This window comes from Xenopus laevis, chromosome 4L (genome assembly GCF_017654675.1).
Source record: "Xenopus laevis strain J_2021 chromosome 4L, Xenopus_laevis_v10.1, whole genome shotgun sequence".
Lineage (NCBI taxonomy): Eukaryota > Metazoa > Chordata > Amphibia > Anura > Pipidae > Xenopus > Xenopus laevis.
Genome location: NC_054377.1, coordinates 119,760,073 through 119,880,318, shown reverse-complemented (window position 1 = coordinate 119,880,318; position 120,246 = coordinate 119,760,073). Strand labels below are relative to the sequence as shown.

At 41.5% G+C, this 120,246-nt stretch overlaps 4 protein-coding genes across 7 annotated transcripts; 1 reads left to right on the top strand and 3 right to left on the bottom strand.

Moving 5' to 3' along the window:
* Positions 1–4,582: 4,582 nt before the first annotated feature.
* On the top strand, positions 4,583–36,636 carry rangap1.L (Ran GTPase activating protein 1 L homeolog). Its single transcript, NM_001086761.1, is given in 16 exon segments — positions 4,583–4,670; positions 8,821–8,949; positions 9,154–9,281; positions 10,414–10,473; positions 10,558–10,737; positions 19,737–19,871; positions 19,968–20,126; positions 20,593–20,706; positions 22,509–22,608; positions 24,515–24,599; positions 24,930–25,107; positions 31,965–32,084; positions 33,247–33,349; positions 33,448–33,536; positions 33,700–33,821; positions 36,083–36,636. Coding segments are annotated over 15 exon segments (1,755 nt in total). The 5' UTR covers positions 4,583–4,670; positions 8,821–8,837; the 3' UTR covers positions 36,153–36,636.
* Positions 36,637–45,558: 8,922 nt separating this feature from the next.
* Positions 45,559–52,920, bottom strand: XB5838993.L (provisional ortholog of chondroadherin L homeolog). The gene is made up of 5 exons (XM_018258857.2): positions 52,651–52,920; positions 52,388–52,490; positions 50,861–51,300; positions 48,508–49,112; positions 45,559–46,772 (listed from the first exon to the last, which is right to left on the bottom strand). The coding sequence occupies exons 1-5, from the start codon at positions 52,733–52,735 to the stop codon at positions 45,924–45,926; spliced, it is 2,082 nt and encodes a 693-aa protein (XP_018114346.1). The 5' UTR covers positions 52,736–52,920; the 3' UTR covers positions 45,559–45,923.
* A 3,777-nt stretch (positions 52,921–56,697) lies between these two features.
* On the bottom strand, positions 56,698–91,363 carry sgsm3.L (small G protein signaling modulator 3 L homeolog). 3 transcript variants are annotated; one of them, XM_018258855.2, is made up of 23 exons: positions 91,016–91,363; positions 77,991–78,074; positions 77,378–77,527; positions 77,097–77,182; positions 76,808–76,874; positions 76,468–76,676; positions 75,762–75,869; positions 74,967–75,110; positions 74,684–74,879; positions 74,385–74,530; positions 72,092–72,319; positions 71,778–71,832; positions 71,534–71,661; positions 69,900–70,055; positions 69,740–69,794; positions 64,911–64,960; positions 64,552–64,704; positions 63,993–64,063; positions 63,343–63,391; positions 62,399–62,484; positions 59,861–59,983; positions 57,492–57,552; positions 56,698–57,148 (listed from the first exon to the last, which is right to left on the bottom strand). In XM_018258855.2, exons 3-23 carry the CDS (start codon positions 77,382–77,384, stop codon positions 57,065–57,067), a joined length of 2,262 nt encoding a protein of 753 aa, XP_018114344.1. In that variant the 5' UTR covers positions 77,385–77,527; positions 77,991–78,074; positions 91,016–91,363; the 3' UTR covers positions 56,698–57,064. The 3 variants fall into 3 exon arrangements, with proteins under 3 accessions (XP_018114344.1, XP_041446660.1, XP_018114345.1); XM_041590726.1 differs by lacking the exon at positions 91,016–91,363 and adding an exon at positions 86,180–86,202; XM_018258856.2 differs by lacking the exon at positions 91,016–91,363 and adding an exon at positions 83,865–84,049.
* Positions 91,364–93,180: 1,817 nt separating this feature from the next.
* On the bottom strand, positions 93,181–119,168 carry adsl.L (adenylosuccinate lyase L homeolog). Of its 2 annotated transcripts, none has more exons than XM_018256494.2 (14): positions 118,934–119,168; positions 118,350–118,572; positions 113,923–114,126; positions 113,592–113,636; positions 113,434–113,513; positions 110,541–110,712; positions 108,448–108,494; positions 100,754–100,844; positions 99,738–99,807; positions 99,099–99,246; positions 98,460–98,550; positions 97,491–97,580; positions 95,366–95,542; positions 93,181–93,327 (listed from the first exon to the last, which is right to left on the bottom strand). In XM_018256494.2, exons 2-14 carry the CDS (start codon positions 118,557–118,559, stop codon positions 93,241–93,243), a joined length of 1,512 nt encoding a protein of 503 aa, XP_018111983.1. In that variant the 5' UTR covers positions 118,560–118,572; positions 118,934–119,168; the 3' UTR covers positions 93,181–93,240.
* Between the last annotated feature and the right edge of the window lie 1,078 nt (positions 119,169–120,246).

The window sequence follows — 120,246 nt, the reverse complement described above, 5'->3', positions numbered from 1 at the left end:
TTAGCATTGCTGTATTTCAGTGCTTTCTGGATAACTGATTTCCGTATAAAAGATCTCATACATGTAATTAAAGGATTGGACTTAATCATCAAGCAGAATATAGCTAGAGATAGGGGTGCAACCTGTATTTTGAACTGGGCATCAACACTTTAAAACATTGCGAAAACTGAATAGAAATCCAGCCAGTTGCATCTAAGTGATGTAATAACCTTGCCCTGGTGTCATAACTCCACCAACTCCATCATTGTGCCCACCTCTGATGTCATCATGCTTGTTCCTACATCACTGCCAACCCCCAATGTTATCTGCCGCGCCCTGTGTTCTGGTTTAGCCATCAGCAAAGGTGGCAACCCTAATTCATAGCTGTTGTAAACTCATTTAAAAATCTCAGCTGTCAATCAAATATTATCTGCCCCCCTTTTATGCCTTAGGCATAGAGGCGGGGCAAGCAATTACTTTCACTTTCCATTCAGCACTTTCTAGATGTCACTGCACTCCCCTCATTCTCCCAGTTCTCGTTTTTAATTGTGTAGCCAGGGCATGGGAATGGACATCAGGTCCCCCATTCTGGTGCACAAACAAGATTCTGAGATGATACAAGGCTTGCCTTAATAACAGTGATCACAAAATGGCTCCTGCCTGCTTGCTATAATTATGAGGTCCCAGGCTGAAGGAAACAAGATTCAAATAATTTATATAGTGTAATTAAAGTTCATTTTGCTTGACTAACATGATAAAATAGGATTTGGAATACATTTTTTTTGGATGACGGGTTAGTTCATTTCCAGCATCATTTGCTGAATCTAAGACAAAGTCAACTTGCTGTACTACTTACTCCTCAAAAAACAAGTGTAAAGCAGTTCCGCAAGTGATGTGCGTCAGCATAAAAATCTACCAGAAATGGTTGCACCCCTTTATTTATTTGATATAATTTATGTTTGGGGGAAAACAGGCTTAGGGTTAATATGATATCACCCTTTTATTAGGCTTAGCAGTGGTATAGTAAGGGGTTATTAAAGTCTAGTTGTATTTTACCTGAAAAATTCAAGTTTTCAAGGGTATTTTTCAGTCAAAAAATTCAAGATTTTCATTTTTTTTTAACAAAAACCTCAAATTTTTCTGCATTTATTATACCCCGAAGCTGATAGAAATAGAAAAATCCTTCATACTTACCGTGATTTTCTTTTTCTGGCCATCCCTTTGGCGGCATAAAACAAATGGGTCAGTGGGGGATTAACCCATTCATTTTATGCTGCCTAAGGATGGCCAGGAAATATTAATAAGTGACATCATTCTCTTGCACACTACTGTTCGGTAGGAGAAAAATGATTATGACAACACCAACTTATAATGCATAGTAAGATGTTTTGCAAGTAAGTAAGACATTATTTTAAAGGGCAGCTGTCATCTGAAATTGTTTCCCCAACCAGGGGGGGGGGGGGTAATAAGGAGAAGATCACTAGAAGAGTGTAACATCAGTGTAGGCATCAGTTTGAATTTAATCATAAAAAGAAGTATAAGCCAGTGAAGATACTGGGAGAGGAGAAAAGGATGCTAAGGAGTCTGAGCCTGGCAGCAGAATTTATTATGATTAAATAAATAGACTTACATCCTGTGCACTTATAAAGATCGGATGTGCAACACAAAATAGGGTTCCAACCCTAAGAATCAATAATGCTGTAAGAAAATCTGTGCTCTTCCTACAATAAAATTCCACCAAAAAGATTTTGAGGCTCTCTCACTTCCACCGAAATATATGTCTCTTACTTATTACAGAATCCAAATGTCTCCTATGCTCTTAATGTTTTCTCAGGCAGTAGCATAACTAGAGTGCGCCAGGCCCTCCAGCAAAACGATCTTCAGAGGGGCCCACCGCACATTGATCCCCATTCTCCTGCCCACATCCTGCCCTGCCCCAACTCTGCCCACTCCCCACACCAACCCTGGCTCCGCCCACTTCGCTCTGTGCCGACTTGTGCTCTGATACCCCGCCACAGATAAGAGAGCAGCTGGGGAAGGGGGTTCTTGTTAACTATAGAGGAAGCAGACCCCACAGTCCTGGCCCTCCCCCCTGTTCCCCGGACAGGCCTGGATTTGTGGAAAGGCCACTTAGGCCCGGGCCTAGGGCGGCAGGATTTTAGGGGGGCTGCATGCTGCCCAACCACACCCACATTGGTTCATAAACACTGGGGATACAATCATTTTTTAAATTTCCTGCTAATCCCCATTGCTTCGGTCCAGATGATGAAAATTTGCACGAATAAAGAGGGGACATGGACGACGAACGGCAGTGGGCCTAGGGGCACCAACTATGTAAATCCGGCCCTGTTCCCGGAGCCCCTTGCAACTGCGGCTTCTGCTTCCTCTATAGTTACAAAACTGCATAGGGATGCCACTGACCAGCCAAGGCTGGGGCAATTGTTACAAAATCACCGGCAATATACATGGGGGTAAATTTGTAACACCTTTTCTTTTCTCCCATGACCCAGCCCAATTCCTGTTGACATATACTTTTTATGGCCCTTGCGAGTGCACAATGCTGCCTCTGCAAGTCAATGTTCCCCCACCCCGCCTCCTTGATGCAATTAGGCGCCAACCATGCCCATATGATAATTGAATTTCTTTTTTCTGCAGTCTTCTAATTTAAAAACCAGGTGCTTTTCTAGGGAGACAAACTTCCATGTTTATTTTTCATTCGGGTGGTCACCTTTTCAGGTAAAAAAAACCAAAACAAAACATTTTTTCTAGATGTTAGAAATCTTCCCATGGCACGGCCATCATAGTTTCATAGTTTTTTAATCATTTGTCGTCTTCTAACCCTTTTCAGTTTTCAAATGGAGATCACTGACCCCATCTAAATACAAATGCTCTGTAAGCAATTTCAGCAATCTGGTTGCTAGGGTCCAAATTATGCTAGCAACCATGCATTGATTTGAATAATAGACTGGAATATGAATAGGAGAGGACGTAAATAGAAAGATGAGTAATAAAAAGTAGTAATAACTATAAATTTGAAGCATTACAAAGAATTTGACAAATTTAGTGACCCCCATTTGAAAGTTGGAAAGAGAAGAGGAAGGCAAATAATTTAATTCATATAGCGCTGATAAGATGTACAGCACCTTACAATGAACAAGAGTACACACATAGATAGAAGGCATGTAGTATATATTAATTAGGGATGCACCGAATCCAGGATTTAGTTCGGGATTCTAACTTTTTCAGCAGGATTTGGATTCACCGAATCTTTCTGCCTGGCGGAACCGAATCCTAATTTGCATATGCAAATTAGGGACAGGGAGGGAAATCGCGTAACTTTTTGTCACAAAACAAGGAAGTAAAAAATGTTTTCCCCTTCCCACCGCTAATTTTTTGGCCGAATTTTTCGTGAAGGATTCGCCCGATTCCAAAATAGTCGATTCGGTGCATACCTAATAATATACAGCAAGTACGTGACGTGGTAAGACACAGTTTTGAGGAGGTTTCTGTCCATGGATCTTATATTTTTAATGTATAACGGCACCCTGCATTTAAACACATACCTCCCAACTAGTGATGTGCGGGTCCGGGTTTTCTAACCCGCACCCGACCATAACCTGTCCTGCTCCGGCCCGCGCTTCCGGGGTCCTTATATAGACCCGCGCCAACCCGCCCATGATGTCACAATGACATCACAAAAGGGGCGGGCGAGCAGACGCGAGACTATAAAACCAGATCCCGGAATTTGAAGGTGGGGAGAACAGGAGAAGAGCTCAACCCTCACCTGCTAGGAGCAGTGCGAGGTCGACCCGAACGCGCCTGACCCGCAGGTCCCGGGTCGACCCGCACATCACTACTCCCAACTGTCCCATTTTTAGAGGGACAGTCCCTCTTTTGACAGCTAAACCTGCAGTCCCTCGTTTGTACTGGAAAGTCCAGTTTTTCTCTGCACTGAACAGCCAGAAAAAGAAACAAAATTTCTAACTTAATTGGCTTGTGGCAGAGAGCCCAGAACAGCCACAACAGAAGATTAGATACATTTATAACAATTCAAATGTATCTAGATAAGCAAATAAGTAATTGTAACAATAAAACATAACGGGACCCTTGGGAAATGTTACACTCGCAGCTTAAAGGGCAATTCACCTTTATTAGCAAAAACTGTTATAACTGAAAAAACACCAAAGAAATATGTTCAAACTTTTATAACCTGCAAAATTTTGTAAAATGAACATGGTAATTAGAGGGCGTGGCCATAAAAATGGGCGTGGCGAAAGCGGCAACTTTTAATTTCCAAAATGTTGGGAGGTATGTTTGCGCAAACCACAAAGAAACAGGTAGAGAGCAGCTTGTCGCTATCCTCTGTCACAGTCTCCCACGTTTTCTCCACACTCGCGCCCAGCCGCTAAAATGGCTGACTAGTATTTAAATATAAAGTACGCAATGGGCATTGGCGTGCGAGCGAAAGTGCGCAATGCACCGTGGGGGCTGTAGTCCATCGCCGGACCTACGAATGTGTTTCCGGCAATTTAGCAGAGATGGAGACTACAAGTTCCAAGAGCCCATTCAGGGGTGCGGCTGAAATGAAGAAATCTGCCGGTTACAAGGCAAAAAAAGAAAAAAAAAAACTCTCTCGCTTTAAGCCGCGTGCAGGGTGACGATTCCAAGCCGGGCAGCTTCTGGAAATCAAGGTAACCAGTATATAGATGTTATAGGCCACAACGGGGAGACTTTGTAGGCGATATTACATTAAGTTCTGGTCTCCAGAGCCCGCGTGGTTTTGGCGGGATGTGACCAGTGTCCTGTCATTGCTGTCCCTGCTAGTACGGCCTGGTTATATACAGGATGGCTCCATCCACGGGATGGGGGGGGCACAAATACTTTTAAGTGTCCATGTGAAATGTGTTGTGTGACAGATACTACTGGGCACTTTCAATGTGTTCCTCAGGGGAGAACCTGAACCTGAGAGGAGCTGAAGTGTAGGCTTAGCTAGAGGGGTATCGAAACTCCTCAATTATGTTCCCCTCACACTTCCTGCTTTGCCAGTGGCTTCCCCTATCTTTTAACTGAAGAGTTCCTTCATGGTTTACAACACTGTCGTATGAAAAGATGTTGCCCAAGAACATAATCAGATTTAATGGTGTAGTCCCTCCAAATATTTTTGCTATTGTCTAGTAGTTATCTGATTTTTTTTTTTTTTTTTGTGCTTTGCCTGTCCACTCTAGTTAAAGGGGAAGTGCTCCTTTAAAGGGATACTGTCATGTTTTTTTACAAAACGCATCAGTTAATAGTGCTGTTCCAGCAGAATTCTGCACTGAAATCCAATCAAAGAGCAAACAGATTATTTTATATTCAATTTTGAAATCTGACATGGGGCTAGACATATTGTCCGTTTCCCAGCTGCCCAGTCATGTGACTTGTGCCTGCACATTAGGATGGAATTACCTTCTGGCAGACTGTTATTTCTCCTACTCAATGTAACTGAATGTGTCTCAGTGGGACTTTTTTTTACTATTGAGTGTTGTTCTTAGATCTACCAGGCAGCTGTTATCTTGTGTTAGGGAGCTGTTATCTGGTTACCTTACCATTGTTCTGTTGTTAGGCTGCTGGGGGGGGGGTGATATCACTCCAACTTACAGTAAAGAGTGACTGAAGTTTATCAGAGCACAAGTCACATGACTGGGGGCAGCTGGGAAATTGACTATGTCTAGCCCCATGTCAGATTTCAGAATTGAATATAACAAAATCTGTTTGCTCTTTTGAGAAATGGATTGCAGTGCAGAATTCTGCTGGAGCAGCACTATTAACTGATGCGTTACATGTGTTCCCATGACGGTATCCCTTTAAATTCCTTTTTAGTATGAGCTGATGTTCAGAGACAATTTGCAAGAGGTCTTTTAAATTAAAGCACATTTATTTTCCATTTTGCTCAGTAGCTCTGCAGTTTGGAACTTCAGCTGCAATCTCATTCAAACCACTGCCGAGTTGCTAGGGTAATTTGGACCTTAGCAACCCAGCAGTGGTTTGAATGAAAGACTAAAACATGAATAAGTTAAGCATTACGGTTACTTTTTATCACTGACCCCCCTTTGTAAGTGCAAGGTGACAGAAGAAGGCAACAAAAAAAAATAATTATAAATTGAAGACTAATTGAAAGGTTGAAGCAAAAAAAAAAAAAGGGGGGGGGGCTACCTTTAAAGCCACCTTCTGCTTTTGAGGCAGGGATCCTTAAAGCAAGAAACTCTTTTCATGTTGTGGTTTCATTTGTTGTTTATTGCATATTCTGTTGAGGTCCTCTCCCCTTGCAGTATTCAGATTAAAGTGCCTGGTTAAATAGATCCGTGTTCCTAGAAACCAGTGGAGGGATTTGGGTCTGTTTTTTAGCAGCTCGAGGATCGTTCCAAAAGTAAGAATCCAAAAGTAAACAATTGAGGTGACCCTTTTCTGGATGCCAATAATAGCCAGTGCTCTATGGTGTAACCAATAACACTGGAGCTGAAAAGGCATAAATGGGGTATTGCCCTTTATGGCTATGATTAACTTAAATATACTCACGTTTAACCTATACAAATAAAAGCCATCATACAGCAATCACTTTGCTGGGCCTTTAACAGGACACTGTCCCAATTCCTTACTGGCAATTGAGATGTGGTGGCGCTTGGACAAGCAGCTTTGAATGTCTCCACATAATATCCACTACCTTTACATTCACTTACAGTTATCTGCTGGGGTTCTCCTTGCTGTATGCATTTTACATAAACATTTTCACCTTTGTCAAGTGCTGGGTTTATAAAATAGCTTGGTGATCATAGACGCAAAGATCCTATCGTACGAATCGAGAATTCGTACAATTTTCGGACCGTGTGTGGAGAGTCCCGCCGTATTTCGTCCGGCGGAGATCGGTCGTTTGGTTGATCGGATAGGTTTGATTTTGTCCCAACCGTCCCGCCGGAGCCCATTGCGCTCTCATCGTAATCCGATCGTAATTACCCCGATATAGGCATGCCCGTTAGTGGCATATTGGGGAAAGATAGGCTCGTTTGTCGCCAAACGAGCGGATCTTTGCATCTGTGGCCACCTTTATAGTGACGCTAGAAACAATTCATGGTGACATTAGGAACAATTGATATAGGGAATAATGCATCCCCGGTTGTTACATTATAGGGTTATTAGAAGTCACCTTGGAGTTCCATGCCCATATAAAAGCACAAAACCAAAGGTGGTGCGTTATATCTTATAATACAAGCGTTTTGGTGGTTCAGCAGCACAAATATATTCTAACTGTTGACATCGCTAATCACCAACTAGAAGGATAGATTTTTCAAGATATCCACGGATGATACTGCCGTAGTTCGTGATGAATTCTTAAAGGAGAAGGAAAGCTACTGAAGCAGTTCATGTCAATAGATTAGCCACAATAGTGCAAGCTATAACACTATATTTATTCTGCAGAATGCTTTACCATACCTGAGAAAAAAGCTCTAGAAGTGTTCTCTGTTTGTTTAGGATAGCGGCTGCCATATTGGCTTTGTGTGACATCACTTCCTGCCTGAGTCTCTCCCTGTTCGCTCATAGCTCTGGGCTCAGATTACAGCAGGGAGGGGAGGAGGGAGGGAGGGGGAGAGGAGCAAACTGAGCATGCTCAAGGCCGTGCCCTGGAGGTTTAAGCTGAAACCAGGAAGTCTGATACAGAAGCCCATGTGTACACAATAGAAGGAAAGAAATGCTGTGTTACTTTTGACAGAGTACTCAAAGCAGCATTACCTTGAGGGTTTACTGGTGTATTTATATAGACCTTTCCAATAAAGCTTACTTAATTTTAGCCTTTCCTTCTCCTTTAACTTTAACCCTAAAGCTAGCTGGACCCATTATGCCTTTAGCATTCATTGTAAGGGCCAGGATGTTCTTGAAGGGGAACTATTGCGAAAATGAAATATAAGCTTCATCATACTGAAAAAATAAACTTTGCAAATACAATCAATTGCGTAGTTTCTGAAATAATCAAGTTTATCTTCACTATTCCTCTCTCGGCATCTGTTTCTCTACATTCTGTCTTCTTGCAGCAGTTGGGTGTCCGATATTCAATGACAGATTCAATATATCTTATAGGGGGGGCTTCCTTTCAAGCAGATGTACAGAGGAATACTAAAGATAAATTTGATCATTTCAGAATTTTTAATTGATTATATTTAGAAAACGTCTTATTTCATTGTGCTGAAGCTTATATTAAATTTTCATTTTCGCAATGGTTCCCCTTTAAAGGATTATAAAAAAATAACCATTTTCGCTATAGGGGCTTGTTTTAAATAGCATCACTTCCCTGGTGCCAGGGCCCCCTGTATACTAATCAAGGTGGTTTCTCATACTGCTTTGTGAAATATTAGCAATTATTATTCTATAATTTATTAATTATTCTAACCGCTGCCTTTAATGAAACCCAGGGATTCTGCTCATTAGGCCCAAAGATAACAAATCTATCCACTAAATGTATCAATTTAGTACAGTTTAAAATGGAAAAAGTCTTTCTGGTGAACTGTCTGAAACCAACTGAACTGGAAAAAAGTGGTGAACAACCCCGTTACACTTTGACAAAGAATTGCTATACTTTTTATGCACCCATGCAAGGAACATACAGTAGCTGAAGAAACTTCATGGAGCAGTTCTATTACGGCTAAGATTACAGTTGCAAGAGAGAGGAGTAGCTGGACCACATTCGTAACGCTGCCTATTCTCCACCCCAATTTATTTTCAGGCCATGGCATTGTTAAAATAATTTTCAAGGATGTATTACCTGTTAAACCGGTTCTCAGTTGTACTTCTTTTTTCTCTGGTTTATTAAAGTGAGAAAAAGCATAAAGATGGCTGCTGAAGATATCGCACAGTTGGCAGATTGCTTGGCAAAGGCAAAGGTTGGAGAAGGAGAGCTGAGCTTTAAAGGGAAAACACTAAAACTAAACACTGCCCAAGATGGTAAGACTATATGTTGGATACAATTATTTACCTTTAAAACATTATTCTATGTCTAAGTAACAATGGAACAGGTTAGATACATCCACCCTAAGTTTTGTTTTCCAAATATGCTTATACAGTAGTAAGGTAATGATGTTACTGAATAATCTGCCTTCTAATGGCACTTTTGATTTTTTTTTTTTTTTTAAACAAATTGATATTTAGCTGAAGAAGTAATTCGGGAAATTGAAGAATTTGAAGGGCTGCAGGCTCTGCGTCTGGAAGGAAATACTGTGGGAGTGGAGGCAGCTAAAGTAATAGCCAAAGCTCTGGAAAAGAAATCTGATCTAAAGGTATATAAAACCCCTTATTTGTTTACAAAGGATGCATTTAGATTTTCGCAGTGAGGAAATTTACAGGATTTCAAATTGGCTTTTTTTCCGGAATTGCAGGAAGAATATGCCAGAAATGGATAGGGAAATCTAATGATAGCACCAATCTTTAACATTGCTACTGAAAAGCATCCATCTCAGTTTTTAAAGGGGAAGGAAACCTAGTTGGCGCAAAAACCCTCCCCTCCTCCCCCCTGGCCTACCCGTCCCGCTGGGCAAATGCCCCTAACTTGTTACTTACCCTTCTGCGCAGATCCAGTCCAGGGAGTTCACAGACGACATCTTCTTCCTGCTTTGAACGGCGTTTTGGCGCATGCGCAGTAGGAGCATTTCGCCGGTACGGATCTACTGCGCATGCGCCAAAAGTCACTATGTACTCTTGGCGCATGCTCAGTAGATCGTACCGGAGAAATGCTCCTACTGCGCATGTGCCGGTCAAAGCAGGAAGAAGATCGCGTGGAAGAAGATTTCGTCTGTGAACTCCCTGGACTGAACCTGCGCAGAAGGGTAAGTACAAGTCAGGGGCATTCGCCCAGCGGGACGGGTAGGCCAGGGGGGAGGAGGGAGGGTGGGCAACACACGGGAGGGGGGAGGGTTTTTGCACCAACTAGGTTTCCTTCCCTTTAACTCCTATAAATATCTTCTCTCAGGAATTGAAAATCCTATTTTCAAAAAAGACAGAAAAAATGTGGTTTCTTAGTCAGGCACCCCCACCCAACCCCCCCAGGCTGGTGCTCCTTTCAGGAATGAACGCACCTCCCCTGGTTTAAAATAAAGAATAAAATACTCGCCCACCATTTAACTAGCCTTTCCCAGATGTGTCTAGCAAAGGTTTAGATTTGGGTCTAAAGTCCAAGTCTGGGAAGCGGCAAATTGGAAAGGTAAGAAACGTAGCCCACGGAGCATACACTTATTTTATTTTTTACAGGGGTATCTTTTAATATTGGTATACCCAGTAAATAACCCTTTCCTTAATCCTTTAATCACTGCTACAGGGACAGTACCGTTTAAGTGAACTATCTGAAAGCCATACGTCCAATAATGTATTTGTTTATATGTGAGCTAACTGCTCTGGGTCTGATGTTCTTTCTAGCGCTGCCACTGGAGTGATATGTTCACAGGGAGGTTGAGGTCCGAAATTCCACCAGCTTTGGTATGTATACTGATATGTATGTTGGAACCATTTGGTTGCTACATTTTAGAAGTTGTGCAATATTAATCAAACCTTTCCTTCTAGATATCTCTTGGGGATGCTTTGATTACAGCTGGAGCTCAACTGACAGAGCTGGACTTAAGTGACAATGCATTTGGTCCTGATGGAGTGCGTGGTTTTGAAGCTCTGCTCAAAAGTCCAACTTGTTTTACTCTACAGGAGCTTAAACTAAACAACTGTGGAATGGGAATTGGTGGAGGCAAGGTAACTAAATATCTAGGCTTTTTTATTTCTAAGCCACTGTATTTTCAGTGGTCCGTTGCCTCATATTTCTTCCCACCCCTTATTTCTCTCATTCCTTTTTATTTTCTCTTACTTCTCCATGACCATACAAGAGCAGGTACTTGGAAGTCACACTTGGAATCATCACCTCATTAGCTGTGGCTATGAAACTGCAATGTGAAATAGCAAGAATAGAAAGTCCTGTTGTCAGTACCATTTGCCAGAAATATACATTTCAGCAAGAACTTCCATAAAGTCAAGAAAATGATTGGCAAATTGCTTTGCATTTTGGTTTGGGGAGAAAGTAGTTCTTCTTTTTTTTTTTTTTTTTTTTTATATAAATGGCTTAAAGGGCACCTATCACAGCCAAAATCAAACACATATTAACAATCTGACCAGTACAAGCTAAACACGTTTAATCAAACTACATATATAGTTTTTTGAAAAAACTGCAGGTTTTTAAAAAAATCACTTACTTTTTCAAATGGGTTCTTTCACTGAGGGAGGCCATACTGTGACCATAACAGAGACTCTAATATGCAAATTTCAGGAGCATGCTCAGATTGCAACACTGCTTTGAGTATTCTACCCAGAATGCCTTGTTTAAGTAAACTCCTCCACTAGAAGTATCAGGAGATTTCCCTATCTTGTCCCCTGCTGGTGATGTTATTATGCAAATGAAGGGCACACAGTAACTTCCAGCAGGTGGCAGCACTACTGAACAGCAGCTAACACACAGGTTTGGCTGATTTGAAAATAGCTTAGAAGGGTTGATAGCAAACAAGGAATTTCAACTGAGCATGTGCGAGATTTCAGAGCTACAGTTGGCTGGGAAGATATAGGTAGGAGGAGCCAGTGAAATCCAAGATGGCTTCCTCAGCTAGAACTGCAGGGGAGATAGGGGAGATCTTGCAGAAGGAATAGTGAGCTGATCATTTACATTATACAAACAATTCTAACTGTTTTAAAAATCGGATTTCTTGAACTTTCACATAGTGTATTTACTTAGTAAATGATTTTGGTCATGATTGGTGCCCTTTAATGCATTTTTTTAACTCCCATGAACTCAAATTCGTCCTATCGGAATTTATTTGAAAAATCAAATTTTCTAAACTCTGGTGAATAGGATCGACTTGAAAACTCGGATCAAGTTCACCAAAAAAACTTGATGTCAGGAAGGCTGCAAACAACTCCAAATTGATCCCCAGGACTTCTCCCATTGACTAAAACAGCAATCTGGCGGGTTTTAGGTGGTGAATAGTCAAATTTGAGTTCTTAAAGGGCCAGAGTATGATAAATCTCGAAAATCAAATTTGAATTTTTAAAAAAAACTCAAATCTAATTTTTACAATTCTCTAGTCAAATTTGACAGTTTTGGTCATAAAAAAACCCTCAAATTTGAATTTTCAATTAGACCCTTGATAAATATGCCCCTTTACGACCAAAATAGTCTTGATACCCCTCCTAATACAACATACCCTTACATGCAATGGAACACTCACTGTCCAGTTTCACTGTGTGTAGAATCAAGGTTAGCAAAGTGACTTATTATTAATTAGGTGCATGGGTTTTTTGTTTTTAAATTGTGTGGCAATGTCCAGTGTCTGCTAGAGTGGAGTAAAAGGTGGCTGGCATTTGGATTTTCAGCAGTTGATACCTGAGACTACATTATGAGATACCATATTGTAGTGTGACTGATGACTATAAACTTTAAAGCTCGCTGCGTATCCAAATCTTTAAGACTTAAATGTTTATTGGGGGGCGTGGCCTGCGCGTGCATGTAGCTACACGCGTCTTTGTGGAGCTCCGTGTCCGGTGTCACATTAAGAGCAGCAATACGCAGATCCAGGGCGGAATTCAACCGCAAACTTACCGTCGGCCATTGCTGCGATGTCCAGGAGGAGAACTAAGCAGCAGCCGCTGCAGCTCACGGACTTCTACGGGTCCCAGCCGAAGGCCTCTCAGAAACGCAGCAGCCAAGATGGCGCCCGCTCCTCTTCCAGCGCATCATCACCTGCACACGCGGGAGCTGAAACGGAACAACACCCAGATAAGTACGGTGATTCTGGTCAAAGCATAACACAGGCAGACTTAAAAGCTATGCTTACACAGCTCAGGGAAGATATATGCGCAGACACTAAGCGCACAGTGCAGGACCTGAGAAGGGATTTGCAAGAACTGGGCGAACGCACTGATCGCCTAGAAAATAAAATGGCAGACCTTGTGGAAGTGCACAATACTATGGCGGATGCAGTTAATTTACATGACGCAGAGCTGGAAAAAATTCAGAACAAGATAGCTGATATGGAGGACCGCTCAAGGCGGAATAATGTGAGGCTAAGGGGTATACCTGAGGAAACCCTTCCACCTCAGCTACGCCAATATGCTTTAGACCTCATTAAAGCGGCATTACCGGACACTCCAGCGGATCAGCTAATAATAGACAGGATTCACAGGATCCCTAAGGCAAAAAATGCTCCTAGCAGTGCTCCTCGGGACACTATCCTGAGAATTCATTTTTTCCACGTCAAAGAAGCCTTGATGCACTACGCTAGGCAGCACAAGACACTCCTAGCTCCATATGACAACATCCAAATATATGCTGACCTGTCGACAGCTACCATGGCCAAAAGGCGTGAACTGGCAGCAATTACGCAAATCTTACGCCAACATGAGATACAATACAAATGGGGCTACCCAACTAAGCTAATAGTCCACTGGCAAAATACTACAAAAATCATTGCTACAGTGGCAGAGGGCACAGCAGCTCTCAGACAATGGAAGATCTACACGGATACACAGCAAGCACCACCACCCTCAAAAGCTTCTATGCAAATTGAACAGGAATGGCACAAAGTCCAACCTTAAGCAAGGGAAGCTTACCCTGGTCGTTTATCTAACACACATCTCCTGACACCGGAAAGGAGACACATGGATCTATTTCCATCGGATCCAAACACCCCCCTTCTACAATCTCTAACTGCTGAACTTTCGGCCTAGCCAGGGCATGCATGCAGGTAGAGAACAGCCAATATATTTGGCTAAACTGTATATATGTTTTGTTAGATATGTTTATGCTACTTTTCTTCCTTTCCACTTTCTCTATCCTTCTTTGGAGACTGGTACACTGTATACGATTGTATATGTATTGCTAACTGTGGAGTCAGCCGGGTATGGCCCACTTAGCAGCTTATTACACCACAATGGTTCTTAAATGTATGAGTATCAATGCTAGGGGCCTCAATACCCCTCGCAAACGATTGTTAATGCTAGCGGAATGCAAACGGCAACAAGCGGACCTAATTTGGGTCCAAGAAACCCACTTTAGGACCAAAGATCGAAACAAACTAGAAAATAAACACTATAAGATGCTGGCTGCGGCGACCTCAACTTCTAAAAAGAGAGGTGTAGCCATAGTGGTAAAAAAGTCACTAAACATAACAAGTGTGCGGCACTTGGCTGACTCCAGTGGCAGATGTCTTATTGTTATTTGTAACGTTAATCAACAGCTATACACCTTGGTCAACCTGTACGCCCCAAATGCAGAACAAACTGTATTTCTAATGCAAGCTTTAGAACAAGTTCATAATTTTAAGCAAGGGACAGTCATAATTGGAGGCGACTTCAATAACATACCCGACCCACAGATGGATCGAACTCCTCAGGTAGAGTCCCTACCCAAAAGTTATGGTAGGGTAGTTCTCAAAAAGTCCCAAAAATTTTCTAGGCTCTTAGAGCAGTATAATCTGTATGACATATGGCGAGTACAGCACCCCACGCAAAAAGATTTTACTTTTTACTCGGCTAACCACAATTCGTACACTAGGATAGACTTATTCCTAACCCACGCATCAACATTACATATGATATCAAAATGCAATATCAAAACCACTACTTGGACAGACCACTCTCTAGTGGAGTTTTCGCTCCAAGAACAGCACCAATTCACCACTAAGCCCCCTTGGAGACTTAATAATGACTTGCTCACAGACAATACTACCCACAAACAGATAGAGGTGAGCTTAACTGACTTTTTCTTATTAAATGACGACTCGAACATAGCAGACCTCACTTTGTGGTGTGCCCATAAGGCAGCTATTAGAGGACAACTGATCAGCATAGCGTCATACAAGACTAAACAGGCGAGGAAAAAACAGGAACAGCTCTTGTTGAAAATTAACGCCCTTGAACAAACAAAACGTATAGCCCCATCAAAAGCTATACTAGCGGAGTTGAGCAAACTTAAAGAGGAGGTAAACCTCCTTATTCTGGGTAGATGTCAAGCGCAGCTTACGAAACTTAAGAGCGCGACCTATATTATGGGGAATAGAGCCTCGGCTATCTTGAAAAAACAACTTGTTCAACAAACCTTACAGCATAGAATTGGGAAAATACAAGATGCCTCCCAAAAAACTAGAATTAATCCTAAGGATATAGCCGACACGTTCGCTAAATTTTACAGCAACTTGTATAATCTTAAGGACGAACCTTTCATAAAATTGCCCGTAGAGGAAGATATAAACAAATTCCTAAACAAGCTACATTTGCCAATAGTCCCTGTTGAAGCTCTGCCACCCCTAACCAAACCAATTACGACTGTGGAAGTCTTGGACGCGATTAGGAACATGCCAAAAAACAAAGCCCCGGGCCCTGACGGGTATACAAACGTGTATTATAAAAAATTTAGTAATGTTATAGCTCCCTATCTTACTAGAGCTTTAAACGCGGCAGCCACGCAAGGGTTTTTTCCCCAAGAAATGCTTAAAGCTTATATTTCAACAATCCCCAAACCGGGAAAAGACGAAACGCAGTGCTCTAATTATAGGCCTATATCACTATTAAATGGTGACATAAAAATTTATGCAGCGATTCTAGCGAAAAGACTCCAACCGATATTAGCAAGAATTATCAATAATGACCAAACGGGTTTCATACAAGGTCGTCATATTCATGATAACACTAGAAGGCTCATTACCTTACTACATCAAATGCATAATAGAAGATTACCGTCACTGGTGTTGGCGTTAGACGCGGAAAAAGAGTTTGACAGAGTGAACTGGCTATACCTCAGGAAAGTCCTAGAAAAGTTTGACCTCCCCACCACATTAATCACTGCAATTATGGCCTTATATTCTGCCCCGACAGCTCAGGTCACCGTAAATGGCTTTCTGTCAGACCCCTTCTCTCTGTCAAACGGGACCAGACAGGGGTGCCCGCTTTCGCCTATTATTTATGTGTTAAGTATCGAACCGCTAGCCCAAGCGATCAGACAATTACAAGATATTAGAGGTATTACAATTGGCCCCCAAGAACATAAAATATTATTGTTTGCTGACGATATCGCATTAACTGTGGCTAACCCAAGTATTGCTTTGCAGGAATTATTTGATTTGACCGAACATTTTGGCTCTTTATCCTATTACAAGCTCAACACCACAAAAACGCAGGCTTTACCAATTTTCATGCCAAAATCGGAGGTTGAGTTACTCAAAAGGGACTATAAACTTGATTGGCAACTTACGGGAATCAACTATCTAGGCTCAAAGATCACGGCGGATCCTTCTCATTTATTTCAACAGAACTATGCGGAGCTGTTAAGAGACATTCATATGACACTCCAGAGCTGGAAAACTACCTATATATCCTGGCTGGGAAGGATCAACGCAATTAAAATGCTTCTTGTTCCCAAAATCCTATACAAGTTCAGGACATTACCTATCCTGCTATGCAGGTCTTTCTTCCATCAGATTCAAAGAGTACTATTCACATTTATATGGAACCAGAAGAAGCCGAGAATTTCGAAAGCCATTATGTATACTAGCAAAAGGAAAGCTGGGCTAGCGTGCCCTAACCTGTACCAATACTACAAAGCTATAATCCTTGATCAATTGACAGACTGGCATCTACCACCCGGAACCAAACAATGGGTGGACATGGAGAGGTGGATATACCTTTCAAGCATGGGACATAAAGCTACAGACCACGTCTGGTCTATGACCAAGCACCAGAAACCGATTATGAGCTTGCTACCGCACACTATTCAGGCAACGCTACAAACTTGGTACGCAACCAAGTCTAACCGGCTCCTAACTAATCCCCCAACTGCTTTTATGCCAATCCACATACTGGAAGGAGCTATTCCAGACCTGTGCCTAACTCTATGGCGAAGAGCAGGCATCACAAGATTGGGAGACTTATATGACCGGGACGGTCTAGTTACTTTCTCTGTGTTGCAAAACAAATTTAAGATACCGAATACACAATTGTATACGTATATACGACTAAGGCACTATGTTCACACAATCCAATGGCATGGTTTACAACAACCAACCCTCTTTGATATCAAATGCTGGGCACCCAAGGAAAAAAGGAAAGGTGCGCAATCCATATACAGCCTATTCCAATTGGCTGACCAAGACAAATCTTTACCGGCAATGGAGAAATGGCAGGCTGAGCTAGGTATCCCACTTAACACCCAAGTTTGGAGACAATTGTTCCTACAAACCTCGAAATACTCACGAGCACTAAATCACCACGAACTCACTGTCAAAATTATGTACAGATGGTACATGACACCTGACAAAATTTCGAAAGCCTATCGCAATATACCAAACCAATGTTGGAGATGTCACTTAGGAGAAGGATCCTTGTGGCACATATGGTGGACATGCCCAATAGCACAAAAATTCTGGGAGGAAGTAACTTCCATGCTAATAGACATTACGGGTGATAAAAGAAGTCTACACCCAGCATTGGCTCTTTTGGGATACGAGACAGAATCGAGAGACAAAGCTACAAAGTTGAAAATTGTGCGCCTCTTACTAGCTAGCAGATCCCTACTAGCGAGAAATTGGAAGAAGACCAGTTTACCCAACAAACTTCAGATACAGGCTGAAATAGACCGGATGACTTTATATGAGACTACCTTTTCTCAACTTGCTTAAAACTACCTAAGGGCTGATTTACTCACCTGCATTATTGCGAACGAGACCAGTTCTCCAAATCTTCTCCTTCTTCTTCTTTCTTCCTTCCTTTTCCTCTTCTTCAAATTGCTGTAAATTCAAAAACTGTTAATAAAAAAAAAAAAAAAAAAAAAAAAAAAAGACTTAAATGTTTATTCCAAGCAGATTAAAATTAGAAGAGCATCATAAGGCCAGGACATACCACCTGACACATTTCAGGCTATAACGGTCCTTTATCATAGGCTAACTAATGGCCATGACAGATGTGGGCAAAAAGCTACATATCTAAATGAGAAATGTCAGCTGTAAAGTTTGATGTAGGAGGAATATTGGTCTGTAGCTGTTTCTCATGGATTGGCTAAGGGTTATAGTTCCAGTGAAAGCAAACCTCAAACGGTTATTTTTTTTTTTTTAATTAAAATTAGGGATGCACCGAATCCACTATTTTGGATTCGGCCAAACCCCTGAATCCTTCGTGAAAGATTCGGCCGAACACTGATCCGAACCCTAATTTGCATATGCAAATTAGTGGTGGGAAGGGGAAAACATTTTTTTGCTGACAAAGTCACACAATTTCCCTCCCCTAAATAGTTTGACCCTGGTAGCCAAGAATCTGTTGCTGTGTAAGATTATGATGCTATCGTTATCATTACAATTCTTTACTTATATTTTTATTCAGGCCTCTCCTATTCATTACAGGTATCCAGATAAGGGATCCCATCCCTTGTTTTGGATTTTGTTAACAGGAATAAATTAAGAATATTCTACTTCATTACTACAGCTTTGTAGTTATCGGGGACCGGTGTTAGAATGCTTCTATTTTATTTATTAATGAACAATAACTCTGTTCTTTTATAACTACTTTATGCACATTGCAATATTGGGTGTCAAACCATTATAGAGCTGGTAAAAGTGCACATTTTGCAACCAAATTTAAATTAAAGACATTTGTTCAACGCTCCCAGTTTTTATTTCAACCCAATGCACCTGATCCCACAGAGAAATAGGTGTTTGCCCCCTGTAACATCTGATACACCATGCAGATCTGAACATTTGACTCAAATGGCACACTGGGTCCCACCATGTTACTTCAGATACATAGATCGTTATCACACCTTTTCAATGTAATAATTGATTTGACAAGCTCTGTCATGCAATGTCCTAAAATGTTTATGGACATGTGTTTTTGCACAAGGAACTCGTAAGGAGAAGAGGGATGCTTTGGTGAATTACAAACACATGTTGTTAAGTAACCTTTCAGCAATTATACTACAATTGTATTTGGATTTGGTTCATAAAACTACTGGTACGCCGCATACGTATGTACAAGTTGTGCTGGCATTATGTTCTCCTAATCCTGATGCTATTCCTTTCTTAAAGAGATTCTGTCATTATTTTTATGATGTAGTTTTTATTTCCAAATTACACTGTTTAAAATTTCATTCCTCAACCAGCAAGTGTATTTGTTTTTAGTTCTAATATTGGTTTGTAGGCAGCCATCTCAAGTTATTTTGCCTGGTCATGTGCTTTCAGAAAGGGCCAGCACTTTAGGATGGAACTGCTTTCTGGCAGGCTGTTGTTTCTCCTACTCAATGTAACTGAATGTGTCGCAGTGGGACCTGGATTTTACTATTGAGTGTTGTTCTTAGATCTACCAGGCAGCTGTTATCTTGTGTTAGGGAGCTGCTACTTGGTAACCTTCCCATTTTTTTGTTGTTAGGCTACTGGAGGGGGTGATATCACTCCAACTTGCAATACAGCAGTAAAGAGTGACTAAAGTTTATCAGAGCACAAGTCACATGACTGTGGGCAGCTGGGAAATTGACAATATGTCGAGCCCCATGTCAAATTTCAAAATTTTGAGAAACTAATTTCAGTGCAGAATTCTGCTGGAGCAGCACTATTAACTGATGTGTTTTGAGTTTTTTTTTCCCCCATGACAGTATCCCTTTAATCTGAGTCAAGACTAGTAACACAAATAGCGAAATCTGAGCTAACTTGGATGTCTGTTTATTTCAGATCCTGGCTGCAGCCCTAACTGAGTGCTACAAGAAGTCTAGTTCCCATGGTAAGCCTCTGGCACTGAAAGTGTTCATAGCAGGAAGGAACCGCTTGGAAAATGATGGTGCCACCGCACTGTCCGAGGCTTTTCGGGTGAGTGCAAAAAATATATTTAGTACATTTTCCATTTATGACGCAGTAACCATTAATTAAAGATGTTCTCTGTCCGTTTTTTTTATTTTGTTTTAGCTCATCGGCTCCTTGGAGGAGGTACACATGCCCCAGAATGGCATTAACCATGCTGGCATCACTGCTTTGGCAGACTCATTTAAAGCCAACTCTTTGCTGAAAGTGATCAACCTTAATGATAATACATTCACAGAGAAGGGTGGCATCGCTATGGCTGAGGTACTGACTTGAAAGGCAGGGCCAGAGTTACAGAAGAGGCTATAAAAAAAATCTTCTATACTGTATGGAATGCTCTATATATAAAACATAGGGACTGCCTCATTTAAATTTGGCATATTTTATAATAATTGTGAACATCTAATATGTTGGGGGACTTGCACATTGTCTCTGACTGCTCACTGTTTCTTTTTGGTGCAGTCAATGCATGTTAATAAACAAAAGATACACTTCAATTTAAACCCCTTTCCAGTATTTGATATAAAATGTTAATTATATCCTTCTCTTAATGTATTTCTGCTCCTTTGCTCAGTAAAAAAAAAATATATGTATATATTTTCTGCAACTTTTTAGAAATCCTGTATAAACTGGCTGGTGGTTTCTGCCATGCAAGAACATGTTAAATGTTTTGTGCACTTCATACATTTAAACTTTTAAATGAAGGACATTTCTGATTCCTTTTTCAAAGGCGTTAAAGACACTCAGGCAAGTGGAAGTAATCAATTTTGGGGACTGTTTGGTCCGCTCAAAGGGAGCACAGGCTATAGCATCAGCACTAAAAGAAGGGCTTCATAAATTAAAGGTAAGTTCTTTAAACTTTTGCTGGAACACAGCGATGCATAAATACCTGTATAAAGGGGTATCATGGATATCCGTGCAGAATATAGGTGTTATTTGACATTTTTCTTTCATTTCCTTCTCTCTCATAAATCACATTGATGCATTACCACTGTGGTCTTTTAATTTGTGTATTTGCCTCCACAATATCCAGAAATCGCTGGGACTAAATTCATTCTGCAGAAGTCACATTTCAGCAAAGCTGTTGTATAGTTAGGATCCATTGGACCGGCGCTTGTGACTGAACTTCATTTTCTGTTATGTACAGTATCTAGTAGAGTTAACTCAAAGGCAAATGGACTTTGTGTTTTCTTAAAAGCATTTCACCACTCATCCGTGTGGCTTCTTCAGTTCAACAGTTGTGGTGGTGAAATGTTTTCAAGAAAACTCTAAATGTCCACCTTCCTTTGGCTTTAAGTATATCATGACCTGGATAAATGAGAATCCTCACAGTTCATAGAACTGGTGTTATTTGACCTTGGAGCAATTGTTTTGCAGATCTATAACTAAATGAAATTGTGTTAAGACCTCCTGGATATCCTAATTTCCTTGCTATTTAGGTCACATGCTCGTCATAGCATTTAATTACCACCTACTGTTGCTTTAAATAAGTGGTCTCTCAACTAACGATCTGAGCATGTTTTGGTTGTATGCATTTTAATTCAGTAGTTTTCAAATCTTAGCCTCAGTTTTGCTACTGAAGCAAGTTTTTACCCAGGTACTATGGACTCTTGTCATATATAAATGAGTTGTAAAAGTGTTTAGACTAGTACTCAGCAATTTTTTACATTCACTTATTTTTAAGGTTTACTTATCCTTTAATACTGGCAAGAATAAAATCCTGAACTTGGAGTTGGGAATGCAGTATGGTTTTTTTTCTCTCTCTTCTACAAGCCTCCAAAATCAATGAGTCTCTTTAATCAGCTGTCATGTAGTTTAGATGCCTTTCCGTTCAGATTAACGTGGTTGCTGTCTTTTGCACAGATCAGTGTTCCTGATCTGTAGAAGGTACTGTATGTATCAAATGAGCACAAATGAGGAGGTATGTAGATAGAGAGAACTGATCTGAGAATGTGTCCATCTGCATTGCTTGTTCTGACTCCATAAAGCAGAAACAAACCCTTGCTACTAAAATCCCCTACCCTACATAGACCCCCCCCCAGCCTGGGTGGTACCTTTGCTAAATGCCCCTAACTCTTTAGTTACCCCTCGTAGCAGATTGTGTCCAGCGGAGGTCACGGGCGCCATCTTCAGCCGCTTCGGTAATCTTCAGGTCTTTTTCCAGCGCCTCAGCAATTTCCGCAACTTTCGGCACATGTGCAATTGTTGTGAAATAGAAAATTTCTCCAACTGCGCATGCACCGATACAGCACTTACATCCTGAAGATTACCGAAGACACGAAGATGGCTGCCGTGAACTCCGATGTCCTCCATCCGCACTGAGGGGTAAGTAAAGAGTTGGGGGCATTTAGAACCACCTAGGCTGGGTGGAGCAGGTAGGGGGGTCTATGTAGGGTAGGGGATTTTAGTAGCAAGGGTTTACTTCTCCTTTAAATAATGCAGCAGAAGCTAGCTTACTAACAGACTTGTAAAACAAGCATGCAAGCTATCATGAAAATATGAAATCTTGGTCGGAGGAAAGCTCACTTCTGCTACATTGTTTCAAGGACCAAAACCAACAAACAAATCAAGTAAATTCCAAAAGATCATTTGTTTTGGAACCCTTTAGGTATCCTCTATTTACTGTCTTTTTTTCGCAATTTGTAGGAGCTTAACCTTTCCTTTTGTGAAATTAAACGAGATGCAGCTGTGAGCTTAGCAGAATCTGTGGAAGATAAGTCTGACTTAGAGAAATTGGATTTAAATGGTATGTTCTGGAGCCACAGGGCAGTGAAAATAAGAGCTAGAGGTTCTTTTTAACGGATAAGTATGCCTTTTATTTTAATTCCTAAAAAGATTCAAGAGTAATGGCACACAGGGAGATTTGTCGCCCGTAGTTAAATCTGCGCTGCAGTGGTAACAAATCACCCCAGAAAATGCTTACTCGCCAGCAATCATGTAAATCATCGGTGGGAGAACAAATGCGTCGCTTCAGCTTTTTTAAACTCGCCCAAAGCTGCCTTTTTAAGGAAACGAAGCAACATGTTTGTTTCCCACCAATGATCTACATTATTTCTGCTGGGAAAGCATTTTTGGGAGATTGGTGCAGTAGTGCATTTTTACCTTGGGCAACAAATCTCCCCACGTGCCATTGCCTTAAACCACCCCCTGATGTTAATTACTCAGGAATGTGCAGTAGATCACTTATTGACCGGCTTCCAATTCAAACGAGAAGGAAAGTTCAGCAAACTAAAGAAGGTGGGGCTTCATGCTAGATAAGGCAGTGACTAACACTGAACAGCTGAAAACTGCAGCTCCGCTCAAAGGGTTGTTCACCACACCAATACTTTTTTCAGTTCAGTTGGTTTCAGATAGTTCACCCGAAATAAAAAGACTTTTTCTAATTACTTTTTGTACAGTGACTGTTCTGATATTTAAATGTAAATCTAATTTTTCACCTTCCTAGCAGCTCTTTGAGTGGCGGTCGCTGACCCTCCAAAACTGTTCAAAATGTGTACATTTAGTTGATACATTTCTTAGCTTTGTCCCTGCTGAGTAGAATCCCTGAGTTTCATTAAAGAAAGTTCTAATTGATAGAATAGTTGCTAATATTCCACAGGTGCTGTGAAAAATGTATCAACAAAATGTTACAAAATTGTAACCGTTTAGAATAAATACGCAGACTTTTCATGATTTTTAATAGGTTTTCCCTAAGTCTAGCCTCCTGCTGATCTGTCTGACTACTTTGCTGAGCTGGCTGACTACTGTTACTTTGTATCAACAGCCATCTGTCCTCCGACTGCATCCTCCAAACCCCACAATTCCCTGCACACGTGATTTCAATAACATCACAGTGCATTGTGGGTTATGTAGTTCCTGCATGCTGTCTGTAAGCTGTGGAGAAGTTGTTACAATTTGTAACATTAGTGTTTAGTCCCTCATTCCCTGCCAGGATTTCAAATAATGCAGAAAGAGAACTGTTGGATCAGCTGGATTGTAGCATAGTAAATTGAATTTATTTGTACTTTTTGAAGAAACCGGTAACTGTAATGGATATATTAGTGGTTTCTGTGTTATGAGGGCCTCTTTATCAAATTTTGGTTTGGAAGCCAGAGTTCCCCTTTAAACTTTTGACTTAAATTTTGGAAAAACTAAAAAAAAAAAAAATTTAAAAAAAGTCTATTTCTGGAGAACAATCTGAAAACAACTCAACTAAAAAAGTGTTTGGAAGGTAAACACCCCTTTTAAGAAAGACATCTTGCTCCGTGTAGGGAGAGGTATGCTAAGTTCGGGACTGTTTAACCTTTTTAGGGATTTTAAGCAAAAGGTTTACTTTTTCTTTAAAGGGACAGGTGCTGTAAAGTTACATTTGTTCTGCAATTAGAAATCTTATAGAAACATTACTGGGGGAGGTGTAATTTTGTTTTAGGCACAAACTGTGGAAACTGGATTCCCGGTGCCTACTATGCACTGGGGTTTGCCATTCGCTGGGGTGATGTGCAGTATATACCATAGCTGCATCATACATTTGGGTTGGCTGGGTAAAGCAGTTATGAAGTTTTACAGACTTTGTAACAGGAAAAGTGCAATTTTCACAGGGTATACATTCTACCTAAATATGAATGATGTTGCAAGAATTTTATTTACTAATCTACTCTTTACCTTTATTGCAGGAAATTGTCTTGGTGAGGGGGGGTGTGAGCAGGTGCAGGAAATCTTGGATGGCATTAACATGGCTAACATACTAGGTTCTTTAAGGTATATTATTCTACACATTTATTTCATATTGTAATACGGTCATTTTTATGTAGTCGTACTTGGGGTGCCTCTCAATGCTGTAATGGAATGTGATATGGTTAAAGTGAACTTAAGGGGACACGATGCTGCGGGTGGAATCTGCACCTACAGAATAAGCCATTACACCAGTCTATAAATAACCATTTTAAGTAACCGAAAACAAATTTATTGTGCATAAATATTACATGGGACTATTTTTTTAGCAATGGGACGATCTCATCCTTTTCATACTCATGCTGATTTTAAATTTTCGTTAAGCATTTATCTACCATTATGTTTGCTATGCTGCAGTGATGATGAGGGTGATGAAGATGAAGACGAAGTGGATGATGATGACGACGACGATGATGATGAAGATGATGATGACGATGATGATGATGATGAAGAGGAAGTCGAGGAAGAAGAAGAAGAGGTGGAAGGAGGAGATGATGACGATAATGAAGAGAAGTCCAAAAAAATTCTATCACATGTATGTATAAATACCTACAACAAGTTTGCTGGCATGTTGTACATTCATTTCTTTTTTAAATTCCAAGATATTAAAAGATACATGTACTGTTAACATGCATAAATTTTGTTACAGCAGCGCCACTTGCTGGTCATTTTCTGACTAAACACCTAGGGGCACATTTACAAAGCTCGAGTGAAGGATTCGAATTAAAAAAACTTCAAATTTCGAAGTGTTTTTTGGGCTACTTCGACCATCGAATGGGCTACTTCGACCTTCGACTACTACTTCGACTTCGAATCGAACGATTCGATCTAAAAATCGTTCGACTATTCGACCATTCGATAGTCGAAGTACTGTCTCTTTAAGAAAAACTTCGACCCCCTAGTTCGGCAGCTAAAAGCTACCGAAGTCAATGTTAGCCTATGGGGAAGGTCCCCATAGGCTTGCCTGTGATTTTTTGATCGAAGGATATTCCTTCGATCGTTGTATTAAAATCCTTCGAATCGTTCGATTCGAAGGATTTAATCGTTCGATCGAACGAATAATCGTTCGATCGCAGGATTTGCGCTAAATCGTTCGACTTCGATATTCGAAGTTGAACGATTTTAGTTCCTAGTCGAATATCGAGGGTTAATTAACCCTCGATATTCGACCCTTCATACATCTGCCCCCTAGTCTTGGAATCTGCCCATACAAGATTAACCATTATCTATCCCGGCATATGCTTTACAGCTATGGATTTCAATTTGACCTTGTGTTTTCCTGCTCCAACTTTAGCCAGATTTGTTGTACCTTAAAAGCAGGGCTTACTACCCATTAATGTTATACATTCCTTATATGACTTGGCATTGCAAAGTGTTAACCATATTAAATAGTGCTGTTATTATATGTGCCACAAGCATTGGGCTGTTGCTTTGAAAACGGTACAGTGTTTTTTGTAGCAGAAATAATATTTCTCTTGCCTAATTGGGGGACACAGGCACCGTGGGGATGAAGATCCTGCAGCTGGAGATGGACACTAACATGTTAAACTTGACTCCTCCTCCTGCTCTGGGCTTCATCCCCTGCCTCCTCCTACAATCTCCAGTTTCGTTTAGTGTCCTCAGAAGGAGAAGACACAACTTTTAGTGGCTGGAGCATATGATCAGGACTCCAGGTTAAGATCATGCCACACAAAAGGGCCACTGATCCTTTCAAGAGCCCTTCCAGCTGATTCCTACTCTGCCCTATTGCCTTCCCGCTCTACGGAGGTCTGCAGGCTTGCTCCTCTCTCCCTACGCTGTCTTCCCGCTCCCCGGAGGCCTGCAGCAGCGCTATACACCCCACCAGGCGGGTACACTTATACAAATATCTATATATGTGGGGATCTATCTGCACATATAGGGCTATTTGTGTATTTCAGGGAGAAGTTATATATGGAGGGCATAAAGAAGCTGGCACATTGGTGAGTACTACCAACTTTCAAACAACACCCCTCTCTCTCTCTTCCTCTCTTAGGCACCCTTACTGTCCTCTGGCTTTCTGCACTGTCTCTGGCCTGTCGCCGTATTCCGCGCGTTTTTTCTTTCATATGCGCCATTCCTGCGTTCCACGCTGGAACGCACTTCCGCTCCCTACGGCTACCCTTCACTTCCGCTGTACGCGCAGCCCTTCGCGCTCAATCTTGGCGCCAACTCGGGATCCTCCCCTTCCTGCACGGCTATTCTGCGCACCTGACTGTGCGCACAGTACCTCGCGCTCTCTTGGGAACAGCAACCTGGAGCTTAGCGAGTCCACGCCGCATCCTCCCTTAGGCACGCAGCGACTCCTGCGACTACACAGAAAACTACTCTCAGCACACACAGGCAAGTCTCCGCCCTTCCTCTTCTCTGCATTCTGCATGATTTTTTCAGGTTCTTACCCTACACTCTGTACCTCTTCTGTGTCTTACAGAAAACACGGAGCATTTCTCTGCCATCTACCCTGCTCTTAGGCTGGAATCCCCTGCCTCCTTCACAATAAATAAATAAATAAAAATTATATTCTCCCTACCCTTGTACCCTTCCATATACAAGGAGGGAAGCATCATGGCAGACAAATTAGAGGAAGCCAGGACATCCCAGTCCTCCGCTCACTCACGCCCTACTACTCAAATTTCCTTTCTGGCCTGTGCAAATTGTAAAGCCAAATTTCACTCGGCCTCGGCTGATTCCGTGTGTATGGCCTGCAGAACTTCAGATCCCTCGCCAACACCCACGGCTAGCACATCTGAGTCTGAATTGATTAGGGCACTCTCCCTCTCGCTTGCAGGCATCCAAAACCTGGCCCGCATACCCGAGACATTAGACAGGGTACTCGAGCGCTTATCACAACCTGCTAGGCCTGGTGAACTCTCAGTCTCTAAGCGACCAGCACACTCGCCTCCCAGTTCCCCAAGGGAACCGTATCCTCCCTCCGATGAGGAAGGTCAGGTCTCTACAGAGGATGGTTCTGATCAAGAGCACACAGACCCAGACATTGACACACCTAGAACCCAAAAAGAGGTTGAAGGTCTTATTCAAGCAGTGCTTACTACCCTTAACATCGAAGAATCCGTCTCAACTGTTGAACCTGCTAAAAACATATTTAAGAGACAAAAGAAAAGTTCTTGCGTTTTCCCAGCATACGAACAACTCGATGACTTAATCAAAGCCCAATGGAAGCACCCTGATCACAGGGTACAGATTTCCAGGCGCTTCTCTCAAAACTACCCCTTCCCTACTGAGTGCACAGATCTCTGGGCGTCACCCCCAGCGGTTGATCCCCCAGTCTCCAGGCTTTCCAGGAATACCACTATTCCGGTGGCAGACGCAGCAGCATTCAAGGACCCCATTGATAAACGTCTAGAAGGCTTCTGCAAGTCCTCCTTCACAGCGTCCGGTTCTGCTTTTAGACCTATATTCGCAATCGCTTGGGTTGCAAAAGCCATGGAGGTCTGGATCGAACAGGTGGCACAACTGATCGGGTCCGAGGATCCAACTACCGACAATCTTCTGTCACAGATAGCTGATGCTACCAACTATGTGGGGGATGCTGCAATCGATGCAGCAAAAATGGTAGCACGAGCCTCAGCTCAGTCTGTGGCGGCTCGTAGGTTTCTTTGGCTAAAGACTTGGTCAGCTGACATAACATCCAAACGTTCTCTAGTCAGCCTCCCCTTCCAAGGAAAACTCCTCTTCGGTTCCGAGCTTGACAAAATAATCTCGCAAGCAACGGGCGGCAAAAGCACCCTACTCCCTCAAGCCAGAACTAAGAGACTGCCCTTCAAGAGACGACCCTTTTTTCGTCCCTTTCGGCAAGGCCAAGGTTCAAAGACACAGAACGACAAACCCAACACCAACTTCCGCTCACGCTACCAAGCCAAACAGAAGTCTGGTTGGTCGTCCAAACAAGCTCCGCCCAAGCCTTCCCACGACAAGTCCAACTCAGCATGAAGAGGTGCCCACCCCCGAAAGGGTCCCATTAGGAGGCCGCCTTCAATCCTTTCGGGAGGTGTGGGATCAAAGAATCCAGGACCGCTGGGTCCTTCGTGTAGTTTCTCAAGGACTACTAATAGACTTTGTTCAACCTCCACCCCACAGATTTTTCATCTCCAGGCTTCCCAAACATCCTCACAACAGAACATTGTTCCTCAAGGTTATCCAGGACCTAGTCACGGCAGGAACCATTCAACCTGTCCCTCAGCCAGACAGGGGAAGGGGCTATTACTCAAACCTTTTTACGGTCCCCAAAAAGGACGGCTCCCTGAGACCAGTCTTGGACCTGAAAGATCTCAATCCCTTTGTGCAAAAGTGTCACTTCAAAATGGAATCTATCCAATCCGTTTTGGCGTCCATGGAAGACGGGGAGTTTATGACGGTCATAGATATCAAAGATGCCTACCTACACATCCCCATACACCCTGCCCACCACCGGTTCCTCAGATTCTTTGTCAACGGCCACCACTGGCAGTTCGTGGCTCTGCCATTTGGACTTTCCTCTGCCCCCCGCACCTTCACCAAGGTGATGGCGGCGTCACTGGAAGAACTAAGGCTTCAGGGAATCCCTGTCATTCCATATCTGGACGACTTACTCGTGAAGGGGCCGTCCGCAACGACAGCCCTTCACCATACCCTTGTGACCCTGAAAACATTGACAGACCTGGGGTGGATGATCAATTTCAACAAGTCACACCTCATTCCGACTCAGACTATAGAATACTTAGGTCTGATTTTGGACTCCAAGAGAGGGAGAGCATTTCTTCCTCCGGACAAAACCCTTACACTACAGAGCAGGATTCGGAAACTCAAGTGTTCCCACAGGATCTCCCTCAGGATCGCCATGCAAACCCTCGGTACGATGGTGGCGTCTTTTCCAGCAATCCCATATGCTCAATTCCACACCAGACCACTGCAACATGCAATTCTGGCGCACCAACGCAAAGATCGACACGATCTAGACCGCCTGATAAACCTTCCAGCCCAGGTGATACACTCTCTCGACTGGTGGATACAGCCACACCGGACAACAGGGGGGAGACCATTCCCACCCCTCCATTGGACGGTTCTCACGACGGACGCCAGCTTACGAGGATGGGGGGGTGTCTTGGACCAGACCACAGTCCAAGGTCTCTGGGATCAGGAGGAGAGCTCCCTCCCTATCAATCTTCTGGAACTGAGGGCGATCCGCTACTCACTACAAGGCTTAACACATCTACTCCGGGGCCGAGCGATACGGATACAATCCGACAACGTCACCGCGGTGGCTTACATAAATCACCAGGGCGGCACCAGAAGCCCCGCAGCACTGCGGGAAGCAAACGACATCCTTCAGTGGGCAGAGAGCAACGTTCCGGCGCTCTCTGCGGTACACATACCAGGGGTGGACAACTGGATAGCGGACTACCTCAGCAGGGAAACGCTAGACCAGGGAGAGTGGAGTCTGCATCACGAGGTCTTTCAACTGCTGGTGGAAAGATGGGGACTACCAGACATCGATCTGATGGCTTCAAGAAGCAACTGCAAGGTTCCTCGGTTTGTGTCAAGAAGTCTAGACCCGCTAGCACTTGCAGTGGACGCTCTGGTGATCCCTTGGCAGTTCTCTCTAACGTACGTTTTTCCACCTCTGGCACTTCTTCCAAAGGTCGTCAAGAAAATCAAACGGGAAAACACCACGACAATTTTGATAGCTCCGTACTGGCCCCGGAGGTCGTGGTTTGCAGACATAGTGGCGCTAGCAAAGGACGAACCCTTCCACCTGCCACTCAGACAGGACCTTCTTACTCAAGGCCCCGTCGTCCATCCGAATTCTCGTCACTGGGCTTTAACGGCATGGCTCTTGAGGCCCTAGTGCTGAAGAGAGCAGGAGCCCCAGAGGATGCATTACCCACTATGCTTAGGGCACGCAAACCTGTCTCTTCCAAGGCGTATCACAGGGTATGGAAAACTTTCATCTCCTGGTGCGAACGCCGGGACACAGACCCGCAGAGAGCTAAGGAGAAGGATATCCTCTCCTTCCTTCAAGATGGATTGCAGAAAGGGTTGGCACTGAGCTCTCTGAAGGTGCAAGTATCAGCATTATCCATCCTGCTCCAGGAAAGATTGGCACTCAGGAGTAATATCAGAACCTTCCTTCAAGGGGCAACCCGTTTGATACCTCCGTATCACTGCCCAGTACCACCCTGGGACCTTAACCTGGTTCTCTCGGTCCTTCAGGAGGATCCCTACGAGCCACTCGATGTGATTCCTTTGTCTACTCTGACAGAAAAGGTGGTCTTTCTCCTGGCCATCACCTCAGCTCGCAGAGTTTCAGAGCTCGCCGCACTCTCCTGCAAATCACCTTTCACCATCATACACAAGGACAAGGTGGTGCTTCGGCCTACTCCGGACTTTCTACCTAAGGTTGTATCCGAATTCCACCTCAATCAGGATTTAGTTGTCCCTTCGTTATGTCCAGACCCCAAAAATCCTGGTGAGAAGAAACTGCACAACTTGGACGTAGTGCGAGCTATTGAACACTATCTCCACGCTACCAAGGAGGTGCGAAAGTCAGACTCTCTTTTCATCATTCCAGCTGGCCCCAAACGCGGGTCCAAAGCGGCTAAGACTACGATAGCGAAGTGGATTAGAGCTACCATCACTAGAGCATATGCAGTTAGAGGACTACCACCTCCACTTAAAGTGAAAGCTCACTCTACTCGCTCACTTAGCACTTCGGGGGCTGTTCGACACCAGGCATCGGCGGAACAAGTTTGTAGAGCGGCCACCTGGGCGTCCATTCACACCTTCACGCGCTTCTACAGGCTACACACACGGGCCTCGGCCGAAGCCGTTTTTGGGAGGAAGGTGTTACAGGCTGTGATCAGCTGAACACCTTATAGATTGTCAGTGTCCCACCCTCATGGGTTGCTTTGGGACATCCCCACGGTGCCTGTGTCCCCCAATTAGGCAAGAGAAAGAGAGATTTTTGTACTTACCGTTAAATCTTTTTCTCTTGTCCTATATTGGGGGACACAGGCCTTCCCTCCCTGTCTGACACTGATTCTAAATATTAATCTGTTCATTCTCCCCGTTGGGAGTATTTTATTAAAATTCTATTTATTACATTTCTATGTGTTTTGAGAGGGTCGCACCTCTTCCTTCTTATGGGTTTTTTTCTGCTCCTTCTTCGGTCGAAACTGGAGATTGTAGGAGGAGGCAGGGGATGAAGCCCAGAGCAGGAGGAGGAGTCAAGTTTAACATGTTAGTGTCCATCTCCAGCTGCAGGATCTTCATCCCCACGGTGCCTGTGTCCCCCAATATAGGACAAGAGAAAAAGATTTAACGGTAAGTACAAAAATCTCTCTTTTAATATCATTTTCTCAATTTTTTTTCTTAAAGGCATCAACACCCGCTTCTCCACCTAAACTTCCTGTTGATGTATCCACCTTTCTTAGCTTTCCTTCTCCAGATAAACTTGTTCGCATGGGTCCTAAACGTTCTACAATGATCGCACAGCAGGTTGGTGTTTTCAATTTGCACCATGGTTTTATTTTGCAAAATATCCATTCTTGATTTTAAAGAAAGGATCATGGTATGAAAAAATAAAGTATCCGAACATTACTTTTTCCTCCTAATCCACATCATTCCATTTATTTTCCTCTATATTGCCTAGACTGGTATATATGCTTTGTGCTTAATGAGTTAAAGGGTTGGTTCACCTTTAAGTTAACTTATACTATTTTATAGAATGACTAATTCTAAGCAACTTTTCAATTGGTCTTATTTTTTTTCTTTCATAGTTTTTAAATTATTTGCATTCTTCTGACTCTTTCCATCTTTCAAATGGGACCACTGATCCCATCTAAAAACAAATGCTCTGTAAAGCTACAAATGTATTGTTATTGGTATTTTTTATTACTATTCTTTCTATTCAGGCCCTTTCCTATTCATATTCCAGACTCTTATTCAAATCAGTGTAAGGTTGCTTGGGGTTAAGCAACCAAATTGCTGAAATTGCAAACTGGAAAGCTCAAATCTCAAAAACCACAAATATAAATGAAAACCAATTGCAAATGGTCTCAGTATATCACTCTCTACATCATACTAAAAGTTAACTCAAAGTTGAACAACCCCTTAATGCTAAATGTGCATTATCCTTAGAGCATTAGACTGGATGCCTTGGGCATAGAGACTTGACAGTTATTACAAATTACTGTTATGTAAAGTTATTGGTAAATAAACAATGTAGACATGTTTTTGGTTTTTTTTTAATGCTCATTGCACATTTTAAATGGTATGGTCCTCTCAGGCAGAATCGTTGTGGTCAGAACTGCTTCCTATTAAAAATTGAGCTGTTCCTAAGCAAGACAACTAAAGGCACAAGAGATTCATCAGTGTCTGTTGGGGTAGCTCTGCTTATAATGCCTGAGATGTGTTAGTTTGAAACAAATTATTTGATAAATCCAAGGATTCTACCATTCTGCATGGGAATTTTGCCACTGAGTGCCCAGTTTTTTTCATTCTATGCAATATCTGCTCATAATACCAAATGTAAAAATAAAGATTATTGTTTAGATTTCACATCTAGTTGTATATAAACTATAAATGTGCCAAATAAATACATTCTAGGATGCTCCATAACTTCTTTCAAATATAAATGTATTATCACCTCTACTTTCAGGTCAATGTTTCAGATACAGAAAAGGTTGTTCAAGCTTTCATCCAGGTCTCGTCAGTGTACAGGGATGAGGGTGAAATAAAGGCGGCTGTTGAAGAAACTATTGGTGCGTTCTAGTTACTGGGGTTTTTTTTTTTTTTCTCATTCCTTTATACACCAACCTGTGTAAGCATATTCTAATGGTCTCCCTTTGATTACTCCTAGATGGTTTAATGAAGGAGGCTTTTCAAAACACAGGTTTTCAAGCATGTCTATTTATCACTAATCTACTAGTGCATATGGGACTTCTTAAGGTATTGTACAAATATATTTTTGTCTATTATTAGTTGCTGTACCACTCTCCACTTCATATTTAGCTTTCTCTTTTTAGAATACAGGACATGGTCTGTTTGGGGCTGTGTACTTGTACTTTATTATTGATATATACTTTCTACATCCTTTTTTCCTCATGCTCAGAGTGAAGACAAAATTAAAACAATAACGCACTTAAATGGCCCCTTGCTAACTCTGAATCACATGGTACAGCAGAATTACTTCCCCAAGTCTCTTGTTCCTATACTTCTGGCTTTCATCTCAAAGTAAGTAAATACAAAGCTTTATTTGATGTTATTGACATTACGTCAGGCTTCAGTAACCCAGTGGCATGCAGTTCTACATAATGGATTAGAGTATGTTACTAAGACTGAAAGCAATTTGTTACAATCTGGAAGATAAGTCCTTGATCTGCAAAGATACAGGCGGTGTTATGGAGCTCCTTGTCTTTTGTAATTCAGATCAACAATAATATGGGGAATAAATAGGGTGTCACCCCACTTTTATAAAATATTCAGGTTAAAGGGATCCTGTCATCAGGTTTTTTTCAAAACGCATCAGGTAATAGTGCTACTCCAGCAGACTTCTGTACTGAAATCCATTTCTCAAAAGAGCAAACAGATTTTTTTATATTCAATTTTGAAATCTGACATGGGGCTAGACATTTTGTCAATTTCCCAGCTACCCCTGGTCATGTGACTTGTGCCTGCACTTTAGGAGAGAAATTCTTTCTGGCAGGCTGCTGTTTTTCCTTCTCAATGTAACTGAATGTGTCTCAGTGGGACATGGGTTTTTACTATTTATTGTTGTTCTTACATCTACCAGACAGCTGTTATCTTGTGTTAGGGAGCTGCTATCTGGTTACCTTCCCATTGTTCTTTTGTTTGGCTGCTGGGGTGGAAAGGGAAGGAGGTGATATCACTCCAACTTGCAGTACAGCAGTAAAGAGTGATTGAAGTTTATCAGCGCACAAGTCACATGACTTGGGGCAGCTGGGAAATTGACAAAATGTCAAGCCCCATGTCAGATTTCAAAATTGAATATAAAAAATCTGTTTGCTCTTTTGAGAAATGGATTTCAGTGCAGAATTTTGCTGGAGCAGCACTATTAACTGGTTCATTTTGAGAAAAAACATTTTTCCCATGACAGTATCCCTTTAAAGTATTTTATTATCTTGAGCTGATTGATTTTTACCAAAAGAGAATGTAATGGTGCTACAGGAAATCTCTGACCAGTGATCTGTACCTTTTGGCTATCATAGTTCCCGGGACACATTAAATTGCAACCTTTAAATTTAAGGATTTCAGGACATCTATTATGTTTCACCATTCCTTTATATTGAGACATGGGTCACACAGTACAGTTTCCTCATACGTACTATTAAAACCGTTATCCCAACTGGAGCATTATGGGAAACGTAGCTTCCCATACATTGATCCATGGACCTCTCCCATTGACTTATAGAGGAATTTGACAGGTTTTAGGTGGCAAATAGTCAAATTCTTAGAGGCCAGAGTATGATAAATTTTGAAAATCTAATTCGAATTTTTTTTAAAAAAAAAAAAAAAACTCGAATCGAGTTTGGATAATTCAAATTTGACAGCTTTGACCATAAAAAAAAAATCAAAAATTCGAATTTTCAATCCGACCCTTAATAAATCTGCCCCTACATGTTAGTAATTGTTTGGACTCTCTTGTCCAGATGAATGCGCCGTCTGTGAATTCCACCTGTAACTACTGTTTGTAATGTTCATTAGAGTTCAAACAAGCACCGACAGTATGGCTAGCTAAGCATTATGGGAGCTGTAGTTGAGTTTTGAACTCAAGGGTACCCACCCGTTTATCTCTAATATCTGGTTATATTGGTCCTGCTCTGCTTTGTGGGGCATTTTCTTACTCTACACTATTAAAACTTACGCCAAGATAGAGTATTTAACCTTTCATATATCGCTTTCTACTTTCCTGAGCATGGTATGTACATGGCAGGAAAATGTCTATATGCTAGGGATGCACCGAATCCACTATTTTGGATTTGGCCGAACCCCGGAATCCTTTGCGAAAGATTTGGCCAAATACCGAACTGAATATAATCCTAATTTACATATGCAAATTAGGGATGGGATGGGGGAATCATTTTACTTGTTTGATGACAAAGTCACATGATTTCCCTCACTGCCCTAATTTGCATATGCAAATTAGGAATCGGATTCGGTTCTGCCAGGCAGAAGGATTCTGAATCCAAATCCTGCTGAAAAAGGCCGAATCCTGGATTCAGTGCATCCCTAGTGTATGATAATTGACTGTTCCTGACAATAAGGTGCTGTTGATCTGATGGCTTATGATTACAAGCTGCTGATATGCTTCATAAGTGCTGATATTTAGAAAATACATAGACCAGATAGGCTTTACTCTTTTCCCTGAGCCTTTTGCAAAATGCTTCTAACAACTGTAAACTGAATGTGAATTAACAGATATTAATAGTGCAGTCACTTTATGAATAATTTGATCTCTCTCCTTGACATTTCAGGCCCAACCGTGTCCTGGAAAATAACGCCAGTGCCCGACACACGTTGCTGCACAACCTTCATAATCTGTAACCTGTTTTGCTTCAACTGGACTAAACGACCCAGCCCACGAAATGTAAAAGCTCTCCAAAGCCCTGTTATATAAAAGCAAGGATTTATTAGGATTTATTTATTGCTGGTGAATAAGTTCCTTCTAGTCTTACCCATGGGGGCCCCATTCCAGTCTTTTTGTTTACATATGAAAAGAACCGTTCACCTCTCCGTACCTTGAGGACCCCGAGGCCCAGATTTACACTCCAATGGGGAATTTTTATAGGTCCATCGAGCGTTGCCTCATTGAATAATTTTACATCTTTGGACAGTAGTTTCACGGAGTCTCTGTTTGATGCCATGTTATTGGATAATACTTTGTAAATTATTTTAGGGACAGTAAAAGTACTGTACGCTATTTCCTCTTTATCATAAGCGATTGTGTATACACTGTATTCTTTCCTTGAACAAGTGAAGCTATTATGTATATCAGGTGCAGTTGCATATATAGCCCTTGTAGTATCCGCAAAAAAAAAACAAAAAAAAAAACAATCTGCTTCTGTTCCTGCTATATGCCTTGGCCTGTCTGTCTGGAAGAGCTTGTGTTTAAGCTTAAAGGATAAGTAAACCTTAAAAATAAGTGAACATAAATTGATGAGGGGGCTATTCTAAGCCCTTTTTCAAATCTACATTCTTTATTTTTTTTTTTAATTCCAAGATATTAAAGGATACATGTACTTTTAATATAAATGCATTTTGTTACAGCATTGCCACCTGCTGGTCGTTTTCTGACCAAGTAGTTGTCAGGAGAAAAAAAGAGGCTGCTCTGATGTTCTTCTGGTTAGAAAAGATTTGAAAAAGGTTTCTAATTATTTTCCTAAGCAGAAGAACATCAGAGCAGCCTCTTTTTCTCCTGACAACTTCCTTTACTACTTGGTGGTCAGACTGGTCGGAAAATGACCAGCAGGTGGCGCTGTTATAACAATTCATTCATGTTAACAGTACATGTATCCCTTAATATCTTGGAATTAAAAAAAATAAATAATGAATGTACATTGCAAAAGTGCTTAGAATAGCCCCCCTCATCAATGTCACTCATGGATAGTAGTCAAATGGTAACTGGTTACTCTATATTTACATTTGTATACGCTGCAAATCATATTCATGTTTTATTTAACTTGTCGCCGTTTCTTGCATTTTGGAAATGCTTTTGCAGTTATTAGTTGACATAATAGAATTGCATTAGTTAGTTTAATGATGCTTCTTAGTCTGTAATTGTTCTACGGGAAGAATATACTGTGGGCCTTACAGATAAACAAACCTTATGTGCCAGTACCTTGATAGTTTTGTATGTTGGCTGAATCCTCTTTGGTGCCTACTTAATAGACATTTGACTTTGAATTAGTCTTCTAGCTATTGGAGTGGATTTGGGAGCAATTTTGCAAAATGATAAAAACAGAAGATTATGCAGCTTTGATTTCTTTATTAACTAAATAGAAATAGACTGTAAGCCTTTGGGGCATGCAGTATGAAAACCACATCCTGCTGTGCTTCATACTGACGGCAGGCGGCTTGTGCTGGGTTTTGATAATTCAGTAATTAAAGATTTCCTCTCTACACCGAAATTGCAGGCAGAAGTAAAGTGTCCCCAGTGATTAGCTTTGTAAATAATGTTGTTGGAAAGACCCCACCTCTTCAGGGCAATGATTGCTTCACTTCCAGGAGCCATCCAGGTCATTCATGAATATATAGAAGGGCTATTCCAGAATGTTTATTCACTTTTGCTCATATATCATATAATGGCTCTCCTTGAGACTCCATTTTGGCTTGTGTGTATATATATATATATATTTGCTCTCTGTCATCAAACACCTTTGTTTAAGACAAATAAACAAACTGGAAAGCATTGTGCAATGTAGATGTTCTCCATATTGAAGAATAATTATAGTAACTGTTTAAGGGGTGTGAATCATCACATGAACATAATAAACACAGCCATGGTTCAAATGCAATTGTTCTGCTTAGTCTTGCAGGGGCCAAATACTCCTATTTAAATATGTTGGGTATCAGTGGGGTATAACTGAACTTGGAACATTTTTGAGTGGAGGTCTGTTGTCACTCTGCCTCACTGGGCTACTCCTCGATTAACGCTACTCCTCGATTAACGCTACTCCTCGATTAACGCTACTCCTCGATTAACGCTACTCCTCGATTAACGCTACTCCTCGATTAACGCTACTCCTCGATTAACGCTACTCCTCGATTAACTCTACTCCTCGATTAACGCTACTCATTGATTCTATGCCTGTGGTTAAAGGGGTGGTTCAGCTCAAAGCTAACTTTTAGTATGTTATATTATGGCCAATTCTAAGCAACTTTTCAATTGTCCTTCATTATTTCTTTTTTTTATAGTTTTTGAATTATTTGTCTTCTTCCAACTCTTTTCAGCTTTCAATGGGAGTCACTGACCCCATCTAAAAACCAATGCACCATAAGGCTACACATATATTGTTATTGCTACTTTTTATTACTCCTCTTTCTATACAGGCCTCTACTGTTCATAGTCCAGTCTCTTATTCAATTTAAAGTATGATTGCTAGGGTAACTGGGACCCTAGCAATCAGATTGCTGAAATTGCAAACCGCAGAGCTGCTGAATAAAAAGCTAAATAACTCTAAATACAAATAATAAAAAATTAAAACCAATTAAAAATTGTCTCAGGATATCACTCTCTAAATCATACTAAAAGTTAATGTGAAGGTGAACAACCCCTTTAAACCCAGTTTGGTATGGTTCTGCTTGCCGCCTATGGAAATGAAGGGAGAGCTGTAGTTATGCCTGGGGCAAGTGCATTCACAGTGTAGAATGTGTTTACATCTGCTGAACTGCCCATTCTCTCAGCTTCATTAGGTGCAGGGAGTGTCTGGAAACAGCAAAGATGATGAGAGCTCAGTGCTTTTGGGCAGGTACATTTATTCACAACAGGTGAACATCCCATTTAAATTATTTTACACAAGTCATGTATATTTGTATGTGTAGCACAGTTTTAGGGCTCTTAAACATGGGTGTTTTTTTCATAGGCTCCCCTGCATTGCACTTTCTTCCGTCCAGCCACAGGGGAGCGCAGGAGTAGACGCACTCAATTATTGTGAAGGGGGCTGTACTCACACAGACGCATGTATGCACCGAATGCAGGTGAAATGCAACATGCTGCGTCCCACCTGTGTTTGGCGCTTACATGCGTCTGTGTGAGTACAGCCCCCTTCAAAATATTTCAATGCGTCTACTCCTGAACCCCCCCTGTGGCTGGATGGAAGAAAGCGCAAAAAGGGGTTTATATTGCATGGTTTTTTTTCCTGGGTTGAATTAAATGAAATGCACTTTCTCTGTCGTCTCTGGGGGACACGGGGACCTTAGGGGTTAAGCTCCATCCTCCAGGAGGTAGGAGACTTATTAAATTATTTAAGGGGTGAGTCTGGATATCCAGCTTAACCCCACACACTTACTTATTCCAATCAGTTTTTTAAGTGTCCTGCTACCAGGAGGATGGACTTTTCTCTGATAGTCTTTTTGGTCAGAGATATCTACTTAAAGGAAAACTATACCCCCAAAATGAATACTTAAGCAACAGATAGTTTATATCAAATTGAATGACATATTAAAGAATCTTACCAAACTGGAATATATATTTACATAAATATTGCCCTTTTACATCTCTTGCCTTGAACCACCATTTTGAGACTCTATCTGTGCTGCCTCAGAGATCACCTGACCAGAAATACTACAACTCTAACTGTAACAGGAAGAAGTGAGGAAGCAAAAGGCACAACTCTGTCTGTTAATTGGCTCATGTGACCTAACATGTGGTTTGTATGTGTGAACAGTGAATCCTACAATCTCAGGGGGGGGCCCTTATTTTTTTTAAATGGCAATTTTCTATTTATGATTACCCAATGGCACATACTACTAAAAAAGTATATTATTATGATAATGGTTCATTTACATGAAGCAGGGTTTTACACATGAGCTGTTTTACTCAGTATCTTTTAATAGAGACCTACATTGTTTGGGGGGTATAGTTTTCCTTTAAGGAATACAGAGGAAACCCCAGGAGCAGGAGTAACCCTGGCATCCTGGAGGGTTAGCCTCACACGAGGGAATTACACCAGGGGCACCAGAAAAAGGCTGATTGAACCCCTCAGGCGAGCCTGTCTCCATTAGGAACCGTGAGTAGGGAGGATGAACAGAGAGGGCATTCTGACATTGCCCGGCACTAACTGGTAGTATGGGGAGTTCTTCTACCATTCTCCTCCCTTGGCCAGTGGATTCCTGCTACAGGACCCGCAATGGCAATGTTGCGTCCCCCTCATACTATTCTTCCCCTTCCTCACCTGTTGGACAAGAGCAGCAGCAGCTTCCAGGGTCAGCAGCAGTACAACACTGCTTGGCCCGGTGGGAAGCAGACCCGGTGACCAGCGTGACTCCTGCCCTTAGCCAGGGGAGAGAGAGCACCCTGCAGGAGAATCTTTGGCACGGCTGCAGGGAGGAGGGCACAAGTATGGGGCACCATTTTGGTATTGGACACCACTTCAGAATTAGGCGCGCTTACGTAGGCACGAAAATCAGCAGCCAGTACTGTCCATCCCTCACAGCACGGCATTATAAGCTTCTGAAGGCTTGCCAGACACCGCGTAGCACTAATAAAACCTCCAGTTGGAGGGAAAAATCTCAGTACAGCCACACAAGGAGGGCAGCACAGGAGGAGCAGCCTAACTCCACATGGGGGAAATGCCACACAAGAGACCACGGCATCACTTTGGGCTGTGCAACTCTCACAATCCCTAGCTTCCCTGCAGGGACTCCTAGCCATCGCAGATAACCTGGACAGGGTACTATCAAAATTGAGCCTCAAACGCAAAAGAGCAGACAGTCCTAAGATAGTTGCCACCTCACATAACATGTCCGACGCTTCAGCAGAACAGAACTCTTCCCAGTCTGAAGGGGAACTCCCTCCATCTGACGTATCTTCAGAAGATAAAAAAATTCAGGGTGATAATGCACAACATGACATTGATGGCATTATCAAGGGAGTACTTGATATACTTAAAGGGCACCTATCACAGCCAAAATCAAACATATATCAATCTGACCAGTACAAGCTAAACACGTTTAATCAAACTATATAGTTTTTTGAAAAAACTGCAGGTTTTGAAAAAATCCCTTACTTTGTCAAATGGGTTCTTTCACTGAGGGAGGCCATACTGTGACTATAACAGAGACTCTAATATGCAAATTTCAGGAGCATGCTCAGATTTTACTGCTTTGAGTATTCTACCCAGAATGCCTTGTTTAAGTAAACTCCTCCACTAGAAGTATCAGGAGATTTCCCTATCTTGTCCCCTGCTGGTGATGTTATTATGCAAATGAAGGGCACACACTAACTTCCAGCAGGTGGCAGCACTACTGAACAGCAGCTAACACAGAGGTTTGGCTGATTTGAAAATAGCTTAGAAGGGTTGATAAGCAACAAGGAATTTCAACTGAGCATGTGTGAGATTTCAGAGCTGCAGTTGGCTGGGAAGATATAGGTAGGAGGAGCTAGTGAAATCCAAGATGCCTGCCTCTAGCCTCAGCTAGAACTGCAGGGGAGATCTTGCAGAAGGTATAGTGAGCTGATCATTTACATTATACAAACAATTCTAACTGTTTTAAAAATCAGATTTCTTGAACTTTCACATAGTGTATTTACTTAGTCAATGATTTTGGTCATGATTGGTGCCCTTTAATATTGCGCAATCACAGCAGGAGAAGAGTCAGACCACGGGCCTATTCAAACCACAACACAAGTCGACAACTTGCTTTCCGGATCATGACCAACTGTCTAACTTGATACAAGATGAATGAAACTTCCCAGAACGAAAGTTTCAAGCCACTAAGAAATTCTCCAAGTCTTCCCCCTTTTCAAAAGAATTAGTGGAAAAATGGTCCAACCCTCCGGTAGTGGATGCACGATTGTCAAAATCTACCACCTTACCGGTCACTGATGCCGCAGCATTCAAAGACCTGGCCGACAGAGGGATGGAAAGTACCCTAAGAGCAATCTACTTCGATTCAGGGTCAGCGTTGCGACCACTACTGGCTTCTGCGTGGGTATCCAGAGCCATACAAGCCTGGGCAGAGGCCATCCTCAAAGATTTACAAGAGGGGGTGCCTAGATCTGAATTCATAGCATCCACCTTCTCAATTGTGGACGCATCCGCATACCTATCCGATGCCACTCTAGATGCTTCCCAAACCACTGCTAGGACATCAGCACTCTCAATAGCAGCAAGAAGGACTCTGTGGCTTAAAAGTTGGTCAGCAGATCTCAGTTCCAAGAAATCACTCACTTCACTTCCATTTAAAGGACAACGGTTGTTTGGTGAAGAATTGGAAAAGATCATTTCCCAAGCAACAGGTGAAAAGAGTACATTTCTTCTTCAATCACAAAGCAGAGCAACAACAACTACCTCTAGACGAGAGTTTTTTTTCTGGGCCAAAGTGGACGTTTTCCTCGAAGAAGCAATTTGCCACAAAGGTCACACTTTCGCTCCAAGCCAAGTGACAGGGGTCAAGCAACATGGAAGACTAACAAGCCCCACAGTAAGCCGACAAACGATAAGTCAACGACGGCCTGATGGGGCACTCCCTCCAGAATCAAGGAAACAAATAAAAAGTTACTGCGATTCCAGGAGGCATGGATTCATCACTCATCAGATGCCTGGGTCAAAGAGATAGTATAGGAAGGGTATCAAATCAATTTCTTCACTCCCCCTCCCAACAATTTCTTCATGTCCAGAGTCCCCTCCAATGTCATCAAGGCTCAAGCCTTCCTAAATTGCATCACCAGTATGAAGGAGTTGGGAGTAATAGTACCAGTCCCCTCACGAGAGATTCTCTGGGTTCTACTCAAATCTCTTCATAGTACCATAATAGGAAGGAACATTCAGACCCTTTCTGGACCTAAAACTCCTAAACAAATTTGTCCAATCGGTACGATTCAAGATGGAACCCTAAGATCAGTGATCAGGGGAATGGAACAGGGTCAATGGCTGATGTCACTGGACATAAAAGACATATATCTCCATGTCCTGATTTGGCCACCACAAAACTTCAATGCCACGACTGTAGTGTACATAAATCGCCAGGGATGAACACGCAGCAAAGGAAGACAACAACTTGAGACTATCTGCAATCCACATCCCAGGGGTAGACAACACAAAGGCAGACTGCCTCAGTTGAAGCCGATTAGTGGCAGGAGAATGGGAACTGCACCCGGAGGCCTTTGCCGAGCTAGTACATCATTGGGGGCAACCACAAATATATCTTATGGCGTCCAAGACCAATCGAAAAGTACCAAAGTACTTCTCCAGATGTTAGGATCCTGCAGCAGCAGGAACAGACGCAATGACGCAAAAATTGCAATTCAAACTAGCATATGTCTTTCCACATTTCTTCCGATGTTACCTCGGGTACTAAAGAAGATCAGGCAATCGCAGCTCATGATAATCGTGGTGGCACCATACTGGCCTTGGAGGACATGGTTCTCAGACCTACAGGATATGTCGATAGAGCAACCAATACGTCTGACCCCCCCATTTGGCGAAAACAGGGACTAACCCGAAGAGATCATCATTACCATGCTAAAAGCCTGCAAACCATCATCTTCCAGATCATACCCCAGAATATGGCAAGCCTACCACAATTGGTGTGTTGAGGGGGATCTGCCCTTCCTAGAATTCAACATTTCCAAAAATACAACACTTACGACACTTACAACCTCCATTCTGTTCCCCAGTAAAGTTAGTTCTTGAAGCACTACTCGACTCACCATTCGAGCCCATGGGATCCGTTTCAGAGTCACTGCTTACTAGGTGGTATTTTTAATTGCAATCTCCCCCGCGAGAAGAGTGTCTGAGTTGAGCACCTCATTTTCCACAAGGACAAAGCCATTCTAAGAACATTACCATCCTTCCTACCTAAGGTGGTATCTCAGTTCCTCGTCAATCAGGAAATTGTAGTTCCAACCCTATGCCCTGATACTAAGAACGTCGAGGAGCGTCGACTACACAAGTTGGATGTAGTCAGATGACTCTGCTGGTATATAGAAAGATCCAAAAACCTTTCCAACACTCTACATCTCTGCTCCTATTACCATCTGGACCTAAAAAGGGTCAGGCAGCTTCCAAGGCAACCATTGCAAGATGGAAGAGAGAAACACAACTCTGCCTCTGCTGTGCAGATTTGCAGAACGGCTACATGGTCCTCTGTTCATACATTCACGAAATTTTACAACCTTGACATGTACTCCTCAGCAGAAGCGGCGTTTGGCCACAAAGTGCTCCACTCTGTGGTGCCCTCTAATCATTCCCACCCGTTTCTGGGGCTGCTTTGTTAAGTCCTAAGGTCCCTGTGTCCCCCAGAGACGAAAGAGAAAACAAGATTTTTGATACTCACTGTTAAAATCTGTTTTTCTGTAGTCGATAAGGGGACACAGGGCTTCCCGCCCTTCTAAGGAATTGTTGACCATGTTGGTCCAAGTGGGAAGAATTCTTCTGTTTTATTGTTCTGCCATTGGTTATTGAAGTTTTTTTATAGCAGTATCTTTGGTACAAACTGATTGAAATAAGGAAGTGTGTGGGGTTAAGATGGATATCCAGACACCTCCTTCAAATCCTTCATTCATTATCTATTCAACACTTCATTTTATTTCTAGAACCACTGTACAGAGAGTGGATTATTTGCACTGGGAACGTTAATTAGCCACTTTTAAATGGGGTGGCTTTCTGTTTTTAAAGGTATGGTACACCTTTAAGTTAACATTTAGTTTGTTCTAGAATGGCTTATTCTAAGCAACTTTTCTATTGGCCTTCATTATTTATTTGTTATAGGTTTTTACTTTACTTTGCCTTCTTCCGTCACTTTCCAGCTTTCAAATAGGGGGTTACTGACCCCATCTGAAAACAAATGCTCTGTAAGGCTACAAATGTATTGTTATTGCTACTTTTTATTACTTATCTTTCTATTCAGGCCGCTCCTATTCATATTCCAGCCTCTTATTCAGTTAAGTGCATGGTTGCTAGGGTAATTTAGACCCTAACCACTAGATTGCTGAAATTGCAAACTGGAGAGCTGCTGAATAAAAAGCTAAATAACTCAAAAACCTTAAATAATAAAAAATGAAAACCAATTACAAATCGTCTCAGAATATCACTCTCTTCATCATACTAAAAGTAAATTTAACGGTGAACAATCCCTTTAATAACAAGCCCAACACAAGTTTCCTTCCCAAAATTTGTGTTATACAAACAGCAATGTGAATGGACCAGGAGTGATATAATTTGTAAATATAAATACCAAGGGAACAGGGTTTTCTGCTACATTATATATTTATTATATATACCACGGCAAATAGGCTGTTTACTTATTCAAGTCAATGTACTTTACATTTTATATGAGACTTGCAGTGTGAGTGGCCTCTCTGTGCCACATGAATATGGTGAATGGAGTGAGGGTGAACTGTACAGATGGCAGTACCTTTGTTATACTCGTTACAGAAGCAGGAGAATTGTTCAATCATATCTTCTCTACTCCAGTCATAGGACTGATTGGCCGTTATTTGCTTGGTATAAGGCTTGTGACATTAAGCTGCAATAGGGATGGCATACTCATTTACCATTGGTTAGAAGAAGATTCTTTCATTACACCTATTTACTTCTGAACTACATAGTAAAGCTTTTTACCTATTACACAGTTGCCATTCATTCAGTACATTTAAAGAGTTTGATATTTTGGGACAGAAGAAAGTGGGTTTGGTTCAGCCAAACTACAGTCAAGTATCTCGTTATCCATTCCCCATAGACTGGCTGCAGTGACGTACACGTGCCTGTCATCATCAATGTTCTCATATACACCATCCCACTTGTAGGGATCTGTCTCTTGTTTCCGACTGCCCTCGGCCCTGTCTTCATTATAATATCGTTGAAACTGGATTTTGTGGGAGCGCAGAGTATACACAGCAAAGATGGCAGCTGCTACCAGTGCTACCAAACCTACGGACACTCCAATTGTCACTACAGGAGAAGTAGATTTAGGAGGAGAATAGACATGATAGGCTTGCTCAGGAACACCATCTGTTTGACCATCTGCACACTGTCGGGTCTTTGGCAACTGGCATTTAGTGATAATCACATTTTGAGGCACAATGCACACTCTATAGCTGCTTCCAGGGTGTAGATGGTATAGACGAATATTTGTAAGGTCCCCAACAATGTTTAGAGAGGACTTCTCTTGTTCAGTGCTGTAACGGATCTCAAACTGTTTGTAATCCCCATGTACAGACCATGACACATCCAGAGATCCCTGCTCAGCGGGCTTCACCGCAACATTGGAGATGTGCTCGGCAAGGCACGGGTCCTGCACCTCTTCTTCAATCTTATTGTTTCCAGCAGTGGGATGGGGCGTTGGTTTTGGTGAGATCTTGTAGGCAACTGTGGTGGGTTTCATGGTCTTCATTACGGAACGTATGGACGTCTTTGCTAATCCGTTTGGTTCAGATGAAATTGGAGTTGAAGGTGTGACTGGTACGTCTTCCCCCAAAACCGGGCAAGTCAACTTCAAGAGCTAATCAATAAAAAGAGGAAATTATCATTAGAGTGATAATTGTGTTGGGTGTATCTTTTCTAATAGTTCTGCCACAATTAAGCCTTTCCGTCTAAAAGATCTGTATTGGTGCTAACAGTGTGAGGGATAAGCCTCCCGTTCATACTCAAACCGTTGGCAAATGCCAGCATCTCATTCCACCAGCTCTGTCTGGTTCAACTGATTGAATGGGTTGTCAATTTATTTTAGCATTACCCATTCGGACTAGCTACCTTTAAAAGTAATTGCACTATTTCACAAGGGGCTTCATTTTGTGACATGGTGACCCCCAGCATGACTAGATGCCACTGCAGAAGAAATACAGCAAGAGAATGTACAGGGATGCTTCTCTGCCACCATATTTCCAGTTCTCGTCATTCATATACTGGGCCGATTGTAATCTGCTGAAAAGCAATAGTAAAGTGAAATCACTCCCAGTGCCCAGCTTTAGGGACGCTAGTGAGTAGTGATAGCTCCTCAACTATATGAGTAACTCTTTGAGGTGGACTTGATTTCCACTGGTGGTGGTAGACTGGTGAGATCAAATGAATAAATGAGCACAGGCTATGGGGCTGGTTTATCAAAAATCGAGTGTCTTTTCATGATTTGTGAATATACTCGATACTTTAGAACCTCGAATAGTCTGTGTCTATTGAAGAAAAAAATCAGAGAAAAATCGCCAGAAAAAGTCACCACTTGGTGAGGTTCAATAGAAGGCAATGGAAAGGCAATGACTCTTAACACCTTTCTTTATTTTCCCAATTCATTAAATCATTTCAGGTTCATTAAAATGAATGGGACAACGTGACTTCCGCTGGGCCAGGAATATTCTGTCGTGGTGTTTCTTATATAAGCTGGAGACCTGCATCGGGTCGGGCACCCACAAAGTGCTTGGGCTTTAGGGTAAAAAGTTTCTGATTCCCTTACCAGGTGGGCAGTTTGCAGGAAACCTGTCTGGGTAAGTGACTAAAGTGCAGGATTGGTCCCCTCCCACCCTCACCTGGCGATGGGGTTAATTTCCCCCTTTATTCGGGTGATCCAAGCTCTGGAGTGACGTCACTCCTGGTTTCACATGTCCCGAGTCATAAGGTAAGTTAAGACCTATTGCAGGTCAGGTAGCGGATCAATGGGGACAATTTGAGGGTCGCGGGTATTGGTCGAGTTTGGGTTACAGGAGCTGAACCCACATGGGACATTAACATCAGCTAGCATTCAAGGAAAAAAGTTTGGTGAGTTTTGTCATATTTTTTTTTCTCGACCTTGAAAATGAGTAAATAAGCCTCGGGGTCCCCAACCTTTTTTTACCCATGAGCCACATTCAAATGTATAAAGACTTGGGGAGCAACACAAACATGAAAATGGGTGCCAAATAAGGACTGTGATTGACTATTTGGTAGCCTCTATGTGGATTGGCAGCCTACAGGAGGCTTTACTTGGCACTATACTTAGTTTTTATGCAATTAAAACTTGCTTACAAGCCTGGAATTCAAAAATAAGTACCTGGTTTGAGGAAACTGACAGCCACATCCAAGGGGTTGGAGGGCAACATGTTGCTCACGAGCTACTGGTTGGGGATCACTGTATGCAGTGTCACCAAATATTTGTTGCTGCTACTGATTGGAACTGTGAGTAATCTGAATGGATTTATGGGGGGGGTTACAAATACTGATATATGTACAGAGTAGAGTTCATTATAATCAAGCATGCAGCAACTTACACTAATGTTGATAAGACTTTGGCCCTTTAGTGCCTTTGGGGTGTCGCACTGTGCCTGTTGTTCCACGTCCAGGTTTTTGGCCTGCTGCAGCCGTGTGTGGAGTCCAATCAATGAGCAGTCACATCTCCAAGGGTTGCCAGTAAGGTAGATCTTTGTGAAAATTTTAACTTTGGACACAGACAGAGACTGCAGAGAGTTGTTCCTCAAGTCAAGCTCTTTCAGCAGCCGCAGCTTCATGAAGGTCATGCTGGTCAACTTCTCCAGCCCCAAACTGTCCAGATAGAGTTCTGTGATGAACCTCAGGCTTCTGCCAAATGAAGATGAAGAAAGTCTCTTTATACCGTTCCCACTTAGTCGCAGCATCTGCAGGCCACTCTTACGTCGGATTGCCCAGGGAACGCCGGTCAAGTTGTTTCTTTCCAAGTTGAGTTTCCGGAGGTTGGTAACAGCACTAAAGGACTGATTAGATATTCTGGAGATCATATTGAAACCCAAATCCAACCAGCGTAACTGGGTTAAACCATTCAGAGACCCATCAGTGAGCTCCTGCAGCAAGTTGTTGCTAAGATACAGAGCGCTGAGCTTCTTCAGAGGGGCAAATAAACCTAGAAGAAACATAAGCAGTAATAAATCTTAAATGGTGGCAGATCATATATGTAATTCAAGTTTTCCTGTTTTTCTCCATTCATTTGACATTATGGTTCAGACCCGGCCTATTCCTTTATGCAGATAAGCGAGAGGCATCATACAGCTTGCCTTAATCTTGAGAACAGAAGAAGGGACAAGATGACTGATGCGTAGAGGAGAATGGTTAATGAGTCTTCTGTATGAAGTTTCCTTATCACCCCAGTCCAAAAACAAACCAAGGAGCACTGGCACCCAAAGCAAATGTGGCAATCTCGGACTCCTTCCCAAAACTGTTAAACCCTTGGTAGTTTCTGGGGTTTCTCTGTTCTCATAACCTCACATGGGTTGTTCTGTGAACACTTCTCCTCTGTACAAAGATCTGTGACCCCTTTTACATGCACACGGAAACACAATCTGATGGCAGATAGGAACCACCTGGCTCATCTAGACTTCCCATTCTCCTGTTTACTAAAACATAGGTGACTGGGCAGAGATGAAAGGAAAGCGTATTTTATTTTCTACTTGTCCGAATCTCTTTCCATACACAGATGAACATATAGCATTCAATTAGCAGTTAAAGCAGTGATCCCCAACCAGTAGCTCGCGAGCAACATGTTGCTCTCCAACCCCTTGGATGTTGCTCCCAGTGGCCTCAGAAGTGACTGGATGTCTAATAGAACAGAACACAACTTCCTGCTTTTCTGCTCTCTAACTCTGAGTTAGTCAGCGACTTGAAGGGGGACCACATGAGACATAACTGTTCAGTGAGTTTGCAATTGATCCTTAGCATGCAGATCAGATTCAAAGGCAACAGTTATGGCCCATGTGGCACCCCTCAAATAACTGATTGGTTTCTGCCTGGTAACCAATCAGTGGAAACCAATAGAGTTGCAAAGCAAGTAGTTTTCTGGCTATTATGTTAGACATCCAGTCACTCCAGCCTTTATTCATGACATTTTTGCCTAACTAACTATATTAGAATTTTTTTTATTTTGCACAGCCTATCTATTTACCCAGATTTTTATTGTTATACTGAACAAGTCATTTAAAGGGGAAGGAAACCTAGTCGGCGCAAACCCCCCACCCCCCTCCCGTTTGCTGCCCACCCACCCTCCTCCCCCTGGCCTACCCGTCCCGCTGGGCAAATGCCCCTAACTTGTTACTTACCCTTCTGCGCAGGTCCAGTCCAGGGAGTTCACCGACGACATCTTCTTCCACGCGATCTTCTTCCTGCTGTGAACGGCGTTTTGGCGCATGCGCAGTAGGAGCATTTCGCCGGTACTGATCTACTGCGCATGCGCCAAAAGTCACGCACATGCACAGTAGATCGTAACCGGCGAAATGATCCTACTGCGCATGCGCCGTTCACAGCAGGAAGAAGATTTGCGTGGAAGAAGATGTCGTCGGTGAACTCCCTGGACGGGACCTGCACAGAAGGGTAAGTAACAAGTTAGGGGCATTTGCCCAGTGGGACGGATAGGCCAGGGGGGAGGAGGGTGGGGGGTTTGCGCCGACTAGGTTTCCTTCCCCTTTAAAGCCCCTGTTTCCTCCAGTAATAGCTGAGTTTATAAAAAAAGACCCCTCCAACCTTTTACCCAGGACAATTCCACCTAACTTAAAGTTTATCGAAGGATGGCAATAAACCCAATCAAAGCTGCCTCCAGTTTGCAGAGTATAAACTATAGCATAAATAGCCCAGTGTGGTCACACAGACATATTCATATACCTTCACGAATGGAAGTGATCTGGTTGCTCTCCAGGTGCAGGTAAATGAGGCTGCTCAGATTGCTGAATGTGCCTTCCTGGAGGTCCCCCAAACGGTTTCTGTCCAGGTGCAGGTAACTGATACTTTTCACACTTTGGAAAGCGTCCTCATCAATGTTGTTGATTCCACAATTGCTCAGGTAGAGGCCTCTGAGTTCAGGCAAATCCTGGAGGAAATGGTCATGAAGCTCAGAGAAGAAGTTGTTCTGCAGGTGGAGTTCCACTGTATTGTTTGGCACATTAGATGGAACTGACGTGAGGCTGGCATTGCCACAAAGCACATGTTGTTGAAGAGTAAGACATGTGCAGTTTTCCAGGCACTGAGGAATTGCAGGAATTGCAGATACCAATTGAAACGCCAACAGCAAGACCAGTAGATGGAAGCATTTCATTGTCATTGCTCTACAAAAAAAATGAGATAATGTAGCAGATAAGAAGCATGCCAGTCAAGTTACACCCTTTTCTACCCATGAGTCACACTCAGCTGTAAAAAATGGTTGTGAATGGCTATTGGCAGCCTATAGGAGACTCTGTTTGGCAGTGCACCTGGTTTCTATGCAACCAAAACTTGCCTGGAACTGAAAAATAAGCACCTGATTTGAGGCCACTAGACACAACATCCAAGGGGTTGGTGAGCAACATGTTGCTCGTGAGCCACTGGCTGGGGATCCCTTCCATAGATACTTCCAAACTGGTATAACAGTCTTGCTAACAAGATGCCCCCCAAATCAAATTTGGCTTTCTGTACACTCACATCCCCTACACTCCTGGTCAGGCCATGGTTGACCAATGGTGTATTGACTGTGTGGGCCACTAGTAGCAGGTATAACAGATACATGTGATACAGGCAGTGTAAGACACAACAGTGAGTATCAATAACAACACAGTCAGTGCCTGCCACTCTGGAGCACTTCCAGGAGAATCCCTCTACCCTAATACTTTCACTTGGGACCCTGCACTGGTGTACTGGCTCCACCGTAATCCTTTGGCAAGTGCAGGTTGTTTGCTAGCTAGCTCTTGCTCCGAGAGAAACTCACCATGGGGCTTCTAGCATACAATGGCTGAACCTCATTAATGGGGTCCTTACCCCTGATTGTTGCTGAAGCCCACCTGCCCTAGCCATGGATCATGCTCTGGATCATGCATGTATAGTCTGTGTATATCATATGGTACTGCCTATAACATGGGGCTAGAAAAACTTACAAAAGACATGCCATTGGGGGCTGATGATCTCAGACCTGTAGCCTGGTATTTTGTTACATCCAGGGGTAGGTACATATGCAGCATGTATATTATCTGGACCCCTTATATATTTATATATTGTGATCCAATCACCCATAAGAGATTCAACTCCACTCTAATCAACTCAAACATATATTCAGATGCAAATGTTTGCAAACCCACACAGACATTCCTCCATTAATCAGAGTTTCACTTTCATTAGTCTTTTTCATTAGTCTTTTGCCCCCATTTACATAGCAGCCCTCACCTGCACAGGGCAGTTGTAGAATAAACACTCAGTGGAGTTCCTCCGACTACATCTGCAGGGCCCCACAAAGAGCAGAGACTGTGATGACTGCCACTTCTTGCACCTGTAAACACAGCTCTAATAATGACACAGGTTATAGATTAACTGGCAGCCCCCCACTATAATAGATCATTTGGCTGTCTGTAGTAAGTTAAGGTGAAGTTTAAGGAGCACCGGAGTGCACCAAGCCTGGTATAGGGGGAGCATTGCCCATGTGTGCTCACCTGAGTAAGTCCTGGGGGTGCCTGGAATGAAGTGTTGCCCCTGAGGCTCCTGTGATTCTCTGGACACAGGAATGCACAAAGCCATAATGAAAACAGCAGAGGAAGAGAAGGGGAAGGTCCTTTCCTGTCATTGTCCAGAGAACTGGATCAGCCAGAGAAAGGAAGTACATTTTCCTGTCCATTTGCTGACTTTGGCATTTTTTCCTTGTGACTCGGCAAATTTGCTCAGTTTTCTCATTCAGAGATTCTGTTTGTAAATCCAGTGTGAAACCCAGAGAACCAAATTTATTTCACATTTATGTGGTTCCCTATCTACATGGCCAATGCTGAATGTAGGACATTCTTAATGAGCAATTCAGCCCTGGTCTCCAAATCTATGGACAAAGACCTGTGCGTAATGTCAGCATCAGAAATGTGGAGGCTCCAAACAGCTGGTCAGAACCCCCATCCCCCTCACGGTATCCTGACAGCAAATAAGCACTCAAATGTCACCCTAATTGGCCTTCAGGATGGGCCCCTTATAAAGAAGTAATGGGGTAACAGTCGACTTGCTTAAAGTCTAAAATAGAATAATGCTAGAAATTCTGTATTTTGTGTACTAAATATAAACATGAACTTACTGCACCAGATGCCTAATTAAACAAATGATTTAGGCTTTCAAAGTTGGCCACAGGGGGCTGTCATCTTGTAACTTTATTAAAAATCTCTGTAAGACCAAGACTGTGCACATGCTCAGTGTGGTCTGTGCTTCAATTGAGAGGTTAAGCTTAGGGATCGTCATACAAAGCACAAGTCAAATAATATCTGCCATAGAAGCCGATACAGCAAGACTGAATAATAATCAGAATAGGCAGACTGCACTGGATCTGCTGATACAAATCTCTACACAGTCGCTAGCTGCTCTACAGGGAAACAAACAAATCTGTTCGAGGTCAGGGAAGTAAGGTGGGGGGGCCTCCTGACGTTAGGGACCGTCTAAAGTTTCCTATAAGCAGTCAGAGCAAGTAAAATGAAGGGGGAAATTCACTGCATACAGTCAGGTTTATTATAAAAACAGTAGAATTTTTTAATTAAAGAAAGTAAAAACGGGATTTTATTTTTTTGACTTTACATCCCCTTTAAGGTTCAGGAGTATTTAGGGAACCCGACTGCAGCACCCCTGATAAGGCCTGTGTCTTTCTCTAATCTTTGTACACATGAATGTGCCCAGTATTGAGCAAATCTGTAGGGTGCAGATGTGTTCCACGCTTTGAATTCAAGTTGTGTGAAATCTGCAGAGGTAGATTTTAGTAAAGGCTTGATTGGCAAATGCTCCTTGGACCAACACTAATGCATTATTCGGGTTATTAAATATGAAATTGGAGTTATATTTATCCTGACGTGAATTATGGGGGGGGGGCATTATACATGGAAGTGGCCCTGCATTTATCTTGTCATATGCTCTGGGGGTGGGTATTGCACATTAAGTTGCCACTCTCGGTATGTTGCCTCTTCCTAATAGATTGTAAGCTCTGCAGTGTAGAGACCTCATCCCAATTGTGTATTGACACACCTAGCATGTATATTTATTTACTTGCACTGTCTAACCTATAAGAGTTATATTCCTTGTTGTGTTTAGGCCTTGTCAAGCACTGCATACAATAGTGTTACTATAGACAAAGTAAAACCACTGGGCATCTCAGAGGCATCCATGTGTTGGAAATACGAAGAAGGTAAAACCCAGGAATGTGCTGACAGTGGGAGATGTTACAAAGAAGAAACAACAAAGCAACAAAGAAAGGAAGTGCTGAGCCTCACTCGACAATGTTGCCACATACACCACTGAAAGCCCAAGCAATGGAAACACACAACACAATTTCACACCCAGATATGGGCTTTGTTTAGAACTACGAGGATAGAGATGTTCCTCTTGGGTAAGGTCTTTGCTTTTTCCAAACAAATTGCTGAGCACCTGCTCCTTTATCAACCCCTGAAACCTCAAAGCTAATACAGGTATGGGATCCATTATCCAAAAACCCGTTATCCAGAAAGCTCCAAATTACAGCAAAAGGCCATGTCCCATAAACAAATAATTTCCTTTTTCCCTGTAATAACAAACCATACCATGTACTTGATCCAAACTAATATATAATTAATCCTTATTGGAAGCAAAACCAGCTTATTGGGTTTATTTTACATTTACATGATTTTCTAGTAGACTTAAGGTATGAAGATCCAAATTATGGAAATATCCTTTATCTGGAATGCCCCAAGTCCCGAGCATTCTGGATAACAGGCCCCATACCTGTACTCAGGGCCACCATCAGGGGGGCAGAGGGGGTAGAAGTGTACCGGACCCCCCTGATGGTTAGGGGGGCGGTACACCATAGGGGGGCCCGGCTTGCTGAACTTTTCGAAAGAGCCAGGCCCCCCTTGACAGTGCCGAAGCCATGCCACCTCCTTCTGAAGTTCCAAACAGCCAAAATACAGAAGTGCCAAAAAGCCGAAGTCCGGAAGCGGCGAAAAGATCCAAAGTCATGAAAACAGCCTGAAATTGAAGTCCTGAAGCAGTGAAAAGACCTAAAGTCACGATAGGAGGCAAAGTTGAAGTTCAATTCTACTGAACACCAATGTGCCCTGGTCCCCAATAGCTTTTTATAACTTGTATGTAAACTATATTAAGCGCTGATGTCTGTGTGGTCTTTTTATTGTGATGTGGAGTGGGCGGGGCCTGGGGTGGGGCTTAGGGGCCAGGGCCGGGGCCCCTGGAAATTTTGTTGTACGGGCACTGAGCTTCCCATATTGCTCCGCTTGGACCTGATGCACAGAATAGGATTAGAGATACGGACACCAGAAATTTAACCTTTTTTACATCTATCATAATATTGACTTTGCAAGCTTCTAATAATTTTGCCATAAAGTATTTGCACAATGCTTTTACATTACCTGTCTGATGCCCCATGTTCCTGTATGAGGGGGCTGCCATATTTGTGCAGCAGGAGTCCGTTAGCATTAGAAACTTTAACTGACAGGCTGAGATGGGACAGACAGGTTGGCAAAACATTCAGGTTTAGAAACTTCAAGTAACAATTACTTACATAAACAAACCTCTCAGCAAAAATCAACATGACCTATAGGTATCTCTTAATATACTTTCATATTTTAAAAAGAAGTTTTTTAGTGTCAGTATCAATTTAAGGCAAACATAAGACAAAATGTTTCCCTTTCTGATATCACAGCCAGAGAACTGCTAGAAAATACTGAAACAAAATTGCTTTAAAATTAGGACTTTTTTTGAACAAAACAAAAATCATGTGACAGGCCTTTGGTCCTTCTATGCATCAGCCATTGCATTGTGCATTGGTCCAGCCTTAATACATGTTACACTGCTGTTACATAGGGCACATTCTGCACTAACACCCACAGCACTAACACCCATCAGCTGGTGGAGAAGCACGCAATCCGATCTTTGGCTTTAAAAGGAAAACACTGGTCAGCACTGGTGAGAGGTGGGGTTTTGGTACTAAAATGAAAATATTTGGCCCTAAAATGCAAATTTTGAGTGGTTTGGAGATAACAGCGACTTGTTTATTTTGATTCTAGGCAATGACAGGAGGATCTGGACAATTCTCTGCAAGCTGGAACATACCAACAGAGAAAAAAGCCTGGGGTGCTATCAAGTATATGGATTGCTGCATTAATGCCACTAGTTGCTTCCATTGAGTGCAATGGGGGTGCAACTAGAGTAACCTCTGACTGATAATTGGTGTAAAAAAAACAAACAAAAAAACGTTTTTGGCCAACTATTACAACAATTGAGTTTCTAAATGCCATGGCCCATAGACTCGGTGTTTAGCAGCAATCATAAAGATACAGGAACAGCATTTTTGAAAGAAAGAGGCTCAGGACACAACAGGGTCCTCATGTTTTTGCAGCTTCACCCCAGTATTTAGCTGATAATCTGTAGGACTGTCAGACACCCCGTGAGCTACACTACAATTATGGTGTGTGTTATCTGCATGAATGAAATTGTGAGAAGGAGGTTGGAAAGTAAAGTCTACACATCGGTCACAAAATATACACTTGATATGTATTTATATACACACACAGGCATAACATTTCCAGCAGGATAAAGTGATCAGGAGACATCCAGCCATCTTTTCAAGAAATGCCCCAGTCACATGATATGGCTGAAGCGCTGGTTCCTCACACAGACTCAATACTGATTTCTTCCCTGGGCCTTAGTTTAGTCTTCATGTGGTTGTGAGGGAGGGTTCCCCGGGTGCCTTACATTCAGCTTGGAGTTTGTATGAGTGAGAACATGGAGCAAGTTCTTGGCAGTACAGCAGGACTATAAAAGTGCAGTTTGGAGTGAAGTTCTTTAGGCTCCATAGGTCAAATCTGTGTCCTGTGGAGCAAAATGGAGTTCCAGATATTATCCATCAATGTCCCAGCTGAAAAGGTGATGTTTCACCAACATATCCTGTACTCCTTCCTTCAGTGGCTTCTTTTCTTTGTCCTGTAAAAAGTAATGATAAAGTATAAGGGATAAGGGATTTGCTACTGTTCCCAAACCAATATGAGCCTGACTGAATTAACTCAAAATGGGGATTATAGTATAACGGTGCTACAGTGTGGCTGCACAATCATCACTTATTCCATGCAGATGGTGGAGATTGAGCCTTTGTTCATACATTAGCAAGTGACTTAATGGTACGGCCGTTCCAATGAGTTTGTCCTCAGTAACGTAACTATACATCTCCGGGCCCAGGCCATGTAGCCGGCCCTCCACCCCCCTCCTCCAATCGCACCCCCAGTAGTTCCACCACTGCAGCCAATGAGCAAACGGGCTTGAACCTTACCTCTCGTTTCACTGGCAGCTCCCAGTCTGGAGACAAACTGAAGGCAAATTTTGAGAGGACCCTGGAAATCAAAGGGAACGGCAACTTTAATTTTAGGTTCAACTCCTGCACAAATATCTAATACATTCAGCAAGTGTTTGCAGTAAAGATACTCAAAAATCTGAGTTTGATAAAATTATAAAAAATAAGTGCAACAAACCTGAGCAGGTTTGATCGAAGTTTGTAGCATAAAATATTTAGATGAATTCACTTTTATAAATAACCCCCTAAGAGTAAAATTAAAAGCAAATTGTCTGAGCACCTTGAGAATTCACTGAGAATTGCAACTACTTCCATTCAACCAGCTATTGATACATTAGTTTCTCAAACACAATGTCAAAATCCCACTAGGTTTATGATACCCTCTTTTCTTTTACTTTTACAATAAAATAAATCAAAAGTTAGCGTTAGTGTTTGTGTGTATTTCGAGTGTAGCCCCAGAAAATGTTTCTTCTTCCAATGTGGCTCAGGGAAGCCAAAAGGTTGGACACCCCTGGTTTAGAAGGTCGGAGACCCCCCCCCCCTCCCAGATCTGCTTCAGAAAGGTGAAAAAAACTCATAGAAAATAGAAAGTAATTGGAAAAAGTATTTATTTCTGGTGAACTGTCTGAAACCAACTGAACTGAAAAAAAAAAGAGTTGGAAGGTGAACAAACCTGTTAATGCTTTTCTACAGGTCATGGATCTATGGGATAACTTGTAATAGCCTCATATTGCACATCAGTTTAATTGAAATCAAGGAATGCCTTGTCACTAGATTGCAGCCCGCATGTCATGTATGTGCTCAGACACAGAGTGCAGATGCCTACGGGTTATTTGCACAATGCCCCACTACCTACTGAGGTAAAATGAAAATATACCTAGGCACCAATGAAAGCGTACCCCCAAATACCAAATATTGGCAGAATGCTTGTTGCGTTACTGAGCACTAACTGAAAGGGGGAGTCTCTGGTCCCCAACTTAGTATCAAAAGCCATGTCACTGGTTTCAAGATTTTTTAACAGTGGTGCAACTACACAGGCAGCAGTGGGTGTGACTGGACCCTTGTCTGCCCCCCAACAAGGCCTGTCAATCATGGTGTGTGCTACATGGTGGCACCACGGTAAGAGAGTGCATGTGACACAGACTGGGGGCTCTATACGGATCTTTAAAGAGGTACAGTATCAATAAAATGATAATAAGCTCTTCAGCCAAGAGAGAGTTCATTTTAAAGGGGTTGTTCACCTTCTAAACACTTTTTTCACTTCACTGGTTTTCCCGATAGTTCACCAGAACATATGGCCTTTTTTCCCCATTTGCTATTTGTCACCATTTTTCGAATACTGAAGGGTACAAGTTTCATTTTTCACCTTCTGTCTGTTCTGTTCACCAGAAATACAGATTTGTTTCAATTGCTTCGCATGTGTTGGAATCTGGCAGCTCAGTAATTCAGGTGCAGATTCTGAACTGTTACAATTTGCTACATTAGTTGATACATTTCTCAGCAGCATCTCTGGAGTATTAGCAACTATTGTATCAATTCTAACAGCTGCCTGTAATGAAACCCAGAGATTCTGCTCAGCAGAATATAAGAAATGGATCAACTAATGTATCAATTTAGAACAGTTAAGGGTCAGGGCACACGGGCAGATTAGTTGCCCAGCGACAAATCTCTTCTTCAAGGTGACTAATCTCCCCAAACTACATTCCGGCTGGCTAAAATGTAAATCACCGGTGGGATGGAAGATTTGTTTTCCGATGTCGCCCAAAGTTTCCTCGTGAGGCAACTTCGGAAAACAAATCTTTCCGAGTGCCATCCCACCGCCGATTTACATTTTAGCGGCGGGAATGTAGTTTGGGGAGATAAGTCGCTCCAAAGAAGAGGAGATTTGTTGCCGGGAGACTAATCTCCCCGAATCTGCCAGTGTGCCCTGACCCTAAGAGTAAAGGTGGCCATACACGGGCCGATAAAAGCTGCCGACAGACCGTGTCGGCAGCTTATTGGCCCGTGTATGGGGCCCCCAGAAAATCCCGTCGGATCGCGGTCGCATCTATTCGTTGATGCGGTCCCGCGATCCGACCGCCCATTAATGCATCGTTAGGATCCGATCGTTGGGCCCTAGGGCCCACGATCGGATCAGCCCGATATTGCCCACCTCAAGGTGGGCATATCGGAGGGAGATCCGCTCGTTTGGCGACATTGCCAAACGAGCGGATCTCTCAGTGTATGGCCACCTTTAGTGACCTCCCCTCCCAGAGTTGCTTCAGAAGGGCATAAGAAGGTGAAAAATGGAACAGATTTTTTTTCCTAAAAGAAGAACAGATTTGTACTTAAAAAAAACTGGCACTTACCTCAGCTCACACTTAATCTGCACCCACCCAGGACTCCTTAAGAAAGACCATGGCTGGTACCACTTCTCTACGGTTGGCAGGCTGGAACACAACACTTCAAGCCACATGTGCAAAACCTGCTCACTGGGGCAAAGACAGGGAATTCATGAGTACAAGCATCATATACAATTCACAATCGATAATCGGGACAGATATAGATAAACAAAAAGGCTCCAAAATCTGCTCAGTTTGAGACTTTTACTGGCAAGGAATTACTTTTCTACATAAAGATTTACATTATGCTCCACATTAGTAGTTCTTTTTAAGAGTGGGTCTTGCATATAAATGTCTGTATAACTGGAGTTAATATATATACACTTTATAGCCAAAGGTTTTGGATTCCTGCCTATTCAACATTTACAGACCAAGGGGGTTCATTTAAAGGGATTGTTCACCTTTAAATTAACTGTTAGAACTGTTAGTATGATGTAGAGAGTGATATTCTGAGACAATTTGCAATTGGTTTTCATTTTTTTTTTATTTGAGGTTTAGGAGTTATTTAGGTTAAGATTCAGCAACTCTCCAGCTTGCAATTTTAGCAATCTAGTTATTAGGGTCCACATTTCCCTAGCAACCATGCATTTAATTGAATAAAAGACTGGAATATGAATAGGAGAGGCTTGAATAGAAATAGGAGTAGTAAAAAGTAGCAATAACAATACATTTGTAGCCTTACAGAGCATTTGTTTTCAGATGGGGTCAGTGACCCCCATCTGAAAGCTGAAAAGAGAAGTAGAGGGCAAATAATTCAAAAACTCAGGACTGAGGTCAGGACTCTGTACAGGCAAGTGATTCCTCTTCCATCTATGCAAACAGTTTTTTGGACCTTACTTTGTGTATAGGGATATTATTGCTTTGAGACAGGATAGAGCAGTGATCCCCAACCAGTAGCTCGTGAGCAACATGTTGCTCTCCAGCCCCTTGGATGTTGCTCCCAGTGGCCTCAAAGCAGGAGTTTATTTTTGAATACCAGGCTTGGAGGCACTTTTTTGTTGTATAAAAACCAGGTGTACTGCCAAACAGAGTCTCCTGTAGGCTGCCAGTCCAAATAGAGGCTACCAAACGGCCAATCACAGCCCTTATTTGGCACCCCAAGAACATTTTTCATGCTTGTGTTGCTCCCCAACTCATTTTCCTTCTAAATGTTGCTCACGGGTTCAAAAGGTTGGGGATCCCTGGGATAGAGTCTTCCCTAAACTGTTGCCGCAAAGCGGGAAGTCCTGAGATGTCAAGAATATAATTGTATGAGGTATTGGCAGATAGCACAGAAGCGTCCCGCTTAGTTATTTATATTTTTTTTACTTTTCAGGATATTAGCAGTTTTATGCTGCTCATATTATGATTTGTAGCCAGAGAGCCCCCTGCTGTTATGTCTGAACACAAGGTCATCAGCTTAAGTTACTGACGAAGGAGTCGTCTCCTGACATAAGGGCGATAGAACAGAGCAGAGAAGCATCAGCAGGTGTGTCTTGCATCAGTAACTTAAAGGAAAACTATACCCCCCAATGTAGGTCTCTATAAAAAGATATTTCATAAAACAGCTCATGTGTTAAACCCTGCTTCATGTAAATAAACCTTTTTTATAATAAAATACTTTTCTAGTAGTATGTGCCATTGGGTAATCATAAATAGAAAATTGCCATTTTAAAAAATAAGGGCCGCCCCCTGGGATCATACGATTCACTGTGCACACAAAAAAACCCAACAAACCATACTTGTTAGGTCACATGAGCCAATTAACAGACAGAGTTCTGTCTTTTGCTTCCACACTTCTTCCTGTTACAGTTAGAGTTGAAGTATTTCTGGTCAGGTGATCTCTGAGGCAGCACACAGACCATCACGAAATGGTGGCTCAAGGCAAGAGATGTAAAAAAGGGCAATATTTACTTAAATATATATTCCAGCTTGATAAGGTTCTTTAAAATGCCACTTAATATAATATAAACTATCTGTTGCTTAAGTATTCATTTTGGGGGTATAGTTTTCCTTTAAGCTTATGGCTTTCTGTTAAGACAGAAGAATAAGGGCCATCCTTCTACAAATGTAGGATATTACCATGGAAACTAAAAAGGTTTCATGTAAATTCAAAATGTGCAAAATTGCACTTTAAGATGTTTGGGCTGGAATATGTCCCCATTACAATTAATAAAGTTTATGCGTGAGAGCAAGAAAGTGTTGATTTTTAGGAGGGAGTGTGACAGATGGCTATTATATTAATATACATAAAACCTGATGAAATATCAGGGACAGTATGTGTTAATTGCTTTGGGAACAGGTTACAGCGCGTTCCCTCTCTGTCATTTGATCCTAAATAATAGGACTCCTAATTGAATGTTGCAACCTTCTCATAAACCAAGAGCTGGATATTACAGAAGAAACATGCAGCACAGACAGGTGTTCAGCCAGAGACAGATTAAAAAACAAAACAAACCAAATAATGAATGACAAAGAAAACAAAGAACTACACAAAATGCCACACTTCTATGATAAAGGACTTACTTGAGGCCAATGCAAATGAGAGACCGGAGCTTCACATCCATCTGTGCATGGGCTGCATCATGGCTGACATTTACAGACTGCACCCCCTGTATGATTGACAGGCAGAAGTATACGTCATTTACAGGTGCCTCTTGTTAGAACGGCAGCACTAGACAGAACCGGCTAAATGGTCCCAAGAAACAAACAAACTAGGATCTAAACTAAAATCATTAAGATGGCTGAGCTGGGATTTATCTATGGGCAGCTGGATATTGTCCAATCTGTCCATCCACATTCATGGCCTGATAACCATGTTCTGTTCATTTGGCATACAGATCTGAATCTGTAATAAGAAATGCCAAGAACAATTTTTGGTCAGGACAAACCAACTGAAAACTCACCCATCAGTCTACAGAAAATGACACCCACAGTGATGTATATATATTTATAGAATACACAAGAGCCACAAATATTCTGTAAATTATAATCTTATATCACCTTGGTGATGTCATCGGTTATAATCTGTACTTAGTGATGTCATTTCTGTCACATGACTCACTGAAACTTTTGTATTATACCAAATAAAGTACCCCCAGTTGTATGAGGCCTTCGTCCTTGTGATTTTATATGGTCATGGAAATCCTCAGTAACATAATATATACAATAGGGGGTACTTTATTCACTATATTACATTATATTAAACAAATCTATATACAGTCATTCCTTAAGGCTGATTACATGATAGGGCAGGTCTCTGATGAGTGGTTATTTGTAAAAGTAACATCAAGTGCCTTTTCCTTTTTCGACCAACAATAGAATTCTGAAATGCAGCTTTTTTAGCTATTCATATCCCTGGGCTCTTTATAGCTAATGTTCCTTAATTAAAGTGGTTTTGTTTTTAATCCTTTTGAATTAATTTCTCAGGCCATATATGTAGTGCAAATGGAAGAAACGTATTTATATACCCGATAGAGCAGTTCCTCTGGGGTTAACACTTTGCCATCTTCATCCAATCTGTAAGAGAAAAGCAATGTTAAGTACGGTACCAGGAGAGCAAGCAGGTGATGGATACATACAAGACCTGTGATGACATCCCACACGAATGTTTCTCTTACACCTATGTCCAGGCCTGATTCATCTTGGCAACAACTTGGTGCTGGTCCTGGTGCAACAAATGCCTGTGCTTTTTGAATGAATACATTACTGCGGCGTTGCCTGCTGGATTTTTAATCCATGCAAGGTGCATTGAGCAATTTTGTGAATGACCCATTAGGTCTGCTGTTATTTACTTTGTACAATAGCCTAGGGTAAAATAATACTTTGCAAGCTGGCCATGATAAATGCAGCACTAAAATTCCAATAGGTAACAGACCAGAGAGTCTAAAGGCCGCCATACATGGACCAACATCCGGGTTATATGCTGGATCAGCAAATTGGGTTTTACAGCCCACAGCAAACTGGGCTTGCCATAGGTGACCGGCTTTGGTTGGACAGTTTGGATTATTGGACCGTGCTGCCCTAGAATGTGGGAATGTATGGCCACCTGGGGACTGTTTAGTTCAATAATCCTGTGTGGATGGCTTGAACAGACCGTGAAAATTCCCGATTGGTTTACCTGTAGGTCTTACACAGGACTAGACGAGAATAAACTGAGTCAAAGTCTCTCTCTACCTCTCGACTTGCTGCCTGAAAATGGAAAGAAAGAATCTGGTTAAAGAATTTTAAGCAAGCATGTTTCCTTTCATTTTTTTGCTTGGTTTGTGTCCTGCCTCTAGCACTGGCAATACTGCCCTATAAAGCCTGTTATGAGAGCTCAGCCTGCTGAAAGTGACCGTGATCTTCACCCTTTGCTTGTACAGAAAGCAGTGTAAGTTACCCTGCAACTGTCAGTTTGCAAGCAGTTTGTCTGCTTAAACACAAAGGTATCTGCTATGGGTTTGTGGTGTTTTGCAAGGTCAGTTATGCAACTTCAGAAATGGAAGCAAACCATGTGTATGGCAATAGCTTGGGTCATATACCCTGCTGGATCAAATAAAAGATCGGGTGGAGTTGTTTGTGTAAGGAGTTTCCCAGGAGTGTATTTTTTTCAGCCACAGCTAGTGAGTAACTGCTATTTCATAGAATATAGAAGTAAATATAGTGTAAATGCTGCATGCAAAGCTGGATGGATTTACCTCTTCTATAAAGAGCCATGGGTGACACGGACCTCCCAATAAAGACGGCTTTTTCAGTCCATGTTCAAAGATTGATTTGATGCTTGGACAGAGGGTCCCTCGAACCACATCTGTGATGCCTTCCGTCACCGAGTCATCCCCAGCAACTGAATACTGTGTTGTGAAAACAGAACGTTCTGAATGTGAGTAAACTGGTGAAATCAATTCTAACAGTCTAAAAGAGCAGCACTTCTGTGTTTCACCGCTTGGACAGTTATTATTAGAACTTGGAAAACACCAAACCATTAATATACTTGGAAATAGGGTGTCTCAGTCCTGTACTTTAATTTGAAGGATAGGCAACTTAAAAAAAAAATTACCTCTTTGCTCCTCTCATCAAGAATCTCGACAAACTTTGCTGGAAACCAGCCTGCGGGAGAGAAGAGAAAGTGATTACCAGCCAAGACAGGGAGAGAGACTGATAAGACAAGAAAGGTTACGGATGGATCTTATGCCTCTGCTATAATAATAAATAGCCAACCATTTCAGTAAAAGTTTCCATAGTAATGCCTACACCAATCAGATTGCAAGAAAGTCTCTTAAGAATCCAATAAAACAAACATTATTGCCCAGGGAGATTGGATGATAGCATCCCAGTTACATCAGTCTCACTGCACAATAATCATTTTGTGGCAAAAACAAGTAGTCACCACTGGGACTGAAAATGCAATAGGATTGCTATACAAGTATGGGAACGGTTATCCAGAATGATTGGGACCTGGGGTTTTCCAATAAGGGATCTTTCTGTAATTTGGATCTACTATAAAACATTAAATAACCCAAATAGGCTGGGTTTGCTTCCAATAGGGATTAATTATATCTTAGTTTGGATCAAGTACAAGGTACTGTTTTATTATTACATACAAATAAAAAAGGAAATCATTTAAAAAAAAAAAATTAATTATGTAATTAAAATGAATGGGTGACGGCCGGCAATTTGGAGCTTTCTGGTTAACAGGTTTCTGAGTGGCCCTAAGGCAACTATTCTTCATAAATGATGAGATAGCTAATCAGCTGTCAGGAAAGAGAGTGGCCCTGCTCCATCACACAGATTGCCCCACGAGACTGATGAATTAAATCAGCGTAATTTGGTAATGTGTGGATAGCCTAAAAACTCACAACCTGCTTCTTCTGGGCTCATAATTAATCAGCTTGCGTGTGGCCCTGTGGGCTGTCTCGGCCTGACTCTGCCGTAAGTAAACACTTTGTTATGTACCTTATTAGTGATAAGCCCTGTTATGGGCCCTGGGAACCAGCAGCTGTGAATAGTTTGTCAGTGATAAACCTAATCCTCGGCCTTTAGCATTCCCTAATTGTATACCTGTGTTATGTTCATATAGCTGGACACTCTCCAATAATGTTGTTATTTTTTTGTACTGCCATTATGTGCAAATATAATGAAACCCTGATTTTACATTGTTACTTGTGGTCTCACCAAATTAAACTGTAATCCAGTGGGTGCTATCCCCTGGTTTAACAGTGTTTTCCTGGATTTTACATAAAAATATTGTCCTAATGTTCCCCAAAACAGATGTTTGTCCTCTATGAATGTTATTGTTAGAAGAAATAAAGATTTTTACAACTACTAACCAGATGTATATTTTGCCTTGGTTCTGTCTGTAAGTAGTCAAGTTCTATTACAAGTTCTATTCTGCATTACAGCAACGTTTCAGACCATATGGTCTTTTATCAAGCTTGATAAAAGACCATATGGTCTGAAACATTGCTGTAATGCCCTTGGACCAATAAAGGCTGTTTTATTTAAAACTGTGGGTGCTGGACTAATTTCTTTGCCAGTATTGGAGGATGTGCACCCAGCCAAGGAAGTGGAAGTCGTGCCGACTACTATAGTCTGCTACTTCTATCCTTTGAGTACCTGAAGAATAAGCAGCAGATTTATCAAAACAGGAGAAAACTCCACCACTTTCTATTCATTCCTATGAGGTTTTTAGAAGTGCATTTATTAATTCAACATTTGATAAATAGGAATGAATAGAAAGTGGTGGATTTTTCTGTGGTGAGCTCTAATCTCCTGTTTTGATAAATCTGCCTGTTAGTTGTTTTAAAATATTTCCCTGATTTTACATATTTTTTTTCCTGGTCCACTGACAAAAATATAAAAAGGGGGTTCTACCGTATAATATACAAAAAAGGGGGATGTGGGAGCACTCAAAGGCCAAGTTAAAACTTATACTATTAGCCTTTATTTAGCCTATATTCATACTTAAATATATATTAACTTAGCCTTTTGAGTGCTCCCACAACCCCCCTTTTGTATATAGGCTCTCTACCCTATAACAGAAACAGCTAATGCTTTGCAAAACTAATCAATGTCGTGCTGTACATTATACAGGAAGCAGTGAAAATAAATCTCTCTGCAGAGATGGGCAACCTTCACTCCTCCATGTATTGAGGATATGTTTAGGGCTTCCGCTTGCTCATCCCTGCATTGCTGGTGTAAGACTATAGACCAAATCACAACCCTATCAGAGACAACTCATTTGTATTTCCTAGCAGCCAGAAAGGTCACCATTCATCCATTCTGCCAATAGCTAATCATTAGCTGAGAATGTTCTCTGGGGAAAAGACTTGTATTGGAGAGAAAAAGAAATGGTTTGCAACTGTAACTACACACACGATAATGCATGAGAAGTAATGCAGGTCTGTACCTAATGCAGTTGTTGAGGTTTAAGGGTATTGCTCTATTAGCTACAAGGGCAAATTGTCCGATAAGAAGAGAGGTGGGGTCAGCTTCCCCTAAAGAGGTGGTGTGATTCTGCCCGCTAGATCTCATGAACCTTCTGCCATCATTTCATCTGCTATTCATTCCCACTTCTGGATTTTTTTTATCATTCTTTTAAGAATGGTCTCAGTCCTTCCTTGTTTTCCCCTTTCTCCCTCTGCCATTTTCATGGCATGGTTTTCCATTTTATACTTCCCCTTAGTTATTCCCTAACCTATTTTTAGCTTGGTTTGCCTGGTGTGCGCCATACATCTGATGAACCGGATATGTCTCTATCACATTACCTCTGTAGAAAACACTTTGGGCTCCCTGATCATCCTGCAGCATGAGTGACACTTGTAATCTTTATTTTTTTCTGTGCAGTAAACGCTAATCATCATTACATTGTTTGTTCACAGAAGGAAGTAGAATTGCCATGGATCGTGTAACTTTTACTTAACGCTAAAAAACATCTTCGTAACACGTTTAGTGTTTCAGGCCACAAACGAGGTGTTCTCATGCTAAGCCAAGTTACACAGTCCACAGCAATGTTACTTTCTATCAGTTACGTGATGTAAAAGATACGATGATACTTTATAGCCAATCACAGCATTAAAATATTCACGGGCAACAACAGCCTTTAGCTAAACAAATACTAGAAATCTTACAATGTTAATTTTATTATAAAAATACTTGTTGAACAGCAGGAGATGCTTAATCCAATTGACTAACTGCTTTACTTCTTAACGCGCTTCTACACTTACTTCTTAGGGAAATACATTGAGAACAGTAACAATTTAATAACATTTTAAATGACAACCATGTCTGTTCTGTTTTTAGCAGAAAACATAATGGCCCAATCTATGCTCTGCAGGACAGCCCTTAAGGTGCTAAAATTTGCCTTTATAAAATTCAGGGTTTTTGTTGCCCCAGTGTAAAATTGTTTTGCACCAGACATTAAATGAGATCACATTATGGTCACTATTGTCCAGGGGTTCAATTACTTGCACATTTGCTATACATTCTGGATCATTAGAGATCACTAGATCCAGTATAGCATTTTTTCTGGTAGGCTCCTCAACAACCTGTGCCATAAAATTGTTCCCATTAACAGCCCTAGCAGTACTGTTGCTTCAATAATATCTGAGTAATTAAAATCCCCCATTATCATTACTTCCCCCCAGGTCTGGCTGAGAATTAAAATAGGCCCAATCAGCCCACTAATAAGTGACTTTCTATGGGACCTTATAGCAACCCCTCAGCTGCCAGTCCGGGCCTGCTTTCCCCAAACTAGCAGTCTTTTCTATTTGCATCAGGAGCTTAGCCTCCTCCCCCTTTACTTACATTAGGGTGTCTATAACATACCCCTACAATTAATTTGCTGGACTCTTTACAATCGTTGAACTCCACCCATAAGACTTCTGCCCCCTCATTTTCTAACATCACCTCTTCCTTTATATAAGCTTTTAAATCCTGCCTAACAAACAGACATACCCCTCCTCCTTTTCTATTGCCTCTGTCCCTCCGAAACAAAATGTAGTCACTGATACTAACTGCCCAATCATGCGACTCATTCAGCCTACAAAATCTCGTGCTGTTGTGGGACATTCTGTGGGTCAGATAAAATATTTCTGCCTCTACAAATGTGCTTTTTCAGGTACCTTCTTAAAATTTTCCCTCTAGATATTTCCTTCATTATTGTCCAATTACCCTGGTCAGTTGTTGCTAACAAGAACTAGAGTCGTAGAAATCAGGAAATAAAAAGCAAGCCGGTATAGTTTCTAACAAATAGGAGTGGCAGGGAAGCCTTTGGCAATGCTGCAAATATACAGATAAGACTCGGGGAAACCCAAACAATAAAAAAATATATAGGTTATGTACATTTTGCTTGCAAGATAAAAATGTATTTCCAAAGGTTGCTTTTAGAACAGTGTCTTTAAGTAGCATGTTGACATGACCACCATAGACTTGCTCTACATTGACCCTGCAAGTGTTTGTCAGGCTATTCCAATGCCAATCTGTGGGCGGTAGTGTAAAGTACTTTAGGGTAAGGGCACACAATCTCCCCGAACTGCCTTCCCCTACTTTCCCGTCAGCTATAATGAAAATTGCCAGTGGGTTTTCCTCATGAGGCAACTTCAGAAAATGAAGCGGCGCGAGTGCCATCCCGCTGGCGATTGTTCATTATAGCGGACGGGAAGGTAGGGGAAGGCAGTTCGGGAAGATTGTCTCCCCGAAGAAGAGTCGATTTGTCACCGGGGCGACTAATCTCCCCGAATCTGCCCGTATGCCCTAATCCTTAAAATGGGGTTTGAGCCATGCAATAAAAAAATATATATAATTAGACCATAAAATAATAAAAATTAATTAATAATTAGACTCCACTAATTATTTATCTGTTTGAAAGACAGGAGTTTAATTTCTTACCTCTGAGTCCATTCAGTTCACCAACCCAGCAATGTTCATCCTTTTGGGAAATGATCTGTGAACAGAAATAAGTAATGATACACACACTGCAGCAGGGAAACACGTGGCACTACAGAAAAGGCTTACAGGCTATTGTGACAGTGACTTCCAAGGTTCTTACCGTAATTATGTCGTTCTTTCGAAAGCCAAGCTCATCATCATCATGTCGTTCAAAGTCCAGCAAGGCCTTAGCTCTGCGGCGTCTACTTCGGGAGCAAGACACATAATTTTCATGGTCACGCTGATGGCTCTCCATAGTATAGTCAGGAGTCAGATCCTGCAATAAAATTAAGGAACAATATTTCAATTGACTCAAAAGTTATTGTTTACCAATTACATGCACTTACTGATTAGTTACGGTTTGTTTATGAACTGCTGATCATTAGACCACGTACAAGCTACTTAATGTTACTAAAAACATCCAAGCTAAGGCAAGTAGACATTCTCAGCACTAGTAGTAGTAGATTGTTCATCTGTGCACAGAATATGCGGTTTGTGACTATGAGCTCTCTCAGCACTCTATACAGTATCAACGCTTTTGGCCGCTATAGTGGGATGTTTTAAATCTACTCATGGGCAATACCCATAATAACACAGTAGCCAGTGTCATTAGGCCTCAATAGGTAACGTTATCGGTCATCGATAAACCCAGATTTGTTTACGTACAACAGTAATAAGACAGGAAGGGGTTAATGAAGTAGGATTAGCATGTGTACAACATGTACAATAATCCCCATCAATTAAAGGGATACTGTCATGGGAAAAAAAAAATTCAAAATGAATCAGTTAATAGTGATACTCCAGCAGAATTCTGCACTGAAATCCATTTCTCAAAAGAGCAAACAGATTTTTTTATATTCAATTTTGAAATCTGACATGGGGCTAGACATATTGTCAATTTCCCAGCTGCCCCATGTCATGTGACTTGTGCTCTGATAAACTTCAATCACTCTTTACTGCAAGTTGGAGTGATATCACCCCCCTCCTCTTTTCCCCCCAGCAGCCAAACAAAAGAACAATGGGAAGGTAACCAGATAGCAGCTCCCTAACACAAGATAACAGCTGCCTGGTAGATCTAAGAACAGCACTCAATAGTAAAATCCATGTCCCACTGAGACACCCTCAGTTACATTGAGAAGGAAAAACAGCACCCTACCAAAAAGCATTTCTCTCCTAAAGTGCAGGCACAAGTCACATGACCAGGGGCAGCTGGGAAATTGACAAAATGTCTAGCCCCAGGTTTCAAAAATGAATATAAAAAAAATCTGTTTGCTCTTTTGAGAAATTGATTTCAGTGCAGAATTCTGCAGCACTATTAACTGATTCATTTTGAAAAAAATTTTTTTTCCCGTGACAGTATCCCTTTAATGTATTATAGCAAACAAGTGCCCACTAAAATTGTTGGAGCTGACTGGTTGCTACGGCACTAGGGGCAACGATTAAAATGATTAAAAATTGAGTCATCATTGATTTTGCCCAAGAAAATATACTCTGCTGCTTTAACCATGCAAGATGTTAAAATAAGAATTTTACCCATAAGATAGTGCCTTTTATTAATTATGGAGCGCTAAGTATTCCCAGGAGCAGTAATCCATAGCAACCAATAAGAGGGTTGCTTTTATACAGTTGACCAGCAAATGCTACCTGCTGATTGGTTGTAATGAGTAACTGTTCCTGGGCAAATTTAGTGCCTTTTATTAGATAACCCCAACTTTAAGCTCGTTGATGTATGGGCTGTGGCCAAGGGATACTCACAATGCTACAGTTCTTTGGGTCTGTGCACTGAAAGTGTCGAGCAACCTGTAGTATTGCCTCCCGTAGGTCTGCGACCAGCGCCGTTTGCTTGATATTCTTGGACTTCAGAGCCTCAAAGTCATCATCACCTGCAGAGGGAAGAAACATTTATATATGAAGAACAAGTCTATTGAGAAAAACAACAGAGTCTGTTGACTCACTGAATTCATTTCATTCAATTTCATGGGCAGAATTCATCACTTACCAAACAGCAATGTGGTGATGCCAGACTTTCTCCGCTGGCTTTGCCTCCTCATAATCTGCAAGAAAATGAATCTAAATATTATCCCTATAAATTTGCACTTTGTAACAGTCCATGCTGTGTTAGACTTCAGATGCTCAATAGCTCAGTTTTTGTCTGAATGCTTTTTTGGACAGAGTTGCTGAAAACTTGAAATCGTTTTTTTCACCACTTTTCCCGCTTACTCAAACATTTACCCCAAACTGCTTTTTCCAATGCTACTCTTGACCGTGGTTCCTTCCAGCCCTACAAGGCCAAGCTATAAATGTGTTTCTCACTTTAGAAAGGTTGGTGACAGCGGCAGTTGAGTTAAGCAGTTGGCCTTGGTCTGCAATGAGGTATGCCAGGTGCTTGCGTCTCTGTGCTTCAATCATAACCTCAGTTAGCGTTCCTGAGATCAACATGGCCTCTCGCAAGAGCACATCTGCTTCCTCTATCTGGGAGGGAATGTCTGACAATGTGTTAAAAATGGAAGCAGAGTTTTCCGACTGAATGAGCTCTTCTTCCTGCAAACAAAAAAAGAGGCCATTAAAAATTGTTTCATATGAATGAAGCCTTTACATGAAAAGTTCTCAGTACAATATTATTTTTTTTTTAAAAAAAAGTGCACTGTAAAGGGAAAGCAAAGCCTTTAGCAATACTTTGTATCAGTTTAAAGCCCAGACTTTGTATCAGGTCAAAGATGCAGTACAGAGTACACCTCCAAGTCACTGTGGTACTTGCTACCATTGGAGACCTGTTAGCCAACCAAATGTACCAAAATGAGTCCAAACTGGGCTGGGAAGGTAGGATTTACTGTGCATGCTCCAACTGCTGACCAAGGCAATCAGACAGGAGGTAAGTAAAGGCTTATGTTTTAACCACTCGTTTAAGCAGTTTAAACACAAGGATCACCCAAAATGTAACGTATCACTCTTATACATATCTAGATATAGCCTACAGGGCTGCAGTGTTTGTTTTGCTTAAAGGGAAAGTCATTGTCTGCACATTAAAACAAGCAGGGAGCTCCCTGCAACTTGAATGCCTTGTGTGTCGATATCTTCTTCCAGTATCGCTTGTGAGGTTGCCGGAACCTCGAATATTGTGCACCAGGCTAATCTAAATAAGGGTGTGCGATTGTTCACTCCTCTGCGTTAAAGGGAACGTAAAGCCATACTAAACATTTTAAGCTGTTGGATCCTTACAAAATTAATTTAAAAAAAGCATGTCTTCATTTTGGAAATAGTTACATGAAATAAAATTAAAAGACAAAGAGAATAATATAAAGATGATCAAGTCTTCTGTGCCCTACTGTAGATCCAGGATAATTTAATTGTAATAGCCTATGGGCGATGTATGTATAATTAAAGAATATGGACAACGTTTGCTTGTGACCCCTGTCCCTGCAGTAAAACCCTTAGTAAAAAACATGGTTTTTGGTTCTATAGGAAAAACGTCTAATTTCAATGGATGCCAAGCTACTAATGAAGCCATGACACAAGGAAAGTCATCTAGCCCTTCTGCCTTACATTTTGCATCACTGAATTTACTAAAGCCTCAAACTGCTGGCCACCCCTTGCAAAGTTTTTCCGAAGTAGTGCCCAGAAGGGGTAGAAAAACCTCAAGATGTGGCATTAAGATAACAAATCCCATACACTTATTGCTAAAAATAGGCAAGGTGAATATATGGTTGTTTATTTCAGGATAGATAGAAATTTGGTTGAATAATGCACCAGTCCCTAAAATGGATGCTGGTATGCAAAGTCCTCTCCTATAATAATTGCTAAAAAGCACATGGTCATGCTTATAGCTAACAACCCATACTAGGCCAATTAAAGGGGTCAGGGCAGCCATCAGGGGGGGACAGGGGGGAGAGTTGTAGGGGGCCCCATGGGTAAGGGGGGGCCCCGGCCATGCCACACTTACTTGATTAGCCAGGTCCCCCATCTTTCTGAGAGCTGCTGACTTCGGGAAGGCATGGACGTTTAAAGGGCCCTGGGCACCAATTTTCTTATAATGTGGGGGGGGGGCCTGGCCACCAATTTTGGCCAACATTTTTTTTTCTCATGTGGGGTCCTAGCCACAAATATTTTTTAATGGGGGGACCCTGGACACAAATGTTTTTTTATGGGGGGCCCTGACTACCAATATCTTTTTATTAACATGTGGGAACCCTAGCCACCAATATTTTTTTTGTTTTTTTACTGTGTGGTGGGGAGGGCGGACCTGTAGGTGGGGCTTGCGGTAGGCGCAGGAAATTTTGTCGTATGGGGACCTGCGATTTCTGATGGCAGTCCTGAAAGGGGTGCTTGTTCACCTTTAGATTAACTTTTACTATGTTATAAGAAACTTTTCATTGGCCTTCATTTTGACTTGTGCCAGTCTCTCATACAAATCAATGCATGGTTGCTAGGATAAAAGGGAGAGCTGCTGAATAAAAAGCTAAATAACTCAAAAACCACAAATAATAAAAAATTAAAACCAATTTTCAGAATATCACTCTCTACATCATATTAAAAATTTAACTCAAGGGTGAACAACCCCTTTAAGCTTCAAACAGGATACGCATTCCTGAACTCATTATGAGCTCACCTTCATCTTCAGCATTCCCAGGGTAGTCTGAAATAGGACCAGAGAGCCCTGATAAAAGAAGAAATCCCAGATCCGTAGCAGCAGCTTTATGTGCACTACATTAGCAAATGCAGTGAGGAACCAGTGTAATGTGATGAGAGACAACTCTGCAGAGAGAGAAGTAACAATAAGGTCGCAAAACAAGGAGGGTAAAAACCAGCAAAACAATCGGATTAGCAGATATAACATGGCCGACAGGTATAACATTTTTTTGCCTATTTGCATTGTCCCCATACTGATCAAACACAAAGGACTCTCACCAATATCATGTTCCTGTAACAATTTGTCAAGCCGTGGGAGATACTGAACAATGAGGTGCCTCAGGACCCTCTGGTCTGTCTGAACCCCCACAAGGGTAGTGTTAAAGTATGAGACTGGCACCAGGTCTTCTACAATGGCAGCCATCATCCAGAATGCATCTTCTTCCTCTAAAAAGAGCAGCAGGCATGCAGCCACCTATCAGGGATGGAAACAAGAGTGCCAGTTTGTAAAACAAGGTGGGTTAGACTCCAGGGATATGGTGATAAAGAGAGTGATGCTCACCATTCCAGTGCCTTGACAGTAACCAATATCTGGGTATAACCATGCCAAACCACGCAGAACCCTCCGCAGACGAGGCACACCCACACTTTGTAGGTTTGAGAAACAGGCATTACTTGGCATTGTCCTCAGTAAATCCTTCTCAATCTGCACCAAAACACAATAGGTTATCCTAGCCACAAGCCAACTATACTGTACACATGTTATAATACCAATGGTAATACTGGATGTACAGGTGGAGTTGCAGGGTGATTGAAAAAGAAAAGGGAGATGGATTTCCAATGTAGCCCCTTAAAAAGGAGCCTATTCTAGAAACAACATATCTAGTAGGTCTTTCACTTTCCTTGCATAACTAAATGCCAATTAAACATTGCTCCATGTGCAGCCATACTTCCACTTCCCTAAACGATGGTAACCCAAGTGGACAAAACTACAGCATCATAACAGAACCAGCCCATGTCTAGGCAGATTTTTATTTGTCCCATTGCTGTAAATACAGGACAGGTTTTGGAATCTGTTCTGTCATAACACATACAAAATGATTAAGCTAGCTAGTCACTGATTGTTTGGCTGATGGATCAACAATTGTATCAAAATAGGATCCAATTTAAATTTTCAAAACTGTCCAAAGTTTATTGGTTGATCCTCAACTAGGTATTAACTGGTGAGGCCTTTGTTCTGCTCTACATAGGCAGCCACCTGATAATATTGGCCTGTTCATAGCCAGCTTTAAATAAACAGTATTTTAGAAAGAAACATTACATTCAGTAGAAAAAAATAAAAATAAAAAAACAGTACCTGTTTTGCTGCCAGAGTATCATCATTGGAACTGTTGCGCACAATATCTTTATAAGTCATCTCTGAATTATGTTTCTTCTGCAGGGCACCCGAGAGCCGCATCCAAAGCTGCAATGTACACAAAACATTATAATTTTTTTTTCTACACACACGTGATTAGACATTTTCATGCAGGCTCCTGCCTCCCTAGTTAAAGATCCCATTCTTCCCATGCACTTAACTTTTGGGTGCCATGTCGGCTACTGTACAAGTGCATCTTGAAAGGGCAAAAAAGATGAAATGAGTCAAAGTGGAGGCACCCATAAGACAATATGTGCTAAGGAAAGGGACTAGAACTCAAGTTTATGGAACATATATAGATTATTTTGAGGGGTTATCCATTAATTTTTTTCCTTGAAGTCTTACTAGTCAAGTTATTCTTATACACACCCAGGACACTGTCTTACAGATGTCTCAGTCAGGCCCGGACTAGCAATATGTGGGTTCTGGCAAATGCCAGAGGGGCTGCTCTAAGGTTCCATAGACAGTCACTATTTAGTGGGTTGGTGGAGGACTCTCTGGGCCTCTGTTGACTTGGAATGCCAGGGCTTATTTTGACTCCCAGTCCAGACCTGGCCTCAGTCAAATGTTATTGCTTGTTAAATCGAAAAAAGCAGTTGGAAAATTCAGCCAAAAGCGGCATCGTTTTACCAAATATTTGTAGTACCTGCGGTCTCATACTGTGGGGGATTCCGGCTAAGACAAGGGAGCGCAGCTTATCAGAATGAGGGAGTGTAACATCAATTTTATCCCACGTCAGGTCTCCCACATCATGGTTATGGGTGAACTCCAGGTGAGCCTGCCACCTCAGCCTTTGTTGCGGGTCCTCTGTTAGTGGGATACCCAACAGCTTACTAGAGTTAGGCTCTGCTCCATCTGCAATGAAAAACATTGAAGTGCAAGTGAGAAAAAATAAGCTTCTGCTTTCAAGGGAAAGAAAGAAAGAGGACTTATTTACTATTGTTTGTTTTCTGTTACACAATCACATGAACCTCATTATAATTTACCTTCCTTATCCACTCGAAATCCAAATTCATCATAGCGAAACTCTGGCTGCTCCACAGTCTGCTCTTTCTGTGGAGGATTAAAAGATGAAATAAAAACAAACCATAATCTGTTGCAGAAACATATAACAATCAGTGAAGCAACATGATAGTGACGGTGGCATCTCACAGTAGCCCCTCTTCTATTTACTGGGAAAGTGGGGGCTGTTTGGGCCTCTGGCAGTCAAAGTATCAAGCGAGGTTTATTTGGCCCTCATACGTAATCATATCTGCACTTACTTCTCTGGCTTACCTGTGTGTATTTGGCAAGCATGTCCTGAGGCCACATACTGGCAGTGAGTGCAGAGAAAGGGCCGCCTGGTGATGGCGTGTAGCTTCCTACATATTGGAATAAGACAGATGGAAAAAGCATAATTAATTACCAGACAAATTAAAACAAGATCTTACAGAACACTAATCAGCAGGCTGTTAAAGGAGAACTAAACCAAACCGCAACATTAAGTCCCCACTGGCCCCCCTCCGTTGGCCCACCTCCTGGTATTCAATCCGAATAAAAGACAATTTCTTCCTTACCAGACATTGTGCGTGAAATGGTGCAGGTCCTCTGAGAACTGTGGTGTCAGACAACGGGGTTCAGGTTGGAATGTAAAAGACAAAATCGAGGACGGCTGGGATCATATGGGCCGGAACCAGCATCAGAGCCTTAGCAAAGGACAGGTTTAGCTAAACAGAAAATAAAATTAATTGCACTTTTACGTTCAGGCCAAGGCCGAGGGCTCAAGTTTATGTTGCAGTTTCTGTTGTTTAATGGGTTTGCCTTAGAATTAGCCAAAAGTTGTACAAGCATACATCCTTCATGTGTTTCCTTTGCGTTACGACTCGAAAGAACGACAAAGCTCTGCCACGGAGCCCCTGAATTCATATAAGCAGCAATCACATGAGATAACTAAGTGAGGCTGCCAGATGTCTTACACATAAGCTGAATTGCACCAGAACCCTTCCTGCTTAATGGATACACCTATGGGAAACCAGTTCCACTAAGTGAAATATAAGAAGGACTTGTAGCTTGTCTAGACAATATTTAGTGAAAGACTTGTTACACTGCCTAATGCTAAAGGAAATGAAAAAGGCTCCAGGTCACAAGTCAGAAGTTATATTAACCCATGATTGATTTTTTTTTTTTTACCTTAAAATAATAGATCCAGTGGAGTAGAACAGGTGCAGTAGGAGTGCCACACTGCAAGGGAGAATTCCAGTCTTAGGAGAATTCCTGCATGGAAAAAACAATATGGTCATTGTTTTCTGACCCAAATCAGAGACCAACAGAAAGCCAACACATCAACAGTAATATGACTCTGGTGCTTTTTGATTGGGTGATCAGCAGCCAAGTCACACGAGATCCCAATCCGCATGTCCCCTGCTAATCACAGCCCTGTAAACAAACCAACTGCAGACACACATACATATCAGAGCAATTAGCTAATTAAATAGCTCTCTTTCTCACACAGTGTAAACAGTATTTCCCAGTAGCTGCTGTGAAGATTATAGTTAGTGTACTGGGCAGGGGTGTTTCTTGCCCTTTAATCTGATCACTTGCACTTTATCTGTAGGACAGGTGCAGCCAGTTTGTTCAGAGATAGGATGATAAAAGGAAGCTGAAAAGCTGGCTAGAAACGGAAGGCTCAATGTGGAACATTGAGTCTTATACATTGCACTGATGTTTGTTTTAGCAATTATTATTTGACTTTTTTATGGGATTATTTGGAAATAGCCCTTTATACTGGCAGCAAATGTCAGAAACCCGAAATTATGGCATTTGAGGCCTTTATTGCAATGGTTCTGATCGTCAGAACTCTTTTAATCAATTTCAATCATGATTCTACCTCTGGTTACATATTATGGGGTGGGGGTAAGTCTTCTAAAGGGGTGTTTCACCTTTAAATTAATATTTAGTTTGATAGAGAGCGGTGTTCCATTTTTTATTCATGGTTTCATAGTTATTTAGATTTTCAATCAGCAGCTCTCTATCAATCTGGATGCTAGGGTCCAAATTACCCTAGCAACCCTGTATTTATATGAATAATTCTGGAAAAGGAATAGATGAGGCCCTCAATAGAATGACGGGTCATAAAAAGTAGCAATAACAATACATGTGTAGCCTTATAGAGCATTTGTTATTAGATGGAGTCAGTCACCCCCATTTAAAGCTGGAAAGAGTCCGCAAATAATTTAAATATCATAATAAAGAAAAAATGAATGGCAATTGAAAAGTTACTTAGAATTAGCCTATACGATACTAAAAGTTAACTTAAAACTGCCACCAACATGTATTTACACAAGTTTTGTTACCACCAAATACAAGGCACTGTGGGGCTCATTTCTAAGCACCGTGCAAATTTGCACCTGGGCAGCAACCAGTCAATAATTTGTTTTTTCCAGTCAACAGCAGTTTACACAATGAAAGCAAAACATTGGATTGGTTGCCATGGAGCAAATTGGGCAGTGTTTATACACGAGTCTAGAAAGGAGTCTTATTTCTACAGAGAAAGAAAAACGAACAAACAAACAAACAAAACAACCAATCCAAAATGAAGATTTGTTTAAATAGGGAAATGGCATTACTGTATTTCTGCAACAGGTTTCCGGATAAAGGATCCTATACCTTGTACAGTAGATCAGGAAATAAAGGCGTTTCTGTTCGATAGCAGTTTATAGAGTTAAAGTTTCACGGCTGAGCATTCAGACCCACAGTTTCCATGCAGTGCTGACTCCATTTAAACCTGCTACTTGTAAAATGAGAGATAATGTCCACCTACTGAGTACAAAGGCACTAAGTGACTGACATTCATCAAGTGGCCTCATATCTTTATATAGTCAGGCAAGTCCTTTGTCGCATTATTTACTGCAGGGAGTTTATTAGTCAGCATATAACTGTTTCTGGGCTTTGTCAGCATCTCAGTTAATGTCCAATTGCTGCCGCACATAATGTTATTTTGTCACCCTTGGGTCCTCCCTGCAGAACATGCCAATCATTAGGGCACTTCTATGTTAAGCCATTTACAAACTGCTAGACTTTGAAACCAAGTGCTGTTCTGCAACATGTTGAGACTGCATTCTGGCACAGAACAGGTTAAGAATCTGAGCTCCGTTAAATGACAAAAGGGTAGCAGGGAAGGGGCCAAACTGGTTTTTCTTCATGGCCTACCGTCACCTTGGAAACAGATATGTTAGCGAAGAGGAGATGAGGTGTGGGAGATATGAAACAGATAATCCTTTTCTCTTTATCTCCTGCTGCCTGGCAGAATGTGCTGGCATTTATTTAAATGGGATGAGACCCAAAAATAAAATTGTGCAATATAAGAAATTATAATTCAATGCAATATACAATCTCTAAAAATGTTCTGTGGTTTTAAACGGGTTATTCACCTTCCAAACACTTTTTTCCATGGAGATTGTCCACCAGAAATAAAGATTTTTTCAATTGATTTCCTCCCCCCCCCCCCAAAAAAAGTTCACAGTAGAGTCACACGATGCTATTTGGGGGAGATTAGTCGCCCGGCAACAAATCTCTTTTTTGAGGCAACTAATCTCCCTGAACTGCCTCCCGCCGGGTAAAATGTAAATCTCCAGCGGGATGGCTCTCGGAGTGATTCGTTTTCCGAAGTCGCCCGAAGATTCCTCATGAGGCAGCTTCGGAAAAGAAAGAGCGCCAAGTGCCATCTCACCGGCGATTTACATTCTAGCCGGCAGGGAGGCAGTTTGCGGAGATTAGTTGCCCCGAAGAAGAGGAGATTTGTCGCTGGGCAACTATTCTCCCCCAAATAGCATTGTGTGCCTCTCTGTTCATATCTCTGGTGTTGGAGTCTGGCAGCTCAGTAATTCAGGTGCAGACTCTAAACTGTTACAATTTGCTGCATTAGTTGATGCATTTCTCAGCAGCATCTCTGGAGTATTAGCAATTATTGTATCAATTCTAACAGCTGCCTGTAATGAAACCCAGAGATTCTGCTCAGCAGGGACAAAGATAAGAAATGTATCAACTTAAAACAGTTACAGTCAGTGACCCCCACTCCCAGAGCATCTTATTAAAAGTTTAAACTTCAGTATTAGAAAAATGGTCATAAATGTGAAATATAAAAAAAAAATATTATTATTATTATTATTATATGAAAACCACCTGAACTGAATAAAGTGTTGGTAGGTGAAGAACCCCTTTAAAGGAACAGTAACACAAAAAAATTTAAGTGTTTTAAAGTAATGAAAATATCATGTAGTGTTGCCCTGCACTGGTAAAACTGATCTGTTTGCTTCAGAAACACTTCTATAGTTCATATAAACAAGCTGCTGTGGAGCAATGGTGATACTTGAAAAACCGCTATATGGCACAGGTTAACTAATGGATAACAGATAACACCATTAGACAGACAGAGCTTATCTTCTATCTGCTGTGAAACTTGAGCTTTTTCTCCTTTGAATGGCTGCCCCCATTGCTACACAGCAGCTTATTTATATAAACAATAGTAGTGTTTCTTAAGCAAACACAGCAGTTTTATCAGTGCAGGGCAACACTGCATTATATTTTCATTACTTTAAAACACTTATTTTTTGACGTTACTGTTCCTTTAATGTTATTTGTAAATGCAAATGAAAAAACGTATTCTTCCCTCCCTTTCTGCACTGGCAGTTCTGGCTCTCTGAAAAAAAAAAAAGTCAGACGCACCAGGGCAGAAAACAAAAAGGGACAATGCAGATACTGCTTTCAGCAGCTGTATTCTGAGGCATGACATACAGTTTCCTGGCAACTCTGAATATAATGCTGGTATTTTCTCAAAAATAATTATATATATATATATATATATATATATATATATATATATATATATATATATATATATATATATATATATATATATATATATAGTGAAAGTTATCTACAGGTATAGGATCTACTGTATTAATCCTGTAGCTTCCCCTACAGTGTGTGGATTTAATTCATTAATCCATGGGTAAATGGAGGCACTTGCCCATCTGTCATTTGTGTTATTGCAGGGTACATTCATGTAGTATCTGGTCCCAGTTGCACCATATTTTACAAAATTTTATTAATAAATCCAATTTTATTATTAAGAAAAACCCAAGTTATCTGGACAATAGATCCCAATCCCACTTATAATCGGGGTGCACCAAATCCTCTGTCACAAAACTTTTGGCCAAATTTGCGTATTCAAATTAGAGGGAAGGTTAAAAAGAAGCTTGCCAAACGAAAAAAAAAAATGCGATAAAGTCACATTATTTTAAGGATTCAAATTGGCTAGGCCGAACCTGAATCCTGATGAAAAATGCCAGATGCTGGATTCAGTGTATCCCTAGTTTATAGGAAAGAAATTTGAGATATGAAACCTACTGTGCAGGATGTCAGGTTGAGAATATATCTGCAGTGCAATACTCAGGTTTCTGCTACATATGTAAAATTACTAAAAATGACTACAAAGCAAAAGAGTGTAACACAGGGGTGTAACTACAGAGGAAAAAGACCCTGCAGCTGCAGGGGGCACAGGGAATGTTGGGGGCCCCATGAGGCCCAAATAATGAGCAATTTCAACATCTAATGGTAAAACAGGGGCCCTAAAATTAATTTGCTTTGGTGCCCCAGTAACATCTGGTTACGCTACTGGTGTAACATGTTCCATCAGACGGTGAGAATGCTTTGCCCTTCAACGAGTGGAGGGGTTCCGATAAGGAGAGAAAAGTATCCTCCTCCCATGGTCACAGCTTTAGTGTCAACAAGTCTCTGTGGTTCTTTATCTATACTGGCACTGTGTATTAGTACAATACTAGAACAGTAGATTTAGAGGGGTTGTTGGCCTTAACATTAACTATTAGTGTAATATAAAGAGTAATATTCTGAACCAGTTTGCAAATATTTTTTTTTTATATGTGTCTTTTTTTAATTATTAAGCGGTTTATTCAGCAGTTCTCCAATTTGGAATTCCAGCAGCTGGTTGCCAGGGTCCAAATTACCCTAGCAACCAGGCAGTCATTTGAATTAGAGACTGAAATATGAAAAAGAGAGGGCCGGAGTAGAAAGATAAATAATAAATAGTAACAATAGCAATATAATTGTAGCCTCAGAAAGGAATAGTTCTTTGGCTGTCAGGGTCAGTAACCCCCATTTGAAAGCAGGAAGTAGGCAAATAATTCCAAAACTGTAAAAAATGAAGAGCAATTGAAAAGTTGTTAAAAATTGTAAGATAATTTAATAACATGCTAAAAGTTAATTTAAAGGTTAGCTACCTATTTAAATTGATATGGCATTACTAGTTTATTTAACCCTGAACATCCTGAAATGACAGCTGCCATACAGACAAGGATGTGCTGCGATCGGGCAGTAAAATGAGCGGTGTATTATAACAGCCCTGACTACCTTCCTACTACTCCCACGTGGCAGCAAATTGGCTATGGATAGCGCTGTTCATGTTATTGAATCCCATTTCCCCCCCAAAAACTCCCGTGTAACAGTGGGTGCCAGCAAAACTGCATGTGACGTCAGCGACTACATCTGCTCATGAGTCTCGCCAGGCAGTGCTTCTTATGCGACAGGAGTTGCTTGAAAAAGACATTGAGCGGTGTCTGGCTTGCAGTCTGCATGATGCCCCAGGAGAAAGGAATACATTGAGTAGCTACTCTGTGCTGCAGTTGTGTATATTGTAGGCACTGTGTTGTCCCAGGCAGTTGACAGGCCCTAGTGGTGCAGTCACTGACGTGTCACTAAGCCAAGTGCAGCTCAGAGAGTCAGGGCAGGTGCAGCTCACCATTACCTGAATTATTCATTTTAGCTCCGTGCTACACACTGTGTCTCAGTCATTGCCCAGGGCTATGCCATCCCCATAGTCAAACACCCACCAGACTGAGGCAGAAGGGACTCCATTCCCATTACATGGATATGATACAGTACAGTCAGTGCAGACAAACACACACACAAGCCATATAGAAGCAACTGCACCAGTAGGGCATTATGGGGAAAATGAAGAGCTCCATGAATATGTCCCCCAATACTCACCTCTGCCATAGAGAAGAGTGTCCTTCTATTAGGAGCACTTGTTGCTCCTCAGCTCCACCTCAGCTGTGCACTAAGAGTTCTGTTGTTCCCAGCACAGGAAAGAATTCCCTCAGCTGAACATCCTGCTGCCGAATATTTACTCTCCCCTCCCTCCTGTGCTCTCCCTGCACACACAACTCCTCTTTCCCTAATGCTCTAGGTGTGTGAGAAACAAGATATAGGTGAGTAGGATTGCTCAAGCCCAACTTCATTAACTCTCTGTGACTGTGTCCGACAGGCAAGTGCAGCCAGTTGCTCCCCCACTTTGATAGATTAGTTGGTGAAAAGTCTAATCGGATGCATGCTTAAAGGGGTGGTTCACCTTTAACTTAACTTTAGTATGTTATAAAATGAACAATTCTAAGCAACTTTTAACTGGTCTTCAGTATTTATTTTCATTTGTAATTGATTTGCCTTCTTCTTCTTGGGACTCTTTCCAGCTTTCAAATGGGGATCATTGACCTCATCTAAAAAACAAATGTTCTGTAAGGCTACACATGTATTGCTACTCTTTATTACTCATCTTTGTATTTATACCCTCTCCCATTCATATTCCAGTCTCTTATTCAAATCAGTCCATGGTTACTAGGGTAATTTGGCCCCTAGCAGCCAGATGAAATTACTAACTGGCAATAAATTAAATATGAAAACAACAATCTCTACATCATACTAAAAGTTAATTTAAAGTAGGGATGCACCGAATCCAGGCTTTGTTTTGGGATTTGGCCTTTTTCAGCAGGATTCGTACTCGAATCCTGCTGCCCGGCGAACCAAATCCTAATTTGCATATGCAAACTCAGATTAGGTTCGGTAATTGGCCAAATCTTTTGCGAAGGATTCAGAGGTTCGGCCGAATCCAAAATACTGGATTCGGTGCATCCCTAATTTAAAGGCGAACAACTCCTTTAAGGACTGGGAATGAGACCCTTACTTCTAAACTATATGGTATGTCTTTAAGTTGACTTTTAGTTGTATGTTACAGAATGTTCTACCAACTTTGCAATTGGCCTTCATTTCTTTCTTAGAGATTTTTTGAATTATTTGCCTCCCTCTGACCACTGACCCCGGCAGCCAAAAAACAATTGCTCTGTTGGATTACAATTTCAATGTTGCTTATCTTTTAATCAGTTCCCCTCGTATTCTCTTTCAGACCACTGACTGGTTACTAGGGTAAATAAGACTCTAGCAACCAAATAGCTACTGAAATACTAAAGGGATACTCTCTTGGGAAAAAAGAATTTTTCAAAATGAACCAGTTAATAGTGCTACTCCAGCAGAATTCTGCACTGTAATCCATTTCTCATACGAGCAAACAGATTTTTTTATATTCAATTTTGAAATCTGACATGGGGCTAGACATTTTGTCAATTTACCAGCTGCCCCTGGTCATGTGATTTGTGCCTGCACTTTAGGAGAGAAATGCTTTCTGGCAGGCTGCTGTTTTTCCTTCTTAATGTAACTGAATGTGTCTCACTGGGACATGGGTTTTTACTATTGAGTGTTGTTCTTAGATCTACCAGGCAGCTGTTATTTTGTGTTAGGGAGCTTCTATCTGGTTACCTTTTGTTCTTTTGTTTGGCTGCTGGGGGGGTGATATCACTCCAACTTGCAGTACAGCAGTAAAGAGTGACTGAAGTTTATCAGAGCACAAGTCACATGACCAGGGACAGCTGGGAAATTGACAATATGTCTAGCCCCATGTCAGATTTCAAAATTGAATATACAAAAATCTGTTTGCTCTTTTGAGAAATGGATTTCAGTGCAGAATTCTGCTGGAGCAGTACTATTAACTGAATCATTTTGAAAAATATTTTTTTTCCCATGACAGTATCCCTTAAGCTGGAGAGCTGCTGAACAAAAAGCTAAATAACAGAAAAACTACAAATTGTCTCACAATATCACTGTCTACATCATCACTTAAAATGATTTTAAGGGTAGACTAATGAACAGAGGGTAATGAAGAGGGAATGAAACACTTACAAATACAGGAGGGTTGGTGGCCTCTTAAAGGGGAAGCCAGGGCCGTGTAAAAGTTTAGTTAGAGCATGATGTATTCCATGGCTCAGGGGTAAAAGGTATGTTATACAGAAATAAATCCTGGTAACACAGCAAAGAGGTGTCATATTTCATTATGGACAAAGGGCAAGCAATATGGCAGCTCCATCCCTAACTTCAAGTTGTAGTTCAGCAAGATCTCAAAGCATAAATATCCAGGTACAAATGGATAAAAGGAGGAGCAACAGTGAGAAAAGGGAGAGCAAGAAATCACATTGTACCCAGCAGCTGCCATGCAGGAGGCCCGTCCCTCTCAGTCCCACGCTGTGCCCTCAGGCTGTCTCTTTCCAGTTAAACCAGTTACAAGTGGAAGCCGCCCCTGGGTAAACCTGAAAGATTTCAGCGCAATCCATGATCTCTCCACTGTGAGTAATGACTCGTTACTGACTGCTAAACATATTAAAGGGGATAGAAACCTAATAACACAAATTTGTGACAATAAACCTTCTGTGATGTTAAAGGGGTGGTTTACCTTTGAGATAACTTTTAGTATGATGTAGAAAATTATAATCTGAGACGATTTGCAATTGGTTTTCATTTTTAATTATTTGTGGATTGAGTTATTTAGCTTTTTATTCAGCAGCTCTACAGTTTGCAATTTCAGCAATCTTGTTGCTATGGTCCACATTACCCTAGTAACCATGCATTGATTTCAACAAGAGACTGGAATATGAATAGGAGAGGACCTTACTAGAAAGATGAGAAATACAAATGAGCAATAACAACAAATTTGTAGCCTCACAGAGCATTTGCTTTTTAAGATGGGGTCAGCGACGCCCATTTGAAAGCTGGAACGATTCAGAAGAAAAAGGCAAACAATTATAAAAACCAATGGAAAAGTTGCTTAGAATTAGCCATTCTATAATATACTAAACGTTTACTTAAAGGTGAACCACCCCTTTAAGCAACTTTCCTAGTCATACCTGCGTGCAGTAATAAGGTTCACTGTTATTTTATAATTGTAACTGTAAATTAAAGTACTATTATTCTGAGCGTTAATTGACCAGCTGGTTTCTGCTACATTGTTTCAAAAGTCAGAATCTGCTGGGGGGAAAAGAGTTCCAATCACTCAAAGCACAGAACATGTTTAATGAATGTATATTGAGTAACAGACAGAAATGCCAGGGGCCCACCAGAAAACCTTAGAGTCTAGACCATGGGCTCACTTTCCAAACTATTTGTCCTCTCCTCACTAAACCTTTTTTTATTCTCCTAGTCGTTTATATCTACCGGTACTTACTATATTATTCCATTAGTAAGCCTTTATTTTCCATAAAGAAATAGGGAATGACCTTGAAATAGGCTAAATGGTTAAAAGCAAGAGGGCCCACTGGGAGTTTTCCTAGTATCCCAGTGGGCCAGTCCGACACTGTGAATATTGGAAAGTTGTGTAGAACTGCAACTCACAGTCAGCAGATACAAACACCGGAGGAATGTTAATGGTTATCCAGAAAGACAAGATCTCTCCATCTGTCACTCATGAACTTGAAGTTTTCCTTTATTTGTACATGTGTCATTCCCCACTAAATCAAGTGCAAAACGAGTATAACAACATTCCAAGAAGAGTTGTAGCTCTACATGTAAAGGGCAACTCAACAGCTTAATAAACACATACTCCGATACTTTGGGGTTTGCCAAGCTGTAAAGCTGCTGCCATTCCTGTGGTGTTACAAGGTCTTTCCTTGATATTATAGGAGATGTGGTTTCTATACCATTGTATCATTTAATAGCATTGTGGTTTTCTACTAAATAATCTCTCAATCATAAGGAAGAAAAGTCAACTTTCTCTAAAAGCAATTCCTTTTTATACAACAATATCTTTATTTAAAAGGGGTGTTTAAACCCATTTGACGAACAGAAAATCTAATTTTTTTTTGCAACATACGTCAAATAAAAAAACATCAGTGGTTATAAAGTAAATGTAACTGCACTCCTGTCTACAACTCGGCTCTCCTCCAGCAGACTGGTCTGTTAATCAGCTGGCTTCACTTTTTGAAGTCATAACCACCAGTGCAGAGAATAGCAAAGAAAAGAATAATACAGGTATGGGATCTGCTATCTGGAAACCTTTTAACTAGAAAGTTGTGAATTACGGAAAGGCCATCTCCCATAGACTTCATTTTATCCAAATAATCCACATTTTTTAAAATGATTTTCTTTTTCTCTGTAATAATAAAAACAGTACCTTGTATTTGATCCCAACCAAGATATAATTAACCTTTATTGGAAGCAAAGCAACCCTATTGGCTTTATTTCATGTTTACGTTATTTTCTAATAGACAAAGTATTGTGATCCAAATTATGGAAATATAAATTAATCAGAAACCCCTAGATCCCAAGCATTCTGGATAACAGATCCCATACCTGTACTGTTTTCAGTAGCAATTACATGCAAATAACTTTAAAGCCACTAGCATTTATTTATAATGGAAAGTTGCTTAGAATTACATTTTCTTCCATAAGGGCAAACTGTCATATTGGGTTTCCACACCCTTTATATAAAAATTATATAGTAGAGTGATCACACTTTTTTGCTTATTTATTATACTGTTCCCGGTAGTGGCAATGTCAAACAGATTTTTTTTATGACTCAGTTGTAACGGTGGAGTTCTCAGTGCCGCCTTTTTTAACACATATAACCACCCCATTCATACATATATCCACTAAAACTACAATAAACTACAATAATGATCTGTTTCATTTCCCTCAAATAGAACCAAATGAATATTCATATGTTTTGCTCTTGGTACATGGGTGCAATACTGAATGCTCCCAGCATGCCAAGCACTTAATCCAGGCTGCCACAAGACTATAGCAAAGCAGATGGCCAGTCACGCCTGTACACTGCCAAGCAGATTTTCAATGATAATGGAGGGGTTTTATGATTAAGATGTGAGTCAGAGGCACGTCAGGACCAGACTGAGCACTGCACGTCACAACTGAGCTCCCTGTTAACACTTTATTTACTAAGGGTCTGGCTTTGGTTGCTACGTTGGCCAGCACAATGCAATGTACCAAGGCTCTGCATGGGACTAGGGATGCCATCTGGCCAGTATTTTACCGGCCTGGCCAGTAAAAATGATGCTTGATGCCAATGTTATTAATAGGAGAAAACGGCAAGAATATAGGAAGGCCGGTATTTTTTTCCAGAAAAGGTGGCAACCCTACATGGGGCTTTAGAAGTACAGAGATCAGAGCAGGGGATCAGTTTGATATGTAGTTATGGGTCAGATGTTGTGGATCTGGGCCTGCGGGAAACGGAATATGCTTCCCCCGCTGCTGACTGATGTACCTGTACCCAAATACATTGCCTCGGCTTGGTTGCAGACAGATTTTGCACCAAAATCCGCCACATCTGCCAGCACCCAAGCCAAAGCAACGCACTGGAGTGGCAGCAGTGGAGGAGTGAATTCTCGGCTTGTGTTTCTCCACAGGCCAAGATCCACAACGTCTGACCTTAGTCTAATGGCTGCACCGCGGATGCAAAGAGCATCCCATATTAGGCTATGGCCCCACTGAGCTGTTTCATAGCCTGCAAATAGGCGTAGAATCAGCCTGTGTTGGCCTGTGAGCAGACATACAGAGCAGATTTCAGCACCAAAATGCATTCTCAAACTTTTCAGAGACAAAATCTGCTCCACATGTCTAGCCCCGGGGGCCAACACCGTGTCTCTGGTGCAGACACAAGAGCCAGTGGATTTGAGTGGAGGGAGGCCCGGACTGGCAATCTGTGGGTTCTGGCAAATGCCAGAGGGGCTGCTGTAAGTTGCCATTGGCAGTCACTATTTATTGGGCTACTTGGGGCTGTTTGGGCTGCTGTGTGGCCTGTTTGGGCCTCTGTGTACCTATTTTGAATCTCAGTCCAGACTTGGTGGAGGAGCTGCTTCTTGGCCTGTACTAGGGACCTCTGGGAAGGTAAGATGGCGGCTCAGGGTTTATTTTTTTCCCCTAGATACACCAGCCTGGGCAGAAATGTACAGAAGACAAATAACAGTGAATGGAGGTTTCCTTGTCCTTTAAGGAGCTAAATATATAGGAAAAGGATATCTCCCCAGTGGCCCTTCAGCTGGTACAGAAGTACATGATCTCTAAACACCCCCGCACAGCCATTCCATGAGACTGGATACTGAGGGTTATACTGGGGGGGGGTTATACTGGGGGGGTTATGGCTCGGCAGCAGCTGTATGGCTACAGAGTGGATACCCCTGTGTGAGTGGTATTGCCCAGTTAAAGTGGACCAACTGCAGAGAAAGTGCAGCTGCAGAGCATTACTGTGTGTCTGTAGCTCTATCCTATACATTACTGTGTGTCTGTAGCTCTATCCTATACATTACTGTGTGTCTGTAGCTCTATCCTATACATTACTGTGTGTCTGTAGCTCTATCCTATACAGACAGTGACCCTCACAAAGTGGGTGACCTGAGCTCTGCCCCAGTCGCCGCCTCTCCTATACCCTATAGGCAGTAATGTGAGACAGTAAGGGATGATCCCTGGTACAGCCCTTTGTATTGTTCCACAGAGCAGGGAGATACACAGAGAATCACGACATTGCATTGGGAACACTTAAGCTCCCCATAGACGCGAAGATTCTTCTTGCCGAACAACCGATTTTAAGGAAGCCTGACCAATCCTTCGAAATTATCGTGCGGTTAGTGGGATTCGAACGATCGTACATCTTACGATTTTTTGGCCGACATCTGTCGGGAAATTGATCGGCCAGGTCAAAAAATCTTTGTCCGTCCCAGTGCAATCTCTCTATGTTTGCAGGGCCAAGCAGGCAGCTCCCCTTTGTTTTCCTGCCAAATTGGTCTTTTTAGTTGATGGTTAATTCGTACGATCGTACGATTGTTCTGAGAAAATCGTGGTCTCACGATCAGGATCTGACCTTTTAAAAATCTCAACATCTATGGCCAGCTTTAGAGCCCAGAGGAGCCCAATACTGGACATGGATCAGCTGATTATAATCACAATATACAGACAAGTGCTACACAGACACATTGTGTGAATGGTAAAGCCCCAGAGCTGTTACTCCTCTGCCTCCCAAGCAATGTCCTTACCAGTTGTGCTGCCAGACAGACATTCACTGGATCAGTCCCACAATCCTCTGTAGAACGGGCGGCTGTATCAAACGATTATCGAGGCGAGTCCATCGTCATCAGCTGTCCAATGGCATGACTCCCTGTGTGACCTATTCCTGCGCGTCTGTGTCAGGGAGACTGTGCGATACCCCGGTATAAGCAGATTCTTTCTCACATAGAGGTCAGTCCTGCTCTCTCCCCACTGCAGGGCTCAGACGAGCTCCCCTTATGTAGCGCTGACAGATCCAGGCTCCCGGCTGCCTCATACAACGTCATGCCTGGGCCCGCCTCCACGTGACGTCATGTATTGCCTTTCCTCCATTCTTTCAGAAGGCGGCAGGACATTTGCTTCTCCAATTGCCCCACTCATTAATCCCACATAGCTCCTCCCATTCCGTAGCAACGTCATCCACAGCAGACCCTCCTACTTCAGTGTCTAAACATACACAGTAGCTGTGCCTGGCTGTATACCTCACACATACCATCTTGTCAGGGGATGAAATTGAGCCCTGACCAACAGAGCAGACTGTAGCCTGTACCTGGAGATCAGCAGCATTCACATAAACCTCCATGTGTCACTACAGACCCTTCTCCTGTAAAGGCTGCAAGTGGTTCTCATATTATTTATTATATTTTCACACTCCTGTGAATGTAAAACCCACCCACTGTGCCACAGCAGCCAAACCAAATCCACTGGCAGCCATCTGTTTATACTGCCTCAAGTACACCCATGTGGTTCCTGCACCAATACGCAGGCCGGATTTTGGAAAGGCCACCACAAGGCCCGGGCCTAGGGCGGCAGGATTTTAGGGGGCGGCGTGCTGTCCAATCACACCCATATTGGTTTAAAAACACTGGGGATGCACGGGGGGAAATACAATTTTTTTTTTTAATTTCCCATGCGCCAATCCCCATTGCTCTGGTGCTGATGATGAAAATGGGTAGGGGACAGTGGCGACGAACGGCAATGGGCCTACGGGCACCCGCTATATAAATCCGGCCCTGCCAATACATGCACTCTGTGTGCTAAAATTGCCCCTGCAACAAAGTCTGTCCGTTGCATTTGTGCTCCTATACTGACTACTGAGCCCCCACAGTACCACACCTAAGAACAATGGCCTTATGATTACTGCTATAGTTGGGGAAAATCACCCTGCCCTTCTTTAATTGGCTACTGGGGCTGGATGCACTGCCCTGGGTGCTAGAGAGTAGTGAGCCATAATGGATAGGGGCTGGGAAGACCAAAGCCGACATGTCATCCTGTCGCTTACTTGGTTCCTGCATTAATGCTTCACTAATAAACTCTCAGTGCTGTCAATGGCTTAGCTACTTTTTTTTTTTTTTTTACTTTACATTCAGGGTTGGAACTAGGGGTAAGCTGCAGAGACAGGAGCCTCTGCCATATTATTAGAAAGGGTGCAGTTCAATTGAAATGTCTATGGCCATTTCCTTATAATTTAGCCTCTTTTTGGGCTCCAGAATAGGAATGAGCTGGAGAGAATGCAGAGAAGTGCAGCTAAACAGGTTGAAGGGGATGGAAGAATTAAACTCCGAGGCTAGACTGTCATGGTTGGGGTTGTTTTCTCTGGAGGAGAAAAGGTGCTTTTGTGAGGGAACATGATTACGCTTTACAAATAAATTAGACTTTGTATCTATGATAGCAGGGGATAATTTTTCCCTTTGAACAAGAGGCCATCACAAAGTGAAGTAGCCCTGCTTGGCACACGTGGCAGATGCAAGCAGGGACAAGCCCTTGCAATTAATGAAAATCAACAACTAATAAATCGCAAGGGCTTGGCCCTGCTTGCATGAACTTAACCAAGTTGGGGGTCCTGTATGTTTTGGATCAAGTTGCTCATCACTAGGGAGGCTTAGCCAATTCTACTAATTAGGGGAGTACAAATACCTTTGCCCATAAGTAACAGATCAACCTTCTGCATTCCCCCCCCCCCCCCCCACATCTAAAGTTGCATGAGCAGCTCAACTGAAATATTGTCGATCTACCTTTGACATTTGGCTTTACAATCTCTGAATAAAATGCCCTGTATTGACAGAACAAACATGCCATGAACATTTGACATAGGGCAGCACTCACACAGGGAAAGCGCAAGCTCGAAAGGCACATCATTTATTTCTACAACCGATCAGTGAAATTCAGGTCTTTATTTTATCTGCAAAATAAATATATTTCTGATTGATGCATTTCACAGCTCCAGCTCCATCTTCACATCCATTTTACTTTGGTATGGGCTCAGCAGTGGAATCACCTCTTCCTTTAAAAACTTCAGCACCTACAGACAGGATATTTGTATTGAGAATCAAAGTCCACGTGTTCTACAACCCCATGGCACATTACCATAAAACAAACCGTTTTGTAGTCCACCTTTGAGTTAACTTTTAGTATGATGTAGAGAGTGATATTCTGAGACAATTTGCAATTGGTTTTCATGTTTTATTATTTGTAGTTTTTTAGTTATTTAGTTTTTTATTCAGCAGCTCTCCAGTTTGCAATTTCAGCAATCTGATTGCTTGGGTCCAAATTGTCCTACTAACCATGCACTGGATTGAATAAGTGACTGGAATATGAATAGGAGAGGACGTGCATAGAATGAAGAGTAATAAAATGTAGCAATAATACATTTATAGCTTTATAGAGCATTTGTTTTTTAGATGTGGTCAGTGATCCCCCATTTGAAAACGGGAAAGAGTCAGAAGAAGAAGCTAAATCATTATAAAACTATAAAAAATAAACAATGAAGACCAATTAAAAAGTTGCTTAGAACTGACCCTTCTATGACATACTAAAAGTTAACTGAAAAGTGAACCACCCCTTTAAATAATGTTTTCGATCTGAACTATTAAGTTATTTATTTTACCATTGTCAAATTTCCTTATAAAACTTAGCACAACAGGTCTAGTGCTGGAAACCCCACAGCAACCTGTTTGGTCCCTGCTGAACGCTAGGATAATCTATATGTATGAGATTCTCTAGGTTTCTCCCATAATCCTGTAACTAAATATTGTTCTATTTAGGGGCTAAATGAGCTTAGGCTCATGCTGAAGGATAAACTATATAGGTGGGAACAGGATGTTACCAGTACAGGGATGGGATAAGTTATCCAGAAACCCATTATCCAGATACCCATTATTCAGAATGCTCTGAATTACGTCAAGGCCGTCTCCCATAGACTTCCTTTTATCCAAATTTTTAAAAATGATTTCCTTTTTCTCATAAATAATAAAATGGAACTTGGTCCAAACTAAGATATAATTAATCCTTACTGGATTAATATATTACTTGGTAAGGTGTATTTAATGTTTATATGATTTTCTAGTAGACTTATTGTATGAAAATCCAAATCACAGACAGATTCGTTATCCCAAAGCTCCAGGTCCCGAGCATTATGGATAACGGGTCCCATACCTGTATTATAATTTTCTCCTGAAATCACTACTTGGACATAGGTGTGTGCTGGCTTTAACCGCCACCAGGTGGCAGCAAAAACTCTTTCAATGTCTCTCATTTACAGTGTATTCCAGGCAAACAATTGCAGAAACGTATTTCCCAGATGAGGGAAGAAGCCTGCACCCCAAAGGGACTGACATTTTGTATATGTTGCAAAATTCATTATCTCCAGCACACCAAAATGGCACAGAAACCAGTGAAGTGACCCAAAGTAATACTACATATAAAACTGGGGTTTTTATTATTTTCATACATTAGGGGTGGTTCACCTTTAAGTTAATTTAAATGTGTCTAATTCTAAGCAACTTTTTAATTGAACTTCATTTTTTCTTTTTTATATTTTTTGAATTATTTACCTTCTTCCGACTCTTTCCAGCTTTCAAATGGGGGTCACTGACCCCCATCTAAAAAGAAACGCTGTGTAAAGCTACACATTTATTGTTATTGCTACTTTTTATTACTCATCTTTCTATTCAGGCCCTCTATTTGTATACCCGTCTCCTATTAAAATAATGGCATAGTTGATATGGTAATTTGGACCCTAGCAACCAAACTGAAAAGCGAAATAACTCAAAAAACACAAATAATGAAAAAAATGAGGATCAGTTGCAAATTGTCTCAGACTATCACTCTCTATTACATCATAATAAGAGTTAATTTAAAGGTGAACAACCCCTTTAATTCTCGACTCAAAAATGTGCAGATGGGTCTAAGAGTTAAAGGTCAACAAAAAGCCAAATTCATTGGGGGAGTTAATTTCTTATGTTTGCCACTTAGTCCCCAAGTGATGTAAGCAGCTGTAACATAAAATTAATTGGCTACACGTCCCTATAAGTCAATGCCGAGATAGCGCTCTGTCTGACCTGCTGAGGTGCCCGGCCTATGAAGGACTTCGGATCAAGCAGCTGTTCCAGGTGAGCGTGAATTGGGGCAAAGTAAGAATCAGATTGGATTCTGAAGATAAGGTCATTGTCTCCTCCTTCTTGCTTTACCACGGCACCTGCTTGCTGGGAGAGAACTCGGATTCGCTCATGGCAGTCCTTGGACACAGGTAAAGAACAGAAGGGGAGATTTGATCAAAACCATTAACAGAACAACTTGCATAAACAAAAAAGTGCTGCTTGTAACATATCCTAATTAGCCAGCTTTTACTGTGCAAATGAGAAATGTGCATTTAATCCTTTCCACTGCCTATAGCAAACTGGAATATTCAATTGATGGATGATTAATACTTTCATAGAATCGCAAAATCGATATGAGTTTCTCACAAACATTGTTTGTGCAAAGGTTTTGTTTTTTTGCATTGCACATATGTGAATCTTATACTGCTTACACGGAAGAGAAACGTATTAGTATATGTGCATTTGTGGACACTGTCTGAATATACTAAAGTATATGTGGTGCAGAAGGAAATATTAATTTAGCATTAATTTCAGCATTCATCAGAAACTTTCACGAAGGATGCGGCCAAATCCCAAAATAGTGAATTTGGTGCATCCCTAGAAATAACCTCATAGATGGTAGAAGACAAATGAGAAAAGTTAAAATGATGTTTAGAACTTATTGATGATCTATTAAGCATTAAATTAGCAGTTCAATTCTGCTTTAGGGATTTGAGTTTGTCAGCTCCATAAAGTTGATGGCGATTTTCTTTTTTTAAAGGGGACCCGTCACCCGAAAAAAGATTCATAATCCTATTTTATCACATCAGTCAAGCAAAATGAACTTTATTTACACTATATAAATTATTTGAATCTTGTTTCCTTCAGTCTGGGAATTCAAAATTACAGCAAGCAAGCAGGAGCCATTTCAGAATCTTGTTTGTGCACCAGAATGGGGGACCCGTCCCCATGCCCTGGCTACACGATTAAACAGTGAAGAGAATGGGGGAGTGTGGGGAGAGCAGCAATTTCTAGGAAGTGCTGAATGGAAAGTGAAAGTAATTGTCTGACCCGCCTCTATGCCCAGGGCATAGAGGAGGGGCAGAGAATATTTGATTGACAGCTGAAATGTTTAAATGAGCTTACAACATCTATGAATGCTGTGATAAAAAATAGAAATTGGATTTCATGTTTAATTTGAAAAGGACGTTTATTATACAGCTTTTTGTGTCTGGGTGACAGGTCCACTTTAAATGTTTTTATTTGTAACATTTTAGAACAAACAAATACACACAAACATGAGGTTCTACATAGTCTGCATCAGTGCTTTATATGCAGTTATTTTAGTTAAGTGTTGGTAACTGAAATTATGCATGTAATAGTGATGTGTAGGCCGGCCTAAAACCCACGGGTAGGGCGGGTTCAGGCTGACCTCACAAGATTTCTGGGTTGCAGGCGGGTTCGGATTGATTTCTTCCTGCCCGCGACCTTACTCTGCTAGTGTTCACCTCCGGTAGCCGGTCGGAGTGGGCAGGTTAGGGTCGGATGCGGTGTTTTTTTTTTGTTCACTAGCACATCACTACCATGCAACCCTGCCCTCAGATATCAGTACCTCAGATAGACATACATAGCTTACATCAATCAGTAGCCTAAATCTAACCTCTCTATACTTTGTCTTATTTCTGCGGGCAGCACTCTGCAACAGGTCCGGACTGAGAATTAAAATAGGCCCTGGCATTTCAGGTACACAGAGGCCCAATCGGCCTACACAGAGGCCCAAACAGCCCCCACCAGCCCACTAAATACGGATTGTCTATGGCATCTTACAGCAGCCCGTGTGGCATTTGCCAGAACCCACAGATTGCCAGTCCAGGTCTGCTCTACAACATACGTAAATATTGGCAAGGTTTAACCATTTAGTAAGTATTGAGGAGGATTGTGGCATCCAGCGCTGCATTATGCATTTCTTGGTATAGAACAGCAGGGTGCAGAACAGGCTCTTGCACCATTTCTACATAAGCCCAACTGAATGAGCCCATGTCAAGAGGGGGTATGAAGGTGGTTAGAAAGAACTAGAGACCAAAGAGGTGATGAAAACATGACTGACCTGCCTGTTTCCTCCATTCTTCACCATCGCCATGATGATATTTTCTGTTGCCATGAAGGGCAGCTCTTGACGGATTCTCCTTTCAATCACCTAGCCAGAGAAAGGTTAAATTGCAGTGACAGACATTTTGTTTAGGGTGCCATACTCTGCCTGTCCTATGCTCCCTGTGTGTGCCATACTCCGCCTTCCCTATGCTACCTGGGGCCCCTAAAGTGTTTAATCGTGTCCTGGGTGTTGCTGTTTTATCCACAGGGTAGGAGGGTGCATAAGGATTTAAGGGAATGTTTTAATATGACTTAAATTTGTGCTACCACCATTAATGTGGACATGGTCTTAAAAGTTCTTGTGGTAACATGGGTGTGGTTTAAAGTGGGTATGGTATAAAAACAGTGGTTGAGTGGTCTACACTGACTTCAGTTTTCCGCCCTCCACCAGGTAGGCCAGAAAAAAATCCGGCCCTTGGTACCACAGAAGTTGGACAGCAATCCTTGACTGGCAGTAACAGGTCACTTTCTTGTAGACTGATTTCCATTGTTTTTTTTTGGAAGGGTTCCTTTAAACCACAATCCAAAAAATGCTACTTTATAACTTTCTATGGTCTCATGAAATAAGAAAACTAACCTCTAAAGACAATTGTGTTCTTCCAAGGAATATAAGATGTTTCACACACAGTTTAGAACAGTTTAGAGAGTCGGCGACCCCCCCTCCCAGAGCTGCTTCAGAAGATGAAAAATGAAACTTCTTATTATGCTTCAATATTAGAAATAGTGTCAGACACAGAAAACAGAATGTAATTGGGAAAAAGTATATTTCTGGTGAACTATCTGAAACCAACTGAAATAAAAAAAAGTGTTGGAAGGTAATCAACCCCTTTAATATAATAAACGTGTTTCATTTAGCTACAGTTTATAATGCATGCAGCATGGAGGAGGAAAATCAATGGGTATTGATTCATGGGTACCATCTTACTTTTGGATACACCACCAATCCTTCCGAGATGTTCTGCAGAGTACTAAGAATGATATCTGCAGTGAGAAAGGCTTCCGCCAAACATATTCGCCTGGGGAGAAAAAAAAACACATACGTGGATGGTGATTTCTCAGGATTACAAGATTTAGTGATGTTTCATTGATGGTATTCAAGCACATAGGCACCTTATAGGTCATAAATGAAAACAAGCTCAGGAAACGAAGAAGGATAGGAGATAATTAATTGGTTCTCCTTAATATCTGTGTGCTTTTTGAATTATTTAATTTTTTGTGTGCAGCTTGGAATTTTACCAGGTATCTGGAAGGATGCTGAGGTTTAATTACTCTAGCAACCAGGCAGCAGTTTAGAAGCAGGTAAAGTGAGTGGGAAGGGACTGCTGGCAGAGAAGGCCATTTTGAGTGCTACAATTCTTCTTGAGACGAAAGCAGCAATCAAAATCCCCTGTATTCCCACAGTATCTTATGAGTGGGAATTTAATGTGGGGCATTGACTTGGTAGCAGAGAGATGTCAGCTCTACTCTCATTTCGTTCCTTGCCAGGCTGGACGTGGATAGTCCAGCAGAAGGCTGTCAAATTTGTATTTAGGCCAAATCTATAATCTTACTAAATGTCAGTTACCGGTTGGCGCTATCATCTAGTGTGCGTTCAAACCATTGAACTGAGGCAGTCTGCAGCGGGTTCATGATGAGTGTCATAAGGTGGCGAGCCAAGCTGCAGCAGCGTTCCGAGCGCATGGGGTTTCTCTTGTAGGGCATAGCACTAGATCCTGACAGGAAAGAGTAAAACAGTCAAACTCCATATGAATCTGTATCACAATCTCCTGGCATACTTAACCCATAGGTCTTTCAGTACATTGAAAGAGTAGTAAGGCCAAGGGCACATTGGGCTGAGGAAAAATGTATGGCAAGAATTTGCACTCTCCTGTGCTTGCACCCAAAACCCATGAGTTGGTACAGGTGCAGACATTTCTGTGCCAAAATCTGCTCCGTGTGCCATCACCCAGGCCAACACAATGGTTGCGGGTGCAGGCACAGAAGAGCACTGATTCAACCATAGGGTCTAATTCTCAGTCTGCATTTATCCACATGCTCACAATCTGCTCAGTGTGCCCTTGGCCTAAGGGTTGGTTATACTGCCTGCACAACACTGAATATACATGTAGAGAGATACAAAGATATGCATCTAAATACAGTACATCATACCTTACAATGCTTAGTAGCTGCAGCACAAAGGATAACGGATATGAAGATATCTTACCGATCTGTTCTTTCTCAAATGGTTCTTCAAGCTCTTTCAGGTTTGCCAGTAAACGGATATCAGTGCATATCTGGAAAGGGAGAGTATCTGTTACACCTTTAGATATTCCTTTTGAATGAATGATATAAAATCGTACTACTATCTAAATCACTCTACAACCTAACAAAGAGATGCAGCAGCCCAAGTTCCAGCCTGAGAGAACAGATCCACTCCTTTCCCCAGCTCTGCACTGAAAAGTACAGCTTCCACTTGCGCGGAAGCCGTCAAAGCAGTCATTTCCAGGCCAATCTCTGAATCTGTGTGCCTGCACTAAAGTGGAAGTTCTGCCATTTTCTTTTGTATGACGTTTCAAGAGTTCAATAGGATTAAATTATAAAATGTCTGGGTTTCACCCATAATCAGCACTTTACATGCTAAAAAACTGGGCAGCACTAATTTATACCCTACAGGGTTTATTGCTCTACGGTGTATGCACTTGTCCATATTGTATTACATCCAACTTTATTCAGATTTGAAAGTTCAAGTAATTAGGGCCTCTTAGCGGTCAGTATCAATATTTATTGTTGTCAGTATGGTAACGTTTAGTGCACAAGTAGCAAAACAATGCAAATATACAATTCTTATAATTATACAGGGCACAACTAGGGGTGCATCGGTTCGGTATTTGGCCAAATCTTTTGTGAAGGTTTCGGGGGTTCGGCCGAATACAAAATAGTGGACACAACTGCACACAGTTCAGTAGGGTGAACATTAAATTGCTTTTAATAATGTTGTAGGAGACTCCCAAGACAAGTCATAATACTATGCTGCGTTATCTACCTCAGATAAATGCTACAATGAAATATGGTACATGTCTCTTTCATGTATAATGCACAGTATGAAGGTGCTTTCATATTAGATGCAGATTAATTTGGAATACAGTTACAGGAATTCAACAAATTGTAGTTACTGGAGCGGTGTATAGTAAATATGCTAAATATGTAAATAGCTTCAATACACATAGCAGTTTATCATACCTTGTGAACAGTCGCCCCTAAACTGGCCAGGACAGACACCACCTCTACATCTACCTTGCGGCTGTAGGTTTGCCCAGTCACTATATAGGCCCTAAGAGAAAACACAGTATGACAAATCCATGTAGAATCCTATATCTTAGGTGCTACTTATTATATACGGACTATAAATTAACAGCAACAGCAATCCATACCAATTGCCTTCAGGGTGTCAGTGATTTTTTTTGTAAAAAACAGATATGTTCTTACTGCAACTGAACAGGATAGTGTGACATATTCAAAGGTGTATGACCCACTGGCTTTATAGGGAATAATTATGTTACCTATTGATGCACTATACTACAATGCCTTGCAAAAGTATTGACCCCCTTGGCTTTTTACCTATTTTGTTACATTCCAACCTGTAATTTAAATGTTTCTTAATCTTATTTTATGTGATGGAGCTGCACAAAATAGTCTAAGTTGGTGAAGTGAAATGAGAAAAATATATAAAAAAAGAATAAATAAAAACTAAAAAACTGGAAATTGCCATGTGGTACCACAACAAACCTGCCAAGAGAGGGCCGCCCACCAAAACTCACAGATCAGGCAAGGAGGGCATTAATCAGAGAGGCAGCACAGAGACCAAAGGTAACCCTGAATGAGTTGCAGAGTTCCACAGCAGAGACTGGAGTATCTGTTCATAGGAAAAGTAAGAAAACACTGGCACAGCATGGGTTGCTTCTAGCAGGGAAATCCCTTGCTCATTTATTGCGGATGCAACGTTTCGGGGCGTAACCCCTTTGTCAAGCATACAGGATGTTCAATGAGCAGAGTATTTAAAGGATTACAAATTAAGCTCTAATTGGCAAACATAATTACTTTGAAAACTCAAAAAATTAACAAAAAATTAAAAAGCGAAAAAAGATAGAAAAAAGACCATAATTCAGAGGTGAATAATATCAACCAACGAAAAAATATTCCATCAAACGAAATAATTGTCCAAGGTAGTGAAAATGTCCTTCCATAAAAATTGTGAAATATCCTTCAAAAAAAGTAAAGTGTCCATATGATAATACATAATTATTTCAAATTACCCCACTAGCATTTAAAAAATAAACTTGGCTTAATGGGCAAAAAATTCCAACATAATATTATGAAGTATCTTTCCAAGTAGATTAAAAGTATCCAAACAGTGTAAAATTGTGTCAAAACAGTGTTAATCTCAAGTGCATATACAATGTGTCATTTTCCATAAATTACATAAAATTACTTTTCAGGGAGCAACAAGTAACAATAAATACTAAGATTACAATGCTAGTGCAAAATGTATAAAAATTACAATATAATAAAAAAAATTTAATAAATTTTCAATCAACCACACAATTGGTATGTTAACTATAAAAAAAGTTTAAATATTTACTTATTTGAAGATTAATAACAATTCACTTCTATCTTACCCTACATAAATGGAGAGAAGAGAACCTTTCCCTGAGGCATAGCTCGGCAGATAGCTTATCTAAAAGGGAAAAATAATTATAATTAATACACAATGCTTATAAAAAACAACTCATAATAAATTCGTCATTTAACCCTTTTGGATGGCGTGTTTGCAAAAACCAGATCCAATAACACTCTCTCTGGAGCAGTGTTTTCTTTAAATCCATGCCTGGTTTTGGACTAACTTTTTCTAATATTTGCCACCGTAGTTGGGAAAGTTGGTGGGCATGAGAATGAAAATGTTTAGCGAGTAAAGTTTCACCTTTAAATTTTTCTTTCTGTTCGTGGATCCCTGTGGTAACTGGTGGTGGACGGTAGGTGCAGATGGTAGATTTATGTTCGTTTAACCTTAATTTTATGGCCCTGCTCGTTTGTCCTATATACAGTAATCCACATGGACATTTTATGCTATAAATTACGTCCTTGGTATCACACGTAAAAAAACCTTGTATTGCGTGTTTGGTACCTTGGTGTGGATGAATTACAAACGATCCAGGGGTAATAGCATTGCAGTGACCACAATTTCTACAAGGGTATGTTCCACACCTTTGGGTCCCCAAAAGTGTACACATTCCCTGCTTTCTCTTTGGTTTTTTCTTTATCAATTCGCCGATATTTCTGCCTCTCCTATATGAAAATAGGGGTGGTAAGCCAAACAGGTGCCCATATTTTTGATCAGTACCTAGGATATTCCAGTGTTTTAAAATGATATTCCTAAATTTTTTGGAATTTGTATCATACGAAGTTATAAAGGGAATTCTGTGTATTTTAGGCCTACCTTTTGGTTTTCTAACGAGGGCCTCTTCCCTAGGGATCAATTCCACCTCCCTTCTAGTATCCATAAGTGCAGCTTGGTCATAACCTTTTTCTGCAAAGCGTTGTACCAAAGTCAGGGAATCTGATTTAAATAATTCAGGTGTGGATGTGATCCGTTTTACCCGCATTAACTGGCTTTTTGGTAACCCTTTAAATACACCTGGTGGATGGAAACTAGTAGGTCTAAGCAAGTTGTTTCTATCAGTGGGTTTACTGTATAACGAAGTAGTCAGTACCCCATCCACCACCTGAATATTCACGTCCAAAAAATGTAATTTAGAGGGATCTGATTCGCAAGTAAATTTAATGGTAGGGTGGACACTGTTTAAGTGACAGACAAATTCCTTTAACATCTTAGGAGGCCCTGTCCAAAAAAAGAACGTATCGTCTACATATCGCATGTATTCATAAATGAATTGATTATATATAGGATGGGAGAAAATAAACGATTTTTCAAACTTATCCATAAATATGTTGGCATATGCGGGTGCCATGTTGGCACCCATGGCACAGCCTTGCAGTTGCAAAAAATATTCTTCATTATATGTAAAATAATTTTTGGACAAAACCAACTCAAGTAATTGACAAATGAATGTAACCCTATAATTAGGGAGGTTTAAATCAGACAAGTAATCACGCATGCAATCAATGCCTTCAGAGTGGGGTATAGAAGTGAAAAGATCCTTGACGTCCAAGGAACATAACAGAAAATTATCAGATGGTAGATTCAAGCTATTCAGTCGTGTTAAAAATTCAGTGGTATCTGTAAGGCAAGGTTTCAGCGATGGTAAAGCCTGTTGGAGGAACATATCAATGTAAATGGCCGGAGATTGCCATAGTGAGCCCACGTTTGAAACAATGGGTCTCCCGGGGGGATTGTCTAAACTTTTGTGTACTTTTGGCAAAAAGTACACATATGGTATTCTTGGTTGCTGTGTAAATAATAAATGTGACACCTCATCTGTTATTAATCCTTCCATTACAGCAGCATTAAGTACAATATTCAATTCATTTTTGAATTTGACAGTAGGATCCCCATATAATTTTTTATAATGAGACATATTTTGTAATTGACGCTGGGCCTCTGCTTCATATGCAATTTTATCCAGTATCACAGTACCCCCTCCTTTGTCGGCTTTAGTAAGGATGATATCAGGATTATCTTGTAATGTTTTCAATGCATTATACTCAGTAACTGAAATATTTTTTGTACATTTCTTGCTAGTTTTCGTTAAATGCTTACTGATATCAGCCATTACTACAGTTTCAAAGGTGTCAATCGCAGGGAAGGACCCTAAAATTTTTTTATTATATTGTAATTTTTATACATTTTGCACTAGCATTGTAATCTTAGTATTTATTGTTACTTGATAATCCTGATATCATCCTTACTAAAGCCGACAAAGGAGGGGGTACTGTGATACTGGATAAAATTGCATATGAAGCAGAGGCCCAGCGTCAATTACAAAATATGTCTCATTATAAAAAATTATATGGGGATCCTACTGTCAAATTCAAAAATGAATTGAATATTGTACTTAATGCTGCTGTAATGGAAGGATTAATAACAGATGAGGTGTCACATTTATTATTTACACAGCAACCAAGAATACCATATGTGTACTTTTTGCCAAAAGTACACAAAAGTTTAGACAATCCCCCCGGGAGACCCATTGTTTCAAACGTGGGCTCACTATGGCAATCTCCGGCCATTTACATTGATATGTTCCTCCAACAGGCTTTACCATCGCTGAAACCTTGCCTTACAGATACCACTGAATTTTTAACACGACTGAATAGCTTGAATCTACCATCTGATAATTTTCTGTTATGTTCCTTGGACGTCAAGGATCTTTTCACTTCTATACCCCACTCTGAAGGCATTGATTGCATGCGTGATTACTTGTCTGATTTAAACCTCCCTAATTATAGGGTTACATTCATTTGTCAATTACTTGAGTTGGTTTTGTCCAAAAATTATTTTACATATAATGAAGAATATTTTTTGCAACTGCAAGGCTGTGCCATGGGTGCCAACATGGCACCCGCATATGCCAACATATTTATGGATAAGTTTGAAAAATCGTTTATTTTCTCCCATCCTATATATAATCAATTCATTTATGAATACATGCGATATGTAGACGATACGTTCTTTTTTTGGACAGGGCCTCCTGAGATGTTAAAGGAATTTGTCTGTCACTTAAACAGTGTCCACCCTACCATTAAAATTACTTGCGAATCAGATCCCTCTAAATTACATTCAAATATTCAGGTGGTGGATGGGGTAATGACTACTTCGTTATACAGTAAACCCACTGATAGAAACAACTTGCTTAGACCTACTAGTTTCCATCCACCAGGTGTATTTAAAGGGTTACCAAAAAGCCAGTTAATGCGGGTAAAACGGATCACATCCACACCTGAATTATTTAAATCAGATTCCCTGACTTTGGTACAACGCTTTGCAGAAAAAGGTTATGACCAAGCTGCACTTATGGATACTAGAAGGGAGGTGGAATTGATCCCTAGGGAAGAGGCCCTTGTTAGAAAACCAAAAGGTAGGCCTAAAATACACAGAATTCCCTTTATAACTTCGTATGATACAAATTCCAAAAAATTTAGGAATATCATTTTAAAACACTGGAATATCCTAGGTACTGATCAAAAATATGGGCACCTGTTTGGCTTACCACCCCTATTTTCATATAGGAGAGGCAGAAATATCGGCGAATTGATAAAGAAAAAACCAAAGAGAAAGCAGGGAATGTGTACACTTTTGGGGACCCAAAGGTGTGGAACATACCCTTGTAGAAATTGTGGTCACTGCAATGCTATTACCCCTGGATCGTTTGTAATTCATCCACACCAAGGTACCAAACACGCAATACAAGGTTTTTTTACGTGTGATACCAAGGACGTAATTTATAGCATAAAATGTCCATGTGGATTACTGTATATAGGACAAACGAGCAGGGCCATAAAATTAAGGTTAAACGAACATAAATCTACCATCTGCACCTACCGTCCACCACCAGTTACCACAGGGATCCACGAACAGAAAGAAAAATTTAAAGGTGAAACTTTACTCGCTAAACATTTTCATTCTCATGCCCACCAACTTTCCCAACTACGGTGGCAAATATTAGAAAAAGTTAGTCCAAAACCAGGCATGGATTTAAAGAAAACACTGCTCCAGAGAGAGTGTTATTGGATCTGGTTTTTGCAAACACGCCATCCAAAAGGGTTAAATGACGAATTTATTATGAGTTGTTTTTTATAAGCATTGTGTATTAATTATAATTATTTTTCCCTTTTAGATAAGCTATCTGCCGAGCTATGCCTCAGGGAAAGGTTCTCTTCTCTCCATTTATGTAGGGTAAGATAGAAGTGAATTGTTATTAATCTTCAAATAAGTAAATATTTAAACTTTTTTATAGTTAACATACCAATTGTGTGGTTGATTGAAAATTTATTAAGAAAATTTATTAAAATTTTTTTATTATATTGTAATTTTTATACATTTTGCACTAGCATTGTAATCTTAGTATTTATTGTTACTTGTTGCTCCCTGAAAAGTAATTTTATGTAATTTATGGAAAATGACACATTGTATATGCACTTGAGATTAACACTGTTTTGACACAATTTTACACTGTTTGGATACTTTTAATCTACTTGGAAAGATACTTCATAATATTATGTTGGAATTTTTTGCCCATTAAGCCAAGTTTATTTTTTAAATGCTAGTGGGGTAATTTGAAATAATTATGTATTATCATATGGACACTTTACTTTTTTTGAAAGATATTTCACAATTTTTATGGAAGGACATTTTCACTACCTTGGACAATTATTTCGTTTGATGGAATATTTTTTCGTTGGTTGATATTATTCATTTCTGAATTATGGTCTTTTTTCTATCTTTTTTCGCTTTTTAATTTTTTGTTAATTTTTTGAGTTTTCAAAGTAATTATGTTTGCCAATTAGAGCTTAATTTGTAATCCTTTAAATACTCTGCTCATTGAACATCCTGTATGCTTGACAAAGGGGTTACGCCCCGAAACGTTGCATCCGCAATAAATGAGCAAGGGATTTCCCTGCTAGAAGCAACCCATGCTGTGCCAGTGTTTTCTTACTTTTCATGTGGATCTTGAGGTAGCCAAATGCCTCCTTCACTGAGCACCTGGGATTCGATTTGATTGGGAAGGCCAGGGTGTGCTAGGGTTATTTCTTTTCTGTATCTGTTCATAGGACCACAATAAGCCGTACACTTCATAGAGCTGGGCTTTATGGAAGAGTGGCCAGAAAAAAGTCTTTACTTAAAGTTAAAAATAAGAAGGCACGTTTTGAGTTTGACAAAAAGCACGTGGGCGACTCCCCAAATGTATGGAGGAAGGTTCTCTGGTCAGATGAGACTAAAATCTAACTTTTCAGCCACCAAGGAAAATGCTTTGTCTGGCGCAAACCCCACACATCCCATCACCCCAAGAACACCATCGCCACAGTGAAACATGGTGGTGGCAGCATCGTGCTGTGGGGATGTTTTTCAGCAGCAGGGACTGGGAAACTGGTCAGAGTCGAGGGAAAGATGGTGCTAAATACAGGGATATTCTAGAGCTAAACCTGTGTCAGTCTGCCTGTGATTTGAGACTGGGACGGAGGTTCACCTTCCAGCAGGACAATGAGCCGAAGCATACTGCTAAACTGCAACACTCCAGTGGTTTAAGAGGAAACATTTAAATGTGTTGGAATGGCCTAGTCAAAGTCCAGACCTCAATCCAATTGAGAATCTGTGGTCAGACTTGAAGATGTTCACAAGTGGAAAACCATCCAACATGACTGCGCTGGAGCAGTTCTGCCTTGAGGAATGAGCAAAAATGCCAGTGGCAAGATGTGACAAGCTCATAGAGACTTATCCAAAGTGACTTGCAGCTGCAATTGCCACAAAAGGTGGCTCTACCAAGTACTGACTTTAGGGGGTGAACAGTTCTGCACGCTGAAGATTTCTGTTATTTTGTCTTATTTGTTGTTCTGCTTCACAATAAAAAATAAAAAAAAACATCTTCAAAGCTGTAGGCATGTTCTTTACATGAAATGGTGCAAACTCTCAAACAATCCATTTTAATTCCAGGTTGTAAGGCAACAAAACATGAAAAATGCCACGGGGGTGAATACTTTTGCAAGGCACCCGAAAGGCAAGTTGCATGTTGAGTATTGTTTGTGTGCATGTATTTAGTCCATCTCAGTATGGCACAAATTAGGTACCAGTACTAAGAGAACAAAGACATGGCTAAATATGGAAAACCAAAGTTTATGTTGTAAATCCATATAAACAATACTGCAAAGTAATTCAGTAAGAAAGGATACATAAAAATGTAATTTATTGATGGAGCCAGTACCTTTTAAATCCTGCCATGGAAGTAACCATTCTGTCTAACTCCTCCACCTGTTGAGGAAAACAGCTTCTGTGAAACATAGGATTTCAATTGATGAACACACACACACCCCCACCCCCACACACCCCCGCACCCACTCACCCACCCTACTGTAAACACCCATGAAGCAATGACAATAGCCTGGAACAGGTGAGCTTAACTATGCAAAAGTATACCTGCTGGGACCCCAGACACTGGGTGACTTGGGTATAAAGATTTAGGTGAAGTGGGCTAAGGCCTACATGTAGTATCAGTCTCTCGTCACTGGCCTCACTGATAATTTCAGTACAGGTATGGGATCCTTTATCCAGAAACCCATTATACAGAAAGCTTCGAACTACAGAAAGGCTGTCTCCCCTAGGCTCCATTTTCTAAAATAATCCACAATTCTAAAAATGATATCCTTTTTCTGTGTAATAATAAAACAGTACCTTGTACTTGATCCAAACTAAGATATAATGAATCCTCATTGGAAGCAAAACTACCCTATCAAGTTTATTTAATGTTTACATGGTTTTCTAATAGACAAAGGAGAAGGAAACCCTGCAGAAAAAACCCCGTACCCCCCACCTCACTTAAGACACCCCTCCCTCCTCCTCCCAGGCTAACTGGGAAATGCCCCATACTTTATACTTACCCCTCGGCGCAGATTCTAGCAGCTGACTTCACGGCATAAATCATCCGGGTCCTCGGTAAACTGACTGGGAGATTATGTCTGCGCAGTTGGAGCAATTTGCCGGTTTTCGACAACTGCGCATGCCCCGAAATTGACGGAGATTGCCCAGTCAGCTTAATGAGGACCCAGAAGATGGATGCTGTGAAGACAGCTGCCAGAATCTGCGAAGAGGGGTAAGTAAAGTATGGGGCATTTCCTCGGGGGGGGTGCAGTTAGCCTGGGGGGAGGGGGTCTCCGTGGGGTGGGAGGTACAGGTTTTTTTTTTCTACAGGGTTTCCTTCTCCTTTAAGGTATGAAGATCTAAATAACGGAAAGATCTATTATCCAGAAAGCCCCAGGTCCCGAGCATTCTGGAGAACAGGTCTCATACCTGTACTTATATGATCAGGTGCAAGTAGTTCTGATTTTTCATTCTCCCAAACACATTAGAAAGTGCAACTTCTATAAATATTTCAGGTCACCATGTATAGCAGTTTACTAGCTGTGCAAGAAAGACTAATTCAATATAAAGTCTTCCACCAGCTTTATACAACTCCTTTAAAGTGATGGGCAAAGGGGATGTTGATACCAGTCCCAGGCATGGAAATCCAATGGCTAACTTTTAACATATGATCTGGGCCTGTCCAGTAATAGCTTCCTTCTGGTATCAAGTAACGGCCTCCTTAGCGACTACCCTAAATATCTCACAAGTACTTTCCCCCAGTGTGTCTTTTGGGTATAGTGGACCACTTAGTGCCCACCGCCCATACAAGTTAGATGTTTTATGCTAAAAAATGTATAATAATGCCCCGGATGGAGGCCACCCTTCCCACACTGGATCTAATAAACTCAATAATACCTAATTTTAAGCTCATATATGAAGCTAGAGGTAACGCCAGTAAATTTGACAAAGTATGAAGTTCTTGGTGGGATTCAGGCCAAGGAGTGGCCCCTTGAGATGACAATGCTAATCAAAGATGTATCTTTCCTGCATGTGTTAAACGGTGAATGTAGCTGCCATTTAAGTTCAAACAAAACTAGTGACTAAGTGTTGACTCAACAGATCTGTTTATTTCTTTGTTTTTGGTTAAAACAAAAAAATAAATAAATAAAACCTTTGAAAAAATAATAAATGCTTCAGGTCAACATAATTCTGTACCCTGAACAGATATAATGGCAAATGTTACCATTAAAATAAGTTTATCAAATTGTTCTAGATGAGGCAAAATACTGATGGCCAGTGTTCAAAATAAGACAAGGTTCTGAGAATGAAATCTTTAGATCATATGATGTTTTGGTAGCGTGAATTCTAGATCATGTGACATTCTGCTTTCTGCTTTGCATTATTAGTGCTGGATTGTAAGTAGAAATTATACAGATAAAGGAAAAAAGGTTTATGTACCTTGTCATGATCACCGTCAAAAAGCTGCAGGAAGCTGGCCTGTGTGCCTGTGGTGCCCTTCACTCCACGGAACCGGAGCTCATTCCTGGCTCGTTCCAAGTTACGCAGGTCCATGCACAAGTCCTGGAGCCAAAGGCAGGCGCGCTTCCCAACAGTTGTAAGCTGAGCTGGTCTGCAAACAAAGGGGTCACCACTTTTTATACACATTTATTTTTTTTTGCATAGAGGAGAAAGAAAACAAGATGAAGCATAAAATATGCAATATCCAATTCTGGTGATTTTAACAGAGTGAGCTCTAATACATCTTCTACGCAAAAGGAGCCCCCCCTATAAGATATATTGGATCTAACTGTATGAAGACAGAATGAAGAGAAACAGCTGGAGAGGAATAGTGAAGATAAACTTGATTATTTCAGAAATGGTAGAGAATTTGTAATTGATTATATTTCAGTATGCTGAAATATATAAAATTTTTATTTTCACGATAGCTTCCCGTTAAGGAATGGAGATCCCATAAAGCTCCTAAACTCAAATGAACCATATATACAACACCAAAAGATAAAATAGTATCTATGATCCCCTAGACATTGTTAGGCTGAGAGTTCCATCAATTTCCTGGTCATGGAATTAAAACGAAGGGATGTAAATCTTAAGGGCTGGCTTTATGTTATTCGCAGTTCAGTTCTATTTTTGCAGGGTAGTTATTATTCTGAATGGTTAGCAGACGTTTAAAAGTTGAATATGTGCCATTTGCTGTTGTAAAGCTATGGTGCTTGACATATAGCTGAGGTATAAGCAGTTCAGTTGGATATAACTTGGTGGATGACTGGTTAGAAACATTCTCTGACATCAGAGCGTGATACATATTAGGATGTACTGTAACTCTCTGGTTAATTACACTATTTTGCAACATATAGGAAATAAATGTAATGTCATTTTGTTCTGACTACGGGCCAATCAAGAGATTGCCTTAAGGTAGCCATACACTGACAGATAAAAGCTGCCGATATTGGTCTTTTAGACCGATTCGGCAGCTTATCTGTCTGTGTGGGGGGACTTCAGATAGGTCTCCCTGATCGAGATCAGGCCAAAAAAAATCGTCCGGATATCGATCGGGCAAGTTTGATTTTCCCTGCAATCGAGGACTGCATACGATAGTTGATGTGATCCTACGACCCGTCGGTGCCCATTTCCTTTGTTGTAATCCAAAAGTTTAGCTCTAGGGCCAAACAATCAGATTAACCCGATATCATCCTGCCTTTGGTGGGCATATCGGGTAAAAATATTGTGTATGGCCACCCTTAGGCAAGAGTCACGGCAGGGTCTCTGACGTGGTTCTGTCTAAATTGACTTGTCTCTGGGAGAAGCAAGCTGCCCACTACAGATTCTCACACCTTTCTGAGAAATTAGCACATGAGCTCTTGAAAAGTCATAGATGATATACTGGTAAGTGTCTGTGCCACCAAAACTATTAATGTGCATGAAATGGAAGAATGAGGATTCAGTCTTATTTTTTAGACCAATACCCGCACTTCTGCCCAATGTGCGTAAGTAACTTTCTATAGTGTATATTGTGCCTATCGTATATTGTTTGCTAACTCTCCTACTCCTTTCTCTACAGATAGTATGGCTGCTCTAGAATTTTTAAAATTACCTTGAAACTAATTTTTACTACATAAGGGTAAGATTATTCTTTACATTACTTGAGCAGCAGCTTTCATTTAGTTGCATTAAGTTTTCTCTTATGTGAAGCATACGAGCTTCAGGCAGGCTTCATGCAGTGGCAGGATTAAGTGCTTTTCACATCGTACTAGAGTCCTGCAGCGGGTCGGGTACCCGCAGGTTACCTGCAAAAACCTGTGGTACCCTGCGGGTTGAAGTTCCGGGTGCGCGTATAGACGCGGGGGTCAGCGGGTCCAAGCGGGTATAATGCGGGTTGCAGGTTTCAGATTGCAGGTACGGGTTCCAAAAAATGGACCCGCGCAGGACTCTTCCTCGTACTTTCTGGACACTTATGAACGCTGTTACACTTGTGAACTGAGATTGGGACATTCATGGGCTTTGATTGTTTAATCATAGAGTGTAAATTTTATATGCAGTTGGGATATTGCTATCACACTGCGGCTAGGCTGAAAAAATTACCCTCCTAGCATTGGACACATGCTTCATCACTGATTGGGGCTGGCGTTTCTGGGTTTAAAGTAAACAGTAACACCAAAAAAAAAAAATGAAGTGTTTTAAAGTAATGAAAACATCATGTACTGTTGCCCTGCACTGGTAAAACTGATCTGTTTGATTCAGAAACACTACTATAGTTCATATAAACAAGCTGCTATGTAACAATGGCGGAAACGGAAAAAAAGTCTATATGGCACAGGTTAAACAGTGGATAACAGATAACACTATTATGTTCTATTGAGCTTATCTGCTGTGTAACCTGAGCCTTTTCTCCTTTGAATGACTGCCCCCATTACTACACAGAAGTTTATATAAACAAAAGTAGTGTTTCTGAAGCAAACAGCAGTACAGGGCAACACTGCATCATATTTGTATTACTTCAAAATACTTTCATTTTTTGATGTTACTGTTCCTTTAAATTTGTGTGAGTTGTGTATTTGGTAAAATTTGAAAAAGCGATCCTGCTCGAAACGTTAATAAAATCACTTATACTTTTGCAGTAACTATCTGCGTATGACCAATTCTTGCCACATTTTTCTGCTGAACTATTAATTTGCCTGGCTTTTCCCCTGATCGAAGGCCAGTAAAAGGCAACAGTACAAGTTCACAAAATAAAAGGCCAGTGCCGCCATACTTGAATAGAGAGCCAGTGGATGCCGATTACAAATTCATTGCCGATAACAAATTCACAGTCAATGTAAGTTCTGTTACTCACTGGTAATGGGTAAATCCTAACGTTGGCATCTCTGCGTATTTTTCTGCAAAATCAGCCAAGCGGTTTAGAACTCGGGCCAGCTAGGATCCAGAAAAGAAATGGGAGTTAGCGAACAGAAAAAAGAGAAGCAGAAGCAACAGACACAGCACAAAATTTACCTTTGGAAGCAGCAGGTCAAAACCATCACGTAGAACAATCAGGTCCTAAGGGACAAAAACGACATTAATGAATTAATTGATGCATAATGTTACGTAGCTATAAACACTGCCTAGGGAATTGGCTAAGGCTTACACCATTTAGGTTGTTTGCTTGAAAAGAACATCCACAAAACCATTATTAACATGTATTTATATAGCGCCAACATATTGCGTAGCACTATCTGGTCCCTTATCATGTTGAGTATGTAGAAAACATAGATCAATAATGGCATGCTTATCATGTATGGACCTATAGGAAAGTCCTTGTCTGGGGTAGGAGGTGGATACTCACAGTGTTGTCTCCCACGTAGCAAGAAGTGGCACCAAGATGAATAACTGGGGCGGCTTTGGGGCAGCAGTGTGCAAAAGTGTGTACATGTGCCATGACGTCATGTCGCAAGCGCTTCTCTTCCTCAGCTGCCATCTTAAAGTCTATATTTTCCAGGTTGGCCTCCATCTCCTGGATCTGCTCTTCTGTAATCGGCAGCCCCAAACTCTACAAAAACAAAGGGAAACCGACTCAGTGTCTTGCGCAGGCAGTTTTTCCAGTTGCCTTTCATTCTAGTGATGTGCGGCCTGGCCCGATACCCGCAGGTCGGCTATCGGGCCGGTTGTGTGTGGCAGGCAGTGTGGCACTGCCAGTTACCAGCTTCCTATTTTTATAGACGTGGCCTTATCGCCCGACCCTTTTTGTGACGTCATCGAGGGGGCAGGTCGACGTGGGCCTATAAAAGGAACCTGGAAGTCACGGGCGAACGGGTTAGGGTCGGGGTAAAACCCGACCAGCACATCACTGTTTCATTCATTCAGTTAGTTGGAAAATTCTAAATAGACAAACAAAACAATCCCTTTAATATTAATAGTGTGTTTGATTTATTCAGAATATTTTTAATATGCCCAAGGCCAGGGCAACTTGAAGCAAGTCTTTGGCATTGCAACAGCACCACACAACATCAGCTGATTTAGTAGTACAAAATGGAGTCCTTCCAAAAGCGGTTTACAAAGATATGTGCAAATACACACTCCTCTATAGTTCTGCCTTACACCAATCTGCCAGTTAATAATGGGTGGGCTGGCAAAAAAACATGACGGCATTCATTATTTATATACCCACACCCGGCCAGCCCATCTCGGACATCACCAGATGGGGTGGGTCAGGCTGGTGCATGTATATAAAAAAGCCAAGGGCAAGTGGCCACTGAAGGAGTTCAGGGTGCAGTAATTTCACATGTGGGGTGGGCACAGTTCAGCCTGACACCTAAATATTTTTCCTGATGGGTGCCTCGCAGATGTTGTACAGAAAGCTCCAAATTACCGGCAGGCCTTCTACCATAGAGTTCATTTTAAGTATATAATTTTTTTTTTTTTTTAATTATCTTTCTATAATAAAACAGTAACTTGTACTTGTAAACCAAGCTGTATGGATCCATATTGGTGGCAAAACAATCCTCAAGGTAGAATCTGCTATCAAGCCCCCTTTCCTGCTACAGCACCTACCTGAAACTTTAACCTGGCCCTGGACAGCACAAACTGGAAGTGATGTCACCAGCAGATGTAAGCGAATGTCACTCCAGAGGTGGATCAACGAGGTCAGGGGGAAAAAAGTTACTTTAAAGGGATACAGTCATGGGAAAATGTTTTTTTTTTTCAAAATGCAGCTCTTAATAATGCTGCTCCAGCAGACTTATGAAATGAAATTCCTTTTTCAACTGATTTTTTATATTTAATTTCAAAATCTGACATGTGACTTGTGCTCTATTAAACTTCAGTAACTCTTTACTGCTGCACTGCAAATTGGATTGATATCACCCCCTCCCTCCACCCGCCAGCAGCCTAACAACAAAACAATGGGAAGGTAACCAGATAACAGCACTCCTTAGTAAAAATCCATGTCCCACTGCAACTCCTTTAGCTACATTGAGTAGAAAACAAAAAAAGCAGTTCCATAGTGCAGCACTGGCTGTTTCTGAAAGCACATGACCAGGCAAAATGACGTGAGATGGCTGCCTACACACTAATATTACAACAAAATACATATACATATATATCAGGAATGACATTTTACATGGTAGAGTGAATTTGCAGTGTAATTTAGAAATAAAAACAACAACATAAAAATCATGACAGAATCCCTAATTTTCAGGGGAGGAGGGGGAATGTGAGCTTACAAACGTATGTTCAGACAATTGGGTTATTTCTGCCAAAAACCCAACCACTTTGCAGAAATTCTTCGGGTACACTACCCGACGTGGGACTCTAATTCAAGGTCTGGTGGAGAGCGGGTGATTAAGTGTGGGTGTGGCCAAGGGTAAGCACCAGACCCCCTGAAGAATTTTTTGGGGGGATGGGGGCTTTGTCGCTTGTACTTATGCCTTTGACCTGAAGGAAGCCCAAACAGACCATGGTCCCAGTTTCACTATATGGCATCTGTACCAAGGAGAAGTTGGAAAACAATATTACTGTTATTATTATTAATAATACGTATTCCTAAATGCTGTGCAATAAATGTTTGTACACATTACACATACATTATATAAACCAATAACCCACCCAAGAGGTAAAGAGGACTCTGCTCACAGAGTTACAGAGTTAACAATCTACTAAAATAACTGAAAGCTAGACTTTGTCTAATGGTCTTCTATGGCGCTCAAATGGTTAAAACACAGCGCAGTGTGGGTTATACTCGGGCCCAGAAATGGCAACAGATCCCCTTGTGACTCCAGATAGTTTGCAGCAAATGCCACCCCCAGTCTGTCTAAAAATAACATGTAGAACATGTAACTACCACCCTGCCCTTTAGACAATTTCAATTAACCCTTTAATTATTTGAAGAAACACTAAAAACTTTCCATGTTATACTCTTCTAAAACAAAATGGTTTCAATAAGGCTTTATTAGCCAGTCAGTATAAAGTAAAAACAGAGCAGTGCAAGTAATATTGTGATTTACTATAACCCAAACATGAGATTTATCTAGGGTCATGGCCTTCCTCTCTTGGAGTTCTGTAAACCATTATATATATATGGCACGATCATTTCAGTAGAAGCAAGTGATTATGAAAGAAGTGAGCTAGGAAATCTGGAGAGCTGTTTGTAGCTGTTGGCAGCTCTATAGGATATATGATCAATCCTCCTGCATCACTGGAGCTGTCAGTGGGGATCACTATACTGTTCTGTGACATGGGACACTGATACAATTGAAGACTTTTCTACAAATACTGCACACAAGGTACAGCTTTAGGCCTTTGGCTGGTTTGTACTTTGGAAACCAGCCAAAGTTTTTTCTCGCCCTAATGTGCCAAGCCTGCGTCTCCCAATGTATATTGGGTAATGTAGTTTTTGTTTAATTTGCCAAGTTTAATGAAAGACTACAATACCCAGCATGCAATGGGACTGACTTGTGTAGAAGTCGGGAGTTCATACATTCTCACATTTTCCAGTAACTTTTCCTCAATTACAAACAATTTTGGGGCAAAAATCTGCTGGCCGCCAAAATGTCTAGAGGTTGACCTGTTTTACCAATATTTATTAAAACTGTATATGTTTTAGAGCATTATGGGCCCCTATACCTCCTGGGCCCCTCTCTGTAGTTACATGGGCAAATCTGGTTTTTTAGACTTTTTTCCACTGGTTCTGTAGCTGACTTTGGCTGGTTTTGAAAATTAGACCTGGCAACCCTGCTTGTGGGTGGTGGTGTGAGTGAGTACTTGTGCAGGAGAGTGTAAGGGAGTGAGTACATGTGCGGGAGAGTGTAAGTGAGTGAGTGAGTACATGTGCGGGAGAGTGTAAGTGAGTGAGTACTTGTGCAGGAGAGTGTAAGGGAGTGATTGAGTACTTGTGCAGGAGAGTGTGAGTGAGTAAAATTAGACCTGGCAACCCTGCTTGTGGGTGGTGGTGTGAGTGAGTACTTGTGCAGGAGAGTGTAAGTGAGTGAGTACTTGTGCAGGAGAGTGTAAGTGAGTGAGTACTTGTGCAGGAGAGTGTAAGTGAGTGAGTACTTGTGCAGGAGAGTGTAAGTGAGTGAGTACTTGTGCAGGAGAGTGTAAGTGAGTGAGTACATGTGCGGGAGAGTGTGAGTGAGTACTTGTGCAGGAGAGTGTGAGTGAGTACTTGTGCAGGAGAGTGTAAGTGAGTGAGTACTTATGCAGGGGAGTGTAAGTGAGTGAGTACTTATGCAGGAGAGTGTGAGTGAGTACATGTGCGGGAGAGTGTATGTGAGTGAGTGAGTACTTGTGCAGGAGAGTGTGAGTGAGTACTTGTGCAGGGGAGTGTAAGTGAGTGAGTACTTATGCAGGGGAGTGTAAGTGAGTGAGTACTTATGCAGGAGAGTGTAAGTGAGTGAGTACTTGTGCGGGAGAGTGTATGTGAGTGAGTGAGTACTTGTGCAGGAGAGTGTGAGTGAGTACTTGTGCAGGAGAGTGTAAGTGAGTGAGTACTTGTGCAGGAGAGTGTGAGTGAATATGCACAGATAACTTAGAAGTGTCTCAAGTGGTGCCTTTAGTACAGGCCAAGGTCAGGGGGAGTCAGATAAGTGACGCACATGACACGCCGGGGGAGCAGAAAGAGCAGACACAAGAGTTTGGCACTTCATGAATACGCACCGTTAATTGATACACACAGGAAGGTGCAAACACAGTACAGGACTGAGTGACATTACACTACTGGTTCTACTTTCCCCATCTCTCACACATCCATGCCCCGTTCCCCTCACATTCGCTTACCCGTTCGGCCTGCGCCAGCCATAACCAAAGCCGTCTCCACGTCTGAAATTTCTTACTGTCGCTGAAGTTGAAGGCCATCTCCCGGCTCGCGTACCTGGACACAAGCGGCGAACGATACCTCATAACTTCTTCGGGCCCGGGAGTCAGCGGGGAGACGCTGCCAGTAATCCGGGTATTGGAGTCCATGCTTAGCCCACTGCTCCCGTCCATGCTTCAAGATGTTCTGCCCACACAGGAGACAGAATGAAAGAACTAAGCGGCTTGCCACCTCCAAAATGGTATTAATTAAAAGCCTCTCGAAGGCTGCCATCTTGCGTGTGGCAAACACAGGTTAGTTAAATGATTAGAAAACTTTTCGCTTACAGTTTTCTGAAGCTTCAACTACTGGAGAAAAACAAGTTTATGCACTATAGCATATTAAACTGAAAGCTTGTAAGTGACAGAGAACTATTCCACAGCATCATAAATATCTCTTAAAGGTAAACTACACCCCTAGAATCAGGGCCGCTATCAGGAGGGCACAGGAGGTACAGCTGTACCGGGCCCAGGCCTGAAGGGGGGCCCAACTGTGTTACACTTTTCACCTTAACAGCGCCGAAGGTCACCTGGTCTTGTGCAGCTGAAGATCCGAAGCCGCGCCAAAGACCTGCTGCTCAATTGTCACTCACTAAGCTCTGTCCGGCCAGGCAAGTAGTACACTCTCCTGCTCTTCCGGTGCTGCAGACACGAGGCTGAGGCTGATGTGGGCGTGTATGAGAGGGAGGGAGGGGGAAAGGAGCAGAAGCTTTTAACCCTGCAACTCCAGAGCAGTGGAGAAGAGTCAGTTATTGTAACATTGGCACTGGGAGCCTCTCTTTCCAGCCTGTATTTGTGTAATTATCTTTGCACCAGCCTAGTGTTGCTGCCATTCTATCCTACTATGTCTGTTGTACCTTATTATTTGGCAGATCTTTCTAGTGCTCATGTTGCTTGCTTATTCTATCAGTTAAAAAAAAAGTTTACACTTACAATTTTTTAATAGAACCATAAGCAGCATTACTAAAGAAATAATAAACCTAGCTTGAAGGTCAGTTAAAGGAGAAGGAAACCCCCTGGGCGCAAAAATCCCTCCCCCCTCCCCTGTGTTGCCCCCCCCTCCCTCCTCCCCCCTGGCCTACCTGTTCCCCCGGGCAAATGCCCCTAACTTGTTACTCACCCCTCTGAGCAGGTCCTGTCCACGGAGTTCACAGGCGGCATCTTCTCCCGAGCGGTCTTCTTCCTGGATTAATCGGCATCTTCTGGCGCATGCGCAGTAGGAGCATTTACCGGTACAGATCTAGTGTGCATGCATCGAATGTCACGAAGTGAAATCGGAAAACTTTGTGACTTTTGGCGCATGCGCAGTAGATCCGTACCGATAAATGCTCCTACTGCGCATGCGCCGAAAACGCCCGTCAAAGCAGGGAGAAGATCGCTTGGGAGAAGATGGCGCTTGTGAACTCCGTGGACAGGACCTGCGCAGAGGGGTGAGTAACAAGTTAGGGGCATTTGCCCGGGGGGACAGGTAGGCCGGGGGGGGGGGCAACACAGGGGAGGGGGGAGGGTTTTTGCGCCCAGGGAATTTCCTTCTCCTTTAAAGGGGTTGTTCACCTTTAAATTGACTGTTAGTATGATGTAGAGAGTCATATTCTGACACAATTTGTAATTGTTTTTTATTTTTATTATTTATGAGTTATTTAGCTTTTTATTCAGCAACTCTCCAGTACCATTTCTGTAATCTGGTTGCCAGGGTCTAAATTCCCCTAGCAACCATGCACTGATTTAAATAAGAGACTGGAATATGAATAAGGGAGGACCTGAATAGTAACAAGTAGCAATAACAATAAACTTGTAGCCGTACAAATCATTTGTTTTTAAA

Coding starts and splice junctions, on each gene's coding strand:
- sgsm3.L (XM_018258855.2), bottom strand. Junction 75,111..75,761: donor ATACTCTGGCAGCAAAACAG/GTACTGTTTTTT, acceptor GTTTTGGTGCAG/ATTGAGAAGGATTTACTGAG. Junction 69,795..69,899: donor GAAAGAACGACATAATTACG/GTAAGAACCTTG, acceptor TTCTGTTCACAG/ATCATTTCCCAAAAGGATGA.
- adsl.L (XM_018256494.2), bottom strand. CDS start 118,559: ATGGACGGGAGCAGTGGGCTAAGCATGGACTCCAATACCCGGATTACT. Junction 113,637..113,922: donor GCTACGTGGGAGACAACACT/GTGAGTATCCAC, acceptor TTTGTCCCTTAG/GACCTGATTGTTCTACGTGA. Junction 99,808..100,753: donor TAGGGGCGACTGTTCACAAG/GTATGATAAACT, acceptor CTCCCTTTCCAG/ATATGCACTGATATCCGTTT.
- XB5838993.L (XM_018258857.2), bottom strand. CDS start 52,735: ATGGCTTTGTGCATTCCTGTGTCCAGAGAATCACAGGAGCCTCAGGGG. Junction 51,301..52,387: donor TCTACAACTGCCCTGTGCAG/GTGAGGGCTGCT, acceptor TTTTTTTTGTAG/AGCAATGACAATGAAATGCT. Junction 49,113..50,860: donor GATCACTTCCATTCGTGAAG/GTATATGAATAT, acceptor TGTTTCTTCTAG/GTTTATTTGCCCCTCTGAAG.